The sequence below is a fragment of the Chanos chanos genome, chromosome 7 (genome assembly GCF_902362185.1).
Source record: "Chanos chanos chromosome 7, fChaCha1.1, whole genome shotgun sequence".
Taxonomy (NCBI): Eukaryota; Metazoa; Chordata; class Actinopteri; order Gonorynchiformes; family Chanidae; genus Chanos; species Chanos chanos.
The window spans coordinates 13,921,566-14,065,744 of record NC_044501.1 but is presented as its reverse complement, the minus strand read 5'-3'; the positions used below and the strand labels follow the sequence as shown (position 1 = coordinate 14,065,744).

The 144,179-nt window shown below is 42.8% G+C and overlaps 7 protein-coding genes across 8 annotated transcripts in view; 6 read left to right on the top strand and 1 right to left on the bottom strand.

Annotated features, from left to right (window-relative positions):
* The first annotated feature begins 47,870 nt into the window (after positions 1-47,870).
* Positions 47,871-59,936, top strand: LOC115816026 (sodium- and chloride-dependent GABA transporter 2-like). Its single transcript, XM_030778997.1, has 14 exons — positions 47,871-48,087; positions 48,185-48,319; positions 50,074-50,214; positions 50,805-50,892; positions 51,088-51,220; positions 52,323-52,457; positions 53,674-53,777; positions 54,554-54,678; positions 55,145-55,257; positions 55,414-55,551; positions 55,741-55,843; positions 58,422-58,522; positions 58,676-58,846; positions 59,811-59,936. Exons 1-14 carry the CDS (start codon positions 47,871-47,873, stop codon positions 59,934-59,936), a joined length of 1,830 nt encoding a protein of 609 aa, XP_030634857.1.
* Positions 59,937-66,640: 6,704 nt separating this feature from the next.
* On the top strand, positions 66,641-78,726 carry adamts5 (ADAM metallopeptidase with thrombospondin type 1 motif, 5 (aggrecanase-2)). The gene is made up of 8 exons (XM_030778996.1): positions 66,641-67,708; positions 73,174-73,306; positions 73,521-73,688; positions 73,934-74,217; positions 75,958-76,141; positions 76,417-76,592; positions 77,477-77,652; positions 78,093-78,726. The coding sequence occupies exons 1-8, from the start codon at positions 66,641-66,643 to the stop codon at positions 78,724-78,726; spliced, it is 2,823 nt and encodes a 940-aa protein (XP_030634856.1).
* Positions 78,727-84,245: 5,519 nt separating this feature from the next.
* Positions 84,246-89,588, top strand: adamts1 (ADAM metallopeptidase with thrombospondin type 1 motif, 1). The gene is made up of 8 exons (XM_030780484.1): positions 84,246-84,964; positions 85,803-86,143; positions 86,257-86,389; positions 86,510-86,967; positions 87,086-87,272; positions 87,380-87,558; positions 87,701-87,876; positions 87,985-89,588. The coding sequence occupies exons 1-8, from the start codon at positions 84,346-84,348 to the stop codon at positions 88,700-88,702; spliced, it is 2,811 nt and encodes a 936-aa protein (XP_030636344.1). The 5' UTR covers positions 84,246-84,345; the 3' UTR covers positions 88,703-89,588.
* A 2,796-nt stretch (positions 89,589-92,384) lies between these two features.
* cyyr1 (cysteine/tyrosine-rich 1) lies at positions 92,385-97,214 on the top strand. Its single transcript, XM_030780916.1, has 4 exons — positions 92,385-92,463; positions 94,535-94,634; positions 96,061-96,221; positions 97,081-97,214. Exons 1-4 carry the CDS (start codon positions 92,385-92,387, stop codon positions 97,212-97,214), a joined length of 474 nt encoding a protein of 157 aa, XP_030636776.1.
* A 1,976-nt stretch (positions 97,215-99,190) lies between these two features.
* Positions 99,191-125,515, top strand: appa (amyloid beta (A4) precursor protein a). 2 transcript variants are annotated; one of them, XM_030780624.1, is made up of 17 exons: positions 99,191-99,346; positions 111,336-111,503; positions 112,006-112,135; positions 112,838-112,950; positions 113,772-113,965; positions 114,342-114,604; positions 114,895-115,062; positions 117,411-117,544; positions 118,280-118,354; positions 119,055-119,213; positions 120,859-120,987; positions 121,517-121,616; positions 122,677-122,892; positions 123,472-123,525; positions 123,862-123,953; positions 124,295-124,441; positions 124,615-125,514. In XM_030780624.1, exons 1-17 carry the CDS (start codon positions 99,287-99,289, stop codon positions 124,714-124,716), a joined length of 2,304 nt encoding a protein of 767 aa, XP_030636484.1. In that variant the 5' UTR covers positions 99,191-99,286; the 3' UTR covers positions 124,717-125,514. The 2 variants fall into 2 exon arrangements, with proteins under 2 accessions (XP_030636484.1, XP_030636486.1); XM_030780626.1 differs by lacking the exon at positions 99,191-99,346 and having other exon boundaries at positions 111,324-111,503; positions 124,615-125,515.
* Positions 125,516-130,455: 4,940 nt separating this feature from the next.
* Positions 130,456-132,372, top strand: atp5pf (ATP synthase peripheral stalk subunit F6). The gene is made up of 4 exons (XM_030780623.1): positions 130,456-130,506; positions 131,020-131,190; positions 131,711-131,835; positions 132,258-132,372. The coding sequence occupies exons 2-4, from the start codon at positions 131,021-131,023 to the stop codon at positions 132,284-132,286; spliced, it is 324 nt and encodes a 107-aa protein (XP_030636483.1). The 5' UTR covers positions 130,456-130,506; position 131,020; the 3' UTR covers positions 132,287-132,372.
* A 149-nt stretch (positions 132,373-132,521) lies between these two features.
* Positions 132,522-144,179, bottom strand: part of jam2a (junctional adhesion molecule 2a) — a 12,247-nt gene continuing 589 nt past the window's right edge. The window contains exons 2-10 of the mRNA XM_030780622.1: positions 139,677-139,742; positions 138,055-138,165; positions 137,427-137,576; positions 136,798-136,985; positions 136,270-136,372; positions 135,828-135,935; positions 135,615-135,627; positions 133,307-133,340; positions 132,522-133,134 (exon numbers count right to left, since the gene is read on the bottom strand). Coding sequence (XP_030636482.1) covers positions 133,096-133,134; positions 133,307-133,340; positions 135,615-135,627; positions 135,828-135,935; positions 136,270-136,372; positions 136,798-136,985; positions 137,427-137,576; positions 138,055-138,165; positions 139,677-139,742 — 812 coding nt within the window. The 3' untranslated portion in view covers positions 132,522-133,095. The remainder of the gene's footprint in view (positions 133,135-133,306; positions 133,341-135,614; positions 135,628-135,827; positions 135,936-136,269; positions 136,373-136,797; positions 136,986-137,426; positions 137,577-138,054; positions 138,166-139,676; positions 139,743-144,179) is intronic.

The following is a 144,179-nucleotide window of genomic DNA, read 5'->3' as shown; positions in this document are numbered from 1 at the left end:
CTGTAAGAGGGCGTACCACTAACCGCTAGATGCACACAGACATATCAAAAACACAGCTAGGTTAAAACCGCACTCCTTATTTTGGAAATAGTTTGTTGTTGAGTCAATAAATTCTTTAAGGAAGTTTGAGAGACATTACAGAACTGGAGAACGTTTAAAAAAAAACTGCATACTGTTGTTGAATCGTTTATTTAATTATGTTTTCGATGGTTTTATGGCATGGGGGAGGTGGGGAAAAGGGTGGTGGTTTGTAAGATAAACAAAAATGTTTCACCTAAAATCACAGGGGTGAATTGTCATAACATTAAGAATACAAATCAACAGATAGGATTAATTAATGGGAAAGAATGTTGTTAGACTCAGTTGGTAAGTCTGGATCCAGAAGCTTGTACTTACAAAAAGTGTCTCTTGCTGGCTCCCTTTGAACAGCTATTTGTTGACAGTACAAAACTGTTTTTATGTGGCCCTTGTTTGCACCTTGCTTACATATGTGAGTCAGACAATATTGCCAAATCATTTCAAAACCAACCAAATTGAAAACAGGAGAGATTTAAAAAAAAAAAAAAAAGTCGTTTTTCCTCATAGGTGCTTTCCCACCTGTCATACAACTTTGTTTCCATTTCAAAGTCGAAGTCTGAGACTATGACATCATTACGGCGTGGTGTGTGCTTACACAACTCACTGCTAATGAAGTTCACATGGGGATGTGATCAATTTACCGTGTTGTGTGGGAATGACCCTTGGGAGAAAATGCTTCCAATAATCTCCACCTACCTGCATCATCATCATCTCTCTCTCTCTCTCTCTCTCTCTCTCTCTCTCTCTCTCTCTCCCTCTTGCCCCCCCCCCCCCACCCCCTTTCTCTCTCACACACACACACACACACGCGCGCGCGCACACATGCACACACAAACACAAGCTCAAACACTTAAAGCTTGTTGTTAGTTAAAACACTTGTTAGTTCCCCCCGGGGCATTTCAGGATTGGTTTGTGTATTTACAACAGATAGCAGCAGTCTGTGTCCTGTAGCACCCCTTTGTTCCAGGACACTCCCCACTGCTGGGAATGTCCCTGATTCAGTTTGGGGGAACTCTCAAACCAATTCTCATCAGCATTAACTCCAACCTTCAATTGGAACCAAATGGTGAACATCAAAGACGAGAGGTTGGTGTCAGGGTTAACATCGTCAGGCTCATATCCCGGACCTTTAGGTCTCTCTGAAGGTCAGGGTTATGTTAACGTTTATTTGAACATGTTTGTCCAACCTTCAAGTGAACCACAGTTAGCCATAACAATGCTGGTTCTCAGGGTTACGCTTCACCTGAATTTTCAGAACAGCACATAAATTCAGTTTAAAGCTGTGTAATTTGTTACCTTTAACAATTACATTCATAAAGTGTTTCAGTCATCAGCACTGCACAAGGAAAAGTGGATGTCCCTCTTCTGTTTCCCTTTAGACTGAACCACAAACCATGAATGAACTCATTAGTCGAAAGTTATTGTAACAAGGTCTTCATTGCACTGGGTAAAGTCATTCATCTCTACCAGAATATGAGAAACGTAGAAAAGATGATAAGGAATCGTACAACCAAAATATATTCAAACAGGACAAACCATTCTGCTTCTGCTTGTCATTTTACTACAACTATGCATTTGACCCACATCTGTTGGCCACAACTGACCACAACACAGTTTTATTACATAGAAACAGGGACGTTTGGAGAAAATGAGTGCATTTTCTTGCTTCATATTGGTAAAGAGTATCCATGTGGGAAGTCTGGCTGAGGCTGTTTGGGCCATGTCTTCGTGATGGATTAGGCATCCCCGGTTCCACCGGCTTCCAAGTTCCCCTCTTCCAAACAATGGACAAAAAAGATGGAAAGAGAGAAAAATAGAGAGAGAACAACAACGAAGACCAGATGAAAAACATGGACGGACAGAAAAGACTCGGAACAAGTGGGGGAAGAGAAATGGTGAGAATTGAAAGTCCTAAAATTGAGGGAAAACTCAAAGAGCTTAACGACGATAATTGATCGTTTCCTGCAGGTTTCTACGTCTTTCTACCCCCCCCCCCCCTTCAAGTTTCTTCAGCGTTGAGCACTAATGGAATAAACATCTCTTTCTGTGTACGTTTTTCATGATCCCTGCACCTGCTGCATTTGGCTTTGTGCTTTTCAATGGAGCTCTGGGCACATCAGAGCCAATTCTATTACATGCAAACATGCCAGACATTTTCTGCCATTAACCACTGGTATCCATTACACCAGTAAGTGCCAGTCAAACAAATGTAGTTGCTCTTTGCCTGGCGTGGACAAAACTGAAAACATGCATTAGAGTCTCTCCTTCGGTGTCAGATGTTTTTTTCAACTTTAGGGGGGGGGGGGGGGGGGGGGGGGGGGGCAGCGTGTGTTGTTTTGTATTAGAGCGATTGTCTAGGCTTACCTGGATTCACATCCCGTCGCTTTACTGTTATTGAAGACACCAACGACGTACCGGACAAACATCCACCCCACCTCACCCCCGACAACGCCTCTGCCCGCCCAAATCCGACTAAGCATACGGATACACATCATCCCCCTGTTTTCCCACACTCCTCCACACTCTTCTCTGTGTCACGGGGGGGGTGGAGTGTGGGTGGGGGTCTCACATGCATGCGAATTGCCCTGTTTTAACTCCTTGTCTTGTTTCTCACTCATGGCTCGCCACCTATTAACGCAGAACAGTCCGTCAGCGTCGCTTCCTGTGCTGGGCTGGTCGCTTCCTGTCTGAGGAGGAAGAGATCGAGGAACAAGTCAAGGTTAGGAGGGCACCGAAACCTTCACCTTTAAACAGGAAAATACGCACACACATTGTACATAAAACATCCCAAGTAAATATTACACAGTCTCCTTGGGGAAATGTGTAATTAGAGGAAAATAACCGCCCCTTACCAAACTTAACTGTACAATTACATATGTGCAGCACTGTAAAGCAATAGCCTGCACTGGACACACCTAAGCACACTGCCTGTGCATTCTTGTGCAACTAGTGCTATGTGTCTACACATGGGTAAAAATGGTATAAATGGCTATAGAAACACATACTTAAGTGCCTGGTCATACACATTCACTCACCCTTATGACAACAAAGAATTCGAATACAGAGAGTAATACCTAACGACCCAAAACTGCATTTCCTGGTGTAATATAAGTTTGCAAATGCTCATGCACCTTTAGAGGTGTAAGTGGTATACAGGGTGCTGACAGAAGTGGAAGAATTTTTCTTAGCTGTTGATGAGAGAAGAAGCAGTGCCAATGTCTTTCTCTCTGAGTCAATGGTAATACCGGGACATGAGGGAATGGAAACTCCTCTTGAGAACATGTGGAACTGTGAAGTGTCTCCAGCATTATGTGTCTGTGTCTGTGTCTGTGTGAGCGTGTGTGTGTGTGTGTGTGTGTGTGTGTGTGTGTGCATGCGGGCGTGCGTGCATGTGTGTGTGTTAGCATATGTGTGTGTGTGTGTGTGTGTGTGTTAGCATATGTATGTGTGTGTGTACTGTGTGTATGTGTGTCTCTATGTACATACCTGTGTGCATATGTCTGTCTGTGTGTGTTCTGAACATATTACATAACACAGTGCCCTATGGCAGAGAACCTCATATTCACACACACATGTGGAGTAGCTTATCTTTACAGTCTGGATGGTTAACTTACTGTCTTGTAAACACAGCACTTTTAGAGAGGCACATCAGACTTCCACTGTAAAAACCTGCCTCACATACGTTGTATGGGCCTCGGTCAAGATGGAACATCAGCATCAGTGAAGAGCCATCAGAGTCCAGTCAACGTTATTTCAACATAAATACAACTAATCTCATTTATGTGCATGATTTATTCTGTTGTTCACCAGAAAAAAAGGAAAAATCACGTTAGGAGGTCCTAAAAAAAAAAAACACGTGTGATGCTTTTATGAGACACAATGCTTTCAAATACATCTCCATGCTCAATCCAATAAATTTTGATGTAGCATGGATTTCTGCACACGGTTATGATAGTCTACAAGTTTCAATTTAATAAATTTCGAAACTGAAACTGATAAACACACACAGAGATCAGGTTATTGATTATCTAATTTGATGGTGGGGCGGCACGGTGGCGCAGTGGGTAGCGCTGACCACTCACAGCGAGAATGTCCCGGGTTCTGTGTGGAGTTCGCATGTTCTCCCCGTGTCTGCGTGCGTTTCCTCCGGGAGCTCCGGTTTCCTCCCACAGTCCAAAGACAAGCAGGCTAGGCGAATTGGAGACTCTAAATTGCCCCTTGGTATGAATGTGTGTTTGTCTGTGTATCTGCTCTGCGATGGACTGGGTGTTTCCCCGTCTTTCGCCCTATGAGCGCTGGGATAGGCTCCAGCACCCCCCAGCACGACCCTAATTAGGATAAGCGGCTTTGAAAGAGAGCGAGTGAGTAATTTGACGGTCAGTCTATCTTCTGTGGGTGGTCAAATCTTTTGTGAAGTGTTACTATCTGTTTATTCAATAGTTATTTTTCAATTTTCTATCAAAGACACTTTTATGACCCTGCTGTCACTTGACGATCCCTTGAGTTTATATAATTTAAGTCAGTCTGTCTGAATTCAAAGTCTAGATGAGGGCTGAAAAAATACATACCCATTTTTTGGGGATTTATATGTCACATTTGGTATTGATTTAAGCAGTACGCAAACTCTCCAATGACTTTGGACTTTACAGCCCAAAAGTGTCTCACAAAGAGGATCAAAAAACCTGGAATTCAATCAAAACAATTTGTTCCTTTATGAAATTTTATTCATACAAATACGTCTCTTTTTTTTTATTTGCCTTCACACCACATCCAGACCATATGGTTGTGTAAATGCTGTCAGGAGCTTCATGGAAAAACTGCTGCAGCAATGGCTTATTTACAAGGTTTGAAGCCATGCACCAAAAGAGAAAAAAAAGGCCACGTTGCTTAAAAGAGGGGAAAAAATTCCTTACACAGTGATTCCATTTAGTTAAAGCCAAGGTAGTGGCGTTACCACAATGTTTTGTGCCATTTTGTATGGACCCAGTTTCAGCTTCAGTTTATTTGATAAAAGTGTCTTAAACCAGGGCTGTGGCTGGAGGTCCTTTCATTCCCTGCCCGGGCGATGCTGTCATGATGCCATAAATAACCACATTCCTGGAACTGAGGTACTTAAATTTGTGACCATTGCTTTTCATTAGATGAGTTTTCTTTATCTGGGCTGGTTCAAAGGAGACCCACGTTTTACGTAATCTCTCCCCCCCCCCCCCCCCCCCCCCCCCCCCCCCCCCCCCCCCGTCACTGAGTTCACTATTTGACCCTTTTTTGTGAACCAGGGTGAGTGGATGAGAATTCGTCAACATGCCGATCCTACGTCTAGTGACAGTCTAGCTTTTCAGTATCACCTAGTGACAGTTTAGCCTTTCAGTACCACCTAGTGACAGTCTAGCCTTTCAGTACCACCTTTCACTTCTGAGATACAAAGCGGTGACATTTCAGTCTAAGATTCAGTCTTGAATCTAATCCACTCCACAAAACTGCCGAGAATAGCTTTCTTTTCAAAAGGTTTTCTTGCCCCTCTGTACTATGGTATGCATTTAAGAGGTCTTAATAGGTTAAAAGAAAAGACACAAAGGAGGTAGTTATTTAGAGACTGAAAATTAAGAGTGGTCTAATTCTGTACAGGATGTTGCTCTCAGCTGACTGGACTCCAGTCTGGACTGAACCTGAGGATCCAGCTCCTGTTTTGGCAGATTTGACACAAAAAGGAGAGATTGATGATGGAGGCGAGAGGAAAATATGTTGAGTTGAGTTTGGGGGTGGCTTGCTAAGCAACTGTACAGCCCCTGAAGATGGAGGAGGTATGTGTATGTCTGTGTGTATGTATGTGTGTGTGTGTGGAGGGGTGGGGAGGGTTGTTGGGGGCATGGAGCTTTAGTGGAATATCCAAGCTAACTTCCAAAGTCTTTCCAAACTCTCTCACTGGCCTGCAATGAAAGTCTCCAGTGGCATACATATGGTTTAGTGGTTTGGAGCAAAGGAAGGAGACGGAGAGAGGCAGTGAGTAAGAGACGGACCGAGAGGTTCCCAGATCCGTCTGTCCTCTGAGAGTTAAACTGCAGAACAGCTGCAGGATGTGTGAGGAGAGAGCAGATCTGTTTGGTTTTTCACTGGAATCACCCCAACTTCACTTCCTGCACCCCAGCCAACCCCAACCCCTACCCGACCCCCCGCCCCAGGTTTGCATCTGAGCCACGTCCAAAGACCTGGGTTAGATGTCCCACTGAACTGTACACACACACACACACACGCATACACACACACATACATACACGCACTTACTCACATGCTCAAAATAGCTCAGAAGTCAAACCTCCTATTGTAAACATGCATCCCCGTGACTCTGAACATCAGCTCATATAGAATTACAGTGAACAAATACACACCCACATAGTCCTTAATGACGGTAAATACCCCACTACAGTTCTGCAAACACAGCAGTCTCCCACATCCTCAGCTCATACATCACCAGTAACACAGTCTGCACAAGTCTGAGTCCTTAAAAGAGCCTTTTCCCACACAACACCCGTAACCCTCACCAACTCTGAATGATGCCACCCAGTTTCTGGGATTCACTTTTCGCATTTTCTATTTTCTTAAAATCTGAAATGACTAAATTTGGGGTAGTTTTCCACATAAAATCTATTTAAAACTTGCCTGTTGTAAATCACTTGTTATCAAAGTACTTCAAATATATATTTATAATGTAAAGTGTGATTCATATGATTCAATACGATTGTTCGTATGAAGGAAATACATCCATTGTCAAGTATCTTGTCACTTTTATGTGATTACATTTGTGATTGCTCCGTGTATATATGAATTTTGTAGGAGACGTGAGTGTAAACTGTATTACAAAGGCGCCTTAAAAGGGTTCCATTTCTCACTGTGAGAAATCAGATTCAAAGAAGGTCTGTTCAGCTGAAATATGGTACCAGAGACATCCACGGCACACAGTTAACATTGTTATCAAACCCACGCTGTAATCACTCACAGAGACCATTCCCATGAGGATAGAGACACTTCACCAGAGAGCCAAGTCAATCACTCGGAATGGTTTTACACTTGGAATGGTATTTACCTTGACCTCTGAGATCCTAAGTGGACCTGAACCATGCTAGGGAACACATCCCACCTTATATGGTTCGGTCTTCTTACGGAGAACAGAGTGAAGTTTAACTTATCTGACTCTGTGACTGCTTTCAGCTGATCATTGGACCACTGTCTGTCTCTTCACACCATTTTCTTCTCATATATGCATTTTTAGTTGTGATAACAGATTTACGTACTGCACCCTGACCGTGGTATCAATCTCTGAAAGCATCTGCTTTTAATATATCTTTTTTCCCCTCAGTTACTCGAGTGTGTCCCTGACCAGAACAGTTAGCACTGTATCTTTTGATATGAACACGTTCTGCAGCCAATGAGCTGTGACACATGGGAATGGAACCAGCGACTGGCATGAGAGCCAATCGCTGATTCCATCTCTGGGTGACACACTTCACTGGCAGAAGTGGAAGTTTCAGTTTAGTTCTCATGTTGTAGTTTTAGCTGGAGTTTTCGACAATGAAGTAACACCGATTGGCAGAGTTGTGTTCTACATCCACATTTAACCGATCTATTTATACATTTAGTCTATGTATTATATCATATATGTGTTGAAAGACACTCTTAGATTGAAAACACACACACGCACACACTCCAGACAAACTGAGAAGAACTACTGTTAACAACGTTTTTCATGCCAAGTGTCTCGCGATGACCTTGAGATCTTGACTGCTGACTTCTCCCACACAGAAGTTCCCGTTTACGCAGCTTGGCTAGAAAGGCCCTACTGTTAGGTGGTCGCCAGGGCCAAGAGAATAACTGAACTCTTCTCGAAAACATGACCTATGTGAGCCCAGTGACGGGGGTTTTCAGTGTGAGTGTGTGTCCTGTGTGGGCGTGTGGGAAGGGGCAGAATAATGGGATTGTGCTGAGAGATTGAGAGGAGATGGGGAGAGGCAAGAAGAGAGTGAAAGAAAGACAAACACCTCCTCGTCCAGAGCTGACACGGCGTCTGAGACCCAGTCCCACTGTGACGCGTCATAAAGCAAATCATCGGCCTTGATTTTATGATCTTCTGTGTGGAGAAAGGAACAAGAGCGATACGCGGACAAAGTGACAGAGAAAAAAAAAAGAGAGAATGAGAAACGTGAAAAAGAGAGACATGAAAGCAAGAGACTGGTGTGGATAAGAATATTTGACGGTTTTATTGAATTAAACTTGAGACACCCAAATATAGTAAAGAGCACTCTAGGAACTCAGCATACACAGGCAGAGAGAGAGAGAGAGAGACAGAGGGACAGACAGACAGAGACAGAGACAGAGACAGAGAGAGAGAGAGACAGAGGGACAGAGAGACAGAGACAGAGACAGAGACAGATAGAGAGAGAAAGAGACAGAGACAGAGAGAGACAGAGACAGAGACAGAGTGAGAGTCAGTCTGAGGTCAGTTAGAGAAGTTCACAAAGACAGAGGAGGAATGCATTGGACCCACCAGGACTCCTCTCTCTCTCTCTCTCTTTCTCTCTCTCTCTCTGTGTTGTAAATACGTCGGGTAAAGAAAGATGCGGGTGAAAAACTATGTCTCTCTTCATAATAGGCTAGTCATTAGTCTACTCCGGTCCTCTCCTCAAACCAGTCACTGTGAACATGAAGACCAGCGTTATTTCATTTCTCAGAGGTCAAAGGTCATGAAACACCAGCACCGGCATGTGAGTATGTGTGTCTGAGCACCGAGCATTCAAACTCATTCAAACTCATTCAAAGATAAATAGTGGCTTCTTGTCCTGTAGAGAAGCAAAAAGCTAAGGAACATGATGGACAGGTCAATAAAATTTTATTGTACTGTCTATACTGTATCTTCTTTATGAGGGACAAGAATAGAACAAGAATAAACCAATCATGTAGAGGAATAAGATCAGTCCCCAAACGACACACTTAGATTTATTTAGTTATAGTCTTCATACATATATTCCCATATTTATAATATATGAGTGTGAATTATATGAGGCCCGTGTACAAGCATGGTTGTGTGCATGTATGTGTGCATGTGTGTGTGTGAGTGTATGTGTGTGTCTACGTGTGTGTGTGTGTGTGTGTATATGTGTGTATGTCTGTAGCTGCTCTTTTCAAAATTGCTCTCCTGTTTTGACTGGGTCTCACTCTTAGTCTCTGCTCTGAGCACTTGACTGCACCTGAAGACTTAAGTGTGTGTGTCTGTGTATGTACACCTGCTGTACACTTACACTGACCCTTTCCACACACTCTCAATGTCTCACTGAACACCTGGTATAGCATGACCTCATGCACATACATACACACATACACACACACACAGACACACACACAAACAGTCAGGCGGAGAAATGTGTTTAAAAGCACAGCTCTGTTTCCTCTGCCAGTCTCAAAAGACATTTTGACTCGTTTCTATAACTTTGCCCTTGGAGGCCAATTCTCTCCTTAAGCAAAATGACATCAAAGTTACAAATCACAGACTTCCTGTTAAGAAAAAAAAAGTCTGGGCCTACTGTTACATATGGTCTTGCCAGAGAGGCCCTGTGTGTGTGTGTGTGTGTGTGTGTGTGTGTGTGTGTGTGTGTGTGTGTGTGTGTGTGTGTGTCTGTGTGTGTGTGTGTGTGTATGTATGTATGTATATATGTGTGTGTGTGTGTGTGTGTGTGTATGCATGTGTGGTGCGTACGTGTGTGTCTGTGTGTGCATGTGTGGTGCGTACCTGTGTGTGTGTGTGTGTGTGTGTGTGTGTGTGTGTGTGTCTGTGTGTGTGTGTGTGTGTGTGTGTGTGTGTGTGTGTGTGTGTGTGTGTATGCATGTGTGGTGCGTACGTGTGTGTCTGTGTGTGCATGTGTGGTGCGTACCTGTGTGTGTGTGTGTGTGTGTGTGTATGCATGTGTGGTGCGTACGTGTGTGTCTGTGTGTGCATGTGTGGTGCATACCTGTGTGTGTGTGTGTGTGTGTGTGTGTGTGTGTGTGTGTGTATAGGATATCTTTGCAGTAATATGTTGTAAAATAAAATAAAACATTCGACCTGGAATTAGGCCTCTCTCTGCTGTTGATGAGGAAGGTGTATGTGTTTTGTTTGTTTCAATAAGACTGCATAAACCTTGTGGTGAAGCAAGGCATCATGGGTGTTAAAATAACTTCATATTTTTCACTATTCAAGCGTTGTGAATTCATCATTGAGACCTAATTTCTCCTCACTGTGACTGTACTTCATCAGGTACTTTGTATGTCAGTAATCCATGACTGTCCTAAATACCACATTGTAACTTTGTGTGCTTTTCTGTGTACTTTTCAGTATTCAGCAATTTTCACTGTTCCATAGTTGCAGACTCATGTAATTATGCTTGCACGCCTCCCTGAGAAAAAAAAGAGAGAGATACAGCAAGAACCAGTGAGAGAGAGGAAGAAAGAACGAGAGAGAGAGAGAGAGAGAGAGAGAGAGGAGAGAGAGAGAGAGAGAGAACCTTTCCCCTAATTGTGTCTGACCCATCATGCATTGTCAGCAGCAGACAAACACATTTAATGGACAAAGCTCTTGTCCAGACAGTGAACGAACTGTGTTTTGACACAGAACAGGCTGCCTAACAGAGATAACTAACTTGAGGGGGGGGGGGGGGGGGGGGTAACTTTTTACAGTTACAGAGAACCTCAGCTGCAGACAAATACTCTAAGCCACAAGTTCAATGAAAGCTGTTCGATTGGGCCATTGACAGGATGACTGTTTTGATATGTCCCTGAGGTGGTGAATTTGTCCTGGTTCCTTTGGTGTGTCTGGGGGGGGAGACCAGCTATCAGTCACCCGCCTCAGGGCAAAAGTTTGACCTACTTCTCATTCAGTCCCTTTGTAACATTTCATCACGCGTTCACAATGATGCACTGGTGATGGGGTCGGAGTGGACTGTCGGTTCTAGCGTATAGAGCGGTTTGAGATGACACAAATTCCCATGAATTCAGGGCCGTGACATTCCATGACACGCTCTCTCTCCCTCTCTTTCTCTCTCTTCCTCTCTCTCTGTGAGGATGGCTTTTTAGGAAAGACCTTTTCAATATCCAGTACTTGGCAAGTCACACACGCATTCCTTGGACAGGATGTCCCCCTTTCAACTTTGACCCAGACAGCCTAACCGAAGTGACCTCATGACCGGGGTAACAGGATGCATCCCACCCCCAACGTACATACCCCAATTTTCAGCCTAAAATCAGCCGGTCGCTTCTCATGCATCCTCTCCAGCTACACATGCAAACGCACACAGAGGCCCACAAACCCAGTGGAAACTGCCTCTGTCAAATATTTCATATTACATGCCACATTCTGTATGCATTTCGTAATGTTTGGGCCGGGAAAATTCTGGTGACTCAGAAATGCAAAGCGCTTTTCCAAAAAAAAAAAAAATTCAGTACGTACATTTTCATATGTTAGCCAATATGAACTGTATACATTCATCTCTGAGCCAGCCATTAGCAGCAAGATACACATGACCTTCAACCACTGTAGCAGCCTCTGTATTATATAGGTTAAGATATGAGCAGTTGTGAGACCTGTTGTGTGTCTTGCTAATCAAGGATGAAGAATATAAAGCCCGGAAAGTTCTCTGGACAGTGTAAGTCTGTTTACGAGGCAGTACGGGAGGGAATGAGGAGTGACATGGGAAATTCTGCTGTTCTTAAGAGGGGAGGACAGGGTGGCTGTCCTCAATTCAAGCTGTTCTGAAGCTTTTATAAGTAACATTGCATTAAGGAGGTGTAGAGGAACGTATTAGCCATGTTATAGGACCTTCAATCTAATTATGTCGAGTGTAACATGTGGGTCACATTTAACATTAACAGTCTTACTCTCCGAGTATGTACATAATGGTCTTCAATTCTGAGTTAAAATAACACATGTAAGTAGATATAACTAAGTACACATACTTAGGTAGTAAGTGATGTCCTCCTTGTTTGGGTTCATTATGACCCGTAGCTCAATGTTTGTTAATATCTCAAATTCCAAAGTTTTTTTTTTTTTTATTTCCCAATCAGAAACTTTGCGTAACAACCTTAAACCTTCTCAAAGCTATATGACTTTACCTTGCCACGAAAAGTGACAGCCGTTATCTCACAAAAGACACGGATGGACATACTTACCGAATTTTAAAACATAAAACACTGGCAGATACTGGTCCACTGACAAAAAAAAAAAAAAAACAAATCAGCGATTTCACCACAAGGAGGTAAAGCCTTAGAATGGTCCCAAATGTGAAGAGAGGGCTGGGCTTCCCCTTCAGGGCCTCAGCTAAGAAAGACTGATGTTCAGTGGATTGTGTTTGACATTTTTGTAGGGGCAGGAGTATTTGTTGGGGTTTGAATTAAAAAGTGATGTGTATATGTGTGTGTGCGTGTGTGTGTGCGTGTGTGTGTGTGTGTGTGTGTGTGTGTGTGTGTGTGTGTGGGACGGGATCAATGCCAGATGAGGTCATAGTTTGTTCCAGTCGGGAGAGGAGGATGATGGGGCACACAGCTGCTTTCAGCACTGCCCGCACTATAGTATAACGTTCTGGCAACCTCAGTCCGCAGCCCAAAACATGACGACAACATTAGTTTGGCACATAAAGGGGAACGGGTCAAGACCCCAGTGTGGGCAGTTTTCATATTTCTAAAATGAGGTGCATGTGCTCCGGTCATATGCATGTTATTAGTGCTGTTTTTGAGGGATGAACTGAAAAACAGGAGAGAGGAGGAGAGGGGGAGAAAAAACTGGAACTGGAGACGGACGTCTCACTTCTTGCTCCTTTTCCTACTGAAGGATGTCCTCATGACTCACCCTGCAGTACACGAAAACCTGAAGATCAGCATTTACAGAGCAAGTTCCTCCAGTCCCCAAAACAAACAAATACACACACACACACACACACACACAAACACACACAAACACAAACCTGCTCCCACATACAGGGACAGTACAACAGATAACTCTGTGTTATTAAACCAAAGATAAACACCAACGCCTACAAAGAGGTCACATGCAAACTCATACACACTCATACACAAGCATATGCACACGCACACACACACAAACACACACACACACACAAACACATAACAGGATCAAGAGGTCTCCAGATGTTTGACTGGACCACTGACAAAAGACAGACAATGGTGGGAGCCCAGAGCAGAGCAGACAGAATCATCAGATGAACAGTCCGTAGCCTGTCAGCGTGGATTAGCTCTGGAGCCTGCACAGTCCTGAAGACGAGACTGGCTCTCCGTAAGCATGCGGAGGAGCAAATGGCCAGAGAGAACTGTTTTTTTTTTCTTTGGACATGGTTAATGATCTACAGTGGTGTTTACACTAAGGCTAGAGTCCTCAGAGTAGGGTCTGGAACCAGATTGGGGGACAATTGATTTGAAAATAATATAAAAAAAAAAAAAAAAAAACATTCTGATGTAATATACTTCAGTAAGTATTGTAAGAAAGTAGCTAATTGAATTGTGTGTTAATAACAAGTGTAAGGCCTTTCCTTATATACTAAATCCAAGGGCGAAGCCGCGGGTGACGCGTGTTCCCTTGCGTGTGTGTTGTTCCAGAAATGTTTCCCTTTGCTTCGTTTTTAAACATTTATTTTAACTGCAGAAATGAAATAAAGTTATGAATTATATCCAACTATCAACCAAACAAAGATATACTTTCCAACGTAATTCGATCAACACGGTCAAAAAACCGTCAGACTCCCCTCTTCCCTAAATGTCCCAAGCACTAACGACCCGCGCTCCCAAAATGAAACTATTCTTAAAGGGACATGCACACATTAAGCGTACACTACATATACTAACCCAAATGTTACTAAATGAACTGTCAGGAGACATTTGGCTCCCACAACAAGCATTACAGAAGGAACAAAATGCTTTTTGGGATATGACTGTCAAGGAATTCCATTATGTCAGGTTGAAAACATGGTTTCACCTTGGGCAATGATGGGTCAAATCTCAGCAGGCTATCTAGACAGATTCAGGAGTCTGAAGGGATCGGCTACAGCCTCTTCCATATTCACGCTGTGAGGACTCTTGATGAGGTGTAAGTCCGAAAAAAGTACACTGCCAAAAACCCAATGGATTGGCCAGTTGAATGATACATCTACTCACTAGAACAAATGTCCCGCCTTTGACTACATACAGGTTCTTGGCATTTGGGACCTATATTTATGATTTGTATCTGAAACAGCAGTCTTCATGCCATAAATAATGGTAGAATGGCTAGATTCACACTCACATGGGCTGTATTGCAACACATGAAGCTCCCTGTATGTGGAGAGATGGCTTGGGCTCAAAAGATATGATCTTTGCCGTCGGACACTTAGCATGAAAGTATTTGGAAGAAGTTTGGGTTGAGTTTGCAAACAGCTGTTTTATGAATATATCAAAGTCTGTTATCTCATATTTGTCCGTGTGTGCGCATGAGCGCATCTGTGCCTCAGTGTGTGTGTGTTTGTGTGTGTGTGTGTTTGTGATGGGTGTATTCCTATGTGATGCACGGAGGAGTCTCCTGTGTACGATACGTCGTTTCATTAAAATGGCTGAATGGAGAACAAGACCAAGCTCATTAAAGATAGTCTCATTAGACACAGTTATTTTCAGTAATCACAGACCACATTGTCAGACTGCTCAGAGTACATGCAAAACTGAGCAAACCAGGTCATATGTTTAATGAGACAGTACTTGTCTTATGTCAAGGTTATGTACAGATCACTAAGGTGGTAGCAACAGGGGACCAAATTTCATTTTACTGAATTCTCATTCATAATGATGGTTAACAGAGGAACTTTCTGCATTTATGATCTAGTTTAGGAAAACAATAATTGTACCAAACCTGTGATCTTTTCTTTACTTAGACTTGTCGAACATGTGTCAAGTTAAATTACTTCGGGGAAAAACGGAAGGGGACAGGACTCAAGTTGACCATGTCACATGGGTGGTAACGTGAGTTTAACACAACTTTGAGTCTCTTCCTTGCAATTTACATGTTTCATGACTCTCGATGGCATTTTTTTCCCCAAACTTTGGCTTCTGTTATTGAAAACCTGATAACTTTGATAGCAAAAACTTTGGTTACACTTTACTTGCATAGTCCACCCACAGAGGGTTTACAGAGTCTGTGTGACAATTCAGGAACATACCTACATATTTTCAGAATAACTTAGTCAAACTTGAACCACGGTTAGGGTTAGGGTTAGGGCTAGAGTTAGGCTCAGGGTCAACCTATGCTATACAAATGTTCAATAGCCTAATGTATATACACATATTAAACAAACAATTAGTAAACCATTTCGTTAATCTTGTTGAACATTCTAATGTTCAACTAATGTTCAACAGTGTATATGCGAATGGTTGAATCTCAACTAAGCCGCAGCTTATTCAACATGTTGAACTTTTACAAATACCCTGTAAACCCTTTGTGGGCGGACTATCCAAGTAAAGTGTTACCAAAACTTTAAAACACCAACAATGAATTCATATCTACTGGACCATACCGAACAGTGCGTGCTGAGCTGTGTTTGAAGGCAAGCCCTCCCCTTTCAATAAAAATCCTTCTCTACTCGTACTCTTCTAAAAGGTCAAAACCACAATAATTGCTAGATTCGACAGTTACACGTACCATATCAGTCACTGCAACCAAGCATTAGAGGAGTCATACGAGATGAAAGGAAACTCTGGGTTGTGACAACAAGGACAGAAGGTTCCCTCATGAAATAAGGAAAATGTGCTGTATTTTCTTCAGTTTTTAACCCATGCACAGATGGTAGAGCAGGGGGGACGCTGAAACATGTTTTTCTCAGATGCGTGCCTCTTGTGCAAGTTGAGGAGATTGAAGGAGCTTTGATGCTATCGCTCTCCAAGATACTATTGAAGGCACTCCTTAGAATCAAGGGATCCCAGAAACTGTGCGATTTGCCCTTGCTGAGGCTATTCCCCCCCAATGTCCGGCTGTAATCCCCCTACATTGGGGCCAGGTGGTGGGTGTTTGGAGAAAGACGTTCAACTGAGACCTGCTGCTGAGGAAAAGTCGGGCAAGGGTTCGCTAATATTCACAGACGACCCAGCAGATTAACACGAGAACAGGGAGTCGATACTGAGCGAGCCAAAAGCCCAAAACATTAAACACCTGTTTCTGGTCTTCATATGTGATATTGGTGGAAGACCTGAATAAGAGAAAGGGAATTTTCCTCATACGGTAGAGAGTGTGTACCCCATGAAACATTTTTGTCATGAGGCAATATGATGATGGAACAGGGCTGTTTTTAAGGATTAAGAAGGGGGAGAAAAGCAGGATTTGACATTTGTAAGCTGGCATTTACTGAACAGTTACAAGTTTTGGGAAGTAGTTTATATGAGACACAAAAGTATCAGTGTGGCTAGGTGCATTTTACTGAATAAACAGTGAACCCCAAGGACGTTTTGGCATTTTAACAGAAGTGCTATCAAACCAGACATTGGCTCAAGTCTGGGAAGCTTGTGAAGATCAAAAGCTTTGTGGCCTTGTTGAAGTGTTAGTTCTGGCACAAAGTGTGAAAGGGAGGTCCTGACATGTCATAGTGGCCCAGTTGTGAACTTCTGCTCATTAAAGCACCAACTTGACAAAAACCACTTATCGCACCTAATGTGGTCTTTAGGTCTCCAATATTTGCACCTTCCCTCCCAGATGAATTGTCCCTGGAAGGGAAGCTCTTCCTGGGCAGGCCCCAATGATTGTTCCCCTATCCTGGTCCACCCTGCTCTTTTTCCTCCACTTTCGCCCTGCTGGGTCTTAGCCAGCGTGTCATGGTGACCACTCTGAAAGAAGAGGAAGTCCAGTCGGACCTTTCAAGACTACTGGTCACTCAGCCCTCCGGATACCATTATTACTCTTCCCTTCCATACTCTCAACAGCCTCCGTTAGTCACCATCCGACAAACTGTTATTCAGTGTGACTAAGAGGCTTTAAGGACTATAGCCAGTTATGTGTTTTATGAAGGTAACCTGTGTGCTGAGTTTATCACCAGCACAGAACACATAAAGGCTTTAAGTCTATTTAATGACAAGACTGGGATTTTTACCCCCCCAGGTTATTGGCAGTTTGACCTCTGGGAGTCATGTTTTGTTGCAGCTCCCCTAGAGTGTGGGACAAGAACATCAGTTCTTGACCTGTCACCTCTGACCTTCCCAAAACCTATCACAGAGATGTCTGAGTCCATTTGCTTATGTTACTGTGACTGTTTGGGGATGTAAATATGTCAACAACATAGTAATTCCTGTCATCATTTCCATGGAAACAGACAAGTTTTTTTTCTTCCCTCATTCTCTCCTGTTTTTAAGACCAACTGTCAACTTCAGTCAGGCCAATAACTCTTAAATGTAATAAGGTCATCATTTCAACTCACCTCATAGTCACAGTTTAAAGTCTTGTGTTAAACACTCAAGAGGACACAGTCCGTGAACTTCACACACAAAAAACTCATTTGGATGTTTGCCATCCTGTACAATCTCAGAGGGCTAATTCTACGACCTCTGACCCCATAGCATCTGAAGCGCATTAGCCACAGAGAGTAAGAGCGTGTGCTTTGTCAGCCCCATTCACTTACCCTTTTACCCTCGGTGTCTGCGGCCTCTTAAGATCACTTTTCAATTCAGACTCAAACACACACAGACAGACCAGGGTCAGAGGCTGTGAGTCTGACACACAAAGACACACAGACACATACACACAAACACACACACACACACACACACACACACACACACACACACACACACACATACACACAACTAAGAGCACCCCACAGATTCCAAGACAAGCTCCCCACAGACTCCAAGAAAAACAATAGAAATACTCGAACTCTTGCTGTAATGACAACATCTTTCAATCACACAAGAGGCCATTAATTATTAATGTGTTTACAGAAATCTCTGATGAGATTTTCTCTTGTGAGGTGAAGTGTGTAAAAAGAAGAAAAAAAAATCCCAGCAGGCAACCTTACAGAGAGTTTACCAAGAACAGTGTCACATGGTCAGTCAGCTGATCCCCTGATTGGCTACCTGTGGAGAGTTGCAGTGCAGCTGCAGACTGTTTGTCTCAGTCAGTTTAAAAAAAGAAAAACCGGAGGTGTTCGTGTTCATCTTTGTAAAAACAGCCCTAAAGTCTAGTTTTTACTTTGTAGAGTGAACACACATCATAGTAACCTCTGCTCTGACCTGTTTATGACGGAACATTCTAGCATGGCAAGACCTCTGAGGAAAGCCAGGTGCAGTACATAAAGTGTCTGTGCCACTTTACACTGTTTAGATGTATGTGTTTAGCCTTTCTGCTCCTCTATATTTTACCAGCCATTTTTCTACCTTTCTCCACTGTTTTCCGTTCACAACCATAATATCTAAGCAAATATTGACATATTGCAAGGGATGATGTCTTCTTGTTATCATAAATAACAAAGATTATTAAAATTCTCAGCTGAGCACTGTGACTCTACCAAACCCCAATTTATGAATTTGTAGTCACCTATAGCAGGAAGCATGAAGCCATTACTCCCACACAGCAATGGACAGCTTCTGGGGTCAGGGGCGATTAATCAGTGAGACTCACTCTGTAAAGCTCTGGTGGAGTTGAGCTCCATCCGGCTCAAATCCAAAAGAAGCGAGCTACAGGCCAAAATACATAGGAGTGGTGTTGGAGAGGAGGAAAGCACTCTGTGTGTGTGTGTGTGTGTGTGTGTGTGTGTGTGTCTGTGTGTGTGTGTGTCTGTGTGTGTGTGTGTCTGTGTGTGTGTGTGTGTCTGTGTAAGAGATGCTGTATGGCATGCAGCAGGGGAGTGCAGTAGGTCACAAGTGTGTGTGTGGGCCCTCTCTCAGACTCGGGGCTGAATATTTAAATAATCCCGTCCAGTTCTTGATGTGGTGAGCCTTGTCAAGAGAGTGCGTGCTGCACTCGCACAGTCAGCTGCTCTTCATCAGGGAAGCCCTCGCCACCACCCATCCTCTGCTCCTCCCTCTTCTCTACCCTTTTTCTTTCCATGATCCCTGTCTTTTTCATCCTTTATTCTCTTTTGAACTCCTTCACCCCTCTTTACAGCCCAGTCTTTCCACTGGGAGAATTGCTCTGGCATCGTTTGATGTTGTCTGTCTCATACCACAATGTTCAAACTCTGTATTAAGGGGGGGGGGGGGGGGGGGCTACACGTGATCTGGGGCCAGTTTTGTCTCTCCTGTAATGGTTAGGACTAGCAAAAGGGAAATGGAACCAGAATTTGCAAACATCTGCTGACATTAATTAGTATGCCGGTATTAATTTTCTCTTACTGGACACATTCACAACCTATAGCTACAAATTAAATAAAGTGGTTTTGGGCAGACATTTTGGAGAGGAGCTAATCCTGAAAAGTAACTGCCAAATAATGAAATCGGTTCCTAACACTTTATATTAACAAACAAAATGTGATGTTTAATTTGAGACTTTCCAGTGGTGACCACTGAAAGCCAATGCATTTCACTCTGGTTTGCTGAATGGACATCTGGCCCTAAATCAGTCAAATGTACAGGCAGTGCCTTCTGTCAGCTCAGCCTTCAGCACCATAGCCAGATGGTCACGAGGCCAGAGAGGGCACGTTGGGAAGGAAGATTGGATGGAAGAATGGAGAGAAGAATGGAGGGAAAGAGGGGGTGGCCTTGCTGGTCAAACCCCAGAGGGAGGATGTAAGAGTTTCTCACGGTGGTATAATATCGGCCTGGCACAGGAAATGCCTCTACCGCTCTGGCCCCACAGAGAGCCACTTCCTCCTGTGGGAAAACCATTCAGTCAACATAGCCTTACCTCTCTGGGACCCACAGCCTTCAACATAGCCTTACCTCTCTGGGACCCACAGCCTTCAACATAGCCTTACCTCTCTGGGACCCACAGCCTTCAACATAGCCTTACCTCTCTGGGACCCACAGCCTTCAACATAGCCTTACCTCTCCGGGACCCGTGGCCTTCAACATAGCCTTACCTCTCCGGGACCCGTGGCCTTCAACAGTGTATCGGAGCAAATGAACGTTTACTCTTTTCTTTGTGCTCATCTGGCATATGAAAATTATAGGAGCATATCATCAACATTTGGGCATTCCTCGAATTCTCGTCAAACAGCCTTTTTAAACACGAGGCGTATCAATATTATTTTGTAAGGTAAACGAGTAGTTGTACACCGTGTTCATCCCAGCTCAAACCATCTCCAGTATTCTAGTATTCTTTTCCCATAAAATGGAACATTTTCAGCAGAGATGTTTTCAACAGCTTAAACAAACCTGATGGGTGTTTTAGCCAAGTACCTTCCAGCAGTGTCTTGTTACCACACCAACAGAGATTCAAAAGAATGTTAGCACCTCAGAATTCTCAGTGCCCATTACAACTGTCAGCCTTTTTTTTTTTTTGTTTTTGAACATATTTCTATGACTTTTGGTATTTACAAGCATCATCTCCCGTTTCATCTCCTGTCTGCTCATGTAAGTCCGAAGCTTCTGTAATTTTGGAACATTTCCAAAAGGAGAAAAAGGGCAGTACAGTGTCTGTGGGTTTTGTCATGCCTTCTCTCATACAGCATTCCAGACAGATCTCATTTCATCTCCAGACTTTTACAGGGTTTTTTTTTTTTCTTTTCACCCTCCAAGAAGAATTCCGCTCCCGACTAGCGAAGCAAAGCCGCAACAGCCTGAGCAGAGCATCACCAACATAACTCCACCAACATAAAGAATGTCATTATGGCTATTTGCTGTATTGTAATGGCAGCTAGCACCCATATACAAAGACCAAAAGACCACCAAAGTTCTCCCCTTACCCTGTAAGGACACATGGTTTTAACTGAGTGGAAAATGGCTTCTGTAATGCCACATTTTGGGGTATTCGGAGGATGAGTTATTTTCTCTTTTTTTTTGTGTGTGTGTGTGTGAGGTTTCAGATGTCAGAGGGCATTTTCATCAATAATATTTGTGAAGAATTTAAACCACAAAAGCATAAAAAAAGAAGTTAGGGTTAGAGAGGGGAAAAAAAGAGTTAGAACACATGTGTTCTTCAGTATTAAAACCATAAGATTCTGCTGACCCTGTGCCGAATACAACATTTTCCCTGTGTAGATATTACACTGCAGCAAACTGTAAAATCTACAATTTAATGGCATTGGAGACAAATGCTGATGTTTACTGGTAACTGTTAGAAACAAAACTACATGCATACTTGCCAGAGACGGTCTGTTACAGAGGAAGAGAAGTACCTGATATTGGTGGATTTTTGATGAATGGACTTTGGACCCTTAAGTATCTCTGTAGAAATGTGTAGGGTTTTTGCTATTTAAGACCAAGAAACAGCTAACAGGGTCCTGAGTCACCACTGGTTTTAGCTGTATGCTGACTGACAATGGTTAACCAAATCAAAATCCCTTTTTTTTCCAACAAGATATTTGTCTGCAAAAGTTAGTTACATAAATCAAAGTTATGCCAGCCACTGTAACAAAAACATGTTGGCGGAAGGACATTAATGCTTTGCTGAATTTCCTTTGTTTCTTCAAGAAATATCCAATGGACTAAAAATGCCAGTTACACTATGGGTGGCACTGACTCAGGACCAAGCAGATGTGAATTGTTCATGTGTTGTGAAAAGCTGTTATTTTCAATGACCCATTACTCCGCATCACAGATCACATAATTTGCCTGTACACAACCCAAAGGGTTTTTGTTTCTTGTTTTTTTTTTTTATTCTTTTTTTTTTTTTTTTTTTTTACAGTGGCCTTCAAGAGAACATTTGTCAGATGATCAGATGAAAATGGGGCCTCAGACAGCTTTATTACTTCACAGCAAACGGACCACCACCCATCCAGTCAAACCCAGCCATGTGTGTACCAAAAACTCCATGGTAACACCGTCAAGCAGAAGCAATTATTACCTCGTAAGGAGGTTCTGCATAAGTGTTTCTCTCGCCTTCGGTCGCAAATATGTGTATATATATATATATATATATATATATATATATATATATATATATGGAAAAAGCTAACCAAATAAAAGGCAAATAAGCAATAGAGATTAAGAGTTGAAATATGCCATGAAGGCACTAAATCCTTGACAGATGTGTCTAATCATTATCAAGCCCTGCCCAAACACCAGAATCTCCTCATTCGCTGACCCATTTCGTTCTGGAGGTCCTCACCGTGACAAGCAGTGCCTGAGGGTATGTTCTATGTTCCAAAAATACTCAAAATAGACAAGGAACACTTCAGCTGATTGAAGTCAAGCCAATGATCCAATAATCCGCCAAACGTCGGTGGAATTTAAAATTTTGAATAGAGCTGATTATTGTGTTTGGACATTTGTACCGTTGTATAGACAAACATCTGCTAAAGTGCTTTATAATGACTTAGTGATTTTGAATGGTTTCGGGACAGACCTATGGACACTTGATTAGAAAAACACGCATTAGTATTGTAAATCATACAGTTTAAGGAAGTTCCAGAGCTCCAGTGAACCACTGACACAAGAGAAAAAGTTTCTTTCCTTTCATACACTAAAGTTTTTGCAGACCAAATAATGAAAGATTGTGAATCTGAACATTTGAACCGTTGGTCAAATAGTAAATAGTTAAACGCTATATTTAACTATAATGTAATCTTTAAATTGACGTGCTGTTCCTTGACCTTTCAATGTGGAAATCAGACACTTCAGAGTGAGGGAAGTACAATGAACCTTGTAACTTTGGAACAATGCAAACCATTAAGTCAGCCAGCTAATCTACCTTGAGGATGTTCTGCTTTGGACACACCGAGTGACACATAAATCAAGATATCACGGACACCATGTGTCTCATGATGCTACTGGAAGTTTCTACAGAGTCCTTTGATCCAGCCAATCTACTCATATTATGAACGGATGCATCAAGAGACAAAGTATGAATCTCTATTTAAATTGTGAGCTGCAAGACTAAACCAGTCTATCATATGATGTACCAAGTTAATGTCTGAAAAGAATGTTTGGTGCCGTAGTGAATCAAATCAGACCAGAATACGTCATTCTGACTGTTCAGCCACAGTATGGATTTACAACACCAATTGCTCTTCCCTGCGCACACGTTCACACACACACGCAGGCACGCACGCACGCGCGCGCACACACACACACATACATCCCTTCCTATCTCTGTACCTATCACTAAGTTCCATTCAGAAAGTTGTTCTTTGTCATCCTTGGGCTGACTAGGACATTTTGGCTAGCCGGAGAGAGGTGGCGATGAAGAACTTTTATTTTATTCTTAAAACTAAACCAGAAGCAGCCAAATGCTGACTCTCATCTCTTATTGCAGTAGACCACGGGAAGGCAGACCTCCTCTTGGAGGGCTGCAGGGTATCCGGGGGTTTTTGTCTAAACATATACAGTACACCTGATTCAAGATCCTGAAGAGCCCGAGGATTAGAATTGGCCCTGTCGAAGGAAGGCTGGAACAACATCTTCCAGGGCTTAGGACATTAGAGTGTTTCCCAATCTAGTCTCTGAGTACCCCTACACATTTTACATATTTCTTCTGTCCTCAACCCCAAACCTACTCTCTTAATACTGCAGATCATGAGCTTTATTATTGGTTGGTCACATGGGAAATGTTGGAGTGTATTCAAGGGATGAACTCAATACAGTGGTCATGGTTCCAGCTCTTGAGTTCATGGCTTTGTATTTCAGTTAAGAACTGCTCTAATGCTTACCGCTTAACATTTGTTGGCGTCGATCCAGCTCTGTTCGCTGCTCTAAAGAGCACGTGCAAAACCTGCCACCAAGTTTATCATCGGGGTCTTTATTACGAGTTAGTTAAAAAACGGAGGGAAACGCACACAGAGATAGACACATATATACACATGCACATACATACAGTGAGTTCAGATAAACAATAAGCACAACGATAATCCACAGGGATATTCTCAGCTTCCCAGGGCTCGGATCTTGGGGTAGGGGCCACGATGAAATGTAGAGGAGGGGTACGATTAAATTTGGACACCGGTTGCAAACCTCCATTTTCCTGTTTGCTCTACGGGCATCCAGGTTGGTGACTGGTGCTCCCATACTGATAAGGTACCCTTGGTGGCCTGGGCAAACAGTAGTAAAGGCTGTTGATGGAGGCCAGAATGGAATGCATTTCCCTCCCACGCACGGAGGAAAGGGTGTGGGTATAATTACTCCAAAAATGACTTGCTATTGCCTTGAACCCTCTGTAATTACAACTGACATACTTTGGCTTAAACACCCGTAAGCACCCTTAGTCTGCTCCTCAAACGAAACCCTTTTTGTGTGTGTGTGTGTGTGTGTGTGTGTGTGTGTGTGTGTATGCATGTGTGCGTGTGTGTGTGTGTGTCTGTGTGTGTGTGTGTGTGTGTGTGTGTGTGTGCGTGTGAGCATGTGTGCCGATAAGACACGGGTTTTTTCACTGTCTAGTTGAGAATATTCTTACACCCTCAGCATTTTACCTTTCACCCCTGTCTCTATTTTCACTGTCACCTCCTACACACCGATATTAATTTTCTACCTGTCTCTCATTTAAAGAATTTTTTATCTTTCCTTTGTTTTTTCTCCCCGTGTCTGTTCTCACCGTCACCTCTTGCACACACTTATCCATTTTCTAACTGCCTCTCATTCCAAGGAGTTTCAGAGCTGCTGATCTCACGGCGTTAACGTTTTTTTTTAGACGTCAAGCTCTTTGACATCTATCCGCTCACTGAGATTCAATCAGCCAACTCCTAAGTTCTGCACGTTCTGTAGTACGCACAAAGATGTACAGATTTAAGTACAAATGAAAAGAAAAGAAAATCTACCAAGAGAATGAGGGGGCATATTCTTGCAGGAATCACCAACAGCTCTGGGGTGTTAATGATGATGAGGCAGTAATATGTTCCAGTAACTGCGCCAGTGTGTTCATCTCTCGTTTCCCACCGTACTTCAGTGGGAAAATTTAGCTCTGAGATGTTCTCCCAGGTTTCAAATAACATTGTGCGATCCTCAACTTCAGTTCTCGTTTTCGAGATTCTGCACGTTTACACATCTATCATGACCGATGTTCAACGCCAGTCAGGTGCCTCTGAAGATCTCAGGAAACATCAGTCTTAATTTTCTTTGTCATGAGAGATTGATAATAAGATAAGATCCAAAACACAATCCTATACTTGGGCGTATCTGTCATACAGGGTGTTGCTGACTGCAACTGATCCAACAACTGGCCTCTTGCTGACCATGACGTCTGGTGAGGACTTTTACAGTTAATGACAAAGAATAAGGTCCATTAAAATGACTGGTCCCTTGGAATGGAGTAAGTATTAAATTTCAGTGTTTGTACAATGTTGTGATTGCAAAGCAGAACAAGGAATATTGTGTACTTCTCAGTTTTCATTGAATAGCTGACTTGAGGCAAACAATGACATCTATACTTGGCTATCTCAAATCCATCACTGTGTTCACAAAGAAGACACTGTACAGCCTCTTCTGAGGTGAAAACTGACAGAAAGAGAAACAGCAGATAAGTTACAGAGGGCAGAAAATGTTCAGGGGACTGAGAAAATGCCTTCAGATGCATTCCACAGGTTCTTTTCACACACCACATCCTACATAACTGTCTTGTGATCGAGGGTTTTAGCTGTTCTACCAACATAGCATACGTGTGCCATTCCACAATAGTGTACGCTCATGATCCAAGCCCCTAAACGCTTCAGAAACATAATCTGCATTCTATGCTTGTGCATTGAATACGGTGAGTCTGTATTTATGACGAGCATACGATTCAGACGAGCAACTAACATAAATAACCTCAATGTGACAGTACAAAGAATTTTAATGTAGCACAGCTTATGACTGTTGTATACCATAAGGTCCTTATGACGATTTAATAGCTGTGTTTTTCATTTAGCCATGCTCCATTAAATGACTCATCAACCAAAGCATAAACTAATTAACGACAAAGCTGCTTTAAGGAGCGGCAATAAACATTGGGCATTCGGGTTACAGTATTTCGGCTGTCCGACAGGTAGTTTTTGTTTTGCTCTTTTTGCATTTTGTAAAAACATATTTACACGTTCGGAGAGGGCGCCAGAAATTTGCGATCAGTGATCCATTAGTGTGAATATCTCCACATAAATAAACGGTTATGCGGGTGATTGAGGTCTCTGCACAGGGCTGAACAGGGGAAAAAACGACAGATCCTCTGAATCGCCCTCACTGATTAATGGAGCATGATGGCTCTGCTGACTGAGCTCTGTGCCTAATTACTGGAGGAATGCAGAGAGAGAGAGAGAGAGAGAGAGAGAGAGAGAGACACAGAGAGAGACAGAGAGAGACAGAGAGAAAGAGGAGAGGCGTCTGCTCTCTGGTGTAGCATTTCTAAGAAAGCTGTTGAGGTGAAACAGATATCAGCCTAATTGGTTCTTAGCCCTTCCCACATTTTCCTCCTCCACCTCCACTCACCCCCCCCTCGATTCTTCTCTGCCTGTCGACAAGCTCTCTCCCCATGACCGGTTTCAAAAATGCCTAGAGCCATAGCCTGGGAAGTGTTCTCCACGTGGTACGTCGTTATTTTTATGTGGTCACTTATTTGGGAGCACAAACTGTTTGGGTAATGGTAACACAAGTGCTGATGGAAACCAGCTTCAACCAAAACTTGGTGCTGGGTTGTCAGAGGCAAGCCACAGCTATGCACTCAACAACCATGACCAATCAGATTTAGAGGATGATCTGGGTGAGTGTGTAAGAGTGAGATTCCATGTTTTATGTGGGGCATGACCATCGTAGAGAATGTACTGCCAAACACTGTGATTATGTGAATTAAGTAAGAACAGAAATCGAGCAAGATTCTCATAAGAGAAGATCATTAGGTGGGTTTACCCTACGGATGACATTACACAGGATAAAGGGAACATGGATTATAGTTTATTTCATGTATATGAAACAACATTCAATGCATTCATTTGGCACTGTTTAACCTGGAAAAGACTCATCATATGTCTGCATACACACGCGCACACACACACACACACACACACATGCTTGTGCACACACACTCCCATATACAGATACTGTATTCCCCTACATACTTAATATACCCACTGAATGATGAAATTCCTCACCTGGAAATCATTACACAGTCAAAAAACCTGTGTTTTCCTCAGGCATCAACAAAAGAGCTTGACTTTATTGGCAGTTTCTATCTGAGACTTTATAATAACTGTTATCATCAACTGATGGTTTGTTTTTGAAGTACTCTGCCCAAAAATGACAGGTCTCTCTCAACAAGGGGACATAGAAATGTGAGTGATGGCTCTTCTTTTAAAGCTGCACACCTAAAATCTCTCCTGCGAAACGCACAGCAAACCCCCCCCGCCAGTGGGTGTCACTGATACTGTAGCAGAAGATTCAGTAAAGAATGTTAAAAAAAAAAAACTTGTTTGGAGTGATGTAATTTTTGGATATGACTATTTCAAGTTTATTATCTAATTAATAATGAGAAAAAAAGTCAAGTGTATGAGAGAGAGAGAGAGAGGGAGAGAGAGGGAGAGGGGGGGAGAGAAAGAGATATCAGGACAGATCAAGATTCACTCTGGTTTTAAAAATGAGACACATGGACAGCAGAGTAAGAAGGGCCTGCACTGGTCTCTCTCTGTCTCTCTTTCTTTCTCTCTCTCTCTCTCTCTGTCTCTCTTTCATTCTCTCTCTCTCTGTCTCTCTTTCTTTCTCTCTCTGTCTCTCTTTCTTTCTCTCTCTCTCTCGCTCTCCTCCTTTGTGTGTGTGTGTGTGTGTGTGTGTGTGTGTCTGTTAAACAGCTCCTTGAACTCTCTCTCTCTCCCTGGCATGCAAAGACAAGTGAATCTTTCATATGCCAGAAATCGTTCTGTCTTGCTGCCAGGGTCACCATCTTTCATTGCATCTGACCTCAATTTTCACTATCAACAGGCTCACGCTTGAATTTGAGAATTTTGGAGACTTTGACGGAAGCAACCGGGAGTCAAGACAAAAAAACACTCATTCTCTTTTACACTGTGTTCAATAGGACTATTCTTTATGAAATATGATGTTTTCATTCAGTGATGGGGTGATTAATAAACGCATGTCTAGAATGTATGATAAATGGCCCCTGACTCGGGGGGGGGTGCTTTGTGTTATGAAAGATGATGTCATGAGAAAGCCACGAGGAAAACTACGATTCCAAAACAGTCTGTACACACAAGACTTACTTCTTACCAGTGTAATTATGTTAAGTAATGTCAAACTGTATTATGGAAAATAAAGAATTACCCATTTTCAAAAATTTTATTTGTATCATGTAGTGCATGGCTTCACTAAAGTTTTCTTTTAGAAGACGTACAAATAGTCACAATTTGTCACTTTTTTTCTTTAACTTTAAACGAGCATGTTCACTTTCCCTTGACTTCACTGATTGTACTGGAACGTATATGACAGCCTGACATGTTGATAACTGAAGACTAAATATGCAGCAAAAGAATATTGTTTGTGGCGTAGTGGAAATCTCACTCCACCCCGACGCTTTTCCAGCAGCAGGGTTAGTATCCCTGGGAGTCGGGGGGGGGGGTTCAGACAGTGGGGTATGCACCCTACAAATATCACACTTCACTGTCTCCTAGCAACACTGTAGCGTCTACACAGTTGCAGGCAAAACCAGACCTCCACACACATTACATTCTCATGGAGATCCTTGTACACTTGCGGGCTAAAATAAGACATGACTAGTTTTGCATGTATCGTATGACACACAAACAAGTTTTAATCCTGCTGTACTGGTGCAGAGGGGTCACAAATGAGAATACAGGGAACTGGACACAGTAAAAAGAGAAGTGTGGAGAAAAGAGGAAAAAAGAAAAACAAAAATCATTTAAAAATAAAGTTTTTTATGTCACTGCTCCTCACTGTGAACGTTATGAATCTTGCCGCCCCTTAAAGATTCAGTACTCTAGTTCTCTAAAATAATTCATATTTTGTTGTTGTTCTTGTTGTTGTTGTTCTTGTTCTTGTTCTTGTTTTTGTTGTTGTTGTTGTTGATGATGATGATGATGATGATGCCATTGAGTAATCTTTAAGAATATTTAAAATGGACTTTCCATTGTTAGAAATGACTTGACCTACATTAAAAACTGGGCCTGTCTCTGTTACAAAAGTACATCAATGCTCCAATCTAAAAGTTACATACATGCTTACTCCAATAGACCCACGCCCATTTTGACAGTGATTATCACAACCTCTGGTCCTGCTGCTACTCTTGATAAAGTGAGTGGTAGAGGGTGGGTCACACACACACACACACACACACAAAGAAGTAGGACACTGGGACCGATGACATCTCCACAGTCATTATACACTTACATATACACAGATGCAAATGCGCGCGCACACACACACACACACACACACACACACACACACACACACAAACGCACGCACGTATGCTCTACCACGCTCACAGGCTCATACACCCACACACAAACAGAAGTGGGCCACAGGTACGAAGGACATCTTCACAGTCATCACACACACACACATCCACACACACACACAAAGGATCCTCAAAGCATGATCCTCAGCTCAGTTCTCACACTGCAGATGAAGGGAATGTACGTTATGTACATGACATCATGTGATGACGTTAGAAACCATAAACAGCCTCAGAGCATATCGAACAGCACTGCAGACTTGTTATGCGTTTGTTTGGCTGAACCTGTAAGATACAAAAGTCCTCATGATACATGGTATCATCTTTGAAAGCATATGAGAAGATTTACAAGATTCTGGTTCACACACAGAGTTTTAGACACAGTCTTGTCTCCATCATTGGAGGGCAGAGCGCTAATGCTTACTCAGCCGCCATGTAAATGAGCCTCAGCTAACAATGACGTAAAACTTTCAGTTATATTGTTAGCAACATCAAGCAGAAAAAGCTATATCTTAGCTTTATGTCTAATATGGACATTTTGTGTGTTGTTCAGGAATTCCTGTAAATCAGATAAATTAATAAATAAATAAATATCTACATATATAAACGCACCTTTTAGAGAATGCACTTGGCCTCATTCCTAATTAGGGACATCCCTTTACTATTTCCTCCTTAATCGAGGTGGATTCAAGGGGATTTTTTCCTTTGGCAGCAAAGTAAGTAGGTAGATAAATAGCACAGCCTTTCATTTGACCTGAAATTGCAGACATCTGGGAGCCGCAACTGCGTAAAAGTACCAAGGGAAAATCAAAACACACGTTGTGTGTGTGTGTGTGTGTGTGTGTGTGTGTGTGTGTGTGTGTGTGTATGCTCTAATGACTGCCTCATGCTTTATATTATAACTCAACTCTAATAGATTGAATTCCATAAGTCCATAACAGTTTATAGGGATGGAGGGAAAGGTCCTCTAAATCAACTTTTAACTATCATGAATGACACAGTATCAGCATGGTATCAAAGCACTCTCTTTGTGTTTGGAGGTATAGACTGAAGCCTTGGCCACTGGGCTGGTCGTTCATGCAAACGTATGGATGCTGAATTAAACACTGCCTATGATATGTCAACACTCAAAAGCTTAGAGTTCTTATGAGCTAAAATACGTTTGTGTGGTAACTGTCTGTACAGTGCAAAAGAGTATAATAATAATAATAATAATAATAATAATAATAATAAGTCAAAAAAAATAAGCTTGGCGTTTTACAGAACTGCAAAATCAACTTTTTACGATGTCGGCGTGCTCGGCGATGTGTCATGTGAGTTGAGTTTGTTGGCTGTTCTCTGGTGCTGTATTATGTTGGATCTTTGGCTCTTGCTGGGCATTCTGCAGGGGCTGATGTAATAGAGCTGACACTTGTGTTAGGGACTAAGGGTAATTCCTACTGAAGTCATAATAAGGTCTGAATAACATGGCCGCGGATCAAGGACAGAATCATCTGGTCATTTAGGGTCAGGCATGTAAATTACACACAAACATACACAAAACATGTTGAAGCACATACAGTATGCACATCCCCTATACACACACACTAACACATACATAAATACATACATACATACATGCACACATACATACATATACATTTGCATGCACACACACGTGTCCTGTACAAAGGAAAAAAATGGTGTGGAGAACCTTTCGGGGCACTTTTTAACTTAGGGCCATGGGGAACATTGGCTGTCCCACTCACATACAGCTAGTCACTGACTTGCACAGGCACATGTGCAATACAATGCTTTTCAATTTCCATATTCCCCAGTATGGTTTAAGGGGAAACATTTTAAGAGCTGGACCTCAGGGGTCCAAGGGATATCTGTAGCAAGTACTAGAGACCGACTGTTTTCTCTTTCTCTTTCTCTCTCTCTCTCTCACACACACACACACACACCTACACATCTCTATAGAACAATCTAATATGGGTGTGTGTGTGTGTGTATACACACATGTACGTACATGCATACATACATACATACATACATACATACATACGTACATACAGTACATATATATATATATGCGTGTGTGTGTGTGTGTGTAACAACAATAATAGAGTAATAGACCTCTCAGGAGAATAAGGCTTAGCCCAGGAGACGTACACAGCAGCCAAACCAAAGGCGTCTAAATCACGAAGCACATACAGACCAGTTTCTACAGACACTCCTGCATGCACACAGAGGAGAGCTGAGAATTCAGAACTAAAGGCAAGTATGTTTGGTTATCTTTTTTTTTTTTTTACAAACAGATCATATCTAGCACAACTTTTTTAACAGGCTCTGAATTCTCACAACACCCTTACTGTAAGTCATGTAAAAATTAGTTCTTGGTGACTCAAGATAATAGTCCTTGATTGACTGTGTTGTCAAAGTGATTCTCTCTCCCAAACCACAGATTCATAGTGTGAAGTCTTGCTGTTTGATAGAAGATTTACACATTGTTCAACTGTTCATCTTTTCCTGGCTCTATTCAGAACTTTCCAGGATTTTGATTGGCTCAAGTTACTTATTCCCCCCCTCTATCTGTGATATCCTTATACCCAATGGCCTCCCGTTCATAAACTTTGACCATCTGGTTTTTCTAGCGTGCAAACTGTATTGAGTTTGAGTTCCTTTATACAGACAAGACCAATATCTAACAGATCCAGAGTATTTTGGCGGCAGCTACTCATCAGTGACCTGAGTCATTTGGTTGTTGTAGTGAGTTTGAGGTATCGTGTCTAGCAAAAGCTAATTATTACTGATACAATCAATATAGCAACACTACAACCATACTGGATTCAGATCTTTTTATTTTGGCATCATTCGACAGAACTCAGGCTACATTAACCTCCTATAAAAGAACATCAGTGTTTGCTTTAGATTAGAATCAAATGTAAGCTGAAACTGGACATAGTTTAGAAGAACAAGCTTACAACTCAAAAAGTGAACTCAAAATACACCCAAATGTTTTCAGTGAAATTCAGTGAACCTTCCTCATTTTTAAAAGACCTTATGTAATAACTGGGTGGAGGAAGAAAATAAATTCCAAATGTAGCACTTCATATTACATTCTTTTAGCATTAAAAAACCAAAATGACGTGAACAAATAAAATTCTCAGTCAAAACTAATACCATATGACCCTTGACTCAGCGTAGCTGTCCCCCAGCAGGTGTGGCTTGACCATTTCTCTTCAATTAGTCTGTTTTTGAGGGAGGACTAAGCCAGGAACTGGAGTATACCCAAAACAACCAAGGGAAGAAACTGAAGGAAAGTGAGGGAATAATTAGCAAACTAACACACCTGGATGAGTCATTGTACAGTGTATGCGTGTGTGTGTGTGTGTGTGTACATGCGTGTGTGTGTGTGTGTGTGTGTGTGTGTGTGTGTGTGTGTTTGTGTGTGTGTGTTCGTGCATGCGTGTGTGTGTGTGTGTGTGTGTGTGTGTGTGTGTGTGTGTTTGTGTGTGTGTGTGTGTGTGTGTTTGTGTGTGTGTGTGTGTGTGTGTGTGTGTGTGTGTGTGTGTGTGTGTGTGTGTGTGTGTGTAGCTGTTTATTTACTCCAGCACAGATACAGGTTGTTCTCTGTGTAGTGGGACATTAACAGAGATGCCCAGGGTAGAGCCTCTGACCTGTTCAAATCTCACTGTCTCTGGAATTTTCTGCCCTCCGTCGCCTTGTTCACTCATCCCACACTCAGAAACTCTTTTGATTTGATTGAAATGTAATTAACCTGTACGTACATGGTCTCACCATATATCATCATTTTTGCTAATGTAAGCTATAAAATATTCAAACTCTGCATTTGTCCATTTATAGCAGTGTGTCTGTGAGGAGTCAGTCATCAGTGAATGAGTGGCATTTTGGAGAGGTTGTGTTACGGTTAGTGGAGATGAGTAAGCTGCCTGACATATGTGACACACCCTTACACTTGTCTACTGTGTTTGTCACAGATGTGTGACCCATTGCACTGCCAGATAACAGTTTTCAGAGATTAATCTTTTTTTTTTTTTTATATTCATTTTTTTATTATGTAGGTGAGCCAGAAAAAGAGCACACTAAATACACTTAGAATCTTAGCACTCAATCTAAGTTTTTGTGACAAATCTTTCAAATCTCAAATCTTTCTAAACCTCTGAAATCTTTAACACATGTGCAAAGAGACAGGCACAAAGTTCTTTGTCTTAATCTGTCATTTAAACTTTGTAAATCTTCTACTGAAACAACCCAGTGTTCTTATCCATCTAGGGTTGGGTTAAACGCTATTGGAATAACTGTCCCAAGAACCTTCTCCCTTTTTCTCCCTCTCTCTCTCTCTCTCTCTCACTGAAAGCTTTTAGTCTAGTACTATGCTATGTGCTAACAGAGACACTTGTAATCAAATTAATAGTACACGCTTAGTGAAGTGATCTTAAAGTATTTATGTTGTGTGCTATGAGATTTGTGAGATTTGGCTCTTTTGTTGTTTTCTTGCTCTTTCTCTCTCTCTCTCTCTCTCTCTCTCTCTCTCTCTCGTGTGTGTGTGTGTGTGTGTGTGTGTGTGTGTGTGTATGTTTGTGTGTGTGTGTGTGTTTGTGTGTGTCTGTCTGTCTTCCATTCCCGCTTTCTTCTTCTCTCTTGTTAGGAAACCACTTGTCCAGCTGTGTAAAGAGAGCATGAAATTGTCTAAAACACCAACATTAGGGTGTGCCTTTTATGCAGTGCTTCTACTATAAACAATACATCAAATCCATTTAATCTATTACTTTTTTCCTCTCAATTAGAGATTTGTCAAACAATCTATTCATACGTTTGTGTAAAAATCCCTTAAAAAAATGTTGTTTGAAGGTAAACCTTCTCACCTAGACTGTGCACTTTAGTCTAAACTTACCCTAGATTTAGGATCAAAGCAGAGTAAAAAAAAAAAATAAAATATGTATATACACGCATGCTTTTTAAAGTATCTGAAGTCTTCCATGTTTATGAAATGGGTGCTTGAACATATTACTGCAAATGTGGTCAAGTCCATTGAGAAAAAGACATACAACTCCACATCTCTCTCTCTCTCTCTCTGTCTCTCCCTGTATGTGTATGTGTGTATATGTCAGTCATTCTAGTTATATGGTAAACATAAGACTCACATCACTCTGAGGGGGGTTCTTAGGTTCTCTAAATCTTGTGCTGAGTCTCCATTTGACAAAGGCGCTGGCAGAAAAAACATCCTTTAATCTTTTGCATTGTTTTGGTGTGGCGTGCGTCTAACCTGCATTACAGAGATACTACTGCCTGAGGAGTTGCTTCGAGCTTCACCCACTTTGTCCCAAAAAGCATGCCGTTAATATTTTCTATTTAAACTCATAATATTATCAGCGATTTATAGCATTATTTTGATTTCAGTCCATACCGAAGGAGAAATTCAATGATTCTTGCTGATGAGAATAGTATAGGAAATATTTCTAGCTTGGTTTGGCAAAGAAGGTGAATATCTTTCCATTGACCATCCTCATTAAGTGTGCTAATTAGCCTTGAACCCACTCGGGAGAGGTTCCTCTACCAAACTACCAGAAGTAAAGGGGATCAGACCACTCTTTAACCATTCAAAGTTTGATCTGCATTTTTTGTAGGCCAGGATGCACGTATCATAATCTTTAGTTTTCCTAGAGGCAGAAACATCAGAGACACTGTCTTTTGGCCGTTCTGGTAACTCAAATACCAGGGCGAGTGTTCTGGGGTCTTCCAGGACCTGAAGCATCAGAGATTGTGTTCTTGGCTCTGTTGGTTGCCAAAGTTGTGTGGTAAGACAGACAGCCCCAGAGGGTGGTAGTCAGCAAATTAGAGTTGCAATGGAATACATAGAGCCAAGTAACTTAACAGAAGCTCTGGCTTTGCTCAGATTAGGTATTTGGTAGTCAGTTGTTTATTTCACATACATGAATAAAAACTGGTTAAATCCCTCACTACTATTCAGAAATACAATCCTGTGTAGATATAACAGGAAGGAACTGGAATATGACACATCCACGCATGCTTGTGTATACTGTTCTTGGAAATGAGGTTGGAGATTGCATCATTTATTTAAGTGGCTTGAATTTCAGTTATCCCATTCCTGCCAAATGGTCAAATGATGTATTTAAGCAGTATGTACATTTATGTATTTGAAACAAATCTATTTGGCAAACGAAACATGGCCATTCCTGAGTATCGCTGGAAATACCTTTAACTCAAGCATGCTATAAACATATGTGAGCAGCAAGTCAAGTCAACAGTTCAGTAATTTACCACACGTGGTGTTTACCACACCTATATAAACATCGGTTATCTATCATCTTACCTGGTGCTCTTGAGTGTTGCTGTCTGTTCCTCTAATGGTGTCCAGACCTACCCTTTATATGAGTTGCAGTTCCTGGCAGGAACCATAACCTTTGTGGTTGCGGCCTAAGGTCTGCGCTTGTATGCCAACAAAGGAAGTTGATGTGCTGGCTCAACAGCTTCCTGTAAGTTACAAAAGAGTCAGGTTTTGCTGTCCATCGCTATGGACTGATGTGTTTAGCTCAGATGCACTTTATAAACACTGGCTGTATGTGCAAAACCATGGATCTTTATTCAGGAATCAGAACAAGGTGAACATGATAGCAGACAGAATGGTCTCAAGTAAACTGGTCAAACTGGACAAACAGAAAAAAAGAAATAGGACAAGGGGGATGTTTCAGAAAGCAGGTTTAGTGAGTTAGTTAACTCAGAGAAAGTAGTAAACCTCCTAACAGAAGACCCTTGTGGCTTTGTTTTGCAAGGAGAATGAATCCATAGGGCTCTTCTATTAGGAGGCTTACTACTTTCTCTGAGTTCACTAACTCTGAGTTTTCACTAAACCTGCTTTCTGAATTACCCCCCAGGATCAGGCAATGTTCTCTTCCAGCGCTTCAGGTATTTTGCACAGAGGAACATTCAGTAATGACAACAGTTGGTAAGGAAACAACAGAAAAGCAGAAGCATATATACACAGTCAAATCAGGTTAAATGAACAGAGACAAGTGCACAGGATAATTAACTAAATCGGTGATCACACTGGTGCTACTGGCGATACTGAATTGGAGGGGGGGCAAGACAAGCTCATTACACCAGACTTTTAAATAAAGCAACCTGGGAGTCATGTCTTTGTCTTCCTTACTCAAAGGAACATCAGCGAAACTGTTTTTGAGAGGTTATTCGCAGTAAATCTGTTCAGGCACAATTCTCAAATTCACGAAGTTTGGTTAAGTAGTCTGTTCTACTTTACCTTGCCAGCCAATTGTCACATACAGACGAAGATAAAAATTAAACGACCATCTCATTCAAATTCGCTTGGGACAAGGAAGTATGCAAATGTTTTTGATGTCATAGAAGGCGTTATACATGCGTAGCTCTAAATCAAGTGTGCAGCTGTGGTTAAACTTCAGTTTTTGTAGGCATGCGCTTGCGGACAACTGTTCATTACCTGCAGTTCCCGCTCTTTCTTCTTTAGTGAAGGTTCACAGAGCAGAGATCACTCGCACAGGTGTGCTGTGTAATGGGCGTGTTTCACGTCACTACTTAAAGAGGGCAAACCCTGTAAGCTGTCCCGCAGTGAACCTTAGCTGGTGTCTTTTCTTGGAGGCTTTCCTACAAGAACTAGCACCTCAAACAGCACCTCAAACAGCCACCCACCAGTCTTCAGGAACGTGTTAAGTTCATCTAAGTAAGTTTGACTTGTTTTTTGTTTGTTGTTGTGCTGTTGTTTGATGATGTTTGATGATACTTGTTTAATGTGGGTTCTTCATTACATCAGGTGATGTTTTTAACGGACAGGATTGTAAATTAGTTAAAGTCATGATTGGATGCGCACTGATTTATCCAGGAAGAAAATGCATTTATGATGTAATGGTTTTAGAACTGTAATTATAACTTTGCAGAACTGTTCAAAACTGCACCTGTTTGTTGAGAGAGGTTAAATATTTGTGATTCAATCTCACATTCCTACCATTAAATGAACCGTGGACAGTGACTCAAACACCAGTGACTTAGCAGTTTTAACCAAAAAAAAAAGGTTACTGATTGTACAACATGTCTGGAAAAATATCTTCTGTCTGTTTCTCTGTTATCACCACATTGAACATCTTAAGAGATTACAGAAGTACAATACACCAGAATTGTTTCACTTTGTCATCATGTGATCTGTCAAATTTGTTATCTCTAAAGCAATGACACAGCTTCCTCTAGGAATACAAGCAATCCACTGACTTCTTAACCTAGCTTATCTCCTACATCAGTTTAAAAGCAACATCCTTCCAGTGCCCCAGGCACATATGTACCAACAGAAATATAAACACACGCTCTATCTATAGACAGAGATCTAAGGCTGAAAGGGTTCTTATTTATACGTTCATGCCAGAGGGAGTGGAGATACCGCAATGACTTGAGAGACCAAAGTTATAGTCCAGCTTTGAGTGGCTTCTCCCCATTTTGATAAGATCCCAATCTTGGTCAAGATCCTGTATTTCAGAGCGCTGAGGTTAAAGTGATTTTTCTTCCTCCTTTTCAGACTTTTACTCTACTATCACTAAGATCAGTGAAACACTCCATTCTTAGTTACTTAGGGTTCTAAGAGCTTTTTGGCTTGAGCTTTATCACACTGATGGTAAACTCCCCACCCTTTCCACCATTTCCTAGTCACTGAAGGGTTGTCCAGGGTACCCCCAGAGGCACGTGAGGTTTTGGAGATGCAGAAGGGTGAAACGAAGTACAGTAGCAGAGGTTTCACAGGGCACAGTCAAAATGACTTCATTCTAAGTGCCACTGAAAAAGTATGTAAGACCACTGGAGCAAAGATGTTCAGCTCTACAGTTAATACTTGTAATTCAGATAACGTTTCATCATTTGATGCAAAACTGTATTTTAAAAAGGTGATCCAAAACCTTCAGTACTTCTCCAACTGTATTTAATATCCAAGTAGACTGTTAGATTCAGGTACAAAAGTCTCTTGATGTCTTCTAATGAGGATGGGAATGTCTTGCAATTGTCATTAAATTGAATTCGTTAAGTTTACTTAAACACTTTTCAGATTTATTTCCTTGACTGAGTAGAGTAAACCTATGTTCAGTTTTAGCACAAACTTAAAACTTTCACGGTCATCTTTAGGAAGAATTATGAAGTTGTTTTGAGAATCATCTATAAAGCGTTTACATAAAGTATCAGTTGATTTATTTTAAACATATGCTTTGTTGATGGTATCATTTAGCATATACAGAGTGTCTGCAGGGCACTACTTGTATGGCATTCAACATGTTATTGTTCTGTGTTCTGATAAAATGTCTTCCCGCAGACCAATTACCGGTAACCTTTCTTTCCTTCAACCAGTTACTTTCTGACACTGCCCATTATTAATCACTGCCTTAGAAAAGATATAGAGCCATTGGAAAAGGACAAATACATCAAGTTCAATCTAGTTGGAGTTCACTGAGCAGAATATAATACATTACATAACACTCATGTGAAAGTAGGGATCTCCAAATATATTTACGACCTGGACACAGATTCTACACGTCTGACTATGTGTTTACACTGGATTTCTAATATAACACAAGTGGATTGATCAGACAGGGCATGGTCTTAACATGGGAAAAGTAGTCTCCACTTGGATATATGTTTTATGTGTGGATTTCTTTCGACTGAATCCTCAAATCCAGGGAGAAGCAGATCGTTGATTTGGTCTTTTAGCTCTGGAAATCTCAACTTCAAAACGTTTTCCAGTGTCATTAAGTATGAAAATCAAACTGAGTCAAGCAAAAAGCAGTTCTTCAAAAGTTCTCTGTCTTTGTTTGTCCCTTTTCCTGGAAGGAGAACAGTTTATATATGCTGTGTCCGTCTGGTAACAGTCCTCGCCAGTATATTCATGAAATGACCTTTTCTAAAGCAGCTGCCCACTGGACATGTTTGCACTGAGGTTCTCCTCATAAAAAAGGCAGACACCTTCATTTATCCCTTAATATTTCTCTTTCGGAAACTTTCACACAAATATTTCACAAGGGATCTATTGTTCTATTTAATCAGCCCTGCCTTGTTTATTCCACAGACTCAGTTATGTACCTGTTCCAGAACACAAAGTTACGATCAGCTTCGATGTTACCTTGTCAGACTGGAATGACATACTTGTATTCTCCATCTTCTGCCAGCCAATTCCCAGATCCCTTCATATAATTATGCTCCTGAGAACTGGAACCGCAGCTCTACATCTAGCAGATTTAATCTCTTCACTTCGGTTTCAAGCCGTGTGTGTGAGACCAATGTGTGATTTTCACATAAAGTTTAGCATGGCCCAAGGACATCTGAGCTTTGAATGGTGTAGACTTGGCTTACCAAACATTAATTTTTCAAACCACATCAACTGCTATTTACGTAACTGCTCCGTGATAATATTCAATATTACTCTGAGACAGGTTTTACTCATTTTTACGAAGGACCCAAACCATCTTTGCTCAATTATAGGATCTTTGTATTTGACATGAAGGAATACTCAGCCCATCTCTAAGAAGCTGTAACTGAGGCTTGTAAACTCACGGCTTTGGAGTCTGTTTAGGCTGATTTACACTTTGGTGAATTAGTTTTTAAATACATATCCTTCTTTAAAATAAGGTGGTTCCATGGGACCTGGGCATACAAAATGCTAGAGGAACATCCATTGAGTTATGTCCTCAAGTCTCAATTTGGAATAAGTAAAGCTGTTCTTTTTTATACTTTTCTGTTATGATTTTCATTTTCTTGTAGTGAAACATTAATTTTGAGGTATGGTTAACTGCTTTGCTGAAAATGAACTTTTCATTCAGTTTGGCCGTAATTTTGGGGGGTTGATGGACTTGTTTTCTGATAAAGGAGCTACTTTTTTATGATGTTGTTTGTTGGCTTAAAGAAATCTGAGTTCATGCTTTGGTTTATGTAGAGAATCCTGTTGTCAAAGTCAGTTAAAGGATCTCCGAATACAAGGGAGCTCAGAGCCCACGGTTTGTTATCATTATTTGAACCTGTCTAAAAAACCCAAGTCTGGTGCAGCATGTAGAGAACCCAGCAGGTGGGCGAATGTACAGACAGTATTTGGGATGGAGGAAGGGGGTCCCGATGCATGTTCAGTTGTTCCTTGCCCTCAAAACACAAAACCCCCACTACCATGACCACCGCCCACCTCATTCATGACCCTATGTGTCCATGAACGTAGATATTTATTTAGCTCCCAGCTGGTGCTGAAGTATCTCCCACGGACATCTTGTTCTCTCCGTTAGTAAGGCAGTCCATTTACTGTCAGTCAATGTGTAAGCAACAACAGCGTCAGCAAAGCCTGTAAAGTACTTTGTTGAAGGGAAAGCCTTTTTAGCAGCAGTCCAGCCTACACCAATCAACTCAGCACTAAGAATGGGTATCTGTCTGGGATGTGCCCAAAAGACCTACCTCCTACCTCTTTTAGAAGAGCTGTCGTTTTGCCAGAATCGGTGATAAAAGTCTAGTTCTCATCGTCAGACCCAGAACATTGTTGCTCTTCCATATGCTCTATTTGTCTGGCCTGATTTCCAGTCACCCCGCCGTTGCCACAGTCAGGCTGCCTGAGTCTGATTAGTCGACAACCTCATTAAACTGCATGACCCTTGCTGGCTCTGCTCTAGTAGCCATTAGTGCCTGGTAGGGGAGGTGTAATGCGATGGAGAGGGGTGAAAGACAAGAGGGCAGAGGCTGAACAATCCTCACCCAAAGTAACTGCTCTCCTGAGCCAGGGGGCCTGCATACTTGGGGTCCATGCCCTAAGACTCTGTGTAAACCAAGAGAAAACAAGGACCATTGTTGCAAAACGGTTCCACATGAACCACAAGAGGATATGTGGCTATGGGTGCTTGCATCACCCCCCCCCCCCATCCCCCATCCTGCTGATACATGACATTATTAGTGTTTTAGTACAGACCTCCTCCATTTGCCTCTGGAGAACCATCAAGCAGTGAAAATTTCCAAGCAGAGCATGTCTAACGTGAAGGCTCAAACAGGAGAACAGGAGGGTGGGTTGGCCACAGGAATGTGACAAGTTTGTTTTTGGAGGTTTTCCGAAATGGCGTCCACATCTGAGAGAGAGGAAGCTTGCCAGGGGTCAGTACCAGGTGAAGATGGGAAAGGCAGGGGCTAATGTACTTGATCTATGCAGTCTAGAATCTCACTACAAACCAAAGGCCGAGAGAGGGACCTGCGTGTCCTTTCTTTTAAACTGGGTCACAGTTTTTCATAAAATATCAAATTCATTATGCAACAGTTTAGTAGAGGTTGTATTTAGTTCAGTATATGGCCTGCGGCAATTTGATTCTACTGACAAACCTGTTTTGCCTGTAGGCAACATTAAAATGAAAGTTTTTCTTTAAAAATGCGTAAATATTAACTTTACACTCTGAAACAAAAGAAAGAGAAAAATCCAAAATCCAAATTTCATGACTTTTTGTCATATATGTATGTCCTTAAAATGAAACCTTTGATGTGTGTTGTGTATTGGTTGATAACTGAAGTCTACTCTTCAGCTCAGTAATATTCACATTCAGCACTTTTCAGACATTTCACACCGTCATTTACAAGGTATACACTTTATTTTACCTTTATTTTCACCTTAATACTACCTGTTGTAACATGAAGCATATTTCTGTTCTAGATCTCGTTGTTCTCTTTGAGCAGAAGGCATTTCAAGTCTCTTCCAGTTCGCGTGTACCTTATTAAAGTTCAGAAAAGGTCAATTTAGTCTCATACAGTCGCTGCACACTCTATAGAAACATAGCATTTAGCACTCTTTTGTTTAGCTGTCAGGGCATACTCACCTAATGCATTCACACGAGACTAATTGAATCTAGTCTGGCTAAAGGTGCAGTTCTGTTGGGTGTGTCCCTTACCTAACTGGATTACTGATGGGAATAAATTAAACCACATACCAGACTGAGGCTCACTGGCACTCTTAACAACTGGGACAGCTTATAAATCCGTAAGTCACACACTTAATGCATAATTCCTTGCCTTTATTTAAAAGAAAATTGAAAATGAAAAAAAAGTTACACTTTTTCTCATCACAAATGAGACTCCAGAATGTGAAAAATCTGGTTGTGCAATCGTATCAAAGTTTTTATGGGAAAGAATTTAATTAACTGTTTTGTGAGAAAGCAGGACAGTTACCTGATATCACATGCTGTCAATCAAAACAGATAGTAAATGCATGTGTTCTCATTCCACGAGAGCAGTTGTCACTGCTTAAGAGTAAAAGTTCTTGTGGAAATTTCATGCAACTAGTTCTGAAGATAAAGTACTAGCAATAAGAAATTTCTCTGATAAAGCTATTGAGGATTCACAGGTTATTTGAAGTCTGTTTTCTAACCATATTTATTAAAAATGTACATTTAATCAAAGAAAAATGTTCATGTTTAAGCTTTAGGTTAAAAGCAAAGTTGTGGAGGGAGAAAAAAAAGTTTTCATACTATTAAACAGCATGTCACCAATAGAGCACCTCCATTTCAGCCATGGCCTGAAGGAGAAAGAAATCTCTCACCTTCTGACATGAATGCCAAAAATCACTTTAAAGTGTTGTTAAAGTGGCCTGAGCTTGAAAATGTGTCTGTGCTGAATTAAGTGCCAGCGCCACTGTTTAAATGGGACTGCATGTCTGTCCCTGCAGAACAATGTCTACTGTGTGTGTAGAATCAATTATGACTGCTTTTCATTTCCTCCAAAACAGCCAGAGCAAGGGTCTAAGGTCTGGCACTAACTATGGAGTAAGGGTATATACCTGTGTGTGAGTGAGTGTATGTAAGTGTGTCCGTGTGCGTGTGTGTGTGCGTGCGCGTGTGTAGACATGCTTATCTCTTGCACTGTCAAAAACATGTGAATTGAGTCAAACTTGCTGTAAGCCTGTCATGCATCAGCAGACAACAGGGAGCTTTCAGCTTCTTATCGTACACAGGTCAGTTTATTGAGAACTGCTTAGAGGTAGCTGGAAGTCGATTTTTTCTGAATTGGGAGGAGGGTATGCGTTGGCCAAATTCCATTTTTTATGGTGATCTTCCGGAACAGTAAAAGGCACTGGGAATGAGGGGAGCCAATGACACAGCTTGTTAACTTACTATGCCCAGACTGAGGTAACCTAAGTGGTATAGTCGCCTATTCCATTTAAATAATGACAGGACGGCCAATGAGCTGGTGTCTGAAAATGCTTGCACTACAATTTAATTACATATTTTTTATCTTACCGCTGAGCTCTGCACACCAGCCTCACATACTGAAGGGAAAAAAAAAGTCAGTAAGGGCTTATCAGACAATGATCTGATAATTGCATGCATTCACTCAGTTGTAAATTATAAACAGCTGCTTCAGTTAGGCTACACAAACTGCTCTTTTATATTTCATAATTATGTAAGCTATCTATTGTCTTGATAGCTTACATAGCTATGAACTTGTCACGTTCTGCTTCACAAAACCCTGACATTACATACATGTTTAGAGTTTCGCAATCTGAGATTTGCGTCTTGGCAACAGCTGACTAACACCCTGGGATATATTGTGATTCTTTACAGTGGAGCATTATAACATCTGTTATCAACAGAAGAAGAACAGAAGAGATAGATTAGTGGCTGTCTGCCGTGATGGTCATTACTGACAAAGTACTTTATTGTAATTTTCAGGTACCTAGTATTCTTAATAAGGAATTTTAATTCTTTCCACACAGGGTTTAGCGTATTGCTCTCTCTCTCTCTCTCTCACACACACACACACAACACACACTCACAATTCCCCCATTCTTGCGTCATTCCTCCACTTGCATGCGAACACTACTGAAACAATAGGTGCCAAGTGCAACAAAAGGCATTACTTTCCATAGATATTCATTGTGATTTATTTAATCAGAGAACAGGACAATTAAAACTAATACAGTTAGTACAATGATGTCTGTCTGCAGTCTCCTGAAGAATCCTTATCGTTCAGTCTGCTGTGCGAACTGTATCATTGGCCTATTGGTTTCTCCCTTTCATCTTTGTACTGAAAGCTGTTACATCAAAAGTGACCATCAGTGTGTTACAGCAACAGCTTGACTTTGGCTTCACACAGACAACAAAAATTCCCACGACATAACCTGATGACAGGCAGTAAAGGTGTAACTAAGGTTTTGAAATTGTAGAAAAATTGCCTTAAATGACGCTGTGCTACGTTTTATTTCAGGATTGTGTGTTTCAACGTGATTTTTTTTGTCCTCCCTGAAAAAAAAGACAAAAAAAAAAAAAAAAAAAGATGATGTTAACTTGACTGAGGATTAACATGAAGGACAAAAGAGGAGAAAAAGACCAGCTAAGCAGCAGCATAGGTCCAGGTATAGAAATTCTGGGACATGCATTACTGTGAAGTCAACCCACCTTCATATGGAAGGATTCTTGCCTAGAGCCAATTCATGAGGCAGTTGGAAAATGTGAACTCAGAACACATTTCCAAAACAAGTGGGACTTATAATACCAGCCATGGGTCTAAAATGGAAGTGAAATCTTTCCTCCAAACGCATTTTCCCCCTCTTCCTGTCTCACCTGGAAGAAAGCATTCCTTTGAGCGAATTTTGGTATTTGTCTTAGCTCTCAGTCAATGAACTCACCTTAGGAGTTCGGTTTGTTTGAATTAGTCATCATAATTCCCGTGCGTTGTGTACATTTTAAAATGTGTTTTGAGACGTTGTGCGTGTGTGTTTGCTTTAGGAGGGGCAGGACTGAGGTACCCTCTGTCACTTGCAGGTTGGGAGTCACATGTGCTTTGTGTGGAAGTGGAAAACTACTCTTTGTTGCCCTAGGAAAGTAAGTATGTGTTCTGCGATAGCATGAAATGATTAATGTTTTCAAGTTCCATTTAGAAACAGGCAGAGTCTTGTCAGTCAAGTTATCTTTCCATGCGGAAGTCCACATTGGCAGCCGGAGTTTATCTGATTGTGTGTAAACTACCTTCATTAAATTTAACATGAGAATGAATGGACTTTTCCTGGCCAATACTGTTCAAGACGGAAGCATATGGTAGATGAAGCCACCTTTTATATTACTCTCTCTTTCACACAGATACAGACTGAGAGACGTCAAGAACACTATATTTACAAAGACTCCTTACATTACATCATGAATAATAAATATCACTATTTTCCCAAGCTAGAAGTACTGTGGGGAAGAATAAAGTATTTAAAAGTCCTTAGAAAAATACCAAAAGTCTTGTAACTGAAAGTACTACAGGTTTAGTAACTGAACAATGGTGGAATATCACACTGTAATCCTACATGGTAGTAGTATACAGGAATTATGAGAGCAGTGAGATGTGAGGACTCTTAACACACAAGATTTATTTTGAAGAGATTCTGATGATACTCAGCCCTGTTTTATGGAAACTGCTCTGTTCAACGAAAACCGAGAACAAGCTGTTTTTTGAAGTGGAGAAAGACAAAGGAATTGTCTAGCCACCATTTTCCACAACAGTGCAGTTACCGAAATCTGTATGGAATAAAGCAAAGTAAACTAAATTTATTAGATTTGATTAAAACATTTCATTAGATAACTTTAATAGATGTCATTTGATAGCTACAATACCATCATACTATAACTACCAGTCTGATAAAAATCACGTTTTAGAGGGAATGAGATAAGAGGTTTATGTGAACCCCAGTGAGACAGAGTACATTTTAACAAAATTTCATTTTTCTAAAAATACACAGCGTACTTCAAAGGTCAATTATCTACGTCTTTAATGTTGTTATGTAGACTTTCGGTAGACTACTTCGTAGAAAACGGTAAAAGCGCTCAACTTCTCCTGCAAATTGGGAGTCATTTCGAAACATATACTAGTTCATCCTCGTGGAACTGCTCTACGCATGCGCAAGGGTCCAGACCGCAACAACGTGAGCATCATTGAACAGTACACGACAAAAGTAAAATACTATTAGGAAGTGCCTCATGTAAAACATGAAAGCCAGGCAGGTTTGACGTAAAGTGAGTAGGCCCGCGAACTGAATAAGAGGACAGAGCTTCATCAGAAAGAGGTACATGCCGTTTTAACAAAATCATTTAGAACCTTTCAGTTACTTTAAAAGATAGTTGTTTAACAGATGTGTATTTTCAGTAAAAGCGTAGACTACATCATAGATGCACAGCTGTACGTTACGGTTTTCCTATAGGCTAGTTTGTTACTCAGCGCATTTAGATGTTCCATTCTGAGCATTTATGTTTTTAAGTTCATTGCTGAAATATTCGGAAGGACGTGGTTCGTTTCAAAAGTAAAATTACGTTCAAGGTCTTGAGAGCATATTTTGTCACTATACCTCCTAGCCCCGCTTTAACGCAGAACACGTAAGTCCTCAAGGAGTTGTGTAAGTGTTCGGTTGGACTCTTTTTCTTTCGCAATTTTCTGACGCCAGCCTCTCTTTTGCCCTTTTCTGAAATGAGAGAAACATATCACGTTTAATCTCACGATGTCTTGCTACAAACCCCCACCTCAGCAGTCTCTCCACGTCTCACCCAAAAACTACTAGGGCATCTCGTTAAACCATTCATTTTACAAAGCACTGAAAAGAAAATTGTACCTTTACATACTTTATCTTTAAACCAAGAGGTCAGTACATCTTTTTTTTCCCTATTTAAAGTGGTTCCACCTGCAAACGGGCTATGGTGAATCTTACATCACTAGTGCGTGTGTCACGTGCCACAACACTGTCACGTGACCATGTGAGCGCCCGCTTGTAACTTTGTAGCCCAACAGTGAGGGTAGGGCAGAAAGGGAATGAGAGAACGAGGGAGGCGCGCGCTAGTCAGAGTGGGAGTGAGGTTTTCTCAGTTTCAGAGGTTTGTGAATGAAGATGTTGCATGTGTAAATACCTTAAGTAATGCCTGAAACGTGTAAATTTTGAGAACTAACGCAGTAAAGACTGTCTAGCTAAGCCTGCACGGTATACGCTCCTATTTGCGGACATATCCCCCTCCCCCTCACGCCCACCGTTATGTAGATCCCCCGCGCTGCCTGTCGGAATTAGATAACTGACACTCTCAAACAGACACACACCCCACTGCAGAAACACCGAGTGGAGGGCCGGTACAGAAACACTTTGGGGAAAAAAAAGACTAAAATTAGCTGACAGCTTGACTCCCTTTGTGAACGTGTTGTGTGTGATACAAACCTATGTATTTAGGTGGCTGTAGCATCGTCTTTGTATTTCTTTACCGTGCACAGGTGCGTGTGTTTCTCTCCTCCTGAGCCAGTCATGACAGGACTGGCCGCACCAGAGCAAGGGGCCATGCTTCTTAGAGCAAATGGCATCACCCTCAAGGTACCAAATGGGAAAACTACTAATGAAGAGGTACTGCAAGCACGCGGCCAGTGGGCAAACAAGGCCGAGTTTCTCCTGGCAGTCGCTGGGCAGATCATTGGATTGGGCAATGTTTGGCGATTCCCTTACCTGTGCTACGAGAATGGTGGAGGTGGGAGGGATGATTGTGACTTATTTGAAAATAAATTTATTTGTTTGGTTGGTTGTTTGTTTGCATGTTAACTGATTGGTTACTTTACTTTTTGTAGGTGTGTTCTTTGTGCCCTACCTGTTGTTTCTGGTACTGTGTGGAGTCCCTCTTTTCCTCCTGGAGACATCTTTGGGCCAGTTTACCAGTCTGGGTGGAGTCAGTGCATGGAGGAGTATTTGTCCACTTTTTGGAGGTATGTTCACACACACACACACACTTTTTTACAAGTCAACACACCTGAGAGCTCTCAATGGAATACAATGACTAGATGATGTCAGAGAACCCCTGGAAAGCTGCATAAAGGTGATGCTATGCATTATTTAAACAAAACACACAGATACACTCACCCACACACATAATCTTCACACACATGTTTCTGAATAAACTTCACGTGTTGTTATGTATGAGTACAGATACTATCAGTTGCTTTGTCCAATCACATCAATATGTACCTCTGTACATCGTCGTAACTTTCACGGTCACTTGCTTTTATTAAAGGCACACCCAGACATTGAGTACTGTTTAGAGATGGATTCACCTGATAACATTCACTCAAAGAGCTGCACCATGGTGTTTCCTAACCAATTACCTTGTACGCTCACAAACATCTTTTTTTTTCTTTGTTAAATTCTGAATCAGGTTTGTCTTAATTATGTCGCCCAGTAAGATCATTCGAACAGATATTATACTGGAAACTTGTATGGTAACCTTTTAAATGGTGGGACCCTGTTATGGAGAATGTTTCTCTTTTTTTTTTTTTGTTTTCAAATTACAAAGGTGGACGGAACTGTGACATGGAGAACATTAGTAATGCTGTGTAACTGACAGAGATTGTAATCTTAAATTAGTAACACACAAATAAACCTCACGGGACTCTGGGTGTCAGTTAGGTGAAGTGTTATGCAGGATCTGGTGGTGGGCATGCGTAACAAAACCTTTTAAAGTTTGTTTATCTTTGGATTCTTCTCTTTGGTCTCTTTAAGTTATGAGCTATTTCAAACTTTACATAACATCAAACTGTAGCCACAGTTTAGCAAAACGAAGAGGGAAGGAAAATTGAATGAAACGTGAATTTGATTTGTTTGCTTGATTGATTTGTTTGTTTGTGAGATGATTTTTATATTAAGAACAAAAACACTATCATGTTCAGAATGCTACCACTTCTTGTCTGTGATTAATAGCACGTGTAAACATGAATGGGCAGTTAGCAACAAAAATCTGAATTCAGAACAAAGAGGCGTTGACAGGTATTGAAACTCATGTGTAGACACACACACACACACACACACACAATTCTGAGAGGTAATCGCAAAATCTGACTCAACCTTTGAATAGATACTGTTGAAGTTTTTTCTCTCAACTGGACATCTACCATATAGAACACTGAGTTCCTCATGGCTGCTGATTCTCATGTAACAGCTTTATACACACGCGCACACACACACACACACACACACACACACACACACACACGCACACACAGCAGATGGGGTCCAGCTGGGTTCTGTTGGAGACTGTGGTGTGGATCAGTTATCATATGTGTTTACAGAGATCTCTGGGCCTATACACAAGTAAAACAGCAGGGTACATATGTTCAGAGCCTAGTGTGTCCAAGTATCTGGTCAAACAGAATTACTGATTGCGACTTTGGCTGGTGAAAACGCGCGTGTGTGTTTGCCCGCACTGTTTCTGTAGATGCGTAGAATTTCTGTGTTTATAACGTGAAATCATTTGCGAGATCTGTCAGTGTAACACGTCCGAGAGGGTGTGCTCTTTTAAGGCAATTTGCGTGCGTCTGTGTATGATTCTGTATCATCGTGTTTGAAAGAAAGAGAAAATTCTAAGCATTTATTTTTAACCTGTTATCTGGTAGTTGATGGTTTTGGTTTAGGGTCTCGTTTGTCGAGAGGTTGCATTACTCAGCTCATGTGACTGGTTGTATAACAGGCCTTGGATACGCCAGTCAGGTGATAATCCTCCACAGCTGTGTGTACTACATTGTCATCCTGGCCTGGGCTGTGTTTTATCTGGCCAGCAGCTTCAGCAGTCAACTTCCCTGGGCACACTGCAACAACACCTGGAACACAGGTAATAACCTCACCCAAATTAGTCTCAGCCCTGCTAGAGTGGTTCTCAGGCCAGTCCTCAGGAAAACTCTCAGATGTTCCCTGTGTTCCTCTCATTTCTCCAGCAGTCCTAACCTGGCTTATCACAACCGTTAGTTAGTTAATTAGTTATTTGGTTGAGAAGTCAATTTGTGAGATGTTATAAAAGTATATGAGCTGAGTTTGAGCAAATACAATGGAATGTGTGGAGTTCCTTAAGAAAAACTTGGTTGAAAACCTTTGTCTGCTCTTCATAGCATTGCCCTCAGTTGCTCTAAAGAAGGCTGACAATGACATACCATTGTTTGTCATTGACATAGAAACCCTGAAGATTATTTATTGAGCTTTGATTCATGGACTGGCCTGGAACATCCATTCAGTGTATACTTTGATGATGCAATGTGGTCTTAAGCAGTGAACTGGCTGTATGCCATAAGGGCTAACTACTTGAATTCTGTTCAAGGATTTTATAACAACAGGTTTGGGCTTTATGATATTGATGGCCTTTAGTAACGGTCTGGATGTTGTATTTATATTGGGTTTGATTGTGATGATTTTGGTTGCCTACCACAGCTGCCTGTGTAGAGTTTGGCGGACAGAACCTGACAGCCAATGGGACCAGCCCAGTGAACGCAACATCTCCAGTCATGGAATTTTGGGAGTGAGTCTGCTGTGTGTGTGTGTGTGTGTGTGTGTTTGTGTGTGTGTGTGTGTGCGCGTGCGTGTGAGAGACACTCATGTCTGTGTTTGTGGAGAGAGTTTTGAGCCAATATTATGTTTGTATAACATAAACATTACATCAGTTACATCATGTAGGGAACAATGAGATAAGAAGGTGTGTTTGTTTGTCCGTTAGGCGGGAGGTGCTCAATCTGTCCAGTAGAATGGATGAGCTGGGTTCTGTGAACTGGAGGCTAGCATTGTGTCTTCTACTGGTCTGGATCGTCTGCTACTTCTGCGTGTGGAAGGGAGTCAAGTCCACAGGCAAGGTAAAGACAACTCATAACAACAGCAGACAGATATACTCATAAAATCAAGATCAAGTTCCTGAAGCTGAACAGACATGGCATATCTCTCCATATAGCCAGAGTGGCTTTGGGAAGGGAGAAGCCTCTGCCTTGACACTTCAGGGCTCCAGACTAACGTTTTACATTGGTTCCACTGGTGCGCTTACCTTTTTCAGTCAGGTGCACCAGCACATAATTTATTTCATAATACATTTTAAGCATTACCTTTTTTGTCAGCATTGGTCATTTCTGAACACATCACATAAATGATTGTAAACGGGGACAGGGGAGACAGGTGGTGTGGCGGTTACCTCCGCCGATGACGTCGGGTCTGGGCTGGGCCTTTCAGGGCCGGGGAACGGGCGTAATGGGCACCGCAGGATTTTTCTTGACGAAAAAACAGTCGATAGTTCTCTTCGTTTTGAATTACCAATATGTTTTAAGGTTGCGCTGTCACTCGAGTAGGAGTACACAGTGTGGTGTCACACACACGCACATATCTTATCAGAGTAGTGAAATGTTAAGGTGTCAGCTATTGTGTTCTTATAGTCGCTCAGGGTGCTCAGCAGAGAGACAAAAATTAAATGTACGTGAATGAAACACTATGAAAAAAAAAAAAAAAAAAAAAAGATTTGGAGGTATAAGACAACACACACAACAAGCCCATATGAGACCCCAAAGAATGAGCCAGGATGAACACACATAGAAAAGAATATACAGAAAAACGCCAACATGGAAGCGCACAGTATATAGATTACTCAAAAGTTGCAAGTGTCCTGGCTAGACCTCCACAGAAAAAAATCTAATGGTTCACAACTCTTAGAGATACGGAAGGCAACAATACAATTACAAGAGCTCTTTAAAGCCAAAGAAAGCAACCAGTAAACTCTCCAGTTTTAACCAAGCATTACTCCAAAGTATTTTGCTCTCTCATTGAGATTTTTGTCATTTGCCATGTGATAAGGAGTATATAATTGTCATTTTGTCTGTGCGGTAGAGGAGAGTCAAATACATAGACATTGCATGAAAAAGTGTGTGTGCGTGCATGTGTGTGTGTGTGTGTGCGTGTGTGTGTGTTCTTCAGGTTGTGTACCTCACTGCCACTTTTCCCTATGTGATGCTGCTTATCCTGCTAATTCGTGGGGTCACCCTGCCTGGAGCAGAACAGGGTATCATCTACTACCTCAAACCCAACCACACTAGACTGGCCGATCCCCAGGTATTCACCTTCAACACAAACATACCCAACCAGAACCCAGAACTCTTCTAAAACATACCAAAAGCATCAGCTATTCACCTTCAACACAAACATACCCGACCAGAACCCAGAACTCCTCTAAAACATACCAAAAGCATCAGCTATTCACCCTCAACACAAACATACCCGACCAGAACCCAGAACTCTTCTAAAACATACCAAAAGCATCAGCTATTCACCCTCAACACAAACATACCCGACCAGAACCCAGAACTCTTCTAAAACATACCAAAAGCATCAGCTATTCACCTTCAACAAAAACATACCCAACCAGAACCCAGAACTCCTCTAAAACATACCAAAAGCATCAGCTATTCACCCTGAACACAAGCATACCCGACCAGAACCCAGAACTCTTCTAAAACGTACCAGAGGCATCAGCTGTTCACCCTCAACACAAACATACCCGACCAGAACCTGGAACCCTTCTAAAACATACCAAAAGCATCACACTGTCCCAGGTGTCACAGATAGATTCCATTGGAGATAGTCGTGTAGAGACTGTGATAAATTCAAGCCAGCGAGGACAGCACGTACACCCTGGTCTTCCTATGGTCGAGTTATTCAAACATCAAACACATGCCCTCCTCCACATGCCCTCCCTTTGATTTTTTTTTTTGTTTTATCAAATTAGTCATGGGTTACCCTGTTGTTCACGGATTTGGCTTTGTGTCTTTGTTGCTCTGTAAGCATTTAAGGGTGTGGGTGGGTGGGGGAGGGGGGAGGGCTGCTTAGGTGTGAAGGTCTTCCTGAACTTAAAATTTGATCAATAATCAATAGTCTCAGGACTCTATATGAATTTGGATCTGTGTTGTATTAAAATGCACCTCAATACATTTTGTGTTCTTTTCTTCTCGTTTGGTTTTTTTGTTTTGTTTTTTTTCTGAGGCAAAATCTTTCATTAGGGAGAAAGTATACCTAAATTAGCAACATATTCTGTCATTTTCTTACACCCTTTTACCCTCTGTCTGGTTTTGGCTATAGGCTGAGTTAATGTGTCTTTCTCTCTCTCATAGATTATCTGTCTTTGTGTCTGTAGGTATGGATATAGACTGAGTTAATGTGTCTTTCTCTCTCTCTCATATGTTATCTGTCTTTGTGTCTGTAGGTGTGGATATAGACTGAGTTAATGTGTCTTTCTCTCTCTCTCATATGTTATCTGTCTTTGTGTCTGTAGGTGTGGATGGATGCTGGAACTCAGATATTTTTCTCATATGGGATTTGCCTTGGCAGTCTTACAGCACTGGGCAGCTACAACCGATTTAACAATGACTGCTACAAGTATGACTCCAATAGCCCTCCAACATTCACACACACACACATACATACACATACCATGCTGTCAAGAAAGAAGTCTTCTCAGAAGTTCATACATTTTTTTTTCCAAGAATCCGAATGAAATTCTGAAGTATGTATTTTAAATTTGCCCCAACTGTAAAGTGGAGGAGACCATGTCCTATTTGAGGCCATAGCAGTTAGCAAACAAGCCTGTGAATGTCAGTTTTGCAAATTTCTCTTTAAAACAAGAATAAGGGGTTTGGTATTCTTCAGAAATGTCAGGCCAGCGAGAGCCAAAAGACCCCGCTGAACCCCACCTTGACTCTCTGACACAGAGCTTTTTCACTAACAGGTCTAGTGAAATAGGAGACCAAAAAATCCATTCAATGCTTTTGAAGAGTCTCGAGAATTTTTTTGTTCTGGCCTTGTTAATATAGATGGGTTGCCAAGTGATTCGGTCAGACTTTTGTTGAATTTAGTTTCATCACGCTTCTAAGAAACTGACCAAAATTCAATTTGTGCACCACCCATGGATGTATTTGAACTCGCTAATTGAATTTCCTAAATTCTGAATTTATAAATTACGGACTTCTGGCACTGGTTGGATTGACTGGGTGGTTCAGTTATTCTACAGTTTTCCATTGGTTAGACTGACTAAATGATTCTGTCATTCCATGGTTTTGCTCGTCACCATTCACTGGACTGGGTTCTAGAGCAGTGGCATTGATCTGATGTGTCTGAATGGTGGATGATTGAACGAGTGTTTGTTTACCTGACAGGGACTGTTATAAGCTGTGCTTGCTGAACAGTGGGACCAGTTTTGTGGCAGGCTTTGCCATCTTCTCTGTGCTGGGCTTCATGGCACATGAGCAGGGTGTGGACATCACTGAGGTGGCCCAGTCAGGTGAGTGGGGATTCGGCCTGGTCTTATGACCGTGTCTCTCTGTGTCAGTGAGATCATGACTCTACTTGTTCGCCTTAACTGATCTGCCCTTGATCTGCCTAGTCCTTACCTGCCTTTGTTTAGTTGTTGAAGTGAATACTTGCATTTTTTTTTTTTATTTTGATTGTGTTCCAGTCGAATTTCTTTGTACTGTTCATTTTTGCACTCGACATGGTTATACCTGGCTTCATTTATGTCTTAACGGTGTAATATTCTTTGTAAAATGTAATGTGTATGGTCTTTGTAATGTAGTTCATTAGAATCACATATCGTACGGAAACATGTAAGGAAATATGTATAAAAACCTAACCAGCCCTTTGTGACTCTGAATGTCCCAGTTAACAGATTATTTAGGTACATTTAAAAACTTAATGGAGACGCAGTTTTGTGTGTATGACCCAGCTGTAAAAGCCTGTTTCTCCTGTAGGTCCAGGCTTGGCCTTCATAGTATATCCCCGTGCCGTCTCTATGATGCCTGTACCCCAACTGTGGGCCGTCTGCTTCTTCCTCATGATCATTATGCTGGGTCTGGATACTCAGGTATGACACACAGCAGATACACACACACACACACACACGCACGCACACAGAAAGTGATAGTATTGAAATTGTGAGGAATCTAATTTGACATATTTGACATCTGTCTGTGTGTGTGTGTGTGTGTGTGTGTGTGTGTGTGTGTGTCTCTGTCTCCAGTTTGTCAGTCTGGAGGCACTGATGACCTCTGTCAGCGACCTTTACCCGACAGTCATCCGCAGGGGTCGGCGGCGAGAGCTGCTCCTGTTAGTGGTGTGTCTGGTCTGCTTCTTGGTGGGCCTGGTCATGGTCACCCCGGTGAGCAGTCTCATCTTTCTCTCCGTTTTTTTTTGTCGATTATAGCACTCCCCCCCACTCATATTTCCACCTTTCTCTTTTAGTGTCATTTTTTTTCACCTTTTCCTTCAGCGATGCCTTTTACCAAAGACTGATGACTGATGACTGTCTCCCCCATCCCCCACCCCCCTACCCCCTCTGTCTCTGCAGGGAGGCTTTTATATATTCAAGATCTATGATCACTTCTCCTGCAGCGGAGCCAGTTTGCTGTTGCTGTCCATTTTCCAGTCGGTGGCCATAGGCTGGGTCTATGGTGAGAACACAATAAAACACTACAAGAGTTCTCCGTCACTGCACCCTAGCACAGCGATAGCCAGCATGCCTCCAGGGCATCTACCTTTCCTGTAGGATTTTGTTCCACCCTTAAATGTAACACACGTGATTCAACAAATCTAGGTCTTTAGTAACGTTTGAGTATTGGAACCACATGTGAGTGAGATTAAGGCTGGTACAAAAATTCTATAGGAGGGAGGATCTCTCTCTCTTTCTCTTTCTCTCTCTCTCTCTCTCTCTCTCTCAAAAAAAAAGTATCAGTCATATGATGTCTCAAATAACTCTACACATCAAATTTGACCAACAAGCTTTAGAGATGACCTATCAGAGACATGCAGTGTTGTTGGCTTGCGCTCACCAATATCCAACAGAACTGGGTTTTCATATGGTTTCTTTGTTTACACGTTACTGCTCTCATGGCTACAGAGAGGTTTCAGAAGATGTTATGTTTTAAAAAGAAAAATTATGAGCCCACCATCACCGAGGACAGGATGTTGTTTTTGGAAAAACACAATATTTGAGAGTGAACTTGTGTTGAAATGCAATCTAGAAATGGGTAAATAAGGAGTTACTCATACTGTCACCGGAAAAAAAGACGTCAGCACCCCGGTCTGATTTATCTTATTTTAACAGAGCCGGACAAATTTACCAACAGACTCAAAATAATCCAAAAACACAAATAAGTCACGCATGCAGTCTCAGACAGCGCAGTATCTAGATGCAATCAGTAAAACTTAACAAACAATTCTATTTTATTTCTGCGAAAACAGCATCCCTAAAGAAATTGCTTTATTGAGACAATGTCAATGAATTGGATGGGAGTGATGATTAGCGTTCATAGAGTCAAGTTAGAGCTGGAGGAAAGGGCTCAGATGGTGAACATTGCCAGGAAGATTCAGGAATGGCTGTCACTAAAGAATGTACCCATGCACGCCTCTTATTGAAGATTTATGGGTACTGTGGGACAGGGCTCAGTATTAAAGCACTGTATTTCACCTCCTATGGAAAGGTCGGCGACCCCCTTGCTCCTACTGACCTTCATTTATAGCTTAGTACACAAGAGTAAAGTTTAACTCAGACTAGAGGAAATGTCTAACTCCTAATATATTATATCACAACCAATTTTAGCCTTTATTTGTATCAGAGGGTCTATTACTGTGTAATATGTGTGTGTTATAAGTACAGTTGTTTAAGCTCTGTTTCACTAAAATTACTGCACTGACTGACATTAACACATAGTAACATGTAGTAAAAGTATAATGTGTTATAACATATCTTAAAGCTTATTGCACTACAGTGGAATATGTCTGAAGTCAAGAGGCATGGATTTCTCTCTCAAATTTTTTAATCGTGCACTTTGATTATGCACATTTCTTGCAGTTTTAATATTTAAAGAGCAACTATAATTTCTGTTCAAGTACATGCTTGTAGTTTAACTGAAACCATGTCCAGGTTTTCTTCAACGCAATAGTGTAGTAAGTGTATGTAAATCAACCGCACACCCCATTCTTCCATAATTACCACTCTAAGCCATACCTGAGTATAACATCCATCATTATTAACTCAAACCTCACTTCAAAACCACTCAGTTAAAGTTATAAATCGCTCCCCAACTCTCACTGTCTCCCTCCCTCTCTCTCTCTCTCTCTCTCTCTCTCTCTCTCATTCTCTGTGTCTCACTCTCTTCCTTGCTCTCTCTCACTGTCCACACAAACACTTTCCCTCTCTCACACTCTCTTTCTATCTCTACCTCCTCCCTTTCTGCATTCTTGTGTGAAGCAGGGGGTAGTGCTCAGTCTCCAGTGTAAATCTTTGGTTTTTAAACAAACAGTCACACACTAAACTAACCACAATCTATATCCTGGGCGTAAATCTCAACAGAGCAGCGTCTCCATGCCGATGACACCAAGGCCCAATAGGGAGCTGCTAAGGCTCAGTAAGGACTCACATTAACCTATCACATCGCTCGTTTAGATCACAGACAGTAACAGTAAATACACAGTGAAGCTAGTGCGTAAATCGTTAGCACAGTAAGATAAGCTATTCAGACAGGGCTGTTAACTATGCTAAGTAGTTCAAGTGGTCGTCAGACTGGACGATAAGACACTCTGTTCTGGACAGTTAAACCTCAGGATTTTAGGGTCACAGCCGTTAGCATTTCCTTTTTTTTTGTTGTTGTTGTTGTTGTTGTTGGTCCCCAAAACCTGTGAAATAGCTAAAGGTCAAAAGCCGGTGAATTAGTACAGTGTTGGTTGTCGTAGGTTTGGAATCTGGTCTCGTAGTTTTGTGTCTCCTGGACCATATAGTTCTTGGACCTGCATCATGACCTGCAGGTCTGAAAGTTAGAGGTGGGAAAGCCTCTTTAAGCAGAGAAAACATTGCATTCAGCAATTCAGGTGCTCCTTTAGTGGTCTTTTTTTTTTACTCTCTAAAACAAGAGTTTTTGAGAAGAAGTGGAAGGAAGAGCCTTGGTATCAAGCTATTTTTTGTACAGAGGAGAGTCCCTTTTATTTCAGTCCTCAGCTGTGTCAGCCTCAACTCTTCTCTCTGATCTCCAGGCCCAAACCGTTTCAGTGACAACATTAAAAGCATGATTGGATACCATCCACATCCCTTCTTCAAGCTGTGTTGGAGATACCTGACTCCAGCCGTGTGTATGGTACGTGACAGCCCCAAAACGACCCGATCTCTGACCTTGGTAACGTTACTGAAAAACGCTGGGTTACTGGCTGTAACGACGACAGTTCTCCCATTGGGATCAAACAGACTGGGCTGAATTTTAGTCAGCTGTTTCTTTGCTTTTGTCTCACAGGGGACGTTTGTGTTTTCTCTGGTCCGCTGGTCACCTTTGTCCCTGGGGAAGGGTGTCGTGGCCCCTGGATGGGCGACGGGTCTGGGCTGGCTTCTGACCCTCTCTTCTGTGGCCCTGCTGCCTTTGTGGGCCATTTACGCCTTGCTTACATCCCGTGGCAGCTTCACGCAGGTCAGTTAATACCTCACATCCTCATCCCTGACATTTCACCTCAGCCAATGGACTGAGTTCCTCATCAACAACAACTAATGACCCAGCCCCCCAGTCACATCATTGTTAAATCGTGTGTGTATGTGTGTGTGTGTGTGTGTGTGTGTGTGTGTGTGTGTACGGAGAGGGGGCAATGGAGACACATGGAAGCCAGCTAGATATATGCCACAATATATATACACATATATATATAGAGAGAGAGAGAGAGAGAGACACACACACTCACACACACACACACACACATACATATACATACATACATATATATATAGAGAGAGAGAGATACACACACTCACACACACACATACATATACATACATACATATATATAGAGAGAGAGAGAGACACACACACACACACATATATACACAGTCATATCAGCTACAGTTTTGGCTCCCAAACCTGTGAAACTGTCTTTGCCTTCAATTATTATTGTCCCACACCAAACTGTTGCCTAGTTACTGCACCTGCACAGCCCCCGAAATAGGCCCTCCCATAGGAGGTGCAGGTGTTTGCTCTGAAGAACGGTTACTGATTTTTTTCATGTTTAATGTCAGAGTTTTATTTTTGTTTACAAGTACAAAGTGAAAATGTTCTCATAAAGGAAACCAAGCCTACTTTACCTGGTCTGAGTTTCTTCACATCTTAATACATGGCTCAGTGTGAAGTACCTATAGCTGATTGATAATGGTAGTACATTTCCAAGTTCAATTATATGGGAATCTGGTGACCTCATTATCCTCAGCAGCACAGGTTTAGGTTTATGTGTGTGTGTTTGTGAGTGTGTGTGTGTGTGTGTGTGTGTACAGGAAAGTCTACATACAGTACGCACAAATTCTTAGAATTCTGGACTGAAAAACTAAAAACTGTGTCTGCCTAAGTCATGGCTTCCAATTTGTCTTTTTTTTCTCCACCTAATCCACAGAGAATCCACCTGCTGTGTCGCCCGGCCTTTGTCTCACCTCTGACCCAGAAACACCTAGCTAACGGCACCCATATCACCTTTGACCTCTCTGAAGAGAAGCCAAAGGAGCCAGTAGAGGAACTGTAAGTTAGGGAGTCTCATCTGGGCAGAGGAATCTCATTCCCACTGCCAGTCTTAAGCTAGGACACCTCTGTCATGAAGTGTCAAAGGTCAGGGTCAAGACCCAGAACTTGCCTTGACTGCCAGAGCACAACAAAGACAGCAGTGAGCAACTGGAGTGTGAGAATGTGAGAGGTTCACCAAGCCTGATAGTGCAACTGAAACAGAAGAGAGAGAGAGAGAGCGAGCTCAGAAAGGACATTACTGTGACTGATAAAAAATATAACTTATAAGGGTTATGGATGTTTTGTATGTTCCTGTCTGTTCTTGAATTTCTTTTGAAAAACTGAAAAAAAAAAAAAAATCAGCATCTTTTCAAGGAATGGAGTGTCTGATGCGTTGTTCATAAGACGTCGACTTCTGGGCGTCTTTGCCTGGTCTTTGACCCTTAAGAGGAACAGCAATAGAATTGATCCACAAACCCCCCACAGTCAGGCGCTGTGTGTGTGTTAAGGTATATGTTACTGAGATTCATTTTATTGAAACAGACCCCATTATTGTAATATTGAATCTAAAGCTTAACTTGAATCTGGACCTTGAAACTCCATGACTTGTACTCCACTACTGAACTTTATCTGAAGTTGCAGAACTTTGGTTTTGCTACATCCATGTTCCGTATTTCTTAAATAATAATGATATTGTAAACTCTTCGTTTCCATGTACTGCATTATTTTGTTTCATTCTTCTTTCTTTATGTGAGAGCCTGTGTCACGGCCATGGGTTTGTAAATATACATATGTAAACCATGGCAGGACGCAGTCTCAGACAACTTGGCAAGTGACTCCGTCGTACTATGACGTCTGATAACTGACTGATCGCAGTAAATACGAGTGTGAGGAGATTTGTGTTTTATTTTGGGGTTTAAAGTGTCCATTTTACAAAGGTGCATTAATAGAAAAAAAAAATCATGTGTTTTTCTATACTTCACGGTATGTTTTTCATAATTGTTAATGTGTTTAGGGTATTATACTGCCTATCTGATATACTGCCTTGAGGACAGTATCGGTAATGCAAACTACTGTTGTTGTATCTAAACAGTCTATGTTTTTGTGTGCTGGCTCTTGTCAGACCTGGAGGAAAATTAAGATTGCTCTCACAGATACTTGAATAATTGTCTGAAAACGCACACCTTGTTCTTTGTTTACAGAGAGACTCGGATTTTGTCAAATGTCAAGAGGGTTTAAAACCAGTAAATCATCTTTCATATTTTCTCTAAATGTTTCATACATATGTTTGTTTGTTGTTTGTTTGTTTTTGCCTAAGATGTCTCAGAGAGAACAGCATGACCCACAAACGCTCAGGAGACTACTATCTAACCCTAGTGAAACAGTGAGAGGTGTGTAGGAAAGCTGTGGTGTGAAGACACCTGTAATCCAGAGAGAGGATATAGATGTATATCTGTATACATATATAATGTCTATGAAGATTTATGGGTTGATTTTTACATACAATGAGAGGAAAGAGACACATATATATATATATATATAATGTCTATGATGATTTATGGGTTGATTTTTACCTACAATGTGAGGAAAGAGACAGATATATAATGTTTAAGAACATTTATGGGTTGATTTTTACATATTATGAGAGGAAAGACACATAGATATATAATGTTTATGAACATTTATGGGTTGATTTTCACATACAATGAGAGGAAAGACACATAGATATATAATGTTTATGAACATTTATGGGTTGATTTTTACATATTATGAGAGGAAAGACACATAGATATATAATGTTTATGAACATTTATGGGTTGATTTTCACATATTATGAGAGGAAAGACACATAGATATATAATGTTTATGAACATTTATGGGTTGATTTTCACATATTATGAGAGGAAAGACACATAGATATATAATGTTTATGAACATTTATGGGTTGATTTTCACATATTATGAGAGGAAAGACACATAGATATATAATGTTTATGAACATTTATGGGTTGATTTTTACATATTATGAGAGGAAAGACACATAGATATATAATGTTTATGAACATTTATGGGTTGATTTTTACATACAATGAGAGGAAAGACACATAGATATATAATGTTTAAGAACATTTATGGGTTGATTTTCACATACTATGAGAGGAAAGACACATAGATATATAATGTTTATGAACATTTATGGGTTGATTTTCACATATTATGAGAGGAAAGACACATAGATATATAATGTTTATAAACATTTATGGGTTGATTTTCACATACAATGAGAGGAAAGACACATAGATATATAATGTTTATGAACATTTATGGGTTGATTTTCACATATTATGAGAGGAAAGACACATAGATATATAATGCTTATGAACATTTATGGGTTGATTTTCACATATTATGAGAGGAAAGACACATAGATATATAATGTTTATGAACATTTATGGGTTGATTTTTACATATTATGAGAGGAAAGACACATAGATATATAATGTTTATGAACATTTATGGGTTGATTTTTACATATGAGAGGAAAGACACATAGATATATAATGTTTAAGAACATTTATGGGTTGATTTTTACATACTATGAGAGGAAAGACACATAGATATATAATGTTTATGAACATTTATGGGTTGATTTTTACATATTATGAGAGGGAAGACATAGATATATAATGTTTATGAACATTTATGGGTTGATTTTTACATATTATGAGAGGGAAGAGACATAGATATATAATGTTTATGAACATTTATGGGTTGATTTTCACATACAATGAGAGGAAAGAGACAAGCAGGGGAGCTGGTGTGAGTGTGAGGGATGATGGGATGCAAAAAGGGGAATTAACTAGAAACATTAGCACTCTGGTTATGTAAATGGCTCCAGCTTCAATTAGTGCTATTAGATACACTCACAAAGCCAAGCGTGTGTGTGTGTGTGTGTGTGTGTGTGTGAGCGCGCGAACACAGCGGCCGTGTTAGAACGAGCTGTTGTGGCACGTGTTCGTGCATGCGTGTCTATATGCACGTTTTCAGAGTGTGTGTGTGTGTGTGCATGTCCTATATTTAGAATATGTGTATAGAAGTGTGCCGTGTGCGTGTGTGTGTGTGTGTTTGACGATACAAGAGGTTGGCGGATGTCCATATGCTTCTCTCTAGCAGGGTGACGTTTCAGATGATGAGGATTATAAGGGATCCTCTAATGTGTGTTTCTCTATGCTGGTGTACAACGTGTGTCTGCAGGCCAGAGAGGGAGGCAATGACACGTTGGACAAAGTCTGCCAAAGCATGCCTGTGCTCTGTGCATCTGTGTGTGTGTATGTGTGTATTTTTGTTTGTATCCAAAGCTTATACTCACAGTTGGTTTTGACTCACACATCCTCCATTCTCTCCTTTCCTCCTATTGCTTCATTCTCTTCTTCACCCTGTTATATATATATTTATATATATATCTCCATCCCCTTTTCTTTTTCATCATGTTCATATTTGCCTTTAAGCTCTTGTTCAGTATACACACTGTATTGTTTATCACTGGGTTTCCTCGACTAATTTACAAAATGTGTTCGCTCACACACATTCTTGCAGAACTATTTCATATGGTGACTTAATTGTCACATTTTTGGTTAGTACACAGTACATTGCAAGTCTAAAAAGACAGATGAAATTTTGGAGGACGCTGAAGGAGTGATATGACAAACGCTAATGGATAGACTTTGCCTAAATAGCCTTCAGCCAACGCTGTTTGTGCTCTCCCTATTAGTACCATTTATCAATGACAGGCTGGCAGTGTTAATGATGGCTCTATCGTGAAAGACCCCCACACACACATCAACAAGACACACACACACACACATACCCTGTTGCCCTTCATCTATGTACAGACCACTCCACATTAGCCACCCCAGCGCTTCTTCTCACATTGCACAAGGCTGAGTAAACATCCATGAGGCCTGGGGTCAAGTGAACAGGACTCTTCTCCCTTATTGGATGCTGTAGGCTCCCAACTGTGCGTAACCCTCAAAACTGTGACAGCTAGGTGAGAGACACATTGAGGTTGTGTAACGAGGATGTTTTGACCACCGGGAAAAGTGAAACGGGATCCGGTCGATATTGACCGCCGTCTCTCAGAGCTGTGGGAGACTCAGCTGTTTTTTCACAAGGGCCCAAACTACCAACAAGGCTTTTCAAATCGCTAAAAGATTAAGTGTGTGAAATTCACTGCTGTTGCCCTGTGAACATGTGAGCTAATGGAATAAATATATATATATATATAAATATGTATATGTGTTTACCATGCTGCTGCCAAAGGTCCATAACACCTCACGCTATATATATGAGAGAAAATGTATCCTCATGACCCCATTCCTCTGACAGTATTTCAGCAGAAGACTGACTGCTGGCCCTGGCCACTACTACTGTTACATCAATGATATAACAGTTGGTATCACAGTGTTGTACGCTGGCAGCATGGGTATCAGACTACTAGTGCAATGGCCTCTTCCATTTTGTCTTAAAGGTGCAGGGCCCCTCTGAAGTAGTGGACTGTACCACTTTGAGGTAGCACTCAAATCCTGGTGTGGTATTGCAGAGTGCTAGGTTGTAAACACCGAGTGCATGTGTGTGTGTGCGTGTGTGTGTGTGTGTGTGTGGGCGGGGGGGATTATGAAGCCGCATCTTTGCACTGCATTTAGTCATCTTATGACATAATCAAGGCACACAGACAGGGAAAATTGAATACTTGTGAGATTATTCACAGGTAAACTGTTTTTAAATGTTTTGAAAACCCTGTGATGTAACACACTCAGAGACAGAAGCTGGCCCGTCCTGCTGGAGAGTATCACTGACATGGCTCTGGTTATACTGTAGTGTTCAAAAAGGCTTTACCAGAATTAGGTTGCTGGATGGACAACACAGCCTTCAGGCACAGTTCCTCTGTATGCGTGTGTGTGTGTGTGTGTGTGTGTAATCAGTCAAACAAAAGGATGGGGGATAATTCTCTCACACAAACATTCTTTCTCTCTCTCTCTCTCTCTCTCTCTTTTTATCATTCCCTCTCTCACTCTTACTCCAAATCTCTTTTGCTCGCCTGTCAGTGTGAGTCACTGTTTTTGATGGATCCTATGGGAAAGACTATAAACTGACTCAGCTTCAGTAAACAAACACTGGGCAAGAGATCCATGAAATGTCATTTCTGTATGAGAGGCTCAACTCACCCCAGCTTCCACCCAGCCTGAGTTCGAAGGAGGACTGTTATTGTTCATCCTCCAAAACCAGCCAATGACACCCCAACACAAAGTCACACATTTCCCTGAAGATGCAATAAATAATCTCAAAACATTCAAACATCCCTCTTTTACTTACAGGAACTGCAGAGATACCATGTGCTGCCCATGCTAAATAAAATGTGTATTCATACCCACACACACACGCACACACAGAGAGAGAGGGAGAGAGAGAGAGAGAGAGAGAGAGAGAGAGAGAGAGAGAGAGAGAGATACGCTCTAACTGCTAGCACCATAAATTATCCTCCCCTCAATTGTTAAATGCGTCGTTTCACTGTCAGGCAAATGTTGAAAATACACTCATAGATTTTCAGAAACAAATGTTAAGTGTAGAACCCGCGTTTGTCTTCCTCGATTTCATTGCACACAACGCTGAATAAGTGAGAGCTTGTTCTATTATTGTTTACAGTCTGCGCTCCAGCTATCTAGCTGGTGATGTCACGCCAGAGCGAGAACGATCCGCAATAGTCCCAGACATCTTTATGAATGCCCCCACTCGTGCCCACAATACCAGTTATTCTATGCTGAGTGGAGCGGTCGCCCGCGGGGGTTGTTGCATAGAATTGTACTGGCGCAGGGTTTCCCAGAAGCGGATTCCCTCCAAATGACGGCACGTTTTTGCTCTGAAGTCTATAAGTGTTGTATTAATACGAATAGGGATTTAGTTTGCTATATTTTTCAGCATATTTGCGAGATATGTTTGTAAGAGGGACTTTTTGCTGTTTATCAGTACCTCTTTTCACTATCTCCATTGAGACTAATTTAGTGAGGAAGAACAGAGAAGTGCTTCGCTCTAATAAAAGCTTTGTTCCTTCTTTGCCCACTCCACCGCCTCTCTCCTACTGTTTGTGTCTCGGCGCCGGGATGGGACTGAAGAGGTTCGGCAGTCCCAGCACTTGACTTTGCTTTTATGCTTTGATTTCAGCAGACACGAGACCTCTGAGCTGTGGAGAGAGAGAGAGAGAGAGAGAGAGAGAGAGGGATAGAGACAGAGGGAGAGAGAGAGAGAGAGAGAGAGAGAGAGAGGAGGGTGGAGTGAAGTGGAGAGTAAGCGCAAAGGGGCAGGACTTCTGTAGCTCTCTCTCTCTTGCTCGCTCTCTCCCCTGGTGCTTTTAAGAGGAAACTTTGTGTTTTGTTCAAGTTCAGTTTAGTCCTTGCGAACTCCCTGTCTTTCTCCGCTCCTCTTGCTCTGTGGTTTTACCCAGCTCTGATGCCTTTGTTTTTTCTTCTCTTCTTACTTTTCCGGGGGAGTTTGGCAATTAAAAAGAGATGCGCATCCAAAGAAGACCTGTTCCATGCAGTTTTCTAAGTTCTCTGCCTGTGCCACCTTACACCTCCGGCATTTTCTGAGTGGAATGTTCATGTTTCGAGGCGAACTGTTGGTTTTGGGGTGAACATGACCTGTGTGATTTGTTCTTTCGCCGGAGGCACAATGCTGTTTAGGATTCTCTTGTTGTGCGTTGTGGAGTTTCACATAAGCGATGCTGTCGCCGACCCCAGTCTTACCACATTCAGGGCTTTCACTACACCTGTGAACGACTCATTCCTCACAACTGAGAGGAAAGATGGTATCGTGCAAACTATTGACCGGATTTATCACGGGGGCGGAAAAGTGGGTTATCTTCTATACATGGACGATAGGAGATTTCAACTTGATATGGAGAGAGATGAATCTATACTGTCACATCATTTCAGCTCGAAGTATGTGGTTACGCTACTGGGGGCGGGAGACGGCGCACCTCCCCTGCATAAAGAGTGTGTTTACCGTGGTACCGTGGACTCAAATCCAGAATCTCTGGCGGTTTTTAGTTTGTGTGATGGTGGACTGGAGGGTTTTTTTGCGGTTAAGCATGCCCGTTACACTATTAAGCCCCTCGTCCGGGCGAAAGGACACGAAAACGATGTACACGTAGTGAAGGATGCTGAGGCGGAAAACGCTCTCCACTATTACACTCGTGAGAGCTTTAGTTTCGAAGCAATGCCAGTGCGCGAGAGCTGCGGCACGCGGGATGGAAGGAGGCGCAAGGATGGCACGAGGAAACGCCGGCGTAAGTACCCTGGAAAGAGAAAAATACACCGTTACGCACTGGAGGAGGATGATCACAGAACACTTGACCGGAGGTGGTGGACGAGGTTCACCAAACCGGTCTCACCCGGTGAAGTCAAAAGGCGCAAGAGATCCGTTTCTCGCGCCAGGCACGTGGAGCTTCTGTTGGTAGCTGACGAGTCTATGTCCAAGAAATATGGAAAGGACTTGAACCATTACCTGTTAACATTAGCCTCAATAGCTTCCAAGCTGTATGGTCACGCCAGTATCGAGAATCCCATACGACTGTCAGTGGTCAAGGTAACTGTGGTAACGGAGAAAGAGAAGGGACTCGAGGTGTCCAAGAACGCAGCCGCGACCCTCAAGAGTTTCTGCAAATGGCAGAATCAGCAAAATCCGCTTGATGACGATCATCAACATCATCACGACGCGGCCATTCTCTTCACCAGGCAGGTAAAAAAAAAAAAAGTCTCTTACATCTCTCGTGCACCCATCACATCGCTCATACCTTACGTTCAGTTTGCTTAAGATGGATTTTTTTTAAGAGGTGAGGCATGTAAAAAAAAAAAAAAAAATTAACTAGTGTCTTCACACTTGCACGTGTGCCTGTGTTAGGTATTTAGGCAGAGAACAAAGTTTAAATAAATGTGTCCAGTGCAGCTGTAGTTAATCGTATTTGGATAAATGATTTATTTTCACATCTGTGGGAGTGGGGACTTCAGAGTCTACGCTTCCCCCTTTTCTCTCCCACTGTTTTACTCTCTCTCCCTCCCATGTCCAACAACCATAAAATTGGTTCCTACGTGCATGTTTTTCTGGGCAGCTGCCTCTCTGTCTTTGGAGTTCTCCTCCCAGTCCCCTGACTAGGATGTCTTCAGATCAACTGATCTCTCGTGCAATGCAGGATGCAGTTGAAAAATCAGCTGCTGGTTCTGATGTCAGGAATTCAAGCTTAAAACCACAGTCTTCAGAGCTTTTTCTTTTTGCCGCCTTCTCTCTCTCTCTCTCTCTCTCTCTCTCTCTCTCTCTTATTCTCTCTCCATCCCCGCAAGCTCTCTCAACGCCGACGCTGGCCTCTGCCAAGCCCGCCAGGAAAACAAATATATCTGCCTTTTCAAAATCATTTCTGTCTACCGAGACCACACTCATTCAAATTTCCCCTGCAGATCAACCTTCCTGTAAAGTACAAAGACCGGTGCAATTCTAGCTCCCCGTACCACACACCACTGCCCCACCATCCAACACCACCACCTGCCCCACCCCTTACCCCCCCCCCCCCTCCACCCCCCTCCCCCCCCCCCAGCCCCCTTGTGGTTTCTTGGCTTTCCCCCGCCAGCCAATGTATCAAATTCCCTGGCGAGGATTGCGGCGCATGTAAGTCATGCAAGGTCTTGTTCATTATACAACGGATGCCATGGTGAGCGTCGGTTCTCTTGACGATGAATTCCCTATGGAACCCTTCCAGAGATGCCCCGTCTTGGCAAAACGGCTTCTCTCGAAAGCTTCCTCATGGTTTCTCTCGGCCAAGATGAACGCATTAGGTTCTGCGGGGAAGATTGCTTCAGCTGGCTCCATCTGACCTGGTATGCCAGGTTCGGAGCCAGCTCTCTCTGTGGGGAGATTATCCTGGTTCTTTCACACCTGCAGGTGGAAAAAGTTCTCTAGTCCCCTGACTGGGGCTGATTACACCAGGTAAACAAGCTATGATGGACAAGGCAAGCACGTAAATCCCTTGCCAGAAGTTCAACCCAGCTGCCAAACCAAAGTACCGTGTGTGTATGAGTGTGTGTGTATGAGAGAGAGAGAGAGAGAGAGAGAGAGAGAGACACAGAGAGAGAGAAATGTGAATCACCTCCTGTGATACTCCTAATTTCCCGTCTCCTGTCTGGTACTTCCTCAGTTTTTTGGAGTGTGATTTTAGAGCTAACCCTAACCCTAACTCTAAACTTCTGCATTCTTAAGTAAAGCCTTCAAGCAGGTCAAAGAGAGGAGATATCAGAAAACAAAGCAGGTCAAAGAGAGGAGATATCAGAAAACAAAGCAGCAATGAGTCGAGTCTGCTTTTGTTTTGGGGACTGTACGCGTGGTTTATGTCACAATCTGCTCCTGCTTGATTTGCCTAGCATAATGTCACAAATTTACTGGAGCTAAACAGCTTCTAATTTCCCAAATATGATTCAGGGGATGTAGGTGGAGAGGGGCAACTTTGTTCAAAGACAAAACACACACAATCCCCCTCCTACACACACACACACACACACACACACACACTTCTGCAAATCCCAAATGAGACGGCCCATGTCAAAGAATCCACGCGGCTCTTTGCATACCAGAAAGGAAACAAGAGGCACATTGAAAAGTCCCTTTTTTGGGGTGGGGGAGTGAGGGTTGGGAGTGTGATTATTAGATGTTACATCACAGGAAGGATGGACACATGACCGCTCTAAGGCGGAATGTAATAAACAATGCCTCGACTGTGAGGCCCAAGGCCCGCCGTCAGCCGGGCCCTCTGGAGATGACCGCAAGATAGCACGACGTCGCAGACAGATCACGACAGCTCAGCTGATACGAACATGCAGCCTAATCTGCGTTAAATGTTCTCCACAGTGAGAGAAAGGGAGAGAGAGAGAGAGAGAGAGAGAGAGAGAGAGTCAATTGCAGATTATCTCTCAGCAACATCTCACCTCTGAATTGGATTTCATGGAGAGTCAGTGTCATGTATTGACCCATTCAAGACTCAGACTCATATTTGACTCGACCTTGATTAATGGATGATTGATATTACAGCTTATGCATTGCTTTATAGACTGATAACAGCTCAATTTATACGGAAGAACAGTATATGAAGAAAGACAAAAAAAGTTCCTCACACAGAGATAAAGCAAATATTTACCCTTTTCCGCTAAAGTCGTGACCACTATCAACATCTACTGTGTGTGCACGCACACTGCAATGTATTCACACCAGCTCATCAAATGAAACACCTGAATGCATGTTCAAACACACATGCAGTCTTTTCTTTCCCACCATCATGTTCTGTGCTGTAGATTTACACATAGGCATTCACACAGAGATGTACTGTACATAGAGGAAAAGAGTGTGTGAGTGTGAGAGACAGACAGAGAGAGAGAGAGAGAGAGGGAGAGATCTGTTTGTCTTTCTGTTTCCGTGTCCACTCAGTGTATGAAGATCATTGTGAATGCGTACCATTTCATATTCGTTTATGCAGAGGGAGAGATAGAAAGTCAGGGATTGTAAAGGAATGAAAGTTCAATTCTTTCCTCACTTGTTCTGTCCTGAATCTCTCCTCTTGTGTTTGTTGTAGCACTCTGGGGCATTTCACACGTCCTATATTTCGTTCCCGAAAAAGTCAACAGCGTGTAGATATCTTGCGGAGATTCTGGACATGCTGAATCCATCTTTGCACATGATTGGCAAAGAACACACATACATTCTGTGCCAGCCTTGGTTAGCAACGGCATGAGACCGGTTCCGGATGTTTCCCGTCAAGAAACTCAATGGGAGAAGAAGGTTCTTTTGGCAAGAAAAGAGATGACATTCAAAATCCAGTCACCTCGAAAAAAAAATTTACACTTAGCAAAGGATATCCCACATGAAGTCTACAAAAAAACTGTTGGATGATTTGACATAGAATGACTTCAGCTGATCTAGGGTCAGTTTTACTGTTGTGTTCACAATGACTCAGGCTAGGAATGTCTTCCCGAAAGGTCCTAGACCTGCTGCTGAGGTGGGACTGTCCAGTGTGAGAGAATATGAAGAAGTGTGTGTCGGCTGACTGGGAAGGGCATGATTGCTCCCCTATGGTAGCCGGGTGTGTTGTCCCTGGGAAGCGTCAGAAATCAGAGCCAGCTGACAGAAACATGCAGCCCTCTTGGTCCAGTCACACCTAGAGTCAAATATCCAGAACCTTCTCCTCCACCTACCCTTGTCTCCCTTCCTGTCTGTCTCTCCCCTAACCATTGTGTTTGCTCTGTACTCACGCCAAGTATGAGAGCCACAGCCATGGGGAGTGCATGACGGGCTTGTCTGGTGTGTGCGTGTGTGTGTGTGTGTGTGTAACTGTATGGCAGCAGCATATAATGAGTGAGTAAGAAGGATGTATACAAAACCTGACGTAGTTACAGGTCATTTCCTTGAATGACACTGAAATGTAATTTTACATCACATGTTGAATGCCATTGGTCTGGCTTTGTGATTGACAGGGTGTCCCGGTCTTTTTTTTGTCTTTGAATCCAGACCTGATTGGTCAGACTGACAGAATGTGCCCCTCAGGCTGTTTTATCTGTATGAGTGACAGCGTATTCTGTTCATACTGGCGAGGGCGTCCTGAGAATATTCGTCCGGAGAACTGACCTGAGACTGACAGACACCCCAAATCTGTTTTGATCGTCTCCTGACCTACATACCTCACCATCTGTGTTGATATTACTTTTTTTTTTTCTCGATATTTCCATAACTTTCATTTCCTCAAGACTCCCCTTGTGCTCCCTCTTGCTGAGTCTTCATTAAAGCATGACCTTGCTCTGTCTCATCCATTATATCCCACCCCCCCTCTTTCTCTCTCTCTCTCTCTCTCTGCTCCTTTCCTTTGAAAAGTGTACATTTAGTTTTTACTGTACAGACATTAACAGCTTTATAAGTAAAGACTGGCCCTTTACATTATGAAACATGTAAGTCTCGTGTAAAGGTAGATACGGTCCTGTCCAGGGCCTTTATCAAGCTTTTCTTTTATTCATCCACTTTTTTCCCTCAACCTTTCATTACTCAACAGCTTCTGGGATTTTGCCTATACATGTTTTGGAAAAGCCAACTGATGAGCTAACCCTAAAAAAAAGTTTGACTGACACATTCTTACAATTTCTTGTATTAATCACAGACAGTCCAGTGATGGTGTAATTACTGTCCTCTAAAGCCCACACTCAGCATACAGACACTTAAACCACACATTGCTCTTGTAGAATTTTTGGTCTCCTGAGATCTTTTAAGAGGGCTTCTCTTTTATGTGGCTAAGGTGGCTAAGAGCAGGTTGTGTGTGTGTGTGTGTGTGTGTGTGTGTGTGTGTGTGTGTGTCAGGAACAGAGCAGAGTTTGTTCCCAGCAGTGCTCCATTCAGTGTGAGTAAACACATACCCACAGATTCATGCAGCAGGGCTGTCTGGTTCATGTATATTTAAGTATGTGTTTATGTGTGGTCCTGCACAGGTTCAGATGTAAAACACTGTATAAGTGTTTGTGTGTGTGTGTGTGTGTGTGTCTGCGTGTGTGTGTGTGTGTGTGTGTGTGTGTGTGTGTGTGTGTGTGTGTGTGTGTGTGTGTGTGTGTGTGCACGTGAGAATTAGAGAGAGAGATGACACAGGACACATGGTGGGAGAGCTGAGTGACACATGAGAGGTTCATTGATCTCCCTGTCCATCACAGCAGAGCCTGGCCCTCAGGGCACATTCATATGGATCTGTGTGGGAGTCAGGGGATGGATCAATACACACTGAAAACCCCAAAACAGAGGGGGAGAGAGAGAGAGAGACAGAGAGGGAGAGAGACAGAGAGAGAGGGAATCATAAAGGAAATATGAGGACAGTGCGACAAAGAACAGATGAGACAGAGAGAGAGGGGGGGGGGGTTCTCTCAATCCTCTTGAACTCTGAGAAAAGTTATATGAAGAGTAGAAAACAGCACTGGACCTTCCTTCTTTGATGAGAACAAGAAGTTTTCCCAATATCCCCAGAGTCATGGTCCACATCCCAACCACAATGTCAGCACGGTGACACTCGTGTCCTGTTTCCTGATGAATCTTTAGTCTGTGTATCCTTTTTACCCTGTGACAGAGAGAAGCACTGTTGTCGTGTGAGACCGTGACCTGCAATCACTGACGTGTCCCTGCGTCTCTATCTCTTGTAGGATCTGTGTGGGCATCATTCATGTGACACGCTGGGCATGGCGGACGTGGGAACCGTCTGCTCTCCAGAGAGAAGCTGCGCCGTTATCGAGGACGACGGTCTTCACGCTGCTTTCACTGTGGCACACGAGATCGGTAAATGCTTCAGTCCAAGGCATCGATTTCCACATTATACCATGTATCTTTATTAGTCAGCTTCAACACACGTTATACTAGTCCGGCGTATTTTCACTTTGTTTCTATGCAAAGGTCAATATCGTAAACCCCACAAACGCAAAATAGCTGTTGTACGCAGAGAGTGGTTCAGGCATAAGCGATTCACCTACACCGTATGTCTCTGTGTACGCAGGACACCTGTTGGGTCTGTCCCACGATGACTCAAAGTTCTGTGAAGAGCGTTTTGGCTCCACTGAAGACAAGAGGCTCATGTCCTCCATCCTGACCTCCATCGACGCCTCCAAACCTTGGAGCCGCTGCACCTCTGCTACCATCACTGACTTCTTCGACGACGGCAATGGTGAGGCACAAAGACAAATTCTTTCACCACAAAAAAATGACTCAGTAAATCTTCTAGATGTACTGCCATACGCACTCGTATCCAAATACGTCACAGGATCAACCAATAAGAAACTGATATTCAAATGAGGTATTTCATTCGTTCAAATGATCGAACTATATGCACCTTGTCACATGTCAACACTCTGGTCAAATTTGATCTGATCTCCCCTGTCATTCTCCTCCTCTTCTCCTCCTCGCCTTTAGCCGAGTGTCTGCTGGACACTCCTCGTCAGCCCCTCCTGGGTCCGGAGGAGCTTCCAGGCCAGAGTTACGATGCTGTTCGGCAGTGTCGGCTAGCGTTTGGGCCAGAGTACACGGTGTGCCCGGGAATGGACGTGTGCGCCCGCCTGTGGTGCGCGGTGATCCGGAAGGGCCAGATGGTTTGCCTGACCAAGAAGCTGCCTGCCGTGGAGGGAACGCCCTGCGGCAAAGGCCGCATCTGCCTGCAGGGCAAGTGTGTGGACAAGACCCGCAAGAGGCACTACTCGGTGAGAGAGAGGGAGAAAGGGAGGGAACGTGAGAGGAAGGAGGAAAAGAGGAGGGGGAGGGAGAATATATGTGTGTTAAAGTGTGTTGAAAGCACCCGTGAGAGACATCGTTTTGAGAGAGAGAGAGAGAGAAAGAGAGAGAAAGAGAGAAATGGAAAGAAGGAGGGAGGGAGGTAAAGGAAAGTTGGAAAGCTGGAGATGGAGAAAAGGTTAGAGGGGTAGAGGTTTAAGATTGCGAGGAAAACATGCCATAAATACTATGGCGCGAGAAAAAAGAGAGGGAGGAATGTGAAGAAATGAGAAATGGTGGTGTTTGGGTGTGTGCTCATAGCCAGCAGGAGACAGGACATCATAAGACAGAGAGAGAGAGAGAGAGAGAGAGAGAGAGAGAGAGAGAAAGTCCAGGAAAGTGGGCTATAGGTATTCAAATATGCAAACGAATCCCAAAAGACGTGCACTGACAGACAGTATGCGGCACAGAGGACAGAAATGACAAAATGGAGACTTAAAGCTAACGGAGGTGAAGCCCAAAAACACATACAGAGCAATGTCAGATTATGTTCCAAAATAAAGCATGTTTACACCAAATATGTGAAAAACAGGGCTGAAATGAAAAAAAACACAGAGCTGTAAAAAGACAGAGGATTGAAGGTGGGCTTAGATCATCATAATGAAGCCTGTGATGTATTATATAAGCACGGCTCCAGGCCCTCCTCTTTCTCATACTGTGACATGCATGCATGGCAATTGAAAAGCTGGAAAGCATCATTCAACGTGAGAGGCACAATAATGCATTCTGCGCCTGGGGGAAAATATAGCACCAATTAAGCCTGCAGGACACCAGGAATTTCCCATTCTGAGTGTCCGCTTCTTCCTCAGGCATGAGGATATTTTTGTCACTAGTTTGAAGGTCATTAAGTGGTTTTTTTGGTGGGGGGGACTCATTCCGACCTAGAGGAGAATGTCTCCTTTGTGTTTGTGCATGCGTCTACATTTGTTTGTGCGTGCGTGTGTGTGTGTGTGTGTGTGTGTGTGTGTGCGCGTGTGTGTGTTCGTCGTATGAAATTAGGAAATGCAGCTCTTTTCCTTCTCTCAAAAACACACACATTCACACGCACACACTCTTTCGCCAGACCTGTCTTCCATGGCCTAGTTTGCTGAGAATGTCCAGTATTCAGGATTTCGTTAGCATGGAGTCACTCACTTGTGACAGGTTGCTGGCTTTTCTTGGCATAGCACTTGTTTATTGCAATTTGCACTGACTGCACACACCCATATTTAAAACATCTCTCATAGACATTTTTTTTTTCTGTTACTGTCCATTCAAATGACGCGATTCCTCTGGCATGAAGTAAAAATGTACTTCAGGGTCTGTGTCCTCACACCCACTGAACCCTGAGACCAAGACGTTGGTGAAAATGAAATTCCTCTGTTGGCGTAACAGAGGTTATTTGGTTGGCGCGGTGACATCGTTTTATATCTCAATCCACTGTCTGTTACTTAACATTTTGATTCAAGCGTATTAGTCCACGTGCTCTTCACTGGAACTCTAGCCAGTGTGCTGTGTCAGGTGAAAGTTTTGGCAAGTGCTTTTAAGGAATTTCATGTGACTTAGTCCAGATGTAGAAATGTGTGCAAGCCAACAAAAAGCGTGATAACGAATATTTGCTCTCTCTCTCTCTCTCTCTCTCTCTCGCTCTCTCTCTCTCTCTCTTTCTTTTGTTCTGTATTTCTCTTTAGGCTTCTAACCATGGTAGCTGGAGCTCTTGGGGACCTTGGGGGACGTGTTCTCGTACCTGTGGAGGCGGGGTCCAGTTTGCTCACCGTCTATGTAACAACCCACCTCCCCGTAACAACGGGCGCTACTGCACGGGCAAGAGAGCAATCTACAGGTCCTGTAATGTCACACCCTGCCCCTCGACGGGTGAGTGTCCGCCATCCACCCCACAGTGCTTACAATGCATGGTCCTGTACATTTAATCCCACTCATACTGATATGTATTCTAACACTACCTGCTTTCAGTAACTCTCACTAAAAACAATTTTATCAGTTATGATTCAACACTCACATTTACTGTCCTCTTCTGCAGAGGCATACATGTATCCTGTATGTATACACACAGAAAGCAAAAGAAAAAGAGAGAGAGAGAGAGAGAGAGAGAGAGATACATAGACTAATATCCAGCTGTCCTTGTCTAGGTAAGAGTTTCCGGCAGGAGCAGTGTGAGGTCCGTAATGGCCCTCAGACAGACCCAAAGGGGGTGAAGACCCATGTGGAGTGGGTGCCAAAGTTTGCTGGCGTGCTGCCCAAAGACATGTGTAAACTGACCTGCAGGGCGAAAGGCACTGGCTACTACGTAGTGTTCTCACAAAGGGTAAGTCCATAATGAATCTCATTTACATATAGATCTGCCATGAGCTGTTGTCAGTCGTAGACCAAGGGCAATATGTTGGATGACTGTGACTTTAAACGCAATAAACAAGTGAGCGTAGTGGACGTGAGCCAGTGGGAGACAGCGCCCGGGGGGTGAAACCTTCCTCCCTCAAGAGACATCCAGGCCAGTGGGCTATTCGTTTAAGTCTTTAGCTCATTTATTCATCTGACTCTCTACCCTGAATGTTGGCAGCTCAAGGCCTGGCCAGAGCTGGGAGTGAATCCATTACATGAGCAGTTTCACTATTTGGCTATACATTTGTTGCAACCCTGTGGACGAGTATCCCCTACCTGCAGTTTGGTTGTGTACAGTCTGTTTTATGTCTGTTGTGCAGTCTACTCATAGTCTACTGACTATTTTATTTTATAGTCTAGTATATTGTCTACTGTATAATCTATTGCATTGTATAGTCTATTGTATTTTATAGTCTACTGTATATTGTGTAGTCTGTTTCACAGTCTATATTTTATTTATTTATTTTATAGTCTAGTCTGTTGTCCACTGTGTAGTCTACTTTACAGTCTTTTCGGTTTTCATAGTGTATCTGTTCAATACTTTTCTTATTTATTTTGTTTTATGTTGACACCTGCACCAATTAAATTCCTTGTACACCTAGTACACGGCAAACAAACGATTCTGAGTAGCAACTTACAAAGAATGAAGAAAATGAACATTTATGAAGCATTTCAATATTGTGAAGATATGAAAATAAAACTGTAATGGCTGGAAAAGAATAGCTTTTGCGTCTCAGATAAAGACAGTACATTCCGAGAGGACCGTGACGTCACTTTTTTTTTTCTCTGTTTTTTTTTTTTTTCCTCCAGGTAATCGATGGAACGGAGTGTCGTCCGTACAGCAGCTCGGTGTGTGTGAAGGGTAAATGCGTGCGCACCGGCTGTGACGGAATCATCGGCTCCAAACTCCAGTTTGACAAGTGTGGCATCTGTGGAGGCGACAGCACGGGATGTATCAAAGTGTCAGGCAATTTCACCAAGAAGAGGTAAGGAAAACAACGTTCAGATAATCTCCACGCAAAAAAAAAAAAACCTCTCAGCTGTCTAAAAAGCTTGGGTGAAATTCCGCAGCTCCGAAACGCATTCAGATCATCTCGCAGATTTTCCTCACATACACACACGAGCTTTTGCTCTCAAAAGAGACACCCATTACACAGGTCTGAAATGATGTTACAGTTCTCCTGGTCCCATTTCCTGCATGAGCGCCGCCCGAAATCTCGGACTCGATATGTTGAAGTTTCAGCGGTTCTATGGTGATGGTGTTTACCAGTCTCTCCATTAATAAGAGAGTAAAGAGGAAAGAAAACTTCCTCCAAGTCGTATTACTGTATCCTTTCACTTACCTATCTGCTTCTCTCTATTAGGTTCAGTGAGCTGGTCCAATATTTTTCTCATGTTTTCCCTCTGTTCTTTCTCTGGATTGCAGTAAGGGCTACACGGACGTCGTAAAAATCCCAGAGGGCTCCACTCACATAAAGGTCAGACAGTACAAGCCTAAAGGTCAGACGCGGTTCACAGCCTACATGGCCCTGCGTCGACCCGACGGCAGCTATCTCCTAAACGGCAAGTTCATGATCTCCACCTCGGAGACTGTCATCCCGCTCAACGGCACGGTGCTCAACTACAGCGGCTGGAGCCAACGCGACGAGGCCCTTCACAGCATGGGCCCCGGGGCGCTACACGAAAGCGTGGTCCTGCAAGTGCTGGCCACCGACGCCAAACGCCCGCTTGACATACGCTACAGCTTCTTCGTTCCCCGTAAGACTCTGGCCTCCACCCGTTCCTCTTCGTCTTCCGCTTTGGTGGTCGACGCCTCAGCCTCAACTCCAGAGGACTGGCCTCTGACCACCGAGGCCCCCTCCTCTGCCCCACCCCCGTCCACGGCCCCGCCCGGACCTCAGTGGGTGACAGGCTCTTGGATGACCTGCTCCAGGACTTGTGACACAGGTTGGCAGAGTCGCACAGTACAGTGCAAGGACCCACAAGGCAAGCTGGCCAAGGGTTGCCCTCTGGGTGCCCGACCTTCTGCCTTTAAACACTGCCTGATTAAAAAGTGCTGAGTGGGCCTCCAGTCGGGAGAGTGCGCTAATGGACACACCCAGTGATGTTCTTCTCCGCCCTGTTCAGGCCCCCCCTGTGCAGAACCTCAGATATAATGGTGCATGTGAACACACTCGCATAGTGAAACTGTCAAGAGGTTTTTTTTTTTTCTATGTCTTGAATACTTGCAGTTCATTCTGTGTGTGATTGTAAATTGCTGTGCTATTTTCATCACTGTGGAATTTCTGAAATGTTTAAGTTGTCTTATTTTTAAGAGGCTGAACTAAGACAAGAGGCCCCGTGGCTTTAGCCTGTTATGGAGCAAAATGACCTCTTCCTTCTTACTCCAAACGGATCCTCAGTGTGGTCACTTAAACGTAGCCACTCTCCCTTGTCAAACCACACCTACTGGTTCGACCACTCCACCTAACACCCTGCCACTTTCTCTAAGGTCTTATATCTTTAAGAGACCATCCATCTCCAAAGTAAACTTGAACTGCTGCCATGAACAAATACTAAAGCTGAACTATGGCAATACGGGGTCCGTCACCAAGTGGCAGAACTTTAAAGAAAAAAGGACCAGACAGACATCTCCAACTAGACGCGGTCAGAACTATGGCCACACCCTGAAATAAGACTAAAAGACTGCTGCTAGCCCTGGAAGAACTCCAGGGTTTGATAACTAACGTGTGGTACACACACTGTTAAGATCAATGGATAGCAGTGACACGTGTTAATGGGAGTTTGTGATAAATGTTTTGTCTGTATGAGTGTGTGAATATACACCGGGTTTCAGTGTTTTGTCCAGCTCATTCTCGTAGATGCCCCCCCCCCCCACACACCCCTTTATGGACACTACCTACAATCCATTCTTTGTTACCATGGAAACAAGCGAAGAGGGATACCATGGTTGACTGTCTCTTTAGTCTCTCCATGTGTGTGTGTCTGTCTGTCTGTCTGTCTGTCTGTCTGTCTGTCTGTCAGTCAGTCTGTCTAGGAACTGATGTGCACAGCAATGACAATGTGTGCCCTGAATACTTGCAAAGCAGCAAGAGGGAAACTAACTCAGTCAAGCATGACCAAGTAATTACATTCCAAACATTCTCCCATTCCCTTCATCTCTCACCAAGTCCATTCCTATTTAGGCTCATTCACGCACTCTTTCATTCACTCATTCATTCAGAATACTTTTACATGCCATCGAGGGAAACGCGCCCTCACATGTTCTGGGACTTAAGACTATTAAAACTCACAGGAAATCTTGACATTCATTCAAATAGTAGAATGAACATACTCCAGGACCGCACATTCCTTCTCATGTACACAAGTACACAGTCCTCTGTTCATCTGTTCAGAACACTGACAGAAAATCATACACACACAAACATCCCATACACTCAGGATTCCATGCCTGAGAACCAGACATCTCAATGCATTCTTTATACAGTATGACTCCATCCATGGGAAAAGACCCTTTTGCTGAATGACAGAAACACAGCACTGAACTTATAATTTATTGTTTGTACAACTGGTATGTGAAAAAAAAAAAAGAAAACGTGATGAAATTATTTATTGCTATGGTCATTTTGTATTATAAGTACTATTTAACTAGGGATATGACTGAGCAGAATATTTCCTTTTTAAGAAAATAGTGTTTTTTTTCTAGTCATCTTCATAAATATATCTATATAAAAAATTGTACACTGAAATGTCTACATTTTATTGTTCTGTCTCCATGATACTCAAAGCAATTTCTATCCATCAATGCATCAATGACTCAGTCAACCACTGGACCTCATCTTCACAATACCACTTTAAAAGAAGTACACTTCACACAAGGGCTTTGATCAGGTTAAGAGCCAGCAGGGTAAAACTGTTGATCATTGTCCATGCAGTTTTAATGGAAGTTGATCTACAACTGGTTTGATTAAACTTGCCACTTACTACAACCTTAAATTAATATTGTCTCATTTAAAATGTGTGTGCATGCGTGACCCTCTACCTCATACAACTGAATAATTCACTCTCCACACAACAGAGTGAGACATCTATGAAGACACAGCAGAGGGAGGAAGAGCATAATCCCTAAAACCCCAAAATGTAAAAAAAAAAAACTCAATACGGAAAAATTTCACAAGGCAGTGCCTCCCCATAACCCAGATTACTTTAGGAAACAAGCTGTCAAATGTCAGGTTTATCCCGTAGGAGAGAAGATTATGGACACTTTGACTTGATGATACACATTGTCATGTTATCCAGCACACTGAGTACCCATATTTTATTAAATATGTCCAAAAGTCTAGGCAGCAAACTCAGGAACTCAGTTTTCACAAATTCATAGTATTAGGTCAAATTCATGATATAAATTCAGTTTTGTCTTCCATATACAACAATGTAGTGTTTGAAAAAAATTGGAAAAACTGAGCTGTTCAAAATCATTTGGTAGTGAGTGAATCACTGATAATACACAGTGCATTACATTCATACACTGTAATATGGAAAACTGCATATACTTGAGGCTGTTATTCACTTCATCTATAAACCATAAACAAAGTTTAGGAGCTAATTCAAGGTATTAAAGGGATGAATGAGTGAATGAATGAATGAATCAATGAATGAATGAATGAATCAATCAATCAATCAATCAATTGACGTATCAGTGAATGAGTGAATGAATGAATCAATCAATCAATCAATCAATCAATCAATCAATGCAGGAAGAGCAGAAGGAAGGAATGAAGGAATGGACAAACAAACAAACAGACATATGCGTGTATGCGTGTGTGCATGTGTGTGCATGTGTGTGCATGTGTATGTTTGTGTGCGTGTGCGTGTGTGTGTGTGCGTGTTTGTGTGCGTGTGCGTGTGTGTGTGTGCGTGTGTGTGTGTGTGTAAAAATTGGTTGTAATGATTCTAGGGTGGCAGAGACATGTGAGTTGTCCCATGTTAGAGGATTAAACAACTACGTGACCAGTAAATGAGAGAGACAATAAATATAAAAGGACTTTAAAATGAGTCAGTTGAAACTCTTCAAGAAGGTTACCACATATATGAATTGTCATGAGGTGTGGCAGGAAACAGTCACAATCTTATAGCTATGTCTGGTACTAAAATGATGATGTGCAATCATTTGAGAACAACTGATCATTTCGGCATTTTGCAAAAGGTTACACGAAATTCTCCTCCTGTCGAGTTCACTTCTTCTTTTCTCGTTTCCTCATTCTCTTCCCTCTCCTCCCACTATCCTTCCACAGAACAGCAAATCATGTAAGCCACAGACCAGCATCAAACTCACCCATCCTGACATCGACAGATGAGTCTATTTCACGCAAGTAGAACGGGACAAAAAGGTAGTTCAACTCTTAGGCTGGAGTGCCATCTGCTGGCTCCCATTGTGTGGACGAATATAAGTCTGTTCCTCAACTGAGGACCAAACCTATCAGTACAACTTCTATGTCTTCATTTCTGTCTGCCTTACACATGCTGTACATACTTAAAATAAAGGGTTGAACAATTTGCTGTTCTGCTAAATAAATTTAAAAAAAAATGAATAAAGCCGGAGAAGATACTTCTAATTTAACATTTGAATTTGAACTGTTTACATTTTGTAAACAGGTGTCAGTCCTCAATCTAGATCTCACTATTGAGAGTGCTTCAACCTACCACTGACATTGCCCCGTACAAAGGAGTCCCTAGTCCCCAGAGTCCCCCAGTTTCTCGGAGCAACGCGTGTTTTCTGCGCTTTCTGTCTGATCAGCAGATTCTAAATGCCACTGTGTAACTAGATGTGAAATCGCTTAACATACAACGGGAGATCAGGCTGAGCCGAGGGTTTACTGTTCAAAGCACGATCCTCTACTGACACCTAGTGGGCTATTTTATATTTTCTGCGGAGCCCTTGAATAACTTGTTGTCGTTAAGGTAGTCCAGAACTCGACAAACCTATATAACACCACGAATTTGCGGCAATATTGATGAATGACAAGTATTTGAGTCGTTTTATTCAGCTCTAACAGACTCAACACTACGAAGCGAAGGTTTATTCAAGTAGCTATTATGATAACCATAATTTTCTCTACGAGAAATGATGGCTTTCTTGTGTATATTATAAATGTATAAAGCCTTGAACATTTCACTACATTAGGTGTGTCTGTCTACGTCTGTCACTTTTACAATTTCAGTAACCTTGAGATGTGAACATAAGAGTCCAAAGAGTCCATACAGGTCAATAAGACAGTACTGTCTTTCCTTTCATGGGCCTAAGCACGTTTGTAATACTGATCATTATCTATAATGTTTATGTTATTCTGTGTCATAGGGCCTCTGCTTTGTCACTTTGTTCATGTTCGGTATGTCCCCTTTCTTGTCCAACTGTTTTGTCTTAGACTAACGAAGTTGTTACATTTAAGATTTGGTTAAATTATGCTTACGCTCGCATTTGACAAAATGTTGCTTAAAACAAACTAAGACTTTCACATAAAGAGAGATGGTAAACCCGGTTATAATTACTCTATGCGTCTGTCGACTTTACCTATGAAGCGTTTCAGCTGTGCATTCTGAGTATGGGGGAGGGGAACCCAAACTAGGAGCAGCACAGTTTGAGAGGTAAGCGGGCCCCAAACGGGTATGCGAGGGAGTTTGCAAGTAAGACTGTTCCACCTTAACAACCTCACAGTCTCGCACTATTCCAATTCCTTGCCTCTCCGCTCTTTTCGTGCGGCTAGACAGCGCCGAGGCTCAGCCGCTTGGCAGGACAGAAGGAGTTGGCCGCAGTGAACTATTCTCCTAAACTAGGCTGCGAGTATACTGCAGCTGACCAGAAAACTTTTAACTAACTCTTCCTCAGTCATTAATTAAACCGCAACTTGTATAAACCACTCAAGTGTATAAACGTGAGGGAAATGTAATTTGACAAATCACAACTCAAAGTCTAACAGAAGAAGTCGGACGTGTAAAGGAGAGAGACAATAAAGGGTGAAATAGACAGTCCCGCCCAAATAGAGGGGTCGAGGGAAAAAAAAAAAAGCTTGCTCCACCAGAAGCGTCCCACTCTACTATGATTGATTATTATGGCTACGCTCCAGGTCTGCTGCGTTTTGTTGCGCACGAGATTTCGCTGCCGTAAGATCAAAGGGTCTCCAGGAAAGGGGTGGGCTCATGCAGAGGCATATATAGCAAGCCGGGCTGTACAAGTCTCTAAGAGAAAAAGAGAGGAGAAACTCGAAAAGACTGTGGAGAAACTGTTCTGAGAGCTCAAGGGAAACTCAGACAGCTGATGATCATTCAAAAGAGACTTAAAGACAGAAAGTAACCTTCGCTCCGAGGAATCGATTCGGAATTTAACTTGTCAAGGAACTAGGTGACAGAGAAGTTAAAGTTTAGGCAGAAAGAGTATCTTATTTATTGTGACATAATAAATATTCAGGATAGACAGTTATATGGGTTTTGCACTGGATTTGTATCCATACTAACAATACTTTTTCGAGTTGTCCTTGTTTATTCCTTTCACATACATTTGGCGCACGGACGTCTTTCAGGCTTTTCGCAAACAACTGAAAAATTATTGACGGATTTTGTCGTCGCGTCCACGCAGTCATTTTACATCAGATTTCTCTTTAACATTGGGATCTGCCGGGAATATGATGGCTTTTCTGCGTGTAGCGTTAGGTTTCATTGCCGCCCTGTGCGTTAACGCTGCTCAGCGCGCATGGGAGGAAAGCACTGTGATACCGGTAAGACTCGACTCATCCGAGGGTGAGGGCGAGCAGTGGCGGACTCTGACAGCAGAGGCTCGAGAGAAGGAATCAGAGAAACGCTTCTACCAGCTGGATGTCTTTGGTAATCGGATGATCTTGGAGTTGGAGCCGGACCAAACCTTCTTGGCGCCTGGGTTTGTATTCCATCTGGTGGGGAAACCAGATTTGGAGGTGCAGCCAGAGTTTGACAGTGCAAAGGAAGCGCAATGCTTCTTCTCTGGGACTGTCAACGGCGAAGCGAATTCTGCAGCAGCACTCAACTTATGCCATGGACTGCAGGGTGGCTTCTATGTCGGCGGTGAAGAATATTTCATCCAACCCACTAACAAGAGTGGAAATGGAGAACCGACAGAGGACGACCTCCACATCATTCGTCGTAGAGGTCGAGGACATCTGGGTGAGGAAAGCAGCTCTAAGTGCGGTGTCAATGAGGAGGAGGAGAGAGTTCCAGAAAATCAAGATACAAATCCAAGCCCAGAGAACGAAACACCTGGTCCAAAAGGTAATTCTTATATCATTCTTATAAGATTTTTACATATGAAAAATTTTATTTTGCGGGGAACGTAAACCATTAAAATCATCAGCTGAATCTAAATTTCATCATCTCTGATGACTCTGACAGCAAGAGTCCACTGGTAAATGAAATAAATGACCCCGCCTGATTAAATGTCTCTGGGGAGTTCACTACACGGTACCGCAGACCCATGAACCTATCTTTTCATCCATAGAAGTGACAATTCGATTGAGATAAGTCGATAACTCAAGTAGCCTGACGCGTTTAAAACGTCCTACATACCATATAAGACATTTGAATGTGGATGACCCACACCTAACCGGTGCATAGCGAGGGTTAATAGGGAGACGGTAAAACTTTGTCCGCATACGCAGAAGGAAGGGGCGGGTATGTAGTGCGTAGGGAGAGGATTGGGGGAGTGACAGAAGGCGGGGCATGGAGAACTGGCGAGACTTCTAAAATCGCCTCCTGGTACCACACGTTGCTTAGGTCAGCTCTGTCAGGCATTTTCCCCGGGAGTACTTTTTCCTCAAACTTTTCTTCTTTAGTGAGAATCCCCTTTAGTTTTTTTTTGTTGTTGTAGTTAAGGGCGGAGCAGAAGTTGTGCTAAGTCATGAGAGGAGTACTAAGTAACCTGAGAAACATTGTTTTAAGACCTTTAACCACCTTCTATTAATTTGAAACTATTAATTCTTTACATACCCTCTACAGACTCCAAGAGTCACTTTTTCATGAATTAGGGTCTACACTTTATTAAAAAGAATGACTTGCTCTTGAGTGTAATTGATCAAGTTGTAACTCATATTCCTGTCCTTACCTCTTCTAGGACATCACAGATCTCGTCGCTTCGTGTCCACACCGCGTTATGTGGAGATTATGCTGGTGGCAGACCAGTCTATGGTGGAGTTTCATGGGGCAGGGCTGAAACCCTATCTACTGACAATAATGGCAGTGGCATCACGCCTGTACCAACACCCGACCATTCATAACTCCATCACACTGGCAGTGGTAAAGCTACTGGTGGTGTATGAGGAAGAGCATGGACCTCAGGTATCTTCCAATGCCGCCCTCACTCTAAGGAACTTCTGCCAGTGGCAACGGCAACATAACCCACCAAGTGATCGTCACCCAGAGCACTACGATACAGCTGTGCTATTCACCAGACAGGTGAGAAACACAGACAACATGTGTGATTTTAGAGAGAGTGCATGACAGTGACATGATGTCTTCACAGTTAAGAACCTATATAAAATTTTCTTCATCTCCCCTGCCTTTTACAGGACCTGTGTGGTGCCCACTCATGTGACACCCTCGGTATGGCAGATGTTGGCACAGCATGTGATCCCGATAGAAGCTGCTCCATTATAGAAGACGATGGACTGCAGGCTGCCTTTACGGTGGCACATGAGTTGGGTAAGGCATATCCATCTTTCAATGAAGACAAATGGTGCGATCAAGTATAAACATACAAATTCCATTCTCTCTTACTTAAAACCAGGTCCTTATATGGGTTTTTTTGCCCTCTCCTTACAGGTCATGTTTTCAACATGCCCCATGATGATGCCAAGCAGTGTGCCAGTGTGAACGGTGACCACTGGAGTTCCCACATGATGGCGTCCACCCTGTCCAACCTGAATCAGCTGCAGCCTTGGTCTCCATGCAGTGCCCTGATGATCACCTCCTTCCTGGATAATGGCCATGGCCAGTGCTTGTTAGACAAGCCCCAGAAACCTCAGCCACTGCCCCAAGCCCTGCCAGGCACCGTGTACGACGCAGACAGACAATGCCGTCTCACATTTGGTGAGGAGTCCCAGCACTGTCCTGATCTGAGCACCACCTGTGCTGCACTTTGGTGTACTGTGACCACTTCGAATGGCCTCCTTGTATGCCAAACCAAGAACTTTCCCTGGGCTGATGGCACTCCTTGTGGTCATGACAGCTACTGTCTGGCTGGCCAATGCCTGAGCAAGAGTGAGGCTGCAAAATTCCAGGTAAGGTTCACAAGACCAAATAGTTATCAGTCAGACTCTTTCATGTTTTCACAGTGAACCCTGATTGGGTAATTATGTGCCTTTGGTTGGAGACTAACTGTGCTGTCTTGTGCTATAGATTCCAGTCAATGGTGGATGGGGACCCTGGGGACCTTGGGGGGAGTGTTCACGCACCTGTGGAGGAGGTGTGCAGTACTCTTTCAGGGTCTGTGACAATCCAACACCCAAAAATGGAGGAAAATATTGTGAAGGCAAACGGATACAGTACCGTTCTTGCAACACTGAAGTCTGCCCTGACACCAATGGTAAGAGACATACAATATTGAATGACTAGGTCATGACTAGCCTTAGAGATACACTATTGACATCTGAGCCCAAGGCTTACTCTCTCTCTCTTTTGTCTTCTCTTTAGGTTTGACATTCCGTGAGGAGCAGTGTCTGGCACACAATGACATCTCCTCTCACATGTCATTCGGCTCCAGTGAAGGTGTTGAGTGGGTGCCAAAGTATGCTGGCGTGTCACCCAAAGACCGTTGCAAACTGGTATGCCGTGCCAAAGGAACAGGCTATTTCTTCATACTTAAACCTAAGGTAAGTTAGACCTTACAGGATGCACAACCACACATATCCAGACAATTATAACACATTTACTGGAAAAAAATCTTTGGTTCTGAAATAAAAGTGTAGTTGCTGATTTGTGAATCTAACTTGGCTCGTTTGACTTTCTTCTCAGGTGGCTGATGGCACTCCTTGCACCCCAGACTCAACCTCTGTTTGTGTCCAAGGCCAGTGCGTCAAAGCTGGCTGTGACCGTGTCATTGGCTCCAATCGCCGATTTGATAAGTGTGGTGTGTGCGGAGGAGATGGGTCTACCTGTAAGAAAGTTTCGGGATCGATGGAACGTGCCAGGTTAGCCCTGAGCCTGCTTGCTATCTAATACCATTTGGTCTTGTTTTGTATCCTGTCGCAGATTTCAAGTGTTTAGACTTACCTTTCATTTTCTTTTGACCTTTCTAGACCTGGATATCAGGATGTGGTTACGATCCCTGCTGGTGCTACGCACCTGGATGTCAAGCAGCGTTCCCCTGGTGGCCGCCGCAATGACAACAGCTACCTGGCTGTCCGTCGGCAAGATGGTACCTATTTGTTAAATGGTGATTACAAGTTGACCACCCTGGAGACAGATATCTCTCTACGAGGGGCACTGTTGCGCTACAGCGGTTCTTCTGCAACCATGGAGCGATTGCGTAGCTTTGCCCCATTGCCAGAGCCTCTGACTATCCAAGTGCTCTCTGTTGGCGACTCCCCTCGGCCACGTGTCAAGTACAGCTACTTTGCTCCACGTCCTGCTACAGGCTCAAACCGACCATCCATCAATGCCATTAGAGAGCTGGGGGGTGCGGAGTGGACTCTGAGAGAATGGGGGCCCTGCTCACAGACCTGCGGTACTGGAACCCAAAAGAGGGATGTCCTCTGCCTTGATGGCCAAGGTCGACCCTCAAAAGACTGTCCCGAGGAACTACGTCCTCCCTCCTCGCGTCCATGTGCCGCAAACCCATGTCCCACTTGGCTGTTAGGAGAGTGGTCAGCATGTTCCAAGACCTGTGGACGGGGCTTCCGGAAACGTACACTCCATTGTGTGTCACATGATGGTCACACCTTGCCCAACGAGAGCTGCAATACCAAAGATCGGCCTCGACCCCTACTGGACTTGTGCAACCTGAGTGCCTGCTAAAGCTAACAGTTTAGCATAGAGGCAACCCAGATGAACTTCTCCTGCTCGCTGTATCTTGAAGCAGAGCAGGGTTCAGGATCCAGCAATCCAGTTCGGGGATCCCACCCGTGACAGTGACTGCAATCAACCATCCCTCCAGCACCATCTTCCCGCCTATCCAACACTGGGCATGGGACACACAGCTGGCACAGCGTGTCCCTGTTACCATATCCAAAATGGAGGAAAGCATATGGACACTATATGGACACCTCTGCTGCTTTTGGTGCTGATGCATGTTAATACTTTGAGTGTGTGGGTGTGTGTATGAGTGTGAGTATGTATGCAATATGTAAGTATCATTATGTCTTCATGTTTGTATAGTCTGTCTGAGCTGGACCGGACAGAGGTTTATATCACATATATATGGCAGATGTAAGAGAGGATTTATGGCATGTTCACATAGAAGAGAGTAATATCTTAATATGGGTGGGGTAGGGTGTGTTCATCTTTTCTATGCTACCCACATCCAAAAGAATATGGGTTGATTTTAGATGGACAATGTCAATGGGATGAATTATCAGTTAAGGGAGACCTCAAATCAACTTAGAAGTTCTCCCACCACAAATACAAACCTCTCATTGCTAAGCTGCAGAGCATATATACACTCTCATTTCTCCTATTGCCAAAACCTTGCCAGACCACACACGCTGCTATTCAAACACTGCAATTGGTGTAAAGAATTCACCTGAACTTTTCTGCCTACACAGTACATAATGTAAAAATTTTCAAAGCCATGCTCCAAAATGAGGGCCAATGCAGACTGAGGGGGAGAGAGACCAAAGAGCATGGTTTATGAACCTTAGGAGAGCGCGAGTGGCCGTAAGTGACCGTGTGTGTGTGTGTGTGTGTGTGTGTGTGTGTGTGTGTTTGTTTGTGTGTGTGTGAGTGTCTGCACGCATTTTTGTGGGTGAGCATGAGTGTGTGTGTGTGTGCGTGTGTGTGTGTTTGGAGATCTAGTGAGGGACTTCTCTCCTGCTACTACTTCATAAGTAAGTCTCTCCTGCCTTCTGAGAAGGTTATGTTTTTAATGAGGTGTTTTTTTTTTGTACAGAATATCCAAACATTATTTATTTTTGTACAGCCTGTTTAATATCATCTTGTGGCTTTTTTTTTATTATTGTTTTATTTTTTAATTTGTTGTTATTATTATTGAAATAACAGAAGGATGTAGATTATATAGAGTATTTATGCAGTATTATAAATGGTCTTAGGTTTATGAATAAAGTATCACATTGACCTGTGGAAAATGTTATTGATATGGTGTCTTATTGCAGGCATTTCTGAAGGGATGGGGGTCTGGGGATAAAACACATACTACACATTCAGATAATTATTTCAGTCAGAGGAAGAGAATCAAACAGAAGACTCAACATGGTACCAGTTCTAGCTAATGAATGACTATTCATATACAAACATGAAAGCAATGAAAGCTTGAATAAGAACAGACAGTTTAAAAGAGACTAATTATCCAGTCAGTCAGTGCGGCAACCTCAATCAGGGGTGTTCAACCAGAGCCAGATGTCCCAGGCATTTGTTCCAACAAAGCATGACAGTGTCTGATTTGACAAACAATTCTGCCCCTTTGGCTCAGGATGTGAGCTAATTTATTTAATCAGGTATTGTATGTGGCACGTGACTGTTAGAACATGCAGCCCCCACAACCCAAATGGGTCTCCTAATGACTCCCCTTAGAATGGGTTGCCAGAGAGCAAAAAAAAGCCCTTTCGCCTGAGGCAGAGTTTAAAACCTCTCTCGGCCACTGGGTGGAGGTATCAAGTACATACCATTTAAATGTATTTCTCCAGAGGAAAACTGCAGTACGTTGGCTCTCTCCAATAAAGTTTTATAAAAAAATCTAAGAAAAAAAGATTAAGTTTGATGGATACCTGTACAGTAAAGAAGTAAAATGACAAGTCTTGCCAATGGAAACAACTGATAACATTTACTGGTGAACATTGTCACCACAACCCACATGGTTCACCATGAGGGTAAAGTGATCACAAATAAGTACTACAGTAAAACACTATTACAGTCACACAGCAAACATGTTGCTACTCACATGGCTCTTATAGCCATTACACAGGCCTATGATCAACTAAACAAAACCAGCCAAAAATGGAGACGAAAGAGTATGGAAGAGAATACAGCACATGGCAGGAGAAAGTGGTCCCCCCTGAGTCACAGAAAAAGAGCAGAGCACTCTCCAGATCCATTTGGAGGAGGAATAAAGCCATAATTGGTTCACCAAATACATTATCTAGTTACATAACACAATAGAGTAATTGGGTAGAAAACATGTGGAGAGTGGTTCTTTTGGTCGAGGAGTTGGCACCACCACTGCACCAAGAAAGGCTAAGCCATCTGCCGCAGATTTGGGGTATCTAAATACCACAAGACAAGGGAGGACTACGAAATGATGCCCTCGCACAGAGAGCTGGCCAGAAACGGATAGTGCTACCTACCACATGGATCTCCGCTATATAAGGAGGGATAAGAAAATAGCTCAAGAAAAATGGCTCAACATCTGCATGTAATGATTGATTTAATGGCCTTATTTTCTGGGTGGTATTCCAATAAAATTTATATAGCTGTTCCAGGCTCCAGGAAGAGCTGACAAGATGCTCAGATAATTTCATCTTAAAAGTTTATCATGATTAACTTTAGTCTGTAATTGATTACAGTAATATATAATAATAAACAGGTATGAGGTGATAAAACAGATGAGAATATCTGCTACCAAATATGGCAAACAGAGCCTTTTTAAAGAGAACAACAGAAGGCCTTGCCAACCGTCTCCTTCCGCATTCATAACAGGACCCTTTACTCAGTCATGACAAACATTGCTGGGAAATGTTGAGAGAACATGAAAAAGAAGCAGAGAATAATAATGGCTCAAAAATGTGGACACAGCTGTACAATGTCTTATTTATTGTTTCGTTGTTTTATGACCAAGGAGGTCAGCGACAGGTAACAAAGAAAGGATTCGTGAGCAAAGAATAAGAGGTTTGTAAAAATAGACACCAGGGACATTCAGACAAGGAGCAAAAGCCCTGAGAAGGAGCCGCAATTTAGAATCATGAAGTACCAAAAGTAAACACTGACAGGCCTATAAGAGTACCGAAATCATGCTGTACCGGAATAATCGTGAGACTATCCACTCTTCCATGGGTAATTGTTCATGAACGTCCACTTTGATCACAGCATTGGTTGTCGTGACGCGGAGGCGGTGTCAGTGTTTTACCGGAGAACTGTGAACAGTCCTCGCTCAGTTGCATCTTGGCTCCCCACCACAGCCAACAGAGTAATTTGAGCAAATAGCGACGGGGGAGGGGGAGCACAGAAAGGAAAATAGCAAGAGGAAGAACCAAAAAAACAAAGACGAAGCAGTCAAGGAACAGTTACTGAAGGCAGACGCACGTGGACTACTACAATGCTGTAAATTTAAAAAAAAAATGTACATGTTTTAACTTGTTCGACTCAGCTTGAATTTGCCATCCATTGCAAGCCATCACCAGCGGCAGTTTTAAGTGGTCCATCGAATTTAAAAAGGATTTAGTGTGACATTGCTCAGTCGTTACTCGTGTTAAATGTGTAAGTAGAAGTTTGTGACGCCTTTTACAAGATAAAGAAAAACTAACACATTATGGAAAGTCCCAGGACAACGAGTTCACAAACCGGGTGGAAACTCCTGAGGGACTCACTTCTTCTTTGCCTCTTTGCCGGTAAGGCATACTTAAATGACAAATCCACTCAAATGAAAGCTGTAGGTTTTTTAATCCACTAAAAGTGTTTGTCTGTTAATAATTTATTGGGAACAGAGCAGTTTAACAATAGGTTAATATTTCATTTATTCAGCCCGCGGTAAAGTTGGAGCGAGTTTTCAGCCTTGGGAGAGCATAAAAAATTGATAACGTCAGTGATCTTCGATATAACAAAGTCTTATTCTGCAGTCATTTTTAAACATCGTGCTATCTATTCTTTTGCCGTCTACTCAGAGGAACTCAATTAGCCTACATAACTTTATAGCATCACACTCACTTTCTCAAGAGATAGAATTTCGAACACTAAGCTGTGCTGTGTGAATTTTTTAAAAGGCTTTAAAATGTCTTAAAAATAACACTCTGTAACTATAGAACTGATAACACGCTATCCGCCACATTTGCCGCGACCGTACTTAAAAGTGGAACGGGGGTTTCATACCAGCTCCGTAGGTTCCTGTAGTTCTATAGAGCCTTTGTCCCAAACGTGTTGACCGACAGGACCCAGGAGTAAAGCAAGGATCTCCTGGGACCACCCAGCTAGAAGGGATAGTCAGACGAACACACATCAAACGCGCGTAATTGCTATGCGAAGCCAAGTTTCAAGAGGAAGCACAACGTATTTCTGTCACCACCAAAATAAAAGAGATAGATTAATCCATTTTAGGAAATACTGCACTCTTGACGTGACATTAAGGTTTTCTGTGACAATTCGTGGTCAAAATTTTAACACTTTAAATGACCACATGGTACTGTTGGACATGGTACTACTAGTGCTATTAAAACACGTCGAAGTTTTGAATGGTTGAACAAGTCGATCCACATAAATGACGAATTATAAAATCTGCTGCTACCATATTACACGCTAGTGTGCTGATGTTATTTGTGCCATGCAAGACGCAAAAACAAAAGAGATAGAGATTGGATTTAACGATTACATATCTCAAAATGAGAAATCATTTGTTTTGGAGAAACAAATATTTGAAAAAGAAAAAAAAAGCATATGACAACTTTGGATCTCACTTTTTATCTGTACACAAAGACATCTGCAGTATTTATGGATATTTATGGATAACATCTACTCATAGGAATAGCAAGCTGTTGACTTGCCAGGGCCTTGAAATATATGCTACTTATCAGATACCCTGCAGCAACTGGATTCATACACTGTACTCTTAGTCACTGCAAATGGAGCCAGGCATCATTCAAAGCATTCAGGCACTGCAAAGACTTAGGGCAGTGAATAGGTGAGAATGAAAAAGAGAAGGGAAGCGTGTTTGAATGTGGCAGGACCAGACGAGTCCATACAGAGCTCACACACAGAGCTGGAAGAGAGGGCAGAACAGAAGGATAAGAATAGCCAAGCTATGGTTTACAGAATGTGACTGGCTCCTCTCTGGCTTACCAAGGCTCTGGGCATAAAACAGTACCTGCATTGAAAGGACACTCTAGAAAGCTTTTTCATTTGTGCATTTATGCATTACTGCGCTGCTGCATACTGCCTGTAAATAAATAATAATAATAAAAAAAAAAGATTATGCATTACTGCACTGTGTAATGTTCAACACAAATGTGTCTGTTTTGACTGCATTTGAAATAAAAAGATGATCTTCAGTTTGTGAAATCATACACCATTAACACTATACAATCAACTATACAGACAACTAGGATTGTTATTCAAGTATTACTGTACAGCCTAAAATATCATATTTATTGGAATTATGTTTCATGACAGGTCATTTATGCTGAACAAATACGATTGTTCAAAGAGAACTGTTTTAATCATCTTTCAACCATGACATATGAAATAATGAACTGTTGATTCACCATACAGAGGTACATTAAGATGACTTTAAATCATTTAACCCATGCCACTGTTTAAGGTTGCAAAGGAACAATCCCTCAACCTCAGTGGGGCCCAGAATATTAATTGAGGTTTCAGTTTTATGTTACTGTATGCGGTTGTGTGTCCTGTGTTTAGTGTTGTGTGTATTTGGCATTGTTAACCATGTCTTGATTGTGCTGAATCCTGCAGGGCATGGAGAGGCTCAGTGTGATGGTTGCCTTGAGTATTGCTGTGATGGTGTACCTCCTTTCTGCTGCTCATACTACGCCTACGTGGGGGATGTTCTGTCGTGAGTCATCACAGACACACACACACACACACACGTATGCATGCATGCACTTACACCACACACACATGCATGCACTTACACCACACACACACAAACACACATACACACACACACACACGCATACACTTACATCATACACACACACACTCACACGCATACACTTACACCACACATACACACACACACACACGTATCCATGCATGCACTTACACCACACACACATACACACATGCACTTACACCACACACACACACACATACATATACACACACACACACGCATACACTTACACCACACACACACACACTCACGCACATATGATCACAAACACAGGTCATCTCCTTTCAGCTCATCTTCCATTGCTTGACCTAATAGCTGAAGTTGACCTGTGACCTCGCCCTCCCTTGTAGAGCAGCTGTCCTCTCACATTCTTCTCGCTTTTGCCATGTCTGGTACTAGCACAGCATTCCAGAGATTATGCCCAGAGATTATGCCCTCCTGGGCTGAAATGTACTCTGCAAAGATTACTTAAAAAAAAGTTATGTGAGGCCCGTTCAAAAACCAGACTAAAATTCTCAACATGAACAGGTCTGCAGTAGATTCACATAGAGATAAAATGAGTCAGAACCTACAGAGTCCAAATCAGAAATTCTTTTGACGTCTTTATTACAGAACGTTATGCACAAAGAGTGCCTTATTCACATGCAACAAAAGAGCAATAAAAATCTACATTTGGGTGGGTGCTTTTACAGAGACATGTAGATATGTTTGGTCAGGTGCCTGTAAAAGGCAGTCTTTCTTTCCTGTCCCCCTGGTGACCCGTGTTTCCTTCCCAAAACTCTTCTCTGTCCCCAGAGAAAACAGTGACTACTGTTGGCTCGGACTCTCACTGTTTATGCACAAACAAAACCAGGAGGACATCCATTCAGTAATAATAAATATCAAACAGCTGTACGGTCGAGTTCAACGACGAATCAGATACTTCCTGGAATGAGGGTTAAAAAGAAACTCGTAAAGTCAGTATGAAGCTCATTCGGGTTTGCAGTATCGCAACCCAATGCTACAGCGCAGAGCAACAAAGCGAATCAAAAGTTTGTTTATTTGGACAGACCATATGATCATATGATGCTTCAAAGTCTAGAAAGACATCAAGTACAGACTGTACTTGGGAAAAAAAGATTAGCCATGACAGCGAAATCCAATTAGCACTTAGAGACCAAATAACCCAGACAACACTTCATAAGGTTTAGAATCGATGATGCCTGAAATATGGAGCATCATGCCTCTACTTGTCTCCATTAGTTAATTAAAAATCTGTGCATAATTGATTCGCCTTCCATCCGCTTTGATGGATGTATTTGCCTTTTGTTTATGTGAGTATCCGCGCTTACGTGTCTCTCTCTGTCTTTTGGGGGTGATACCCCAGAGGAACGGCGATTTCAGGAATTGTGTTTGGTGTCGTCTTCCTGATGGGGGCAGTGGCAGCTGTATTCTTGTGCATCTGTATGTGCGTGAAGAACGGGCGTGGTGCACGAGTGGGAATCTTCAGCACATCCTACATTAACACAGTGACTCAAGGCTACCCAGGTAACCAAATCGTTTAAAGATTACATGCAGTACACTTGTCTTTCCACTAGAGGTCGCCAGAGATTAAGAGTAATTTTAGATCAGCTTTCCCAAGGATGCAGGTCTCGAATAAGAACCGCATTTGTCCATATTTTGGCCAAAACATTGATTTATTAAAATACTCATTGCGTAGAGCAACGCAATGCAGCTCCGTTTCCCTAATGTTACAAATACAAAAATTAAACAGTTTGTTGTATCACAACGTAAAGTCGGTATGTACGCTGTGTATCACATCTGCACAGTGTTTACTGTTACTGTGGATCCCAGTAGGTCATAACTCATGGGTCATCATTACTCATGCAGTAAATGTAGAACAGTTATATAACATTTTGACACTCCACAGCAGCTACAGACCATTACTGCTGTAGTAAATTAATTACTCTATACAAACATTATTATTGCTATAATAAAACTGTAACTACCTAATGTAGAATGGTGTATGCTGTAATTACCGTCTGTAAAAAGTAGGGTTGATTCTCACTAATTTAACCACTAAAATGAAGTGCAAAGAAAGTGAATTCTGTTTAGATTAACACGTAGCATAACAACAAAATCATATCTGTCTTTAGTAATTTCATTCCTTGACCCCCCCCCCTTCCCTCTCTCTCTCTGCCTTTAGCTGTAAAGCAGGCACTCCCAGTAACTCCATTTTAAGCTATAAAACACACTCTATATCCTATTTTAATAGTATGACTCAATATTATTGTCTATTTTGTGATCCTCTATCCTATTCTGTTCTATTCTATTCTGCTCTATTCTATTGTCTATTCTATAATTCTCTCACTCACTCACTTATTCCCTCTCTCTCTCTCTCCTCTAGGGCCTCCACCACCCTACAACTACGACTACGAGATGTACCCAGCAGATATGAGGCCTCCTCCATACACACCAACCCCACCCAGGATGGCTAACTACTCCCCTCCTCCTCCATATCCAGGCTACAACCAAAAATAAGACCTTCTTTCTTTTATCCGTTGACTTATGAGTGTGAGAGCAGAAGGCGAGAACATGAGAGCTCTGCTCTGACGCCCGCTGATCAGAGAACTGCTGATATTGCCACCGCTACAGCACAAGGTTGACTCTACACTGAAGGCCACTGTGGCAGCACTGCATCAACGAAGGCTGGAGTCATTACTTATTCTGAACTTGTAGGCCAGTCAAACTGTCCTCTCAGAAAAAAAGAGGAGGAGGGGGGTGGGGGTTGGAGAAAGACTGAGAGACAGAGATGAGGCTATGGACCAAACCAACTGACTGTTTGTATAGGGGTGTGGATCACCTTTAAAGATCTTAAAGAAGCCTTTTGAACTCTGGCTATAACTGTTTCTGTGGATGTAAATTAAAAGACCAGACATGGGTCTCTTGATAAAAATCAATGATTTTGTGGTCAGTTGTGTTACATAGACCTTACGTAGACCTTGTGTGAGCATTGTTAAAAGAATAGGAGGAGAGAAAGAAGCATGTGTCCTGTTCAGATTCATGTAAGTCTGTATGTTGCTGAGTTACTGACAAGTAATATGTAATGTGATTGCACAGTGTTCACTTTGGAGTAACAGTGTTGTTTACTTGACATTCAGGAATAAAGTCTAACTGACACAGGAGATAAAATCCATTGACTCAATGCCTGATGTCTGTCATTTGTCCAGTAAATTAGCACTGTCATTATATAGAAAAAAAAATCGATCTATCACAGTTACACTGTGTATTATATTATAATATCTTAAATAAGTTCTGTTACAAAGGAATACATTTTTGGAATTGTGTCTGTTTTAATAATATTTAACATCCATCATTCTATCATCTATGCCATTCAATCACATCAAGAAAGTGTGTGTGTGTGTGTGTGTGTGAGAGAGAGAGAGAGATACTAGCCTTTTTCAGTGAATGAAAGGTTGAAGAGATATGTACACATTTCATTCATCTGCTGACTAAATGCTGGCTCTGATATCAGTGTGAGATTCGTCTCTACAGGTGGGGTTTTCCTGCTCCGCAGATCAAATAACAGCACAGATTAAGAACCTCCAACAACAAACCTACTGACTCCTAACACGTCTGCATGACAGTCTAAATTGTGTGACTTTTCTCTAGCTATATAAAAAGAAGCTAAGCCTCTCAAAATAGGCTTACAGTCAGACAGGCTCAGCATTAACAGAGGGGAAGCCTGCGTCAGGTTTTGGGACTATATCCCAGATGGATGTTGAAAATTAGTTCAAGCGAAACCTTTTATTCGATCTGAGACCATGAAAGCCAATTTTCACACAGTGCCAAGACAGCACGTATTGAAATATAAGCGGATTTCATTTCGAAAGCCCTGGATTTGCTAGGCGAGGGAATATTGCACAGCCATATCAATTATGCTCCAGAAGCACACAGAAAATCCTTCGAGATTCTGGCTATTGAACCGGGTGATTGTAGCAAGTCATTGCTATTTGATGGTTGGGCACACGATGGCAGCAGATTATAGAGAAAGACTGAAAAACACTAAGCAAGCGAGGACTGGAGAGAGATCGACAAAACAACTAGTTTACAAACGATAAATCTACTGAGATTACAACAGAAAATGGCTTTTTTGAAGTTATGGTTACAATGAGATGAAATGCTTTGAAAGTCTGCCCAGAATTGATTTCACAGCATGAATAGCAGAACTCTAAAAAAAATGTCCCAACCAATTTTTGACTAAGGCTAGGGAATGACTGGACCATATATGGATGACAGCCAGATCACCTATATAGACGACTCATCAAGAGAAAAAAAATGAGTTGGTTTAAATACAAGAGTTGAGATGGTGAGGTGTCGGGAGTTATGTCCACATACCCCTGTATTCCACTTCGGCAACACCCCTCCCCTGATTGCATTCTCTCGCTGTCCGGTCAGGTGACTCGCGATTCAGCAGCTGGGCAGCCTCGCTATCACTCTCCATCACACTCTGTAGGACTAGACACAGATAGGCTGACATAGAACATCAACGGATATTAAGAAGAAAAACCTCGACACACCGCATATTGGAGGCGTTGGGAAAAGAATACGGAATGGGGGGCCGTATAGCATTTTTGCTTTTAATGGTTACGACCATGGCTTTTGCTGTTGAGGTAAGACCTACGGACAATCGACTGAATTGTGATGGGTCGACTAGTTCGTGGACTGATCAATCAGATCAGTTTGTCATCCAAACGGATTTAGTGCCGTTTCAGTTTCTGAATTATAGCGAGAATAACAGTGGCATGGAACACAATTTAGGTTATACAAACAAAGAGAAATTAGTGTAAATGCAGTCTTGTTAGGCGGTATTGTGTAAAATTTTTGTTTCGGTTGCCTTGTTAATGTTCCCGTTATGATACAGGAAGAAAAATCGCTTTCTCCTGTGTCTTTTTCAGCATAATTACACCCTACTCGTTTGCCACATTTACCGAACTATTCTGTCAAACAGATTTCCAAAGTCCATGTAAAGGGCTTTCCTGTATAGCCCATTTGTTACCTCGGCTGTTCGGGCTGGTTTATAAAGCTGTGGTTCCCATTGCCTCAAAGCTTTGTGTTCTTAATGAACCTAGATTTATTTAGAGGGCTATTCTGAAATTCGTAACTGTTGTTTGAAAGAAACTGTATCTTAGCTCGGCTGTTGAGGACAAAACTGCTCCGAAAGACATAGCCTAATGGTGCTAATAGCCTTTGTACTGTCTGTACACACAGGTGTTCCGAGTTCTTCTAAATATAGAATAAAGATAAATCCGTTTAGATTGCTGTTTATTTCTTTGTGTTTTACCCAGTGTACGGAAATGTTATTGCAGTCAGGCGTTGGCAGGCATAGCTGCACTGTACAGTCAGGGCGGAAAGATTTTATACAGTGGGAAGAAACATGCTGGACATTCAACCCGAGGAATTACAATGCGCTGCGTGATTTATTATTTAACTGCACCCATCTGCATAACCGGGGTTCATATTCCCTCTATTCATTGAAGTGAAATTCACTGAGCTCCCTAACAAAAAGATCGCAAGCCGCCTCGCAGTTATAAATATAGCCTTTCCCCTTTTAAATTATACCAAGACTGTAAGAAGTGGTGGGCGTGTAAAGACCTGAGAATCTATTTTTATTTTTGCGGGATTTTGTCCATTAATTATAACGGAACGTTGTGGAACCTACCAAAGCCTTTAAAGAGACCTAGTATGAGCTACATAGCCGTTTTTCTATTTGAGCACAGATTGTCTTTTATGAAGGGAAGTGTAATTTCTTCGTCAACATATTACATGTTGAGGGGAGAGGGACTTGAATAGTAGCTAGACAGAGGTAAGATGGCGGCTGATCTCTGCAGTGTTCCATGATAATTCCCGAGGACTGCGTTTGCGTGGCGAACAGACCCCAGCTTTCATTTTACAGCGCTCTTCCCGCTGCAGACACGTCGCTATGAATGACCTAGTTTTGTTTTTATTCTGACATCCATTATGATTCCTGTTGCTGAGATGTGCTCCAAACTAGCCCTGTTTATCCGTCCCTCAGGCTTTCTGCCATGTCGGTGTGGCCTAATCAAAATAGTTCTCTGTACCGCAGTCGTGCACTTAGGTTAGTGCTACACAATGCACATCCCACATTATCATGAAGTTGTAAAAATGTGACCACACCAACACGGTATCATTGTGCCGAGCCACAAAATAGCCATAAAAAACAGTGTCGTTCCCAGAAAGCTCCGGCAGTCTCAATCTGTTGTATAGCGAAGTTGAACTGTGGTTTGAATTCTAGCCACGGCTCAGAGTTCCGCTCAAGGATGCGCTGTTAAGAAAGCCTTCGTTACTAAACGGAGTTGGCAGTTTTAGGCAATGTCTTTTTACGGAAAGCTGTGAGGTGCGACGAGATGTCTGCCTGGATTCATTTTGACATTTCGTTTATCATAGCTTACGAACTGTTTACCCATTGTATGGTGTATAATATAGCTAGGCATTTTACACTTCCACGTGTTTTTCACTTATAACAGGCCCTTCTGTTTCTTATTTTACTGAATCTCAAGACAGCGACAAGTCGTCATCTGATCATAAAGACTAATAGCTTAACTTTTTTCTTTGTGTGTGTGTGTATGCTGTTAACCATACCTTTGTGAAATTCTGCAAATTATTCACATGAAATTCTGTTTGGCCGTTTTTCTTTGAAGTTAGTGGGGAATAAACGACTTTTAGAACATCCTTTTAATTTTTCAATACGTGAATTCTTCGGCACAGAAGGCTGTGCTTAGGCAGCATGTTTTTCTGAATAGGGATATTATGACATCTTAAATCTCTGTTGCCTCTCATAAGGGAAAACAGAAAGAATATCTGTCTATCTGACTTTCATCCTTTGTGATAACATGGCTTTCACTTTAATTGAGTCTTTGCCTTCCATCCAGAAGAACATCAGCCATCAGATGTCTGCTTTGTCTCTTTGTTGGGTATCTTAATGACTGTTTTTTAATGGCTGTTTGGTCGCTTTGTTTGTTTGTTTGTTTTGTTTTGTTTTGTTTTGTTTTTTCCTAAGGCCAGGTAAGGCAGAGACTGGATTAGTAGGCTAAATATTTTGTCTAAGTGGCGGTTCAGATGGCTGTAACAGCCCCACCCCTGAAGTGACGTGCCTTACGGGGCAAGTTACAAGGTTAATGACCATTCGCTCCCGCTGTTCTGTTCTGCAAAGGGATTGTTGTCATTTCGTCTTGCTGCCTGTCCTTCCTCTTTAATGGTCTCTGCATTTGCATTCTTGTCAGCCATGTTCTACACTAATATTGTAGCCCTTTATTTGGGCTGTGCTTTTGGAAAAGGTCACATTACCGAGCGTTAGAATGGCAGGCATTTGGAGCTGGTGACTGTGAAAAACACTGGACAGAATAGGCTGCTTTGTTGAGCTGTAACTGGGCCTGTCAGCAGGTGAGGGATGTTGTGTCTCCACAGATAGAGAACATTTCGAAGTGGCGCTACCCATCCAGTCCCACAGATTCCCACGTTATCAGAACCGTTTGACTGCAGCATTCATGCATTGTTTTACCTAATCCATCTGGGATGAAGATCTGTGAGCTTTGGGCAGGTGCTGTTTAATGTAGATGCCTGTGAGAGGGAGGGGGGGGGGGGGCTGTTTCCTGTCGGCTGCCTGATGAGGGAGATGATGAGAGCCAGAGCAAATATATTACCTCCAGCAATCCCGCTGCCATGGCAACCTCACCGGCAGCGCACGGACCGTTTGTAATGAACGGCTCGTCGACTGCGCAGACACACTGTGACAGATGTTTCATGTGGTGGGATATGACCTGTGACCCTCGTATCCACTGGGAACGGGAGGTGTGATTAGTCGGATGCCTCCAGGGTATCCCCACCCACCTTACATCTCTACTTCATCCCAGAGGGCAGCTAATGACGGTGCCAACCCATGACATCACCACAGGTAGCAGCCTGCTGCGCCATCCATTGAGCCTTATTGGTGTAATCATGTCCAATTAAGGTTGAAATTAGGCTGGTAAAGTCAAGCTTTTAACCTCATTTAACTCTCATTTCTGAGATGACAGATCAAGATTGAATTTCCTCCAGCTTGATTAGATAACAATTTACAGATATCCCCACCGAGTAACAATATAGTTCAATGAAACACACCAGGGAATGTTGCCTGGCGACAAACGATCTAATGCACCTTTATTTCAGAAAGCAAAACTTCTCATTCTCGATAAAGTTTCACGGGGACTGCGGCCTCTCTTTTCGAAATAGCAGGCCCTTCTTTAACCTCTCCTCCGTGTAGCCCAAAACGCAGTCTTTCTTCTTCAACGGCCCTCCGTCTCCTGGGTTGCCGTAGCACCCTGGCCCTCCCCTGGTGCCTAACCCACGCTATAATTAGTGCTTCCCCAGAGGGGAGTAGCTAGCGAGCACGGGTGCGGTGCGATATTCCTGTCTGTGCTCTCATTCCTACCTCTGTTTTCCAGTCTTCTTCTGGAACAGTGAAACTAACCTGTCACTGCTGGATTCTTTCTCCTTTGCTGATACGTAGAGATTGATGATTACTGGGGTCACTTTGAGGACCATGATGACAGTTTCAGCACTAGTTGGTCAGGCTTATTGACTGATGGTCTTTAACCATGAGCGCCATTGTTTGCTTGGCTTTTGAGCTGAATATGTTGCAACAATTTATAGTTTGGAATTTGGATTTAGGATATTTTGTGAAAAGAAGTTTTGTTTTTTTGTTTTTTTTCTGAGGATAGGAGGTTTTAGGATCGTCATTATTCACACAGCTATTTCTGGGTCTACCTCCTGTTTACCTCCATTCAAGCCTATTTCCTGCATTTGTGTAACTGCCAGGCTTACACAGGTCTTTTCTGCAGCTGCACAAAACAGACTGGTCCCTACTTGTGTGTGCGTGTGTGTGTGTGTGTCTGTGTTTGGGTGTATTCTATGATAGGATGGATATGTTTAGACGTGTAAGAGATACTTCGACATGCCTAAGAGATGACCTCTATTCACCATGACAAAATCTAGCTTTAAGAATCATATTTCATTCATAATTGAGGGCAACACCATACGTTCAGCTCCACGGAGATTATACATATAGATGGCATCATTATCATTATGTAACACAGTCATATGCTAATATCATTCATACTGAAGCGTTCAAAAATTTGTCGGTTATTTTGCAACAGCGCTCTAGAACATTCTTTCACTGCAGGTCACTGAATACCTGCAGTTTTAGAATATGGTGTACTTTTTCAATGCTTTTATTTCGTGATATTCTTATCCAGAGCCTAATCTTTAAGCTTTTGTCCCAATGGTCTGAACAGTCTGTACCATTTGTCTGTTAAGGACTTCTTTGCACCCTGCATTTAAGGCAACTAATTCAAGGACGCAAGGGTTTCACTCATGAGCAGGAAAAAAAAAAGGATCCATTAATCCTTCAAGTCTGTACTCTTCACTAGACAGGCGTGTCAGAAAGGTTGATTTAGATATCGCCATGGTGACCGTAGGGGTTAGGTTGCGGGCAGGGTTGGGCTTTGGCGAAACAGGAGCCTAATCCCAGGGGCACTTGCTACCATTCATTTTTCTTTTATATCACTTTTGTTCTCAGCCATGAGTCAATATTTTCTCTTTCACACATGCTCCTCCACTTCTCTCAGTCTCTCTCTCTCTCTGTCTCTCTCTCTGTCTCTCTCTTTTTTCCCCTTGTTCACACATTAACTGAAAAGCTAAACCAATGTCTCTCCTCTTTCACACTCACTGACAATAAAACAGAGTCAGTCCCAGATGGTCTGGAGGGGCGGGGGGGGGGGGGGGGGGTTGTTAGTGGTTGGTTGGAGAAGTGGATGAATTGTTGCGCTCCGTCATGGTGATTGAATTGGAATGATGTCAAGGCAGCAGTCAACAACTGGTCGGAGGCAGACGTCTTCATTGTCGTCGCCGCGGCGGCGGCCGTGTTGGAGGCGGTGACGGTGTTCAGTCATCTTGTGCAGTGCAGTGCAGTGAAGGGCAGGAATGTTGGCAGGAGGTCTGAAAGGAGGGGAGAGGAAGCGGGAGGGAGACTGCTCTGTAATCACTGTAACATGCTCCCCACCCTCCCTAGGATCCGGTCCCAGGGACTAGGGCCGGATATTATTTCACACACACACACACACACACACACGCATCTGTGGGCTGAAGAGCAGCGCTCAGAGGGAGGCTATCAGGAGTCTGCGGAGTCTGTTTTGATTACTCGTGGTCTATCTCGCTCTCGCACACAGGCAGGCACGCGTACAAAACACTCATACGCTGGCTTTTATCTGTGAGAGACAGAAGGGGACTTGCTGCCTATTCGCTGTGTCCCAAAGCGAATTTTGCAAATCTTTTAACGCCTTTCATGTGTTTGCAGGCCTATATTAAAAAAGAAAAAAGAAAAAAAAAACGCCCAGTATTTCGGCTACTATCCATCACAAAAGCAAAATGTAGAAAACATGAGATTAGGTCTGGGAATGCTGGTCATTTTTGAAGAGTTCTAAAAACTCATTATATTAAAAAAAAAAAAATGGGCCTATTTGCATATTTCAGTGTTAAAGCAGTAATTGATCTGCTGAAACTCTTTAATCAGTGATGGCTTTTTCAGTTTATGATTCAAGAACTCTCCACCATCCACAGTCTAGATTTATAGTGGTAATTCCTCACTGAACATTGATCTTTTGGACACTCTTAAGTGTCTAGACCCTTTTCTTCATCATTTCAAATTGATCACTTCCTGCATTCTGAAGAGTATTTAACCATGTCTGGATCTTACATTTTCACCGCCACTAAACTGTCTGTCTCTGCTTCGGTCGCCCAACATTCTGTATTGTGTTACCAGCAACTTCTTACTGAACATAGATATCATAGACCTTAGTCCAGTCTCCATATCCAGTTCCCCAGACGCTAAGCTTCAGTCCCGACAACATGTCCCTACCGACCTCCAGGGTGGTCTACCCATGCCTGGCGATATGATCCTCGATACCCACAAGGGGCCCTGAATCTCCTAGATAATTCAGGTTCACAGTTAAAACCTACTGAAGGCTGATCTTAGAACAGAGCTGCAAGGGAGGGGAATTACGCTGCACAGCATTTGCATGCAAATGTGATAACGTGACCGAGCAGATGGGGGGGGGGGGGGGGGACTTCATCGTGACCAGGCTAGAAAGGCCAAGCCAGGCCCCTCCCCCTACAGAACGACCAATATGTGCACATCAACCCTGGGTCAAACAAGAACAAGGAACATGACCCATACAAACCAATTGGGTCTTGTCGCCTTCAACAGAGAAAGCACATGTAGTGCGCCTTGTTGGGTCTTTGTCCACTTTTCCCTCAGGATCTGAGAGAAAGTGACACCCTACTGCTGTCAGATATCATTTCCATTCTTTATATAGTATGAATTGCACATTTCAGTTCAACATGGCACGGTCCTGTATTATGTTTTCAATATGAACTTCCAAATTAAAATTGAACGTTGGACAGCAAGACATTTTTTTCCCACAGGATTGCATCTACGTATATGGAATGTTCCCGATCATTCTGTCACTCCTGACTGCCCAGGAGAGTCTTAGCATCGTTAAAATATCCAATTATCCTCGCAAAATAACTTCAGCCGCTCATCCAGAAGACAGCCGTCAGCGTTTGCAAGTCTGCAGAGTCATTGTGTTATTTTTTTATGGAAGAATCATTTTTATTTTTGAAATGGTACTTTGATGTTCTGGCCAATAAATCTTGCAATTATGCTTGTTTTTTTCTCATGTAGACTCCGTATGCACGGTTACACAATTACTGTGTGCTTTCCATTTAAATTGGAGAGGAATGTTTTGAAACGAATGTTCAAATACCTGTGAATAAGTCAAAATGAGCAAAATTTGCCCTGTTGTATGGTTAGTTACCGACGTTTGTTCCTCAGTCGTTAGTCTTTGACACTGTGGCTGTGAATCCCATAATTTTCTAAATCCCTGCGCCTCCAAGAGTCCTTAGGTTTCTGTAATAAATCCATGCCCGAGAGCGTGGAAGGACAGAGTTTAGAGACTGGCATGTGTCCTTGGCATCCACTACAAAACTGGGGACAACCTCCCAAATACTCTTTTAATCTGATTGGCACCATCCAGGTTTAGTTGGTGGATCTAATATCTTAACCGTGAAGGACTCCAGTATTATTCGTCTTTTTGAGCTGAACCTCATAGTCCTGTCTCATAAACTGGATTAGACCAGCAGCTTGAAAGCATAAACAAAACCAAATGTCACAGAGCGGTTTTCCAGTATCTGACAAATGCTTTCCGCTAACTTGACATGGCACGAAATGCTAGTGATGCTGGCAGCATCGGCAGCGTCTCAGACTATGTGATATGTTTAGGTCCACCGAATCCTGATTGCGACATTTTAGCCAGGCACACAGGACCAACGTCGTTTTGCTCCAGTGAAACATTAAGCTTCGTTCCAAAAAAAAAAAGAGAGAAAAACAGAGGCACCGCATGCCTCACCGGTCCAAAGAGCAGCTTTTAGTATATGATTGGCTGTTGTGGACCAAATGTCCTACTTTCAGCAGAGAACTCCACAACCCTCCTCTAGTTTCACTTCTCAGGGTGACTTTGCCATCGCTTGGTTGGGTCCATTTTGAGGCATGCGCTTATGTGCTGTAACAGCATTCCTGCCCAGTTGTAGGCATCATGCATCAAGAGACTCGTATGTTTTTTGTTGTTGTTGTTGTTGTTGTTGTTTTTATGTGAACTGTATGACTTAATCAGCCTGTACACTGATTTACCGTGGCAGCAGTGTTTTTTTGAATACATTAATTTCCAAGACATTTCAAACCCAGTCTTTAAATCCACTCAAGCGAAACTATGTCAACAGAAGATAACATTGCACAATTTTAGCCTTCCATTCTGAGTCATTCCACCAGGTGGGAGTCCTTGAGAACATGTAACTATGCATAAATAAATTGAATTCCCCACAGTTTCACAGAAAAGCTGAAAATCTGGTATTGATGTTGCTCTTTGAAGTCCTTTTTTCAAGCTTGTCTCGCCTGGTTACGGTTGTTGGCTATGTCCAACTGTGTGTTATTTGCTCTAGCACTCTCCGGCTCTGCTGTATGGCAGCGCTGGGTAGCAGTCAGAGGTTAGCCTGTGGTTACAGGCCTTTGCCCCGTCTTTGTCCGCTCTCAGCGGGCCGGGCCGGGGAGAGGATCCGCCCGAGAGCCGCCCGCGGGCCTTTGGGCTGACAGATGAGATTGGACTGTCCAAACAGAGAGGGCAAGCAGCACAGTCGTGCCCTGTCGATTCTCGTTTAGTTCTATTCACACCTCTGTCTAATGCCCTCCCTTTCTCTTTCTCTCTCTCTCTTTGTCTGGAGGAGAATAGAGGTGGGGGGGGGGGGGGGGTAAAATGAAGCTCTAAGCTAACAACAGAGAAATTTTGGAAAGGGTGAGGAAAGGCTAAGATGGATGGAAGAGAACACATATTGCATGAAAGGATGAAACAGCAAAAATCAGGGGGGGGCTGCGAAAGATATGAATGTGAGAAAAATCAGAGACAGAATAACTGAAAAAAGATCAAATAAAATGACAAAACAAAATTGGAATTCACTCAGAATAAGTCAGGGAAGCCCACAGCACTTCTGTGAAATAATTTTGTTTTATAATCCTTTAAATCCAGTCACCGCTGCAGCGGATCACTGCTCCTGCTAGAATGGTAACAGTATCCCAACACTTAACAAGCCAAACCTTCTCGTGGTTAAAATACAGCTCCAGTTTCAATCACCTGAACCTGAAGACTACTGTGCCATTCTTCACACCAGATCCTTTAGGGAGTGTCTAATGTTATCTTACAGCTGAATCTGAACCACCCAGATTTAATTATAGCGGTTCTTATTACGCGTCTGTCTTCATAAAGAGCAACTGGACTTTATACCCGGGGGTGTTGAACATTACACGGGTCATTGAAATATCAGATTACAGTAAGTTTGTTTATATCTGGTTTCAGCAAATTGTTGGGAAGGTTTTGATCATATCTGCGTAATGACAGAAGGCCGTTTCGAAAGGCTCTCGGTAAATCTAGACACAGCGTGTTGTCGGAGGGGTTTTGAGCAAAAGCTGGATGTGACGATTATCTCGTTTCTGTCCACATACAGTAGGTTGAAGGGAATGATTTGATGCTCCACAGCACCTATTGGGAAGCAATGGACTACTCTTCCTTCAGAGCAGAAGCCGTGATCTCTGACTTTTCCTCTTGTGTCTGCTGTAGGGCGCGTAGGCTCTTAAGTAGCGACTCATCCTCACGGCGCACACATATGGCCGTGTTGGAATTTGTCCTCCATCCCTCACTAACCCTACTCACAGATGGCTCTGGGTTTGTGTCCCATGTGTTTGGACGTCATGTGTTAAGTTTGAAAAGCGTCAGGGATGGGAGGGATTTGGCACTCTCCTGCGTGTGTGTGTGTGTGTGTGTGTGTGTGTGTGTGTGTGTGTGTGTGTGTGTGTGTGGATGAGGGATTTACAGGCCGATATATGGGCATTTGGTATACTTGTTTGACCTTGAAGGGCATGCACTTCTTTAGGCGTTATATCCCTTTCCTAATGAGCAGCAATCTGATCTGTCTGATCCTGTATGTGTCAGAGAGAGTGTGTGTGCGCGCGCGCGCCTGTGTGTGTGTGTGTTTCTGTGTGTGTGTGTGTGTGTGTGTGTGTGAATGCCTGAAGAGTGGGTTGTGTATTTTAGATGATCAGGGGACTCTATTCATGATTTGCCACTCTCTTCACAAATGAGCTGTTGTCTTTTTGCCAACACATTCAAACCTCTAACAAGATTAGGGAATACAAAACCTTACCCCCCTCCCCATCTCACACCCTTACTCTGTCTCCCTTTTTCTCTCTCTCTCTCTCTCTCTCTCTCTCTCTCTCTCTCTCTCTCCCTCTCTCTCTCTCTCCCTCTATTCCTGTCTCCCTGTCTCTCTCTCTCTACTTCCCCCATCCCCCACTCTCTCTCTCTCCTGTTTGTCCTTTCTTTTTCCACAGTACAATGCTGTCTTTGAAAGACATTCCTGTGTAACCCTTTCACTGAATTGGACTTCACAACAAACACACACCCCCTTACACACATACACAGACACAAACACACACACACAAAAGCTCAAATTAATAGGCTGGCTCTGAGTAATTGTGATCCTTTGATAGATGAGCCAAAATCCAGCCTAGCATAGGAGCAGTATGTGATGGCCCAGTGTGACTGTAGTGCTGCCATCTGTAGGCCATGTGGAGAATACATAAACCCCCCTGTGAACAGGCTATATTGAGGCCACTGAGCTCAGAGCAGCGGGAGGAAAATGCTCTCTTCCTGATGACATCAGTGCTGCTTTGACCCAGACAACAGATTAAGGAAGGAGGGAAAAGCATTCTGTGTGTATGTTATGGGTTTGCCCAAAACACAGGAAGTTCTGTTTTTACATTATATTAAAGTGGTGTGTGTGTGTGTGTGTGTGTTTGTGTGTGTATGTGTGCACGCATGTGTGTCTGTACGTGTGCGTGCGTGTGGGTGCATGCGTGCATGTATGCGTGTATGCTTGTGTTACGCGTGAGAGAGAGAGAGAGGGGGGATTGTAGCAGTGCAGATCTGCAGTCCTCAGCCAATCACTTCACTCAGACAGCAGCGGCGGCGGCAGCTCAGTCTTCCATCCGCTTTTTCTTCCCATCTGTCTTTAATTACACTGCAGGTACTGTGTAATAAACAACAGTGAGGTGGAAAGGTCGAGCCACGCTGGCCTGGATTCAACACTCAGCATTGTGAATAACTTACAGCAGCATTATATTGATGCCCGTCGTGTGTAGTGCTGACTGGGTTATGACTAATGCACTGTTTATTATTCCGTATGGAATATCACCCTCCGGCCTCACGGCCACCCAGTCGTCCTTTTCTCTACCTCTCTCGAGTCTTGCGTCGCTGCGTCTCTCCTTTGAGAGGCTCCTTTTTATTTCTCTTTCGCGCTCTCTCCCTCTCTTTCCGCAGCACTCCGCTTTCTCCCTCTTCGTTTTGTCTGCTTTTCATTTTTTTTTCAGCATAGGAGTACCCTTATCCTCCCTCTCATGCCTCCTGTACTGTATCATTCATGCAACCCAATGACTCATTAAAACCATCCATTACCATCTGCAATTCATGCCCCGCTGAAATGAATTCACTTGTTCACTGTCCTTGTCTGATACAGCATCAACTCATCCGTTCAGGGTTTTCCGTCTCGAACGGCTGACCGTTAAACACGCTCGTGTAGACTTTCACACGGGCTGCTTTCAGGACGCGTAAGCTGAACGGGCAGTAAATGATATGAAATAAACACTCGGCCGTTGCTGTTGTATTGTTTAAGTTCATTAAGGCTGAGTTGCGATAAGAGATTTGAGAGGACAAACTTCGCTTTGCGCTTTCCCTCGAATTCGACGTCTTGAGTCGTGACCACGCTTTCGCTCCTCGAATCCAGTTGCGTTGTTCATTAACAAAGCAAGGTCATATGGAAAGGGAGGCATAGCAGAATATGGAGGGAGATGGCCAAGCATTGAGACGGTTGAGTCTGTCGTGGAGAATAATGGTTGTGTTTCTCTCTTCTTTCTCTCTCTCTCTCTTTCTCTCTCTCACGCAGATGCCTGCGGATGATGGAGTGGGTTCATTGGCCGAGCCCCAGGTGGCCATGTTCTGTGGCAAGCTCAATATGCACATCAATGTTCAGAACGGCAAATGGGAACCCGACCCCAGCGGCACCAAGAGCTGCATCGGCACCAAGGAGGGCATCCTTCAGTACTGCCAGGAGGTGAGAGAGACAGAGAGAGAGAGAGAGAGAGAGAAAGCAATATTGTGGACGTTCCAGGTCCTTTTGTCTGTGTCCCCACTCTCCTCTCTGTGATTAAAGCTGCTATGACTCAGCCTGCAGTCCACTAAAACCTGAGTCATTGAAAAAGCCTGGGGGAGTGAGAAAAAGCCCGAACAATTCGCAGGCTGATATTGGGTGATATTGTGAAAGGTCCAGAAGTTCACTCGCTCTTTAAAAGGTTTGGATTTTCAGGCGGGGGGGGGGGGGGGGCCGTTATGAGTTTTGCGGGAGAGGAGATAAGAGCGAGGAGAGGAGAAGTCGGGGAGGGGAGAGATGGAACGGAAAAGTTGGCCGTTAATAAAGATGGAAAGAAAGAGTGTGGCTGAGTTCACGTCAAATGATAGAGAGGCCCCTGTAAAAAAAAAAAAACGACAAAAAAAAAAAAAAACGAGTGAAACGTGTTGTGATGTTAAGTGACTCAACGCCGTCCTCTGTTCCTCAGGTTTATCCTGAGCTTCAGATCACCAACGTGGTGGAGGCCAACCAGCCCGTCACCATCCAGAACTGGTGCAAGAAGGGTCGCAGGCAATGCCGGAGTCACCTGCATATCGTTGTGCCCTACCGTTGCCTGGGTAGGCTGTTCCCTGTGTTTGTGTGTGTGTGTGTGTGTGTGTGTGTTTGAGACTCAAGTTGAATAGTTAGCAATAATGCACAACATTCTTTTTTTTCCTTGCACATTTGTGGAATTCACATATGTGTGTATTGGAGCATTTGAGACTCAAGTTGAATAGTTAGCAATAATACACAACGCTCTTTTTTCCTTGCACATTTGTGGAATTCCCGTGTGTGTGTGTGTGCGCGCGTGTGTGTGTGTGGGAGTGTTTGAGACTCAAGTTGAATAGTTAGCAATAATGCACAACATCCTTTTTTTTCTTGCACATTTGTGGAATTTCCATGTGTGTGTGTGTGTGCGCGCGTGTGTGTGTGTGGGAGTGTTTGAGACTCAAGTTGAATAGTTAGCAATAATGCACAACATTCTTTTTTTTCTTGCACATTTGTGGAATTCCCGTGTGTGTGTGTGTGCGCGCGTGTGTGTGTGTGGGAGTGTTTGAGACTCAAGTTGAATAGTTAGCAATATTGCACAACATTCTTTTTTTTCTTGCACATTTGTGGAATTCCCATGTGTGTGTGTGTGTGCGCGCGTGTGTGTGTGTGGGAGTGTTTGAGACTCAAGTTGAATAGTTAGCAATAATGCACAACATTCTTTTTTTTCCTTGCACATTTGTGGAATTTACATGTTTGTGTGTGTGCGTGTGTGTGTTTTTGTGTGACAGTTGGAGAATTTGTGAGCGATGCCCTCCTGGTCCCTGACAAGTGTAAGTTTCTGCATCAGGAGCGTATGGACCTGTGTGAAAGTCACCTTCACTGGCACACAGTGGCCAAAGAGGTGAGAAATGACATCACACGCTCAACCCTACCACTAAAACCCTAATCATATACACAACGCTCACAAAAGACTCCACCCGTGTCTCAGGCGTTTCCATTCGTTTGAGGATAAAGAGAACATATAGGCTAATCATGTCTAGTTACGTATGGATTTGAATCTGACTTTACACTACATAAGGACAATATGTAGGGTACATACTAGAAGTAGTTACTTAGAAAATATTTCAGTAGAGAATTTGTTCAGTGTTCGGCTATGCACATAGTCACTTGGTGTAGTATGAAGCATGTCTTATATCTAAAATTACCAAGCACACATGTTCCTCTGTTGCTCCAGAGACAAACCCGTAATTGGTGACATCAGCAACAGCGAAAAAAGCTGAAGTAATTATTGATGATTTAGTCAGTGGTGTGTCTACATGTGTGGCCAATGTCTTAAGACACTAATAAAACAAAAGCCCAGAGCTGTTCTCAGCGCATTATCTCTCAGAATGCTGAGTCATAGTCGACACCAACACCACCATAAGTTTATTCATCTCCAATTATCTTTCAGTTTATTTTCCAACTTCTCTCAAAACTGCCTCGTAGAGTTACAGTCAGTCAGAATCATTGGGTCAATATCATAAATTCTGTTTGCAAGCCTGTGAGAGTTCCGGAGAATTCTGGCTTTTATCTCAGCCCAGCCGCCCCGGGCTAGCTTTTCACAGGGAGAGAAAAAAAAAAAGGCTGTTTTTTTTCATACGGGTAAACAGATAAATGAATTTAATTTGTTTGGGTTTGAATCAAATCGATTCTGTCTTATCTGCTCTCGCTGTCCCTTTTTAGTCGTGCGGGGACCACACCATGAATCTCCATGACTACGGGATGCTGCTGCCGTGCGGTATTGACCGTTTCCGTGGCGTCGAGTTTGTGTGCTGCCCATCGGAGGCAGAGCGGGAGGCAGATAGTGCTGAGCAGGAGGATGATGGTGACTCTGATGTCTGGTGGGGAGGACCTGAGACAGATTATGCAGACAATAGGTACACACACACACACACACACACAGAGCTCTATTATTATAATTCTCACAGACACTCATATGCACATACACACACACACACACCTTATCAATACAAATTTAACAGATTTTTCAAACATGTTGATACTTGAACACTCTTTCTCACACACAAATGCACGCACACACACACACACACACACACACGCAATTTCTCTCTATAAATTTGACAGATTTTTCCATTATGTTGTTAATTAAGCTTTCTCTCACTCTCTCTTTCTCACACACACACACAAATGCACACACACACACACACACCCCTCTGTAAACACCAGCAGCAGTAATTTGCCAGCGAGTTTATGCAGACTTTGAGTCCATGGTAATTCTGTGTTAAACTGCAGTATGCCTCGGGAGGCAGAGCCCACAGAGGCAGAGCCAGAACCAGAGCCCGCCCTGCTCGAGGATGACGAGGATATCGAGGAAGATGAGGAAGAGGCTGCCCTGGACAACGACGAGGACGGAGACGGCGACGAAGACGAGGAGGAGGAAGACGAGGAGGATGACGAGGCAGTGGACGAGAGCGACTTCAGCAAACTCACCACGGAGGTTGCCATGACAACCACCACAACCACCACCACCGAATCTGTAGAAGAAGTGGTCAGAGGTAAGCAGAGAAAGAAGTTTTTGTGTGTGTGTGTGTGTGTGTGTTTGTGTGTGTGAGAGAGAGAGAGAGAGAGGGGTAGTTCAACAAAGCTGTGGTTTCAAATGGGTTAAAGTGGGTGTGGGGTGTACGTGTCTATGACTCCGCCCCCTACGTACCAACAAACTGTATCACTCCAGTCAGAGGCATGTATGTGTATCAGTACGAGTGTGTATGCATGCATGTGTGTCAGCCCCACACACACATACACACACACACACACACACACCCATCCTGACTCTCTCTCCTGTCAGAGGTGTGTTGGGCGAGCGCGGAGACAGGACCGTGTCGGGCGATGCTGCCCCGCTGGTATTTTGTCCGGGAGGAGGGCCGCTGTGCCCCCTTCATCTACGGCGGCTGCGGAGGCAACCGCAATAACTTTGAGTCGGAGGAATACTGCCTGTCCGTCTGCAGCAGCGTGTGTAAGTCCACCCGGAGCGCGCGTGTGTGTGCGTGCGCGGGCGCGTACGCACCCGCGCTCCTTAACCAATGACCGTCGCTCGGCTAACCAGATCACTCCTACTCGTCGCGCTTCTGTCGACTGGCTGACTTACTCTTTTTCCTAGTCACGAAACCCACCCCCACACGCACAGACACACACACACACGGTGGAGTGAACCACATCCACACACCGTATGCCGCTCACTGTGTTCTCTGTCTCACTAACACTCCTCCTCCTGTTTGTGCATGGGTGCAGATAAACACACACTGGCACACAACGCTTATGTTTACACACACACACACATAAACACACACGCTGTGCTCTTCTACACTGTCCTTTAACACTCTGTGTGTGTGCAGCTCAACATGAGTGATCTCTAGTCAGAACTTTTCCTCCTGTTCACGAGATACTCACGCTCTGTCTCCGGCTGCCCAGAACATGCGCGTGTGTGTGCGTGCTTGTGTGTGTGTGTTTGCGGGTGAGCGTTCACGCATGGGTGGGCATGCGAAAGCGGTATCTGGCTCCGAGCTCTTTTTACGTAACGTCACTGGAGTGTTTTCTTCCCAATCTGCCTTAATCTTCTGAACTTTGAAAACAAAATGAAATCTCTTCTTTGTGCTTCCTCTCTCACTGTCCCCTTCAGTCTTTCATGTGTTTTGTGTGTGTGTGTGTGTGTGTGTGTGTGTGTGTGTGTGTGTGTGTGTGTGTGTGTGTGTGTGTGTGTGTCTGTATGTGTGTGTGTATGTGTGTGTGTGTGTGTGCGTGCACGCGTGTGTGTGGACTTTCTGTTTTCTGCTCTGTCAAGCACATGTCTAGCTGGAACATGCAGCCTAGAAAGAAAGAGAGAGAGAGAGAGTGTGCGCTTAGTTTTCAGTAGAGATAAACGTGAAAAGGTCACTCCAGTTATTTGTCTCCTCCAGCGTTAGACCCAAACACTGAATTCTCACAACTGTTTTAAACACACCATAATGTATGCCTTTGTAAAATATACAAAAACTGTTTCCATTGACCTCATTGCAGAATCATAGGCTCCGCTGAAAGCCTCTGTCTCTGAAACAAGCTGCTACTCATGGAAACAGAGATGAAATCTTTGAAGATGTATCTTGGGAGCCTTTTGAGCCGAGTTGTTTTACCACCTACGGTATTATACAACTGTAAAAATGCCGTCAGTAGGAGGTAGCGCACACTGATCTGAAACCAGAGGTTATGTTACCGTTGGCATTTTTACTTTTAGTTTGGACCAGTGACGTCAGATCTCATGTGGAGTGTCTCAGGGTTGAATCACATGTGAATTGGCAGTAAAGTGAAGTGGTAGTCATGGGTGTGATAACACTACCCACCAACCGCGTCGACCAGTTTCTTTAACCAAACCAACCGCCAAGGGCCGTAAAGCTGGAATGCAGGATTGTCTCTCTAAATCTGCGAGGTTGAGTCACAGCACAGGTCTAGGATCAGTTATACCACTTCACTCTAAACGGTTTCAGACAGAAAATGTGTGTGGGTTGCTGATGCTAGATCTGTTGTTAGGAGCTGAGCCCAGGCAGAGCTCATTTACTGGCACAGGAGTTGAAGGAATTTTAGTCATTTTAGCCAATGTTTCGCTGCACAAACATGTTTGCCTCAGAGAATCAGCTCTATTGTATTTTGACCTTGAGAAAGTGACATTTTGTGCGAGCAGAAAAACCTGTACACGCCTGAAGCAGAAAGTATCAGAGACATAGACAAACAGATACCTCAGACTGCGGTATGGTCTCAGATTATGGGCTTGCTCAAATATTTCATCTCTAAATCATTCTCCGCGCTCTGGACCAGGGCTGCAGTGAAGGTGTCTCCGCTGACAACCTGTTGTTTTGCAATATATTATTATATCTGTCACAAAGCAGTTCTTTTCCGTGTCATTTTACAGGTAGAAACTGGATTTTTCAAAAAATGCCTAATCGTTTTTCCGCCGTTTTCGTAATGTGCACTAATCTTCAGTTGTCAAATTCAATGCTTGTTCTGGAGGTGATTCAAAAAAACGACTCTCTGCTATTCCACTAACATTAGCTCCTTCCTTTACACAGATAAGCAAGCGATTCACACACACACACACACACGGTCTTTTCCGTTTTTTCTCACTCTTTAACTCTGTCCTAGCTCTGTCACTAACCAACTCCACTGCAGCCTAAGTCCAAAAAAAATCCCCTGTCCTGCGCTAATACTAAAAGACAACCCAACCTGCCAGCCATCACCTTACTCCTCTGCTCCTCAATAATGACCTTTTTTTTTATCTCTCTCTTTTCCATCCCTCTTCTCCATGCTTCCCCTTATCTGACACTGGCCCTGCAGTGCCCACCACCTCCCCCAGCCCACCAGACGCAGTGGACCGCTACCTGGAGACCCCCGGAGACGACAACGAGCACGCCCACTTCCAGAAAGCTAAGGAGAGCCTGGAGGCCAAACACCGCGAGAGGATGTCCCAGGTGAGAGAGAGAGAGTGCTATAGAGAGATTGAGACAGAGAGTGAGGGAGGGTGCAAGAGCGGGGGAGAGAGATAGAGAGAGAGAGAGAGAGAGAGAGTGCTCTGGAGAGATCAAGGGAGAGTGCAAGAGAGAGAGGGAATGAAAGAGAGAGAGAGAGAGTGCTATAGAGAGATCCAGAAAGAGGAGAGAATGAGAGAGAGAGAGAATGAGAGAGAGAGATCGAGAAAGAGAGTCAGGGAGAGTGCAAGAGAGAGAGAATGAGAGAGAGAGTGAGAATGAGAGAGAGAGAGAGAATGAGAGAGAGAGAGAGAATGAGAGAGAGAGTGAGAATGAGAGAGAGAGTGAGAATGAGAGAGAGAGTGCTATAAGAGATCGAGGGAGAGAGTCAGGGAGAGTGCAAGAGAGGGAGAGAGAGAATGAGAGAGAGAAGAGAGAATGAGAGAGAGAGAGAATGAGAGAGAGAGTGCTCCTGCTGAATGAAAGAGAGATAATTTGGCTTGAGCAGACTCGACTTAATGTAACCTAATACAGTGAAGTGAGAGAGAATTAAATTGAATTTACTTTAATTTAATTGAAGTTCGCCGTTATTTATAAGGATTTCGGAGGACTGGCTCTGAATCAAAAGTCAAGTAAAACATACTGAAACCTTAACGCTAACGACAGCGCTAACGGCAGCGTAGCCGCGACAGGCGGGAGGGTGCTCACTCACGGTATTTGGTCGCGTTCTCTGAGCAGGTGATGAGGGAGTGGGAGGAGGCGGAGAGACAGGCGAAGAGTCTGCCACGCGCCGACAAAAAGGCCGTCATCCAGGTGAGTCAGCCCCTCACGTCCACTGCTCCGTTCACGCACCCGTCACGAGCAGTTAAAAGAACTCCCATTTCCATTCCACACTTTCCTTTTATGGAATCGTCCTTATCCTGCATGTCTGAAGAAGTAAGGGGTTTTTTTTTCCAGGCAATTAAATTGGACGTTGATGCATAGCATTGTGAATAATAAAACGCGGAGCAGTCAAATTTGTTTTTAATTACATTACCTTGAAATGAAATAAAAACAGATGGTAGATTTACCACAGCGGTCATTTTCAGGGCTAATCTTTTGGTGTTACCGTCTATTTTAATGTACTGATAATAAATGGACAAATCCTCTGGTTCTACTGCTGTCTATAGTGACTGCATTATGTTGTATGTGAACTCTTAGTACATCTTTTTACTGACTCATACACACACACACACACACACACTCTCAGAGACTTGAGGGAGTCAATCAAAGGAAGCACTGTCTATATCTAGGATTAGTAAAGCACTAAGACTGAGTGAAGGAATGTTGAGAACAGCATGTTTCATTCTCTCTCTCTCTCTCTCTCTCTCTCCCTCTATCTCTCTCTCTCTCTCTCTCTCTCTCTCTGTTTCTCTCTGTCTCTTTCGCTCTCTCTCTGTGTCTCTCTTTCTCTCCCTCTATCTCTTTCCCTCGCTCTTTCTCTCTCTCTCTCTCTCTCTCTCTTGCTGCACAGCACTTCCAGGAGAAGGTGGAGGCTCTGGAGCAGGAGGCAGCCAGTAAGAGGCAGCAGCTGGTGGAGACCCACATGGCTCGGGTGGAGGCTCTGCTCAACGACCGCCGTCGCCTGGCACTGGAGAGTTACCTCACCGCTCTGCAGGCCGACCCACCCCGGGTACACACGCATACACACACACACACACACAGAAACACACACTGTATATATACACACTGTACATATACACATGCATCATCCTCCAGTATAAGACGAGTTTGTAGCTGAATAAACCTAAAGTGCTGTACGTTGAGGTGTAGATACATGAAAAAGGCATTTCAGATCATCAATACAGACATCAACAGATATTAGTGACAGTGTGTCAGCAAGGAGTGAGTGTGTTTTAAAATCCTTCCCCACAGTGTGACTGAAGCCTAGTCAGATGCTACACGGGAAAAAACTCTCTGTTCTCAGACACAGACAGCTCTGACACACACACACACACACACACACACACACACCCCTGACTCAGATCATAACCCCCTCACCATCTGTACCCTCCAATATGTCTCCCCAGCCTACCCACATTCTAGTTCACTCTCTCTCTCTCTCTCTCTCTCTCACTCTCTCTCTCTCTCCCTCTACCCCTCGCCCTCTGTTTCTGCTCCACCGCTTTGCTGACGCGTCTCTCCCTCCCTCTCTCTCTCTCTCTCTCTCTCTTTGCCCTCAATCCAATTTCATTTTCATTTTCTGCCCTGTTCTCTCCAAGAGATTCAGAGCACATGAACTGACACAGCATGTGAATTCGATTAGCGCTGAAAGTCGCTCTTCAAATAGGCCAAGCGGTTCTGTGACCATCGGTACATAAACAGCGTACAATTATTTTCCTTTTTTTTTTCTTTTTTCTCTAAATCATAGAACAGATATATTAGGCCAGTCTCCTCTCATCCCAAGCAACAGTCATGGATTTGAACTACGACTCCAGAAGAATCTCTGGTCTTTATCAAACATTCCAGACACCATAAAAATGACTCCCTGTTCCAGTTCTGCCTGGAACTCCCCACCACACAGAGTCAGTTTTAATCTCAGTCAACGACACAGGCTCTGCTATCAGAGCCTATTTAGCTCTTGTTTTGCTTGAGTTTCTCCATTTTATGCTAACCTCTGTACCTGTGGCCCATTCACTATCATTTTTTTTTTCCCCCAAAAAGTAGTACTAATTACACTCGCCACGTTACTCTTAATTGAATTCCAGATCGCTCTTCACGCGTCAGCGTAAACAAACACTGTGAATTGTTGTGCTTTCATTGGCCTTCTGGGGAAACATGTTAACAGCGAACAAGTAGTGGGAAGGCAAACCATATGGCTCACTGTGTTATATTATACAGAATTCCCATGGACTCCCTAAGGCTCTGACAGTTTGACAAATAATGGCTCACCATTCGGACTGTGCTCTCCTCCAAGAGGGAGAATTAATTGCTCCTTCTTTCTCTCTCTCTCTCTCTCTCTCTCTCTCTCTCCCCCTCCCTCCCTCTCTTTCTCTCCCACACACACACACATACACACACACACTCTCCCTCTCTACCTCAAGTGATTTCTTAGTATAAGTAGGCATGTACTGCTGAACCATTATTCTACTACTTATAATTAAATCAGATTATCAGAAAGGCAGAAACAGTCACTAAATTCTCTTCTGCCTTTCCCTTCCTTTCCTCCTCTCTCTCTCTCTCTCTCTCTCTCTCTCTCTCTCTCTCTCTCTCTCCCTCTCCCTCTCTCTGTCTCTCTCTCTCTCGCTCTCTCTCTCTCTTTCTCTGTTTGCCTGCAGCCTCGTCATGTGTTCAGTCTGTTGAAGAAGTATGTGCGTGCTGAACAGAAGGACAGGCAGCACACCCTCAAACACTTTGAACATGTGCGCATGGTTGACCCCAAGAAGGCCGCTCAGATCCGACCTCAGGTACTCCCAGCTTAAAGGGCTAAACCACCGATCTCAGACCTGTTTTTTATTAATCTGCTCACCCAGAGATTCACAAGTCAAGGCCTCGTCATCTGATGTCGCTTAATGTTTGTGCTCGTAAGCCATCAAGAGGGGAGAACAGAGAATGTTTCATTTGAGATGCACCGCCGAGCACAGCTTGCTGGTAATGCAACTAAGAGGACGGCTTCTTATTTGGGAAACCTTCTGCTGTCTGTGTAAATGCCGTGGTTTCAGTTGGACACAGCCAGGAGAGGTTTTTCATTTTCGTCCAATTTTTTTTTTTTTATTTTTTTTTTTTTACTTTAGCATGAATTTTTCAAAAAGGGTAATTTGAGGGATTTTTCTCTCATCTGCCGTTTCAGGGGAGCGAAAGCCGACAGAGCAGACAGTGAGTGAATAAGACAGACACAGAAGGCAGTCTTTTGAGAGAGGTGATTGAGAAAGGATTAAATGGCTTAAATGAGTCAGCGTGACCTGAGGAGAGGCTTTTTTTGATACTTGACCTTAGGTGCTGACCCACCTGCGTGTGATCGAGGAGAGGATGAATCAGTCTCTGGGACTGCTCTACAAAGTGCCTGGAGTGGCTGAGGAGATCCAGGACCAAGTGGGTGAGTGTCACACACACACACATACACACACACACACACACGCACACACAGAGTTTTTAAAACGCCACAAAAAAAACGACGTCCAAACCACACATAATAGTTCTCATCCAGTCCCACTACATCTAACCATCACCCTCTCCACCTCCTCCTCCTCCTCCTCCTCCTCCTCCTCCTGTTTTTCCTCCTCCTTTCATTTATCTGTTGGATTTGTTTGCGCCCCCCTGCGTCACAGAGCCATCTGTGATACTCTGTGATTCAGTCACAGTCTATTTCTCCCACTCCAGAGAGAAGACAGCATTCGCTTCATGTCCACACGACCGCGGGCTTCAGCCGCTCTCTTATTAAAGCCCATTTCTAATTGGAGACGGTCTCTTCCCACGTCACGTCCCTCTTTTAATCTCGGTTTCTCTCAACCTCTCTTTCCTTTTCCTGAGGTTTTTTTTTGCTTGCTTGTTTGTTTGTTTGTTTGTTTACTTTGGCGAACCCCCTTTTTTTCGTTTTCTCGTTTATTCTGTGTCTTTGTCAGCACCGTGTTCTGCTTTGTTATCTTTGCTGGTTCCCTGGCGTTAAATGAAGAAAACAGTTCCGCGTAATGGTTTTCGGAAGCCAGAGGGATTTAGTCAGAAAACGGTCTTGACTAAATCTAACTCTACTCGCGTCTGCTTGAGTTGTTTACCATTAGTGTGTTTTCAATTTTTCAGCCTTCACCTGCCCAATGCACTGGCACCCCGTCGCGGGTCATAAATTAGCGATCGCACGTCTCAGAAAAGAAAGCTCTTTTCTAGAATCTTTGACCATCTTTCTAAAATTTTAAATCTGTGAACAGCTAAATCACCTTCTCTCGCCCTTTCCGTCTGGAGAGACGTCTGGTTATTTCTGTCTGTTTTCTTCTGTCGTGTTCTTCTTTGATGGTATCATTATCAGGTATTAATGCATAATGACGCTCTTTTTACCTCTCTCTTTCCTCCTCTCTCTGTCTCTTACTCCCTCTCTCTCTCTCTGTTTCCTTCTCTTTCTCTCTCTCCCTTGCTCTGTGTGTGTGTGTGTGTGTGTGACTCAGAGTTGCTGCAGCGGGAGCAGCAGGAGATGGCTCAGCAGTTGTCGTCTCTGCAGAGCGACGTGAGGGTGAGTTATGGGAACAACGCCTTGATGCCTGACCTGCCCGACAGCACGGCCACACTGGACCTGCTTCCCCCAGAGGACACGGGCCTGGGCCTGGACGGGCTGGGCTTCATTCACCCTGAGAGCTTCAACCAGCCCAACACCCAGAACCAGGGTACGTGTATGCGTACATACAGACATAGAGACACACGCACATACACACACACACACCCGAATTCCAACCAGCCCGATACCTAGAACCAGGGTACGTGTATGCGTACATACAGACATAGAGACACACACACATACACACACACACACCAGAATTCCAACCAGCCCTGACACCCAGAACCAGGATATGTGTGTACATACACACACACACATACACATATACACATACATATACACACACCAGAATTCCACCCAGGCCAACACCCAGAACCAGGGTGTGTGTACATATACATACACACACACATAGAGACACACACACACACACTCATACACACATAGATATACATACACATACATACGCACATCCGCCAGAATACAAGCCAGGCCAACACCTAGAGTAATGGATGCACACATACACACGCATTTAAACAAAAATAAACAAATAAACACAAGCACCACTGCTTAAGCCAAGTCAAGGCCCAAAACCTGCTTTGGAAATAGCACATGATCACATCAGTTGTAAGTTGTAAAGTTATAAATAACCTGTAAAGATATGGACACCAGACAGTCTGTGTTTCTGCAGTGGAGCCTGTGGATGCCCGTCCTATCCCTGAGAGAGGCCTGCCTACACGACCAGGTCTGTGTGACGCCCTCTGTGTCGTGTGAAATATTTTTACAGTCAGTTTATTTATTAATACATTTCGGCTTGTTTATTTATTTACCACCACATACGACATAAGCTATTTATAGGGCTCAAGAACGTTAGTTATTTAAAGCAACAACATTATGATGCCATTAGCGACGCATAGTGCTTTGCAGCATTAACTGTAAATTAGCCTTTTATATCAGTGATTCAGTATGGCTTTGTTCTCTCCCTCTCTCTCTCTCTCTCTCTCTCTCTCTCCCTCTCTCTCTCTCTCTCTCTCTCTCTGTCTCTCTCTCTAATGATCTTGTTCATTCCTTACTCTCTCAGTGTCTGGACTGAGGCCGGAGGAAATTCCTGAGTTGAGGATGGAGGCAGAGGAGAGACACAGTGCTGGATATGAAGTGCACCACCAGAAACTGGTACACACACATGTGCGCGCACACACACACACACACACTCACACACACACACACACACACACACACACACACTCACAGAACGGCTTCTATTCCCATCCCCCTACTCTCTAGTGATTTGATCAAGAGATGTGCCAGAAGTGTTGCAAGTTTGTCCTTGTTTCCATGTTACAAGGTCATGTTGGCATGGCAACAAGGGCCCACTGAGGTGGCAGCTGGCGTGGCTGTTCTCAAGTGTTCTTGTTAGTAAAGGAATCCTTCCTTCCGGTAATTTCTCTCTCTCTGTCTCTCTCTCTCTCTCTCTCTCTCTCCCTCCCTTTTCCTCTCCCTCTCTACTCTCCTAGGTGTTCTTTGCTGAGGATGTCAGCTCCAATAAGGGCGCTATTATTGGGCTCATGGTTGGCGGGGTTGTCATAGCAACTGTCATCGTCATCACCCTGGTGATGCTGAGGAAGAAGCAGTACACGTCCATCCACCACGGTGTCATAGAGGTGAGTAAGGGCAAAGCAACTCACGTCTGTGTGTGTGTACACGGGCTCCTAGCTTCAAGTCTCTGTGGAAAGCTCTCTCTCATCTGTGCACTGTGAATGACTGAAGATTACGTACGTGTGTGTCTATGTGTGTGTGTGTGTGTCCCAACACATCTGATTTCTCTCTGGCATAGGTGGATGCCGCTGTGACTCCTGAGGAGCGCCATCTGTCTAAGATGCAGCAGAACGGCTATGAGAACCCCACCTACAAGTTCTTTGAGCAGATGCAGAACTGAGACTCCATCTAACAGACTGCCTAACCACACCCCCTTCCCCCTCCCTCCCTCCCTCCTTATGTCTTACACCCTATCCCACCTTCCCATGAGACAGTGCAGGGCAGAACAACCTGTTCAGAAACAGAGTGCTGTGTTAAATCTGAATTAATGTTGTTCCCACGCGATTGGTCAGCAGCTCTGTCCGTCAAAAACGACTCTCCAGTTTAATTGGCGGCCTCAAGAGACGCTCACCAGTTCTCAGTCGTCCTCTGTAGTGCTGCTACCACTCCTCCTCCTCGTTCAGCGTGAAGATAGGAAAGCGCCCCCATAGGTTCTGTTTCAGAGTCAGGCTTTGTGTGTCTTTTTTCAAAATCGATTGGTAGTAGAATTTCAGTAGTTTTTAGCTGACCCTGAATCTGTGCTCGGCGGCCGTTTGACGTTGTCGTAAAACCGTCTTTGCGAACACTGTGGTTCTCCCTTCACTGTCCGTCTCCATACATCTCTACTTCATACCACACACTGGGATATTTGGAAGATTTATGCTGTTATTGTCATCCTTCCCTCCCTCCCTCTCCTCATTCTTACCTCCCCCCCTCTTTCCCTCCTTTTTCTGTGCATTGATGACAGCTGTGCTGTGTATGATCACGCCAGATTATTAAGGATAAAATAATGATGAAAAAAAAAAAACTACAATTATGATTATAATGGTATCTCTAATGTACTCATGAATGATCTCTTTATTTTAGGATTAATTGATTGTTTCTGGTTTGTTTTTTCAAAAAAGAAATAAATAAATAAATAATTGTAAAAACACAAAAGAAAAATGGGCGAGGGGAAAATTTAAAAAAACAGAAAACGGAAAGAAAAAAAAAAAAAGGAACTTTTTTTAGTTGCATCTAATGTATTGAAGTAATTCAGAAATTTAGCTGTACCTATGTAGTGCATGACGGGGGAAAAATGTCAACTGGATTGAAAGAAAAAAAAAAAATCTTCTATTGTTCAGATGGGCCATTTCTCAAGTAGAGGTTCTTTTAGCAGGAATGTGTATTTACAATCTTCTTGTGAACATGTGACTACAATGATGCCACAGAAATGAAAAGAAACTTATTGACTAAATTGGCTTCTTCTTTTTTTTTTGGCTTCGATATCATGTCAAACATAATTTAAGAGGTCAGCGCTTTTGTTTGAATTTTTTTTTTTTCTTCATTATTTTATTTTTTACAACGCTAAGCTTCCTCTTAACTACTAGGAGGCTGGCTAAATCTTTATGTGTATATTTCTGTCTCTAAGTTTATTGTGTTTTTTGGCATCCTATTGCATTTCAGAGATTTATTTAGTCGCTCTATCATACAGCTCTATTTAATTTTGATTCCCATTTGATTTATGTGGTCGTATGTGTGTTTTTTAAAAACGGGGAAACCGGGGGTCTGCGGGAAAGCTACGTGTCGGGGGGGTTGGGAATGAATATTCTCTGTACGTGTGTTTCTTTTCCTGTAAGGATTGTGTTTGTTGTCATGCTCCACGTCGGAAAACTGTAGAAAAAAAAAAAACAAATCTCCCTCTTCTCTCCTCTGTCGTTTCACCACTTTTCATGTTTGTACTACACAGAAGCAGCAAAGAATATCTCCCTCTCTTCATTTCCATCTCTCCTCTGCTCTCTCTCTCCCTCTCTCTCTCTCTCTCTCTCTCTCTCTCCCTCTCTCTCTCTCTCTCTTTTCCTCTGCTGCAGTGCTGTGGCACCCAGAACAGGTGCAGTGCTGCAGGGCATGAGGGAGAGGAGAGGAGGAGAGAGGAGAGGAAGGGAAGGAGAGAGTAAGCAGGGAAAAAAGGGGGGAGAAAAAGAGACTCTTTAGAGTGTTCCAGATGGTTAGTCACCTTGACACCTCCCACTTCTCCTCTACACATCTCTCAGTCAAGTTCTCTCCTTTCTTTCCCCCTCTCCCTTCTTCTTTTTTTTTTTCTTTCGTTTCCTCGTGACCTGTTTTAACCAGTCCTAGTTCATAACTTCACAATTCCACTACGCAAAGTGGTGAAAATAAATTCAACACTGGTCAGGTTGCCAGATTGTCAGTCTGTATGTAAAACAGTGCATCTGATCTGCCCCAGCCCCTCATGCTGCTCCCATTGGAATGAAAAGGAGAGTGAAGAACTTAATGAGAGTAAGACTGGTCCAAGCTCAGTGGTGGTCTATTACTAGAGATTCTGAGAGACACTTAAAACTCTTGTGTGGTGGTCTTGGGTCAGGCATGGGCTAAAATGCAGGATTAGAATATTGGCAGCAATGGGCTGGGTATTACGCACTGTAAGCAAGTCTCACTTGAAAGCCTCTACTCATCTACTGAATGTGATTTTAATGGTTTACAAACAACCAATGTTGTTCCCCCCCCTTTCCACAAAAAAAAGAAACTACACTACCCATCATGCATGCGTGGAAAAAAAAAAGGTCTTTTCACTTGCTGTGGTGAGTGTCTTCAAACAACAAAGGAATGTGTTTTTGAAAGTTCTTGTGTATATTGTGTTTGGGATCTCTAATTGAGACTTTCTCTCTGATAGCAGTCTGGCCTATAGAACCAAGGGATCAAGAGGAGAAGTAGGTCGTTGTGCCGTGATCGTGTGACTAGATGATAGTGAGTTGTTTGATTTGGTTTGGAGAAGAGGAGATTGGTGTTGCAGTGACGATGTGTGTGTAGGCAGACTGCACTGTTGATAAAAAGAGAAAGCAGGTTTTCTTTCTTTTTTTTTTCTTTTTTTTTCTAATTTTCCTGTGACTTTTTTTCTTCCTATCTGTGTAAGTGTATAAATCATTTGCTTTGACTGGGGAAAATGCTTTCTACACTGTATTCCATAAATAAAGTTTTGAATGTACAAACAGGTCCCCTTTGTTGTGGGTCTTTATTTTGTATGTACCAGATGTATGGGGCTTTGAGTCAGAAACTTTAAATGTATTACCAAGAAATATGAGAACCCATGTTGAAAAACTTTTTTTTTTTCTTTCTTTTTTTTTTTACTGTAAAATATTTTGTCAGGAGTAATATTTTATCTTGAATAGACATTTAGAAGGTCACATTCCCTGAGTTCACGAGTTCAGACAACCCACGTTGAAAACCTTTTTTTTTTTCTTTCTTCTTTTTTTTACTGTAAAATATTTTGTCAGGAGTAATATTTTATCTTGAGTAGACATTTAGAAGGTCACATTCCCTGACTTCAGTATGAAAGTTCAGGAAATCTTCCAGAATATTACACTCATTACATGTGTTCTTTACCCGTTACTGCCCCCTACCGGACGGCAAACACATTAAGATGTAATACACAACAGGGTAATACAAGTCAAAATTATCAGAGAAAATCTGACAAAAATACTGCTAATAATTCAAATGGGAATTGTTTTCAGTTCCCAATCAATCATTTTAAACAATCATACTACATTGCTGCAATTGTTCAGTAAAAACAATCTCAAATTAAAAAAAAAATGTCTAAAGTTAAAAAAAAATGTCTAAAGTTAAAAATGGGAAAAGGGGGAGGAAACTGGGAATCTATTCACACACTATGAGAACCATCTGTGCAGCATCCATGACTGTGGCACTTTGGGTGTATTTTACTTATCACACTGTCCTACACAGTGCCACTGCTTTACATTGAGACATAGCCTGTCAGTGTGATTACACTTCACACTGTCTTCTCCCTCACCTCCTCCCTCACCTCCTCCCCTCCCCTCAGGCTTTACATTTGACCTTCCTCAGCTCTTCTCCACTGTTTTATCCCAGAACCAAATCACTCAGCCAACCAGATATGGCCAGTCCGCAGGCAAAGCCCAGATTTCACTCAACACGTGACACGACTGATCATAGCAGGGCTGCCCTCTAACCACTCCCCAGAGAGCAGAAGCAGCTCCCATCGCTACCAGTCTAACTGTCACTGGAATGTATAAACCCTGAGTAACAGACATCTTCCAGAACATCAGAGGAACTGAACAGTGCTTATGCAGCATTCTCACTCCAAGTAGATCCAGACGGGATGGGCAGCCAGACACTATCACGTACTTACAGTCTTAATGGTCCAGTACCACAGGCTTTTTTTTTTTCCTTTTTCTTTTTCTTTTTTTCTTTTTTCTTTTTTCTTTTTTTTTTTTTTTTTGCTGCTGACACAGTGTTTTCTCACTACACCACAAAATTGGATCAGCCTTTTCGATTGCTTACGTGTTTCTTTGTGACAGAAACGTCCGTGGCCCTGACTGGGCATAAAATACCCGAGACAGCACTGTCTGTGCCTGTGGAGCGCGGTATGTGTTTGATGTCTAGGTGTCGTGGTGCATGTGTCTTCCAGACACAATTTTGATTAAAAAAAAAAAAGGGGAGAGATTAGGTCTTTCAAATAGACTTCCAGGGAACATGTGACCACTCTCTGTAGAGTTAACAACGAATAGGAATGCCACTTTCACAGACAGGTGCTTAAAAGACCACAAATCCAAGGGCTCAAAAGGAGACAGAATACAAAAATCAAGAGCCCAGATGGACATCAGTAGGGGCGCTCACTGCATGCAGACGCTGAACACCCTTCATGAATATGGAGAGCGATGCATGGCGGCCCACTGGAGCCTCCGGTGGATCGCTGTGGCATACAGATATAGTTGTCAGATACGATTTCAGTCTACGCCGTCCGCATCAGGTAAGGACTGCACAAACTGCTGAATAGTTAAAACATCACCGTTCTCAATGCAGCATATATACGGCCGACAGAGCCGCATTTGTGGAGCACACCCAGTACTTTGCAGCATGAGAACAGCGCTGTCCTACAGACCTAAATCAGACCATATGACTTTCTCAGTTGCCAAAACCACAGCTGGACACAACTTTGGGGTATGTAGACCACAATGTCCACCCTGGGAGAGAAAGCCGGGCTTTTGCGGCAGTTTCAGCAGTGTTCCTCACATTAGAGATAGTTTTGGACAGTCGCCTCCACTCTGTGCCAGAATCAAGGGAAAAAGAGGGAATGCATTAAGTTTCATATTTGGTTTTCCGTGGGCAAGGATATTCAAGACCAGAGAATGACTGGGAAAACACACTGAAAACCAACTCAAGCAGTGAGTGTTCTCTTTGAAGGCGCACAGCTCTGCCAGACGCCCCCCCCCAGCAATATCATTCAAAGTATTTTTTTTTCTTATCGCACTTTTGTTTGAAGGAATCCATATCCTATGTCAAGTTTTTCGTACCCCAATTTGACCATGCCCAAAAAGGTCGGGCTAGTGTCAAACAGTAACCGTGTAACCATACCAGCTTTCAGAGTGGTTCTTAAAACTCTCCGACTTCATCTATCCGTTCATCTGCTGTGAGTAATCCCATCACAGATAATCAGAATAATATTAAGTGTTTCTATGATGAGTTAACGATCAGATTAGATTGTTTTAACAGGATGCTGTGATAAATCGCAATTAACTGACTCTGCATCCAGGATATGGATCACTTACCAATCAGCATCCAGGATCAGTTTAATAATATCATATTATTAAAAGAAATAATATAATAATGCAATACAGCGTTGCATAATTAAGCCCCAATACTCTATGTTCCCATTGGTTTCGTTCTCTCTCTCTCTCTCTCTCTCTCTCTCCCAACAAACAAGCGGCTGCTGGAGGTTTTTTTAAATGTTCGGTTTGTCCTCTTCTGTTGCACAGGACTGGTCAGTAGAAAATCATGTAACTGTCAATATATGTACTGTCCCTTTAAGTCGCTTCATACCCATGATGCTTTGTTAGTGTACATCGTCGGCCATTTATACTTCGGATGTGATTTGTGAACGAGTGTCAGTGACAAGGTGACTTATTTTAGAATCTATTCTCTAAAATTTAATCAGTGTTAATTTCACTTTATACATGTATTGAGGAAATAAGATTCTTATTTGAGATTTATAGCGACGCTTGTAAAGCAAAGCTTTCAAATAGTTGCACATTCCTTAGTAATGTCATTTCAGGTCAGCCAGCTCGTATAGAATTAGCGAAGGCTAGTCTGTTAGTAGGTTATAGAGCATCCTTGTCTTGTAGTTGTTGTTTAACTGCCTCTAATAAACGTTCGGGTATTTGATATATGGGGCTGTAAAAGTAGGGTTTGCGATGCCCGTATTGATACACTTTATACATAGAACAAAACTAGCAGAAAGCATAGGCACCTTGCTAAGTTTCGAAGCAGCTGAAATGACGTCTTAAATTTGCTAGTATTAAATCGATTAGCATCGTGTGGTTAGTTAACCATCAGCACAAGACGTTTAGCAAAATGAATATGGATCACTTGGCTGAAAAAATGCTTCTTTTTTTTCCCTCTGATTGAACAGAATGGCGCTCCGTCGGCTGTTCCAGTTGTCCTCTCTATTCCGCTCCACGGTGACGGTAGTACTTCGCAGGAATATCGGTCTGTCTGCGGTGCTGTTCAACAGGGCGAAGGACCTGGATCCCGTCCAGAAGCTTTTCTTGGATAAGATCCGTGATTACAACACCAAGAGCAAGTCAGTGGCTACTTAGACAGTACCTTAGCCCACTAATGGTCTTACCTTTTGGGTGGATATTGTTGACGTTTTTAGCATCCGCTGTGGACGGTTAATCTTACCTTCATAACTCACGTTGTCTTTGATCTAGGTAGCGTCGTTTGATCTTGGTAGCGTCTATGCTATGCCGTCGTTTATACTGTATTCCTCAATACTTCGAGCCGTATCATTTAAAGACGGTGTGTTCTGCACTTATGTGAAGGTTTTCACTAGGTCCTCGATTATTTTCCCTTATACGTCCACAGTGTTATCTGTAATGCCCACAGTACTGTTACCTGTACATGAAAGCCAGTTTCTTTATCAACAGCTGTTACTTTGGTGACATGTAGTGTCCTTTTTCATGTTAAATGGATCAGGCTTTTGCATGATTTTTGTTGACCATAAATAAGAGAACATCTTAGTGGTGTCATGGTTATCATTCAGTAAAACTCTTTTTTTTCTGTTGTCTCTCTGTACTTTACTTAACTCCTCTGTCCTATAGGGCTGCGGGGGGTGTGGTTGACGCTGGCGCCTCCTACCAGAAAAATCTGACAGAAGAAATGGCCAAACTGCAGAGGTTATACGGAGGTGGTGATATGACTAAATTCCCAGACTTCAAATTCCCTGGTGAGTATCAGTGTGGAGGAGGTGCATGTGTTCCTAGGAGTCATTTATCCTGCTGACAAAAGCCGCTTTTGTTAGAACGAGTGTTCACAGCTGTTAAATGCATGTCCACCATCACAGCGTCCAGCTGGATCTGGAAATCCACCGGTGCTGTCAACGCTCAGTTCAATTTAACTTTCATGTGACGTGTGATGGGTTCCAGTCCTTTAGTTTGTTACACCCTATTTACTCTATAACTACTGGTTTGCATATTGCTGATGCTTAGAGTATGTTCATGTGAGATGGTAGTAGTTATATATCTCAGGGTCTTGTGTTTAATATGTTTAGGAACGTATTCATACGTCTGCACTCGGGGCTCTTTGCATCTTCTGTAGAATCAAACCTTGATCTGTTAAGAAATCTTTTTTATTATTTCTCTCCAACAGAACCTAAGCTGGATGAAGTGGCTAAGTGAGCCACCCTCTGCTCAACTCTACTGTTCCAACATGTCTGTCAAGCTCCAGAAGAGTGTATCTATTTAATAAATGTACTTGGACTAAAGCTGGGGTGTGGCTGTATATGACTTACACTTAAACATCAGAACCTTTTCAGGTTTTATGTATACACGACAGACATGAGAGATGACGCATTTTCATTATAAAAAAAAATTTAATACTGGAGAAACATACAACAAATCATTCATCCATACGCTCACTTTGCAACAAAACTAAAATAAAATCCACATTAGAAAAAAAGGCACAGTTTCAAAACTTAAAAATTTCTGTTTATACAAATATCACCCGATTAATATTACCATTACACTCTTAATAAGGCACAGAGACATACAGGTAATGAATATGTAATAGGGTTTGTAAGCGACCTTCAATCTCATCATAAGCGGCTAGGCCGTTCACCTTGTCTGCTTGAGACGTACCACTAGGGGGCATAAGTGAATGGCAGTGACCTGAAGTCCAGTGTGAGCAATTGACCACCAGAGGGAGCTAAAAACCAATGTTATTTCAAGGTTTAACCTCTAGGGGGGCGGTGTATTATTACCTAACTAATCTTAAATAAGAAACAATCATCAGCAGGATCTCTGAACAGCACTGCACAGCAATTAAAACAAAACAAAACAAAAAAATTCCCAGAAGCTGTTTTGTCTTTTCGCTGTCCATGCACAGTGGTAGCCCACATTACAGCATATCGCCATTTGGTTTCAGTGAATACAGCGAATCCCAGCTAATCCACCAAATACGCTGAAGATATTTTCTGGGGGACAGTTCCTCACAGCATGAAGGACTGGGTGTGTCTGAAGTCCTGAGGCTGAGAAAGAGACAAAGGCAAAATTAAAGAAAACCAAAGGGTGTTTTTTGAGAGAGAGAAAGAGAGGCAGGGGGACACAGTGAACTTTCCGGTTATGTCTCGTTTTCCCCTCAAACAGCTCAGCAGTATGGTAAATGGAACAACGTACACTAAAAGCAAGAGAGACACTCACCTCTTGTGGTGGAGGGCTGTAGCCAGTATTGGCACTGTGAGAAACAGACACATACAGTGTATTTGTAACAGTAGAATGGGAAAGTACCACCGCTGCTGGAAATACAGTCTCTCATTAACATTCATTCACACACACACACACGCTCTCATATCTCTCCCTAAAACATGACAAAGTCCTTCCTGGACTGCTAAATAACACTGTTTCTCCTGGTCTGTCTGTTTTTCTTAGCCTCTCCCTTTGTCTCTACATATTTTTGAAGTGCAAACATACATTTCCAAAACACCCCGCTAGTCTCCAAGCCACTGTTCATCTCATACAGTTTCTTACTGTACGACTGTCCTCAAAGACAGGGAACAAGACTGCTTTTGACCAGCTTTAAGTCAGAAGTGCTTACAGAACAATCAGTTGTTTTATGACTTTTAGGGCAGCCCTAACCCTTTCTACAGTAAATTTACAACCAAAAACAAATGGTCTCTTCATGCAGGTTTTCTTTATCTGTCACTAGGTGGCGGTCTGACTCACATGTCCTCTGTTCTGTTCAGATTCTGGCTGCTGATGTGAGCTGCACCATGACACTGTGAAATCCAGAACGAACTGCATAGACCATACAGATCATAAATAAAGAATTCATATTTGGTAAACAGTCACATGGCGACAACACACACACACACACACACGGCATGCACGGCTTTTCGTTCTGAGGGTTCCGCCGCCCCACATACATGGCAGATTTAGCCAATTACAAATCAGGGTTGCGAGTTGATGGTATCAGTAAATCCCTATTCAAATGCATGCCTCTACGGACCAGTCACGCCCAGATGCAACGGGGAATCTGTCAGAACCAAAACCAAACAATTCAATGTTCTCGACTGTTATTCACCAGTCACTGTTAAGATGTAATGTCCAGTTAGTTCAAAATATTTCAGACATGCTCCGGGGGTATAAGCCTTTCGCAATCCAAACAAATAGTAAAATTAGTAACCACCACACAAGACAGGACTTCACTGAGATCAGACATTTGGAGACGGTACATCTATCAGTGAATGACAACACAAAGACGGCTTTAAAAATCTATTGTAGGTTTTCTCATTCGTTTAGACGCAAATCTGTTACCCTCACTCCCAAACAGTGCTTCAGAAGTGCCACAGAACAAACAGGGTTAGCCGCAGCACTGCATCATTTCTCACCGCGTTTGCACAAAACGCTAAACGCTAAGGCACGTGTTACAAAACGCTAAACGCAGTCAACACAGTCAAAAATACCCCAGGCGGTCACTACATGGACATAGCTCTCGTTGACTATGACATGCCAGCACGAGTGCAAATTGTTCCTTTAAGATGAATTTCACAAAAGGCATATAAAGTATAACGGGCCTCTGTGTATCATGTTGCCGAGAACAGATCAAGAAACTCTGTCTGACGGGGGCAAAAACCTGTCCTTATAAGGGAAAGGGGAGTCCAGATACACGGTGATATGCCGGGGGGAGGGGGGGGTAGTTGAGGAGTGCCTTTTTTTGTAAGTGCTTTTTTACATGACTGCGATTACGACAACGCTGTGTTTGTCAACAGGCAGCAACACACATCTTCTGTTTTTCAGTAATGTAATCAGGTTTGCCTTTGTTCAGATTTTGTGTGGAATTTTGGGATGTATGCATACTGTAATAAAATGGTATTTGTTTGTTTGTTTTGTGTGTGTGTGTGTGTGTGTGTGTGTGTGTGTGTGTGTGTGTGTGTGTGTGTGTGTATGTGCAGCACAATCTTTTGTAATGACAGCAACATTCTATCCACAGGCCATCCAGTTTGGATACAAATTCTTAGCATTTTTTGTCTAACTGTGTATAGAGTGATGACTGAAGAGTGTGCTGGCCATTCAGTGACAGTGGTGTAGTGACTGATCAGCTTTGTTGTTTGGTCACATGTGGTTAAGATTTTGAGCATTTTAAGTTCTTTTACAGCACTGGTATGATATTGTGAGAAACACTTTCACCGATTTGGGAAAGGCACTTTAGAGTTCAGAGAATAAGGTTATCGAGTTTTGGGAAACGCATCTAAACGACTGGCAAAAACTTTAATTAGAAAAGCTGATCCAGCTTGTTTTATTTTCAAAGATTATTAAATCTAGAGAACCATATCTGAAATCTATTTAAAGACTCCTCTAAGGCCACATTTAGTTCCTTTCCCTTAACACACAAGCACACAAACACACACTGGCATTCAATCAGTTAGTGACTACAATGGTTTAACATGACAGTAAACGGAAGACAGTAAAAACACAAGAAGTCAGTGCAAAAAGTAAAGTGGCCCTTTACCTTCCTCTGTGTCCTGGACATGGAGATAAGGGGATGGACGTACAAAAAGGACAGCAGGGAAGACCAAAGAGAGGGAAAAGGGAAAAGGGAAATTGAGTCCAAAACATCCGTCGTGTATAAAATAAGCATCAAAATCAACACATGGTACAAATCAACTCACACATTCCATAAAGAAAAAGTCATTAACTGACATACAGAGACAGAAGTACTCACTGCTAAAGTAACCGTGTCGGTGGGCACAGCACACTCCTACGATACATATCGACACGATCAAACAGACCACTAATGTAGCAACGATTATGCCTTGGACATTTAAATCATCTGCAGGAGAAAAGAGAGAGAGAGAGAGAGAAAGAGAGAGACAGAGGGAGAGACAGAAAGAGAGAGAGAGAGAGACAGAGGTCAAACTTCCTTAAGAGAGAGAATAAAGTGGAAATGGGTGGAGGCCCACATTACACACAATCACGTCGGCATGGCAGCAATGAGTCTGAAAAACTCAGAATCAACACAGACAATCCAAAATCTCTTCTTCATAAAACCAGCAGCATTTTGATGTGGAGATTAAAATGAATTTTCAATTCATTTTATTCAAATCATCATTACTTATACACACACACACACACACACACACACACACAGAGACACACTAACTCACCAATCTTCATATGATTGCCCGCACAGCTCTTGGGAGAGCCTACTCCGTTTTTTGCCTCACAGTGGTACCGACCCGTGTCATTTCTGGTGACCGTTTTAAACGTCTGTTAAAAAGAAGACGACATTTCAGACAGCACTTCGGTGTGGGTGAGTGTGTGTGTGTGTGTGTGTGTACACTAAGTGTGAATGACTGATCTAAGTGTCACTACTCATTTGGTAGTACATACCAAGATTTATTTGGCACATGTCTGTCCTGTGGTGACTGTCAGGATTAGTTCATCACTTTGTGCCTCTGCACAAACGCAATCTATGTGTAGTGATGGTGTACACACCAGCACTATACTTTCATAATAAATACTGCCATACCATATCACATCAACACATTTACTATAACATACATCCCATCACGTTAGGTCATGAATGTACATCATACGCGGTTAGATGAATATATTTCCAGAGATTTCTCCTGAAAGAGTCGGTAGAGGTAAGAATATATTGTATGAGCTGTGTGACGTGGCGGTTCTCTCACCAGGACGCCGGTGTGGGGGTTGATGGTGTAAGTGCTGTTGGCCTGCGGTCGTACACTCAATGCTTTCCTGTCTTTGAACCAGGTGTAGGTGGCAGCCGGGATACCGTGCAGGTCTCTACAGCTTAATTCCACCGCCGAGCCTGTTACAGCCGAACTGGGGATCACACAGGACGGGGTCTGGGGTGGAACTGGGGTGGGAAGCAAGGTAATAAAAAAAAAAATTAATTAATTAAAGAAGCAAATAAATAAAGTTAAATGATAATAAGAACAACAAAGGGAAAGGCATAGATGCCAAGGAGTATTCCATGAATTACGACATGTCAGTTAGCCCGGTAGCATGCGCCAAACGTCAACTGACACAACTGAAGAACATCAAAGGAAGATTGTGTTAAGTTTTGACAGCAAAAGTGAGAAATCAAGCTTCGTAGAATACCCCTCGGCTCAGAGATGTTATCAAATTAGGGGTGAAGATTAACAGGAAAAATAAACACAGATACATAGATTTTCACACACACTCTCTCACACATCCTCGCACACACTCAAACGCACACATTGTCACACGCTCACACACTCTCTCTCTCTCACACACACACACACACACACACACACAGTCAGAGACAAAGTCATACCCAGAACAGTAAGGGTGACGTTTATTTCTCCCAGGGTGACTGAGTCTTTAGGGGCGCTGACCTCACACCGATACACTCCTGCGTCCTTCTGACTCACCCTGCTCAAGGTCACGGTAGCCCCCTCAATCTCCGCGCGTTTTGCAAACTCACCTGGAGCAGAAGGGGACACGGGGATGTCAGCACGGACTGATGCAGTGGAACTGAAATATAGTTATACAGGCTTTTCACGTTTGCCTTAGTTACCTCAGTCACAAAGCTTACACTTTCACTAGCCTAAAGCTCAAACCAGGATTAAAAGTCTGCGTCCCAGAAGTAAATGTAAAACTTTCTTTAGCCCAGTGATAGGATTAAAAAAGAAAAAAAAAAAAAACATTCAAACGCAACCAAAAGCCTACAGAGCTAAACCAGGCAATTACGCGAAAAAAGTAAACATTCTAATTTGCTTAGGGAAAACTGCGCTCTTCAGGGATAGAGAAAATTTGAACATATCTTGGATGATTTGCATGGAAGGACAGAAGTTATTCAAGGAGTAGCTACTTTAAGTGCAGGGTTTTTTGTTTTGTTTGTTTTTTTGGATTTTGTACCATTTTTGCTATAGTTGTGAAAAACTGCTCGTTGCCAAAGTCACCTCGAAAATGTCCCTCATAGTAGACGAACGACACGTCTTTTCCTATTTTCTTCCACTCTATCCGCGGCTCTGGCTCCTGCTCTGTCTTAAACTCACACGAAAGCATCGCATCTGCAACACAGGAAAAGAAGGGTTGGGACAGAGAAAAGAGCTACACACTTACATAAACAGTGAGGGGGAAAAAAAAAAATCTAAATGTTGAGAATTTCCACAGAGAGGAATAGGAGGGTAAGCATTAAGAAACCAACATCCCATTTTGTAGTTTCGAATTGAGTGCCAGCTCTTTCACATAACTGGTCGGGGGGGGGTAAACTGCTACCGTCGGCTCCTCAGTCTGAGATACTCCTATTGTTAGTGGAGTCATTGTTTGTCCACTCCTCTTTTTTGGCTAGATATTTAGCCTTATTTGTAGAATTTGGGGGGGGGGCATAGTTAAACAATTGCAAAAAGTAACAAAAATCATCATTGGATCTTAAAACTGCACATTCTAGAGAGCAATGATATTTTGAGACTTTAGAAAACAAGAACAGAAACTGAAAACAAGGTGGATTCTGTTAGGAACAGAACGATTTTGGGGGGGGGAGGACAAATCCAAGCCCTGCTAGGCTCTAACATGTAGCTGTAAGCACAGGCCAGTTAGCTGCACGTGTTGTTTGATGGTTTTGTTTGAAACAAAAAAGTGCAGGGCATGCAATCCAGCCTCCATGCCTCCATTCTTGTTCCTTAGCATCAAACACAGCAGAGAATCACCATATATGGCAAAACTTTGCTGTGTTAGCCTCACTCACCTGAATACTCACAATCAGACACAAACTCCACTCTGTTAGGCTATGTTCACACTGTCAGTGCAAATCCGATTTATGCGCATATCCAATTGGAATCCGATCATATGTAGCAAGTCTGAACAGCAAAAAATCACATAACATCCGATTTTTACAAATCCGTTTGAAACCACATTCGTACGTGGTTTGAAGACCGATTCAAATCGAATTTTTGCAAATCCGTTTAGATCTGCTCTGATCGGATTTCAGGCGTTTTCTTTTTACGTTTGTGACTTTAGACGCCACATAAAGTTCAGGTGTACATCATACATACAGGAAACATGCTAGTTTGGTAGCGGAGGGAGCCATTGATGAGCCGTTGTAGGTCATTGGACAGTGATATCGGGGGTACAGCTGCACGAAATAAAGCGGCAAGCCTCCCCTGTCTCTGATGCTGTCTCGTTATTTTTATAAAACTTGCGCCACAGCTCCACATTGCCATGTCGTAAATAAGCAAGGCCCATTTCATTACCCTCCACTTTAGTTTGTTTATATCAACTACTTCTACTTTTGGGTGCAATGTCATTACAGACACAAACTCCGCTGTGTTAGTCTCACTCACCTGAATACTCACAGACAGACACAATTTCCGCTCTGTTAGTTTCACTCACCTGAATACTCACAACCAGACACAAACTCCACTGTGTTAGTCTCACTCACCTGAATACTCACAGACGCAAACTCCACTGTGTTAGTCTTACTCACCTGAATATTCACAAAGACAATATCTCCACTGTGTTAGTCTCACTCACCTGAATACTCACAGACAGAAACAAATTCTACTCTGTTACTCTCACTCACCTGAATACTCACGAACAGACACTTTTGGTTCCCTGGTGGACACGCTAACAGGGGTTACGGGAAGGCCTAGAGCAGAGAGAAAACACTGTCACGATTTTCTGGGGCAGAATAAAAGTGGGAAGAATGATTCCTACAGAAAGCTATGGAACGCTATGGAAGTTTCCATATGAAAGTAATGAAAGCTGTGGAAACCTATGGAACGCTAACGGAATTTCCTGCAGCTCTAGGAATTTTCAGTCTCACAGAGGCTTTGACTCTGGCCACAATATTCACTTCCTTAAGAATCTTAGAACTTCTCCTTCAGTAATTATGATATTTGATAACAAGTTAACCTGGACTCTTGTATAAACAAAGTTGGAAGAGTTCAGGTTTACCCAAAAATACCAAAATCTTTAGTTTGACAAAAAATGAAATAATCCCATGAATGATGATCTGAATATAACATGGTAACTAGAATGATTAGATTACTAAAATGGTTTTTGTTGCACAACATTATTTTCAGCCAATTCAGAAAAGATAGTTTCCGTTGCAAACAATGCACAGGATCCACAACCATTGAAAACGTATGGTGTTTGCTTGACTTTGGTCGGTGGTGCCCGACCTTGACATTTTAGGACTACATTTACAAAAAGGGGTACTGTTTGTCACAGAGTATATCCACATCACCTCTTCAACAATGAACATCATATTCCCGACAGTTATAACATTTAAACCCTCCATAAATAAACACAAAGCCTATCCCATCAGCCCCTGTTTCCTGTCGCCTTAGTGGGAGAAAATTCCGTGGCTCAGTGACTCAAGCTGAAATTCAGACTCCCGACGGGAACAGGAAGCAGGTGTAGCCTTTCTTCACTGGTGATTGGTCAAAGATTACAATCACTGTTTGTCATCCTGTTGTCGGCTGCAGGCCCTGGGGCTACGCCCATCAGGCATGAGACGTCAAAGTTTCATAATAGGATTCACCGGCTCGCATATTTCACTAATAGACTTGAGCATATTCCCTAACGCAACAACAATCAACTCAGGGCATATTTAGGCATGTGCTTTGACTGGAAAAAAAAAAAAAAAAGATAAAAAGCTCCATGGTGTTCCAAGCTTTCTAGGTTTGGGAGAACATCACGTTATGATCTTGAGGACCCACCCCCCCCCACCCCCACCCCCCTTTGCACAACATGGGCAAATTAAAACATCATCAACCGCACATTTACCATGTTCAGAGCCCCGCTTCCCGTTTGGACACAAACAGCACTTCCTTTGGGTTACTTAGACTGGATGATGGGTAGTGGTGAGCAAGCAGAACAATGGCCATTCATACTGTAGCACAGTGGGGTTGAAGGCCACGGAAGTCAACCATCAAACCAGGAGCACAACCCGAATCGAAATGGAGTCCCACATGAACTTTGACAAATGATATTTAAAGATGCTTTGCCCGCCCGGCCAACGGAGAGCCTTCCCAAAATGTTGACTTCATATTTATTACCTTAGGGCCAAATGCTTCTACAGTAACTTATCAGTCACTGAGAAAGAGAAAGTGCGAGTTAAGTTCAAGTGCTTAGAATGTTCTGTGGACATCAAATGTCTACCAAAGTACGTAGATGGTTCAATAAATTTGAGAAGTACGCTTTCAACCCAGGTTCTCAAAATTAGAAGCCTTGGTTTCAGTTATGTCACCAGGTGATTAAGAGATGCATATAACTGCTTTCAAGCGAAAACGCAGTCCAAAATTAGAAGGGTAAAAACGAGTAGCGCTGATCTTATCAGCCTTTGTATCCCTCTTTGGCAGCTGTTCCCGAGCCTGGATTTAAGCAGTGTTATCGCTGCAGCTGTATGCCAAGGGAGTGAAACACATTATACCCCTCACTGCTGATCTGGAATCAGTCATAGTTTTGCACATATAACAGTTAATGACAAAGTGTGACTTTGCAAACACCCTATGAGGAGTTGTGGTTTCTGAGGGGCATTGTTATAAGGGACAAGGACTGAAGAGAAAAGAGAGAGAGAGAGAGAGAGAGAGAGAGAGAGAGAGAGAGAGAGAGAACGTAGCAAAACAGATAGACAGAGACTGAGAGAAGGAATGTAGTGGAGAAATGAAGAAATGGAAAGAGAGAGTGAAAAAGAGAAGAGGAGAAACTGAGAGGAAAGAGCACGGTTGTGTCAGGGAGGACTCGGCTCCCTGCTCAGACACATAGTGTCCACTTTATCCCGCCGTGCACGGGGAAGCCGACACACTCAGATAAGAAACACGAGGTGACAACCCTGACACTGCCAACACTTCCTTCTCACCATGCCACGTCCCTGACTGTACAGCACTGCTCCTCGACACACACACACACACACACACACACACACACACGTCAAATCAAGACGCTAAAAAAGCTGACTAAGGACTCAAAGATGCCCGCTCACCAATTCAGAGCAAGGCCACTGCACATACACACTCACAATATTAAGACTGAATAAAGAATGAAAGCCAGCAAGACACAAGAGAAAGCCTTGTACTCTTTCAATGTTCATCTAAAATGGTACTGGTTGAATGACAGGTTCTATCCTTCTCTGAAAAACTATTAAAAAAAACACACACAAATAAATCTAGAACAAACAGAGACAGAAATTAACCATGACAGTTATTTGCGCTATGAGAAAACATATGTGTGAAACTGGGTTAAAAATAGGAATCTGAGCATGTGAGGAGTGGAGAAGAATCTTACATATGATTTATGGCCGGGGCATATGTGTTGATGAGTCTGGTATTTGTGATGATGTGAGTGTGTGAGGGAGTGAGACAGACAGAAAGAGAGAGAGAGAGAGTAAGAGAGAAAACAAAGCCCTTCTGTGAGACCGTCACCCTGTACTGGTCTGAGGGAACAGCTGGCTTTGCTGGGTGGCTGTAGCAAGAGAGAGTCCATCCTACAACCACAGAATCCCTCACACACCCAACACATTCATGACCAAAACACGGTTCACACACCCACATGCAGTCATAACAACACAACCCTCACTCATGTAGACACAACGATCTCTGATACACACACAGCCAATGTACATTCACAAACATAGACAGATTTTAACAATGAATGAATGAATGTCACCAGCATTATGCAAAAGCATATGTGTGAAAACAGGTTAAAAATAAGAGTACAGAATGGTACAGAATGGAGAATGATCTGCATATGATTTATGGCCAGGGCATGTGTATTGATAAGTCTGGTATTTGTGTTGATGTGAGTGTGTGAGGGAGTGAGACAGACAGAAAGAGAGAGAGAGAGAGTAAGAGAGAAAACAAAGCCCTTCTGTGAGAGTGTAACCCTGTACTGGTCTGAGGGAACAGCTGGCTTTGCTGGGTGGCTGTAGCAAGAGAGAGTCCATCCTACAACCACAGAATCCCTCACACACCCAACACATCCACGACCACAACACGGTTCACACACCCACATGCAGTCATAACAACCCGACCGTCACTAACGTATGCACAACTATCACTAATACACACACAGCACACATACATTCACAAGCATAGACAGACACACACACACACACGCAACCATAACAACACAAACCTCACTCACCTACACACAACTAATACACACACAGCCAATATACATTCACAAACAACCTTTACTAACACAACTGTGCCATGACCACACATAACACATAACCATCACCAAAACATTACTGAAATACCCTTATCAACAGAGCCTTCATACAACTATTGTCAAAAAAAAAACAAAAAAACGGTAACATCCAGATAGAACCTTCACCCTCCCTCACAAAACAAGCATGTCACACCTGTCACATCCGACCAGCACACACGGACCAGAACTGTCACATGCACCACATACTGTAGATCCGTCCTGGACTTCCCACAAGTATGTGTCAGCTGTATAATCCCTGACACAAACCAGCCCAAATGTACAGTAGCAAGTGTAGACCCCTGCAGAAGCCAAAGAAACAGGAAAAATCACACCCGATCGTTCACTTTCATAAATAAACTATATACCTTTGTGTGGTTAGTGCGAGGGGCTCCTTAAAAATTTATACCAATCCACAAGAAAATAATGGCTAAAGTCCTGACCCTACAGAGAGACTGTTTGACAGGTGACAATAGCCCGACCGGAGCAAACGCTCATCTATATCAGACGCTCATCGTCAAATCCATAAACAAGATCGCAGATTAGTATACAGAAGCAACAAACTCCTCCATTTCTCCGAAAACATAAGTAAGCATGACACATGTACTCTGGAATATTTAACAAAGCAGCTCATAAAGACATCAAAATAAATAATTTAAAAATACTGAAACTGTGACTGGTTTTGTTTCAACTACTGAACTCCAGCTGAATTAAGGTCTTCCAAGAGGAAAACACATAACACACAATGTGACAGACGTTGTCAGTTTCAATTCCATCAGTGTACATGACGAAGCGCCGGCCCCGACACCCATCGTTTAAGAGTACTAGTCCTGACTGGGCCTCCGTAACAATATCGCGTTATTAGGCATTCTTT

Bases quoted from the DNA above. Each gene is read 5' to 3' on its own strand.
- LOC115816026 (XM_030778997.1), top strand. From the start codon at position 47,871: ATGACAGGACTGGCCGCACCAGAGCAAGGGGCCATGCTTCTTAGAGCA. The intron at 50,893-51,087 runs GTGAGTCTGCTG...TTTGTCCGTTAG, and splicing joins CCAGTCATGGAATTTTGGGA to GCGGGAGGTGCTCAATCTGT. The intron at 51,221-52,322 runs GTAAAGACAACT...TGTGTTCTTCAG, and splicing joins GAGTCAAGTCCACAGGCAAG to GTTGTGTACCTCACTGCCAC.
- adamts5 (XM_030778996.1), top strand. From the start codon at position 66,641: ATGCTGTTTAGGATTCTCTTGTTGTGCGTTGTGGAGTTTCACATAAGC. The intron at 73,307-73,520 runs GTAAATGCTTCA...CTGTGTACGCAG, and splicing joins CACTGTGGCACACGAGATCG to GACACCTGTTGGGTCTGTCC. The intron at 73,689-73,933 runs GTGAGGCACAAA...CCTCGCCTTTAG, and splicing joins CTTCTTCGACGACGGCAATG to CCGAGTGTCTGCTGGACACT.
- adamts1 (XM_030780484.1), top strand. From the start codon at position 84,346: ATGATGGCTTTTCTGCGTGTAGCGTTAGGTTTCATTGCCGCCCTGTGC. The intron at 84,965-85,802 runs GTAATTCTTATA...TACCTCTTCTAG, and splicing joins CGAAACACCTGGTCCAAAAG to GACATCACAGATCTCGTCGC. The intron at 87,273-87,379 runs GTAAGAGACATA...TCTTCTCTTTAG, and splicing joins AGTCTGCCCTGACACCAATG to GTTTGACATTCCGTGAGGAG.
- cyyr1 (XM_030780916.1), top strand. From the start codon at position 92,385: ATGGAAAGTCCCAGGACAACGAGTTCACAAACCGGGTGGAAACTCCTG. The intron at 92,464-94,534 runs GTAAGGCATACT...TGAATCCTGCAG, and splicing joins TCTTCTTTGCCTCTTTGCCG to GGCATGGAGAGGCTCAGTGT. The intron at 96,222-97,080 runs GTAACCAAATCG...TCTCTCCTCTAG, and splicing joins AGTGACTCAAGGCTACCCAG to GGCCTCCACCACCCTACAAC.
- appa (XM_030780624.1), top strand. From the start codon at position 99,287: ATGGGGGGCCGTATAGCATTTTTGCTTTTAATGGTTACGACCATGGCT. The intron at 115,063-117,410 runs GTAAGTCCACCC...CTGGCCCTGCAG, and splicing joins GTCCGTCTGCAGCAGCGTGT to TGCCCACCACCTCCCCCAGC. The intron at 119,214-120,858 runs GTACACACGCAT...GTTTGCCTGCAG, and splicing joins TGCAGGCCGACCCACCCCGG to CCTCGTCATGTGTTCAGTCT.
- atp5pf (XM_030780623.1), top strand. From the start codon at position 131,021: ATGGCGCTCCGTCGGCTGTTCCAGTTGTCCTCTCTATTCCGCTCCACG. The intron at 131,191-131,710 runs GTCAGTGGCTAC...TCTGTCCTATAG, and splicing joins GATTACAACACCAAGAGCAA to GGCTGCGGGGGGTGTGGTTG. The intron at 131,836-132,257 runs GTGAGTATCAGT...TCTCTCCAACAG, and splicing joins CCCAGACTTCAAATTCCCTG to AACCTAAGCTGGATGAAGTG.